This window comes from Vanellus vanellus (genome assembly GCF_965231255.1).
Source record: "Vanellus vanellus genome assembly, chromosome: 2".
Taxonomy (NCBI): Eukaryota; Metazoa; Chordata; class Aves; order Charadriiformes; family Charadriidae; genus Vanellus; species Vanellus vanellus.
The window spans coordinates 47,013,019-47,157,197 of record NC_138906.1 but is presented as its reverse complement, the minus strand read 5'-3'; the positions used below and the strand labels follow the sequence as shown (position 1 = coordinate 47,157,197).

The 144,179-nt window shown below is 41.2% G+C and overlaps 2 protein-coding genes across 3 annotated transcripts; both read left to right on the top strand.

The window, feature by feature from the left end:
• Window positions 1–74,532: 74,532 nt before the first annotated feature.
• Window positions 74,533–116,172, top strand: TOPAZ1 (testis and ovary specific TOPAZ 1; the record flags this gene model as incomplete). Its single annotated transcript, XM_082499480.1, has 20 exons — window positions 74,533–75,700; window positions 77,206–79,669; window positions 84,572–84,639; window positions 87,014–87,144; window positions 88,946–89,007; window positions 91,315–91,427; window positions 92,886–92,956; window positions 93,659–93,796; window positions 100,395–100,458; window positions 101,427–101,578; window positions 101,806–101,898; window positions 102,183–102,298; window positions 103,757–103,823; window positions 104,846–105,020; window positions 106,590–106,690; window positions 110,878–111,043; window positions 111,905–112,069; window positions 113,155–113,358; window positions 114,458–114,641; window positions 115,959–116,172. The coding sequence occupies 20 exons, from the start codon at window positions 74,533–74,535 to the stop codon at window positions 116,170–116,172; spliced, it is 5,916 nt and encodes a 1,971-aa protein (XP_082355606.1).
• Window positions 116,173–121,758: 5,586 nt separating this feature from the next.
• Window positions 121,759–141,973, top strand: TCAIM (T cell activation inhibitor, mitochondrial). 2 transcript variants are annotated; one of them, XM_082499356.1, is made up of 11 exons: window positions 121,759–121,836; window positions 123,907–123,982; window positions 127,317–127,452; window positions 128,021–128,174; window positions 129,352–129,598; window positions 130,862–130,984; window positions 133,658–133,755; window positions 135,374–135,465; window positions 137,702–137,934; window positions 138,469–138,600; window positions 141,349–141,973. In XM_082499356.1, exons 2-11 carry the CDS (start codon window positions 123,954–123,956, stop codon window positions 141,572–141,574), a joined length of 1,470 nt encoding a protein of 489 aa, XP_082355482.1. In that variant the 5' UTR covers window positions 121,759–121,836; window positions 123,907–123,953; the 3' UTR covers window positions 141,575–141,973. The 2 variants fall into 2 exon arrangements, with proteins under 2 accessions (XP_082355482.1, XP_082355483.1); XM_082499357.1 differs by lacking the exons at window positions 121,759–121,836; window positions 123,907–123,982 and adding exons at window positions 124,484–124,624; window positions 126,510–126,569.
• The last annotated feature ends 2,206 nt before the right edge of the window (window positions 141,974–144,179 follow it).

Genomic DNA, 144,179 nt, shown 5'->3' with positions numbered 1-144,179 from the left:
ATGAGAATGAAGAACTGTACCCCAGCAACACACCTACATTTCAACAGTATTACCCCTCTGTGTGTTGAGGATTCAAACCTCTCAATTCATAATTTGTTTCCTAACCTCCAGGAGGAACGAAACCGAACTGTACAGCGAGGAGAGAGAAAAAAAAAAAGAGAAAAAAAAAAAAAAAAAAGGAGCAGAAATTGTGCTGGCCTGTCTTGCTGATTGAAGTGATGGATAAAGACTGATTCTCTGTGAACGGAGCAACTTATTTTATCGTGGAATGAAACAATGTGCTCAGAAAATGGTTGCTCTCTTTCTGTCTCCCTGGCATGTTTTTTTTTTTTTTTTCCCCCCACATCTAACACCTACCAGTGCCACTCACAAGGGCACTGATGGCAGCTGAAAGTTGCATTAAGAGGAAGGAAAGCATTTCGAGCTGACTCATTTCAATAAGCGAACAAAATCCCCAAAGCCTTTGACAACGGCACAGAAAAAGCGCGTGTTTGTGTTTCTTCTCTGCTAGCAATGCGAAGTAGGACTACGAGGTATTTTTTCCACACCTTTTTCCCCCTCTCTTTTACATGACAGGGCTGGTGAGTGGGGGAAGGTGGCAGGGCGCTCCTCAGCCATGCCCCGTCTCATTTGGACCACTGCCTACAAGAGGTGTGGAAGCCTCTTGTCTTCTTCCCTATAAAAATGAGGCTCTCCGTCGGTAACAAAATATCCTCCAAAAGCGCAAAACCGATGCGTTTGTATCAGGTACAAGTGTGTGTTGATTTGACCTGATTTTATCAAACTAAACAGAGGTTTTGATTACTTTTTCTGATAATTCATGTTATTCAAGCCCCATCCAACAATGCTGTTTCAGGTACAAAATACAGCAGATAACTAATTTGCTACAGGCTGAGACCAGAGGAGCACTGTGGCTTGAAGAGGGTTTGCTTTCCAAACTCACTGTAAAAGTCAGATGCAAGTCAAAAGTGGGGAAAAAAAAAAAGAATAAAATAAAATCCTCTGTGCCAGCCATCAAGGCTGTGTTTTGGGAATAGCCATCCTCACCGCTCCGCAGAGCTTCTGCCTCAAGCAGAGACCAGATAGTGTAGATCTCTCATTTTCTGGTTCCTTGGGGAGATGCTGAGCAGTTTGGGGAGATGCTGAGCAGTTTGGGGAGCGGTGGCTTTGGTGTGAATGTTGCCTGGGTGGTTTGAAGTCAGTGGCTGGGGGTCAGGTTTGGAGGCCGGGCTGCTCATTTGTCTCCCAGCTGTGTTTGCCGTGGCCACCAAGGATGGAGCTAGAGGCTGATGATGAAAGGTGAGGGTGAGGTGGCCCTACCATGGTCTTCCTGTGGCCATCGGTGGCTTTCAGTGGGGACCATGCTCTCATGCAGTTCCACAGGGCAAGCGTAACTGGTAGCATTTAGGCAAGGACCAATTTAGTGCCTGAGCAGGGGATGACTCCTGAGGGGTGTCTCTTCTGTAGTCTGAAAGTTAGCAAGTGTCACAAACTAGACACAGGTTGACAGTCACATACCGTCGCAAGAAGATGACTTGCTGGATGTGAACAGTGTTGCATGTACGATGCCTTAATTAATCCTTTTGAGGTAGCTGGTACCGATGAGGTCTCAGCTGGAGTATTTGTGTGTCCACTTCGGGGCACAGGACTTCAAGAAAGGCGTAAGGGAGGGCAAAGGTTAACAACACAAACGATGAGGAGTTTAGAAAATAGGATGTAGGAAGGCAAGTTGAAATAATGCGAGCCGTCAGCGGGTCCCTTGGCTGGGCTGGGTGACCCTGGGAGGTGTAAAAGCCCTGCTGCAGCGCGGGGAGCAGCCTGGGGTCTCTCTGCTGCGAATTGGATCAAGAGCAGTAAGCTGGAGCGAGGAAAATATAGGCTAGATTTTAAGGAAAAAAAAAAAAAAAAAACCAACAAAACAAACCAGCTTTGCAACAGAGAAGAGGGAAGCACCAGAGACTCTGCTTGAAGCGGTCCTGGGGTCTCCAGCACCGGGGGGTGTTGGAGGAGAGCTGGATAAATGCCGGTCAGGAGGGGTCTGCGTCACTGGTGCTGCCGACAGGAGATGGGTGGAGGGCTCCTCGCGGTCTCTTTGAGCCATGTGGTTCCCTCATTCTTTATTTTTATGGTAGTTAATATTCAAAAACTATCACTGCAGATGTGAAAAGTGGGAAGATGCCTGGTTGGCACTGTGTGCGGGCAGGGACGGAGGTGGGCGATGCGGGAGGGTCGTTCTCCTAAAAGCCGCTCACCCCATCCCAGCAATTGCAGATCGCCGTGTTAGTGGGTAGCTCTGCTTCTCTTGAAGATATCCCCTCCTTTGTACGTTAATGATTTCTAAATTTTTCCAGCGGTTTCGATTAGGGGATTTGTACTGATGGCTAAGTAGTATTTTTGTATCTGATGTACGCTGCATAGAAATAATATCAGCGCATCTTCCCACCTGAATTCTACATTGCCTCGTCGGGGTTTTTTTTTTTTGTCATGTGTCAGGTCACTAACATCACTTCAGTAGGGTTTTATAATTGCATTTAATATGTCACTTACTATGCACGCCTCATCTGATTTCTATGGTAATAATGAGATAATTTATCTTTGCTGGGTTGCACAGTCAGTTGTGTGTTGATAACGCATTTAATTTTACCGAGTTACAAAATCTTGGCTGATTTTAGAGGAGGGTCAGAACTGAGATAATTTTGTATTTTAAAATACTTATCAATTCCAAACCCTTAATGTTGGCTTTCTCTTTGTCTTTTCAGCTAGGGCAACTCCATCCTCAATTTTACTCAGAGAATTCATAAAACTTCTGTCACTTAACCGATAAACACAATGAGAAATTTTGTGCTAATGTTTACGAGCAGTTCAGGGCTCATTTTGGGGAGGGGTGGGATGGGGGGAGGCAGAGCCAGCTTTCCCATATCAGAGCTATCAAAAAAAGCAAGCCTTCCTTGCAGCAATAAAAACACAGCAAACAAATTAGTGGGTGGGGGGAATATCTTCTGTGACTTTTTTTTTTTTTTTTTTTTTTTTTTTTCAATTTGACAGGAATCTCTGGAGCAGAGTTCTGTCATTTTTAGCCTGAACAAGGGATGTCACTTGTAGGAATAGTTTTAGTTTTTAGCCACTTTTTCAAGTACTGTATTTTGCTCCTGTACAACAGTTTGCTTGTGAAGTTAATTGCTCTTTTATTTTACGGTGACCTTGACTGTATTTCATATCTGAAGAAAAACGACATTTGGGTTTTCTAATTTAGAAGCACAAAAGAGGTTGAAAGAGACAGTGTTAGTACCTGATTCGCATGCCGAAAAAAGGTGCTTGTGTTAAATTGTAGGCTGCTGAAGCTGGGACCAAAGATAACATTATTAGACTTTTGCAATAAATATGATTAATGGGACAACAAGGCTATCATTTGGGCCACCTCTTGTGTATAGACCTTATTTATTTTCATGAGTAGGATTTCATCATTTGAATCAAATATGTGCATGCGTGTATTTTTTCTTAATCTCTCGTTCTCCCTTTATTTGGAGATTGAAAATGTTCCCTGTCTGAAAACGTTGATGTTTTCCCGAGTCCACCCTGGCAGAATTTTTAGAAAAGGAGGAACTTCCCCTTGCGTATCATCTCTTCCTCTGGTTAAGATATATGAGGCTTGTGAGAATACAGATTATTCTTCGTAATGGAAAAAAAACTCGCTTGAGATGTGAGAAGAGTAGTCAATTAGAGCGAGCTGCCATTTTTATTAAGGCTATGAAAAGGTAGGATAAAAATGAGCGTTCCGGCTCGTGCTGAGCTCGCTGGGAACAGCTGCCATGCAGGATTCCTCCTGAAAACCTTGTCCAAACAAATCATCATTTAAATACAAAATCGTTGCTTTACCAAAGCCTCAGTCTTGCAAGATCTTTCATGCCTGTGCTTGAGATGGATGTATTGTAATGCGGAGGCCGACAATACATCTTTCAGTCTTTTTTTTTAACCTCTGGTATGAGGGGAATCAAAGCACAGGGCAACACTCAGCTTGTGCTCGCTCGTGTTTCGCCATGGCTTGGGTTTTGCCAAGCCTGTAAAGAAATTTGGAGTCCAGCGACGATGCTTCCCCCTGCGTTGCCTCTCCAAGTATAGCTACAGCTTTTATAAATTTCCCACTATTTTTAAGACGGAGATAAAGGGAAAAAAAAAATATATCCTTTCACAAACACAAGAGGTTTTTTAACCTTTTAAAAGCACAGGCGTGGTAGATACTGGGTGGACGGTGGCATCAGCGTGATGGATTCGCGTGGTTCCTGTGCCTCCCCGTGGGGTCAGCAGAAGCGCGCGTTATTCTGAGACGCCGTTCGGGGGGAAGAGGAGGGGGATATTTCAGAGCCTTAAATCATCTTTTGTGAGCAAGGATCAGAAAACATTACTCTAGCAGCTGAGCTAGACCTATCAGCTTCCCCCCCCACTTTGAAACACTGCAGAGAGCTTTGTTCCCCCCTTCCTTGCCTTGACTTCAGCCTGCAGGACAGAGCGCCGGGGCTTCGTCTCGTGTGTGTCTGGTTTTACACCGGCCTCCATCATAGTTGCGTTTCGAAAAATCAGTGTCTCTGTCAGCTCTCCTCTGGGAAACAGCCGATTTCTTTGTTTTGGCAAGCCAAAATAAAAGCTGAAAACAGAATAAGCACATTTTTCAAATACCAGTATGACCTGATATGCTGAGAGGTTTTGTTTGTGCTTAGGTCTCTAACCAAGATGTTAATCACCATCTCAGAAACTGAAAATGAATTAGAATGTCATAAGAGATTTGGCCCTTCTGAAAGATGAAATGTTAGTTGTTTTTTTTTCCCTAAGTGCCTGGAAAACCCTTAACTGCCAGCAAGATAAAATATTTTGAAAAGCATCCTAATATTTAACAAATGACCAAAAGCATTTCGGGTACTTTTCCTATTGGTGGAAAAAAAAAAATAATAACTTTTAAGCCTGTGGATCGGAAATATTTTCTGCTTTTCCTGCCTGCGGGTGGGAATCAAGCATGGCCTGAGTTCTGGCAACAGTATGAGATGAAACAAGATGACCGTCCTGCTTGCGATCCCTCTCCGAACTGCTGCGACCGCTGCCTTTGGGGGTCGGGGTTTCACAGGGAGCGGGGGGCAAAGCCTGTTGCCGTCGGACAACGTGCAGCGTATTCTTCATGTTTGTAAAACTCATCGGGGTTTTACTAAAATTGCTTTGGTCCGGGATTTAGGTTGGCGCCCAGTGCCATGTCAGCAAAGCTGTGTTTGCTCGCCAAACAGGTTTTTGCTGAGGTGGTACATCAGCTTTAAAACCCTAAATGTCAGTCCCGTTTCCAGCCCTTCTCGTGCAGAGACTAAAATAGGATGTGCGGCTTTCCCGATGCACCATCTTATCTGTCATCCGAGGATGGGGGAAAACATGATTTGAAGGCACGGGCTCCCTCCTAGTACGCCTGTTTGAAGTTGGTTTCCCTGCTGCAAAGCTGGCTGCCTTCCCCTCGGCTAAAATCCGGTGCCTGTGCGGGAATTGTGTTTGTAAAACCAGTTTTAATCTCCGCACAGCGTGTTAAACTGATGTCGACCTGGCAAAGGGTCTGTCCCAAGAAGCGCCGTGGATTGCAGTCCGTTCTGTAGCCGGTGCTGCCTTGTAGGCTCTTGCTTTTTAAGGGAACGATGCTGAATTTAAACAAGAAGCAGGAACAGCTTGGCTTTTTGATCCCTGTGCTGAAACACGTCCTCATTCGAGGATCAAGGCAACTCTGGAAATTCCTACATCTTGAGCTGTTAAGTGATGTATAAAAAAAAAAAACCCCAAAAAAAAAAAAAAAAAAACCCCACCAAACTCCAAAATGAATATACATGCAGTGCAAAGGTGTTGGCTAAGTGCTGAAAGCACTAAGTAACTGTATCAGTCCATGCCGGAGCCCAAATGAATAAATCCAGCCCTGGGAGTTTTCCCGGTGGGTGTGAGCTGGCTGAGGAGCAGAGCTTGCTGTCACCATGCTCCCACCTCGAGCAGAGCTTGTGCTTGGGCGTTTGCACTATGGGCTTTTGCTCAGTCGAGATGGGTGCTCTGATTCACATCTGCTATTTGAAGGGACTGTCTGTGGGGAAACCCTTTGGAGAAGCACCAGGGTTGGGTCACATCTATTTCTACTCTCCGCTTTCTCGGGTAAAGCGGCTTGCGGCTGATGGATGTGATGCTTAATGGCAGTGGTGAATGCATACGTATTTCCCAGGATGTCACTGGAAGGGGGAAGGGAAATCTAAAATGCAGTACTGTGTCTTCAAAAGAACGTGGCCCCCATGCTCGTTACTGTCACAGATATGCGTCCAGAAAGGAAACCTGATGGGTATTTCTCATTCCAGGTATTAACATACTCCTGTACCAGTAACGCAGCAAAAGGATCAGATAACTCTCTACAGATAGCATCTATATATTTTCTTTTTTGTTTTTAAGAAGTGAAATAATTTTATTAAACATCTTTATATTTCCTCGTATTAACCGCGTGAGTAGGTATTTGCATCTGGCTGGTCTGTGGCCAGTTTAAGAAGTGTCATCACGTAAAGAATTTATCTGGGAACCACATTTAGCTCTTGAGTGTATAAATATAGAAGAACGTAGGAATTTCCTGAAGACTGGTGCGTGATAAAATTAAGGAAGACCAGGAGGAAGTTCAATTTAATTTCTGGCAGGTCAAGGTATAGAAATACTTACTTGGGTGTCTTACTTTATAGCATCGAAGACACACAAATATTTTTCCCTATCTAGGATCCCTGTCAAATTATCAGCTTGGGAAAGGAGATGTGCATTGAATTTTGACACCCGTGACAGCCCAAGGAAGGGATCGGTATGATTTCGGTACCAGGTGACATGGCTGTACCATAGTTTAGCAGCTGGCTTAGTGATCTCCAGGGTAGGAATTTCTTCCACTTCATTTCCAGCATCCTCTTCCAAGGAAATCGGTGCGGACTTTTGCAGATAGCTTTGTCCTTTCTCCAATAGACTGTGCTCTTAATAATCAAAACGAGTTGCAGGCTTTCCATTAATTGTCCAGATAATTAGCTTTAGGCAATCTGGCATATCATCTTTGTCTCTGACTTAATCTCAGCTAGTTTTTGTTCAGGCACTGGCACGTGTACTTCCTCATCTATTTTGACATTTCTCTGTCGCATTAGCATTTGTCATATTTCAATTCCCTTAGACTGGAACAAGCTTTAATCAGCTGTATTGGTTTGCAACTTACTTATGCTACATAAAACGCATACGGTTGTAACTTTTGGGGTCCGCCAATTTGGTAAACGTGTGTTTTCTGTTCCTAACCTGCGCTCGCCCTCTTAGTTGGTTTGCCTTGTATTTCTCATGGCGCCTCCACGTAGGTTGTTTAAAACCTCCTGTAAGAATTCTCCTTCCCTGGGCCTGTACATGGTATTTTAAACCTAACTTTGTTTTTATTCATCCCTAGAACAATGCCAGATGGTGAGACGCAAGGATATGTGATGGGGGGGGTGGGGGTGGGGGGTGCGCGTGCCCATATGCAGACATGCACACACGCACATTTTATCTCCGTGTGCATGAACACACGGGGCAATTCAGTGCGATGGAAAGTTTTATTAGATAATAAAGCTGCATTTTAAGTTATGCAGGTCACTTCAAGCGAGGAGTAAAAAAAGGATTTCTTTAGCTCTGTGCTGTATATGGCTTTATAGAAAAGCTGTTTAGAAAGCTCTGCTATTACTGATTGGAAGCGCTTTTATTACCTTTCCCCAGAAGTTGGATGCCGCCTGCTGCTGGGTCCAGATGAAAAAAGAGAAGCTGCTAATCTGTGGTCATTTGGAAGACTGTGAACTTCCCAGTTGGTTATATTGGTCCCAAAGTGCTAGTCTGAAACACTGCCCAGGCATCAGGGGCTAGCCCTTAAACCTGTCACTGGTTCCCTGGGTGTTGCGCACGTTGTATCTGAAACTACTAACGAGGTGGAAAGATTTGGCAGTGAAAAGGGGCAAACATCTTTCTCCTAAGTAGAGTATTACTTTTTTTTTTTATTAGATTTGAAAAAAAAACTTTCTGCTAAGTAGATTTTTTTTTTTTTTTTTAATTAGGTTTGAAACTGCTGAGAAATTCAGAATACTGGAGCAAGATCTGGTGGAGAGGCATTGCGTGTGCAGAAGAAAACAGGAGCGTGTTCCTTATATCAAAATTGGGGGGGAGGTATATACAACATGTATACGTTCTTGTCTGTGCAACACAGCAGAAAGAAGAAACGCTCTTTAAATAGTTCATTCGCTCAGTTGTTCTACGCTTTACTAAATTTCCTATCCTTGGTTTGCTTTTAAAGGGGAAAAACTGTGGCTTCTTCCCCTAAGGCCAGAAGTTTCCCCTGGTCTTTTTTTTTGTTTTTTTTTCCTTCTTTCTTCGAGACAGGAGCAGTCAGGCAGAGAAAACTTTATTAAGATATGAGGGCTTTGAAGAGCCGCGTACCTTCGCGTGGCAGTGTAGCGGTGCAGCAGCTTGAGGTCCTTAGGACCCTTCTGACCAAGAAGTGCCCCTTGGGGTGGGAGCACCGGCAGCGTTGCAGCTGGCATCCCGGTGCCCCAGAGCCCTCCTCCTGTGCACTTGATGATACCACCTCGTGCCGAAGCTGCCTCGGACTTTGCTGATTAATTGCTCAGTGAAATCATTGCGAATATCAAGGCTGCTGCTATCTAATGTTAAAAAAAAAAAAAAAAAAAAGGCAAGTTTGCACCTTCCCAAGTAGCCCCAAGGCTCTCTGCTTGGCTTTTTCCCTTCCCCCTTTTTTCCCTCTGCTGAACCTGGTATGGTCTCTCTAGCCCAGGATGCTGTGTGATGGCTGGATTTTTCATGTTTAGGGTTTCGTTTTTGAAACGCTGTGGTAGTCTAGGTATTTGTAGCTTAAATTAAATTAAATGGGGTTCATACTGTAATCTGTTCCTCTTTACGTATGATTTCCTCTTCAAATACACTGGTGTTTTATGGCAAGAGGTGCTATTTTATGTGGTCTTTTAGAGCTTAGTACAAACTGATCAGAAGTTCCAGGCTCTAAGATTTTACCATAACTCATCTGATCTCTTTTGTAACGACATAAACCTCTTACCCACTGGATCATATGGGGCTTTGGTTGATTGTTTTTTTAAAAAAAAAAAAAAAAATTCAAGGCCAAATTTACTCTTCTTTTGGTAGCGGGATTTACCACCTGTGGTGCAACAGGTAGGTCTCCCTTAACTAAGAGAATTTTAAAGCCAGAAGAGGCTATTAAATTACTTCGGCATGACGCAAGCTATAAAATGTGATTTAAACTAGGTGTTTTCTGCAGCGAATCCCCCAGGTGGAAACAGAAGCTGTTTTAGCCCCTTTGGCTGAAAAAACCACATCCTTTTTGGTCTGCTCCGGAGCAGCTCGGTCTCTCCTTGCGTTGACTGAAGGAAGGGAGATGGACGAGGTTGCTTGTGTACTCCTTCGGTAAATACGTACAGTTTGTTTTTAATAAGGACGGCTTCAAGTCGCGTGATTCCTTGCACTCTTTTTCTCAGCCTCCTCACACGTTTTGCAGCCGTGGGAGGAAGTATTTGAACACAAATATCATGCGGGATTTTTGGAGACTGCTTGTGCGAGTAGAGCTAGTTATTCATTTGCATTACTATTTGCCGGCGTAAGCTCATGCATTATGCTTTGCGTTTTATTGTCCCTCCGTGCATCCACTGTCACCCTTCGCCGGGGTGAGCTTGCAGGGAAGAGTACACGCACACACGGTGTGGTGGGATTCGGGTTCAACTTCCAGCTTCAGCTGGGCTGTTATGCCCCTACCTTCCAACATCTGGACTAAGAGCTTTTCTCTGATTTATTGCAGGTGTTTCTGGAGTAAGAGGTGAGCTACTGCATCTCTGCCACATGTGCTGGCTGCAGATAGGCGCTTGTATTGAGATTACCTGAGAAATGGGTTAGGGAAACTGTAAAGCCGACGGAGCTAATCAGCATCCTGCACGCCCGGTCTATCAGGCACATCAGATTCCCGGGAAGGACAGAAATACCGCGTGCGGGAAATAAGGGTCAGGAGTGACGGGTGGGGAGGAGGGAGAGAGACGTTTGAGAACCAGCCAGCAAGAAAGTGGAAAGAGTCGGAAATGTTGCCTGTCAAAAATCAGAAGCTGACGCGTGCTTATAAGAGGAGCCTTTTTTTTTTTTTTTTTTTTGCTTTAATATCTCAGATTTTAGCTTGTTGCTGTTTATTCTGCAGTGGTTGGGCAGAATGTAGCACGGTGAGGTCCCAGGCTGCGATTCTTTGGTTGTCGTCTTTGTGGTGCTGTCCTAAATTACAGTAATAAACGTAATAAATTAGAGTAATAAGATATAATGCTACATGCTTTTTCTGGGTGTGACAACAACAATTTGCCTTTAATCAAGAAGTTATATCCTCCTGAAATTTCATTTATAGGCTGTTTCCTAAAATTAGGAGCTTAGACTATTTCCTGTCAGTCTTAGTCTGTGCTATTTCTCCTAAATTATTTAAAGGGATTAAAAATGCATAGCACATACCCTGTACCAAGTTTAATGAAAGAAAAGATTGGTCCTGACTTTACATGGAATTACACATTAGCCGTTATTTATTGTTGCACTTTATTTCATTTGGGAACCAGAATTAACTCAGATGAATACTTTCTGATGGACATTACTCAGTAATAACCCCTGTGTTATTTAACGTGTTTTGTAGATCTATGCATTATGTTTCCAGAGAAAGCTCATTTTCCATTCAAATTTAAATCAGCAAAGTCACCTCTTTAAATTGCAAGAATGTACCATGATAAAATCTAGTGGGTTTTTTGTTAAATCATATGTCTATTTCTGTCTCCAGTCAGGCTGGAGGGAGCGAAATAAAAATTTGAGACAAATCCCTTCTCCTTTCTCTCCTCTCTCTGCCAGTCTCCTATCTAATAACGCTTTAAGGATCTGGGGTTTTGCCTTGAAACTGTAGAAGAATGTCATGAGGAAGCTGCAACCTTGTTAAAATACTGTGGAGTTAAATGAGCCTGGTGTAAATGGTTAGCTATTGTATTAGATTTCTCTGATACTTGGCACCTTCCTTTGACTGGAGAGTCTAATAGGTATTTAAATAGTAAACCAATTCCACTGGTAATTGGACATATATTAACCTGACTTGGTAGCGAAATACATTCTCGGAAGAGCATATCTATCAGTTACAGAAAGACGTAATACTTCTCTCCCGGTGTCACCCATGCAGATAGAGGCAAGAGCTGGCAATGCTGGGGACTGTGGCTGAAGACCTCCTGAGTCACGGCTGAGCTCTGGGGCTGTGCGTCACGGTTGCGGGAGGAGTATTTGCACGGACAGATGAACGCCATCTGATTCAGCTCGTGTTTCCTCTCTCGCCTATCAGCAAGGCTCATGAGCTGGTTGCCATCTTCTAAACCCAGCACTTCTTCAAGAAAAAAAAAATAGGTCATTTAAACAACTGTTCACATCAAGGCTGTAGTTTTATTGCTTAGGAGAACAGCACCGTCTCAGGTTGTAGTTGTCCAGATCTCTCCGTCGGGCTTGCAAGATGCTATTTGTCAAGTGATGTCTTGCGTGAAGTTTTTCTTAAAACCTGTGACCGGGAGTGGGACGGTCCCTTTCCCAGACCAGTCATTCCCCACATCTCTCATTCAGCATGTTCTGGTGGTTGCTTGACTTGAGGGCTGATGTCCTCGTTTACTGGGGGATTTGTCTCCTGCCTCCCTGCCGCGGTACCGCCCTCTCAGGCAGCTGAAGCCCTGGCATTAGAAGTGGTCTGTCTTGTGGCAAGACATCCCCAGCCAACGCTGCCGGTCTCCATTGAGAAAATCTCGGCCAAAACAAAGAGTGACCTTGTCACGGTTCTGCTGGGTGCGGTAATTACGCGCGTTTGCATAAATGTCGCTAACATGTGCTGTTGCTTCTGGATGAGCTGGTCCTCACTTAACAGTAGCACAGTACTAAGCCATTAATTATAGGAGTCAGAGGAGAGATACAGCTGCAGATCTGCCCCGTCAGGATTTATCAGGCTCCATTTTGTAATCAATGGTTTATTTATTAAACCGTCACAAATGGTGCATGTGCTCTAGCCACCGTCGGCCACAGCTCTGCTCGGATATTTCATCTGAATCAATGGAAGCAATCATCTGCTTTACATCAGGTATCGAACCTGATCAAGTGATAAATGACTTTATTGTCTGGGTGGAATTGATTGGAGCTGATGCCTGGAGCTGGGGGAGGGGGAGGTGGTGGTAAAAACACTGAATTTCTCCCTCACTGGTGCTTTTGTGCATTTTTTTTTTTTTTTTTTTTTTTTTCCCCACCCCCTCCATCTTGCTGTAGCTTCTGCAAAGCAAATCAGTCTTTATCTCTGCACGGCTGAATCTGGTGCAGTGAGGCTCATGAACCAGGGCAAGAGGGAACAGGCTGGAAAGCAAAAGTGAACGGGGTTCGTTAGGCATAAGGTGCATTAGAAGTCAAAGGGGTGACCAGAAGCAGTGGCTGCTGCGCTGGTCTTGGCTCTGACGTCTCCAGAGCAGATATCACACAGAAATGGTCCGAATGGGCTTTGGGGCCTTTTGGCTTTTAGGGGCTGCTAAAAGCCCTTCCCACTCCTTCCCACTAACATTGACCAAGCAGGGAGTTGACGCTAAGGTCAACAGATCATAAAATTTCAAAGCACAATAGCAGTATCCTTTTTATTTTTCAATTAAAAAAAAAAGTCCCACAGTATTCCTCTGCATGTTTCTGGCAGTTGATTCGTTTTGGGAGATGGCAGGGCATTGGCTCAGGTTCATTTCTGCACACAGGGCTCTGTTTTTAATGGGGACAGTGTGTCCCCTTGTATCCCTCTGAAACATGAGGCTTTGGAGCTTACGAGTTTTGTGTCCTCGTAGCCTTCATTTTTCTCTTACCTCTGGCCAGAGGTCCAATGAAGAAGGCAGAGTTGCTCAACTCTCATCGCTCACTGGGTGTAGTCCTTAGTAGAAGGGGACCACCGGCCTAAAGACGTTTTGGTTGGAAACCCGCGCATCGTGTATTCTTGCATCGTGTAGTCATTTCTGTTATTGCAACAGCAGAGGCTCTTCCTCACCCATTAACAGGATACGGTGAATACTTTTGGCTAGGTGGCCCGAGACTGGAAAGAAGCCCCATTTCGGGTGCTTTTCATGGGGCCTCTTGAAGTCCGTGGAAGTTTTCCTGTTTTCTGCAGTAAGCTCTGAGCCCATGGATGTTGTAAGAGCCTGACTCGGTGTGAATCCCTTGCCTTTGCTCTGAGGATGATTTCAGCCCAGACCTGTGTTCTTGACAGCTAATTCAACCTCACACAGGCTGCTTTACAGGAGCTATAAGATTTACATGTTATATGAGGTCTGTTAATGACATAATGAGGCTTTATTGGATTAAAGGTCTTGCTGCCAGAACTAGTTGTTCAACTATTCTAAGCCTCCAAAACTAGCCTTTATAAGATCTGCGTTCATATATTTCACACCCATGCTAGCAGTAATTCAAGCATACTGTTCCTCCCTTATGACCAGTACGTACAGGAAGGTAGACATGTCATAGAAGCATAGAATGGTTTAGGTTGGAAGGGACCTTAAAGATCATCTAGTTCCAACCCCCTTGCCATGTAAGACCTTGGTATCCAATGCTGTTATATATATAAAAAAAAAAAAAAGCCTTGGCCCAGTGTATTATAAAAATGGTGTGTTAAATAAGTGTTTACAACCTGTATTTGGTAAATTATATCCATGCTACTTTGTACTCGGCCCTCTGTCCTGAAGATAGAAAGTGGCAGGGAGGTCATTTTGGTTTCTCCTGGGAATGACATGATCTTTTGTCTTTTCCAAATAGTTAAGTCTGAGGAGGCTTCTGTATGGGCTGCTGGTGGTGGTGTTAGACAGCAAAAACCCAAGGCGTGGAATACTCAAGTGATTCCTCACCATGCACTGACTTCTAGAAGTACGTGCAAAACTTTGAACTAGCAAACGTAGCCACAAAAGAGTGAATCTGCTACAGCTCCACCTCTGCCAGGAATCCCTTGTTACATAGCATTGCCGACCCGTGCTGTGGGCTGTGCAAACCCGCTCCCCACCTCCCGATGCCCATCCGTACTGGTGCCGCTCACAGCCTGCGCCGTGTGGGACCCAGGGTGGTATTCCTGGCTCTGCTGGTGGCTGCCGTTGGACATTGAGAAAGTCACTTAACATCGGCGTGGCTGTCTTCCCCCTCTCGGGGCTTATTTGGTGTGGAGTGGAGTGGAAAGTTTCCTGAGTAGAAGCAAGGGAGAGAATTAATTTCCCACCGGAGCTCACGGTTGATGCTGCGTGATGGGGTAGCACCAGGGAGTGGGAGATAAAGAGATGGATAGATAGATACACAGCCATCTGGTAGCCACAGCTCGCTCCCTGTGTTTCCCTAACAGCTTCCTCGGGAGAGGCGCCTGGACCATATGAACTCGACCCACGGGCTGGGAGGCGAGGGCAGTTACACACCTAAACCACGCAGAGAGAGAAATATTCACCTGTCACCTTGGGCAGCTGTTAGAAAAGCCCGCTCGCAAAGGACAGCTCTGAATAGGTGCAAAGCAGCATTTTCAAGGATTTGCACAGATAAAGGGGAAAAAAACCTAAAAACAACCGAGTATTTAATTCAAGACATCCAAGCAGCAAGTGTCAGCATAGAAACAGAAGAGCGCGAATATATCTGGTCTGTTCAGGGGGGAGCACCAGTGCAACGTGTGGGTGAAGAGATGGGTTCCCACGGGCGCGAGGATTTTGGGGTGTATCCCTGAGAGCTGCAGCCTGAGCACAAGTTTCCTCATGCCTGGGCTGTCCTGTCCCCTGGGCGCGGGCGAGGACCACGTCTCAGCAGCTCGATTGATGCCAGAGGCGCCCCAGCAGTTGACATCCACCAAGGGAGCTTTCCCGCAGCGACTCCAGTCATCGTGACGCTCACTGCTGTTACTTTCAAAAATGCTCATAACTGAAATTTAGCTTGGAATAAGTGAGGCTGTCTGATTTATAAAAGGGAGAGCTGCTATTTTCCGCTGTACCCATACATCCTAGTCATTTCTGGTGCTGTATTGTAGTGAGAAGTTATGTGCAAGATCGAGTTCCTAACTGGTGACTAACACAGTGATACCTTTAGCGTGTGTGTGTACTCTTAATGTTTTCCCCTCCATAGAATCATAGGGTTGGAAGGGACCTCTGGAGATCATCTAGTCCAACTCCCCTACCAGAGCAGGGACACCTTAGAGTGTCCAGGCGGGTTTTGAATGTCTCCAAAGATGGAGACTCCACCACCTCCCTGGGCAGCCTGTGCCAGTGCTCTGCTACCCTCAAGGTAAAGAAGTTCCTCCTCATGTTTAGGTGGAACTTCCTATACTCAAGTTTGTGCCCGTTACATCTTGTCCTGTCACTGGGCACCACTGAAAAGACCCTGGCCCCATCCTCCTGGCACCCACCCGTTAAGTATTTATAAGCATTGATCAGGTCCCCCCTCAACTGTCTTTTTTCCAGTACTACTACTCATAAAAACTCGGTGAATATAAGAAATGGGTAAAGCTGCAGATGTTATATCGTCTTTCCATCAACCCATGTTCCGTATAAAAGAGGTCAAATCACATTATTTTTTTACCATTGAGATCCCAGGGCTTCAGAGCCATGTGAATCTGTTCAACAGAAAATTAAAGTAATGTGTATTTATATTAACAGACTAAAACCTTCATTGATTTTTCTTTTTTCTTTTTTTTTTTTTTTGCATTATTTTAGAGAATTTGATTATCTGACCATAAAAGTGCATGGTAAAAGATCATGAACAGAGAATGATTACTCTTTTAAACATTTTGTTGGGCAGCGAGTTACACAAAAAGGAGAGAGTGTTGCTTCAGAGTTACTGTCTTGCTCCTCACTTGGGTATTAAAATTTATACTAGCCAGTTCTTTGGTGTGCAATTTGTGTGCATATTGATAGGGTTTCAAAAAGTGTTGTGGGTTTGTTTTTTTTTTAACCCGCCGGGGACTTTTTATGTGCCAGCCAAGTGCTTCTGCACGCATGGTAGAGCAATTTCTTCGCTCTGGAAAGTGCTGCTAGATAGAAATACAATAGCAGAGCAAACACTGGCTTCCTCAGAATTGTTACTTGTTCAAATAAGGATACCATAACAAAACCTTACACGGGGTCAAAAGTGCTCGCCTTTCTACTGATGAGATCCCTCTCAATAATTTTTGGTAAGTTTCCAAATAGAGGGCATAGTTTATTGAAAGTTAGTGTGCAGTATATCGAATAAGCTTATATACACTCCTGAAATGGAAAATCACTTAAATCTGTTACTAAGTAATTTTTAAATTATTTAGGGCTTGTTCCCTAGCTAGAAATGGACTAGCAGTGTTTTATTTTGGTCAAAGGGCTCATGCTGATTTACCCTCTTGGAAAATCTGGAGATGTTTTGGGGCTTTTTTTGAAAGCTTAGCACTTCATCTCATTGGAACTGTTTAATGCAGTGCCAGCAGAGCCTGGAGAGTAAAGGTGCATATATATATATACACACACACATACACACACACATGCACCCCCTTGTAAGAAGACTGGATTATTCATACTGTGTACTATTATACAAAAGTCTATCATGAAAACTTGAACCCAAGGTAGGCATGTACGTGTATATGCAGAGCCCATTTCAAGAGCAGATTTACAGCACATACTGATTTTAAGGGGATTAATAATCTATGAATAATTCATACCCAAGATACATAGCAGCAGTGTGGGTCTGGAAACGGAGAAGACTTCAGGGAAAGGTGGCGGTTGTGTCCACACTGAAAGTGGACTCATTGGGGCAGATCTTCTAACAGTGCAAACCAGCACAACGTCTTTTGGCTTTGGAAAAGGAATACTGATATAAAACCATGGAGCATCTACTTCAATCCTTATAGCATACAGATCTATTACTATTGCATACAAGTAACAATTTCATACTAGCATTTTAAACTGTGGCTCCCTTCTTAAACTGTATGCTAATTTTCTTAAAGAGAAGTCTAATTGCTCTCTTTATATGCAGCTCCAAGTCAAAAGCTTAATTTATCCCTCCAGTTGGATAATTAAATCATACAGTGTTCATCTCTTGTGACTCTTCCTGTCCCAGAAATCTTCAATTCTTCTTCTCTAGCTGTCTTCCACAGAGCACAGCTCCTGACAAAGCCTTCACCTTTAATTTACTTGTGCCAGTAAGACAGCAGTTTGTCTCGATTCAGAAGCGAGGCCTCATTTTCCTTTCCTTGAGTTTCACTGCGTATTTCTTTTCCTAGAAAAGAAACCCCATCTCTCCCACACGTACCTTCTTCAGGCATTACAAAACAGAATTTTTTATTTTTTTTTTCGCTGTGACCTGATTTTGCAAACCTGCAAGTACTCCCGTTGAAATCAGCGGCCTGGCTTGCATGGGTATGGTTTGGGGAACGGATTAACTTGAAAATCAAAAAACGCGATTGCTGTGTAGTGCAGTATGAGTATTACAGTTTCGGGCAGTTAGAGCTAGAGCTGCAAGGGTGAAGGTGCTGCACGGAAACAAGACGATGATACCCCGCTGCAGGGAAGTCCTGGGAGTCACTGGTGCAGAGCCCCCCACAGCAGCAGGCTGCAGAAGTGAAGACTTGTATTGGAAAAGAAATTGAAGGTCTAGAAGAGTTCACGCTTGGTGAGGCATTTCTATTAGAAGGCCTTCCTTTGTAAGGTTCGACCTCCTTACTTCATTTATTTTCTTAAAAATAAGATGTTTTGAAAGCTCAGCTGTGGCTCAAGTAGACCTGAGCGTGAGCAGTCCTGCTGAAGTCAGGACCATGCACGTGCCAAAAATGAAGACCCCCTAGTCAGCCTTGCTCAGAGATTTTGCGGGATTGCATCCGATAAGAGGGACCCCTGAAGGTCTTTCCTGTGGTGTGCTTGTGGGGCTATAAGAAATGGTACGACATTTCGTTTGCAGAGTGACAATTCTGGTGTTGAAACATTGGTTCTGGTATCATTTCTTGGGTCTAGCGGTGCCTATACCTTCAGTCGCGTTAACTTTGCTTGGCCGTTATGCTGTCGGTGGAACTGCTGTGTTGCTGCACGTTAAGCAAAGGTTTGGTGAAGTAAGAGAAGCTGACCCTGAAAAAGCTAGCTAAGGACTGGCTTTGTGCTGTGCTTTGTGTTAGAGTACTGGCTCGCTTCGGATGTTTCACAGCGTAGCACGTCTACTAGCCACGCTGACTTTTCTTTACTGGAACTGCCGATCAGCATCTCATACTTTCCCCATTGATTTTTAAATGCTTCGTGTTTTCCAGTACATTTCATTCATGTCACTATTCAACATCGGTATTTAAACATCGTTTAAAATGACTACACTGGTTTAGCAGGTGCAGAGACACTACTGCTCACCCTCCTTCCCCATCTTCCCCAGCATCGACCCCGTAGGATCTTGTCTCTGCTGTCTCCCTCCCAGCTGACTCAGGATAATCCCTCGAGAATTCCTGGTGGAAAAGCTGAGACCTTCCTAAGAATTTAAATTGAATGTGCTTTGTACCCAAATGTAGGCAAAGTGCGTTTATTTTGGGTCACGCAGCAGTCTATCTTGCGGTGCAGTACCACGTTGAAAAAAGACATCAGTGCTCCTGATGGCATTTGTAGTGTTGGCTCTCAGGGATAAAGCCCCGCCTGCTTTGGGCTTCAATGGGACCACAGAAGTGATCGAGGTTTCACCCTCCCTGCACCTGGCCGGAGAGCAGAGGTGGGAGGCATCACAGCTACGGATTTTTTCCCTTCCCTTTGATTTTGAAATAGCTCATTTGTCAGATTTCAGGTAACGGCCTGTGCTTGTGCAGGGGTTGTGGGTCCATAAGGGAGCAGGTTTGAGCGCAAATGCGCTGCTGCTTAGTTTGCAGGAAGGTGGGTCTGTTTTGTCTTGCAGTCGGGTGGCGTTCTTTAAGCATCACTAATGTTTCTTTAAGTGTTGTTTATTTAAAACTTGTAGAGGAGTGAAGCTTAAAGAATAGACTGTAGTTGAAAGAAGGGCTGAATTGCCAGAACTAGTTTCCAGAATAGCCCATTACATACTGTGGGTCAGCTTTAGTATCTACAAGCGGATTTTTTTTCGTGTGTGTGTTAGCCTTGAGACAGCAAGGAGCCACGCAGGAGGACGCACTGCGATCCTGGGGCAGCAATTTTGTCAGAGGTCTTGCCTGCATCTTGAAAGGTCTGCTCCTGAGATTACCCGGATTGCTGAAGTTGCGCAGAGATGCGGACGAGGAATCCCTTTGAACGCCGCCGACCTTTTGCTTTTGCCTTTTTAGCGATAAAATATTCAAGGGAGCAGAAAGTGACCCATTTTGTGCGCTGCCTGTCAAAGAGAGCAGAGGGGGGAGAGTACAGCGAGGGCCCAGGTGGAACTCAGTGAATGCAAATGATTTATGGAGTAGCAGCTTTAAGCATTTCCAATTACTTCTGTCATCGTGCAGTAGCGTCTGTTTACGGGTATGAGCTTAAACCCATTGCCTAGAAGAAACGGATGGCATAGGCAGCTGTGGGACTGATACGCACTCCAGCATCCCTCTGTCCCTCTGCTCACCGGGTGTTTCCTAGTGATTTGCACGGGGAAGAGAAGGCCTACCAGGCAACCCCTGTGCTTCAGCTCGGCTTTTCCCCACAACTAAGCAAGCAAACTTAGGTTCTTGGTGCATCCTGAGCTCAGAAATGCCTTGCCAGCTTTTGCAGAGGGTTTGTATTTTTTTTCCCGTAGGCTGGAAAGGAAGGCAGTTCACCTGACCCAGCTGCATGCGAGCAGGGAAGATGCTTGACATGGCAGCTGGTTACGCGCGCGTGTGCTCTTCACGTCCAGCCCAGAAGCATCCCTGGGCTCTGCCTAGCTGAGGAGTGTCTGAGCACCTTTGAGAATCACAGCCACACGGAAAAGCGCGCGGAAAAGGGGCAATCGGCTGGCTCGGAGAGAGAGAGGAGGCTAACTTACCTAGGCACAGTTTTTTATTTCAAAAAAGGTGCCAGGGCCTGTCTGGTGGAACACATTGTCCCAGGGACTGTTTTAGAGTAACCTTATGTAAAAGTGAGTATTTCATTCCCCCTGGGTGTCGGAGGTTTCGTTGGGGGTTAAAACAAACAAACAAACAAAAAAAAACCCACAAAACCAACCAAAAGCGGGGATGTTGGAAATAACATCATCTTCAAATGGGAATGAGTTTGCAAAAGGAGGAGGTTAAGTTGAGCTGACAGAGTCTGAAGTTACCAAGAAACGCCCAAGCCAAAGGAATCAACCATCAAACCGCCCATCAGCTCCGCGTTTTACGCTATTTAAGGGGGGCTTGGCAGATAGTTCGTGAAGTTGAACAGCTTGGCGCACAGTGGAGCTTTTAGAGGGCTTCAGTGTCAGTAAGCACCATGCTTCATAGTCCTGAGAGGCTTCCTGAGAGGAAGTATTTTTTTTTCCTCCCTAGTACGGCCCTACGAAGAACATATGTACTTACAAGTGATAGCAACAGGTCAGCTAAAGAAAGGACCTTTGGATGTGCCTTAAAGGATGTTACTGGTTTTCTGCCTTTATGCCAGAATTCTTGTCCCTTTTCAGGAGTGAGAGTTATTTCAGGGCATCTTCTTTATCTTCCCTGCCACTTTTTACCTTTTTTTTTTAATTATTATTATCAAACTGTGTCCTATTTCTGTTTAATGCACTGAAGAGCAAGCATTACGCTGATGATATAGCTCCGATTCCTTAGTGGCATCTTTAGGAAATGAAAAGTGATCAAATTCCCTTGTCAAGGAGGATGCTGGCTTAGATATCCTTCTTTTCTTAAAAATATAACCTAGATATAAAACTTCAAAAAACTTGCAACCCAGATAGTAATTATGTGCATTTAAAATGTGAGCCAGGACAGTTGGTTGTACCCAACCATTAGCAAGCAAATAGCCTCCAAAAGACCACCGTACTATCTCTTCTTCACGGGCACTTAGGTCCTATCGAGTAACTGATTTTATGAAATACAGTATTGCTGTTAACCAACAGAACTGAACTCTTCAGTTGCTTAGTAACTAATCCAATCCAAGGAGGAAATAAAAATAGCATACATAATTTTAGAACCTTTAGGACCTTTGCCAAGCAAAATATTCTCACTAGCAGCAGTCAGGTTTGTGATTTGAATGGGTTAGCTTAATAGAATAGATTCTGTTTGTTTTATGTAGATAAACGGTCCCTGCTTTTCAAATCTGATTAATTACGTATCCGGGCCATTAGGTCTTGTAGCTTCTGTACTCTTCCACAAGTTTATTTAACTAAAAATATAAGATAACTAAATATAATATAAATAAAAATGGAAAAATGTTTTAGTTGCCGGCTTCTTTTCAGCCTTAATCTGGTTAAAAAGCTGAAGACTGCAGTATAACTCAATAAATCACATTATATTGCCAGGAGGAATGTCATAAGCATCTGCTTAATTCAAGTGTGGCTTTTTTGCCTGTACTTATCTGCAAAGCTTGTTGAGAGAAAAAAGATATTATTTTTAAAAAGATATTATTGCCACCATTGGTGGAAAATGCCATATGGTACCATAGCACCACATATTCAGGCAAGGTAGGAACCTGGTGCGTTTAGTTTCTCTAAAAATAATTCTTCAGCTGACAAAATATGCTTCGTGTTTTAAAATATCTCTTCAAAAATTTAGCATTTGTCTGCATTTTTAGGGTCTTGCTCTGTTTATGCGCATTGCCCGTGCGTTTGACAAGTTTCACACGCAAGACTTTTGCAAATTACAGCAAGGATCTGCATTTTTTCCCCCAGAATTTTATCAGCATCGCCACTGGATGAAGGATTTGCAGGACTAAATCCTAACGTGTGTGAATAGCGTCGCCGAAGTCAGCGCTCTCGCCCTTATTCCTGAATAAGGTAGGCAGTACGGGGTCCAATATTCATGTAATGCATGTATTCTGAAGCGGTCACGGTGCATTGGGTTATCAAAACAGATAGAGCGCTCCTTTCGCAAAACAATTTGAATACCAACTTCCAAGTACATGAATTCTGATTTAATTCCCCGCTCCTCTGAACCATGCATTCAGGAAGGTCTCGGGTATTCCTTAATCTCTTTCAGTTCAATAAGTATTTTAATGTAGGGCGAAAAGCACTCAGATTCAGTTTTACGTGGCTGGTACATTTTGCTTGAAGAATACATTTTTTTAGATGTAGTGATTCAGCAGGTTTTTCATTCCATTTTAGGATTATCATCCTGTAGGGTAAAAAGCTATATATAGCAAATACATGCCTTGCACGGTAGTTTTAATACTTTTTGCTTAATGCATTTTTTGCTAGTGGAGTTTCAGGCGCTGCTCTTCTTATTTTCAGCATTTTAATTCATTAATACGGCTAACAGGCTCGTCTGCAGCAAATTAAGATTTTTCATCATTGTGTGCTGAAAGAATAGCGTGCCAAATCGAAGAGGAAGTTTCCACTGGAAGATCGCTGTAATTAGTTTACGTGCCTGAAACCGGGAGAGATGCAGTAGGTTTGTCCGTGACCGAGGAATAGAGCTGCAGGAGTTACCCTGCAAGCCCATCGCGTGGCCCACGGGAGATACCCGGGGTAAAATTTCTGGGCGCAGTCCCCCACTTTGGCATTTGGGGTGAAACCAGCAGGAAGGGAGCTCTTGCACGGAGCCAGTGCTCATTTTCTGCCTGGAGCTCCTGGTCTTTGCCGCCCTGGCAGCTCGCCCGACCTCTGAGGTCTGCCGGAATGTTTGGATTTTATTGTGGATAAAAAAAAAAAAAATAAAAAAAAAAAATGCAAGTGGTGTGGTAAAACGCAACTTGATACACTACTAATTTATTTTTTTTTTTTCCCCTAAGGAAGTTCAGAAAACAGTGTGTTACTACAAGGATTTGTGGCCAAAATGTATTATGCAGTTAATTCAAGTAAATTGCAGTTACTCTGTAGCAAATAATTACCACCTGTTTCACATCTGCCTCAAATCCACTCAAAATACAGCAATCTAGTCATCATTCTTGTATTATTTATGTAGTTTTATTATTTGCAGTTAGACTTCTATTTACCTACCCGATTCACAACAATTTTTTTCGTGCCTTCTGTACACAGAATGGTGAATTTAATAACCTCCTTCGGATTTATTTATAAAACCTTTCAAAATATGTTTGCAATGCATGACAGGGTTCCCCGTCTGCCGCAGACACTCAGTGGCCTTTTTCATCGTCAACGGCGGTTGGGAGAGTGCCGCTTGCTGCCCTCGGATCTCAACGCCTCCGTTTCACCTTCAAAAATAGTCCGCATTAACCTGCCACACGCGTGGTCTCCCGAGCTTTTTCAAAGTCACGTTTTGCCCAGTTAAGACGGGAGCTTCTGGGTTGCTTGTTCAAAGCCTCGGGATGCTTTGATGTTGGTGGGATGGGCGGCGAGGCAAATGAGGGATTTGAGCAAGGACGGTCACCTCCTGCCAGGGTGGCCCGGTGTGATGGACACGCGAAGCAAAGCCAGGGACGAAAGCCAAATGTAGGCTACTTTAAAATACTCAAAAGGGTCTGCAAGTGGGGCTTGGGCTTTTTGTGCCTTGTGCCGATCGTTCCTGCTCTCTCTCAGCGAGATGCGTCGTGGTAGTGGTTTCCTTCGACGTTACATTTCACAAGAAAACGGCGAGTGAGGGAAGGAGGGCGAGGGGTTAACTCCTTGCAGCACATCTAGGCCATCCCCTGAAATCACAGGAGCAAAACCAGCTGAGCGGTGAATCAGGCCACCCTGCCTCTCCAGGACAGGAATAGCAAGAATCAGAAATCTTGCCCTCAGCTGTGCTGGCGTGCAGCGATGCAGAGGGGAGGCACGGGGAAATACGGCCAGTTACTCGCCTCTGAGTTGCAGGTCTTTTCCATTACGCCCAACTGGTACGTGTGGTTTTGCAGCTCCAGTATCGAGAGGAAAACACGATCCCCCATTCTTCCAGGCTGAGTTAGGGTGATTGGCCTCCCGAGATGTATTTCTGTGGCAGCACCTCGCCTCCCCTTAAATTTTCCACCTTGAGTAGGAACTGGTTTTCCATACGGGCAGCTCCATTTCGTTTCTGTAGTGCCCTCTTTATGTTAACCTCTCTCACAACAGGGATGGTGTTCTCCTCCTCTAGAAGCATCTCTGCTCGGCTGTGATGCAGCGCTCGTGCCCAGCGCGTGCAGATGAGGGAAATCTGGATGCACGTTTCTGTTCTGACAGTCTAACATGCTTCTTTGGGAGGGGAGGGCATCTCCAAATACTTGGTGAAGGTATTGTTGAATATTTGTTGAACGTAGCCAAAAAAAAAAAAATTATAGCTAATAAAAGTTAAGCTTGGAGGATTCCAGGGGAATGAGTCGCCAACTCAGCAGCACTATTGCATGTCTTTGTGATGCCTCTCAAAACTGCCTGTCAAAATCTCCCATTAAGGAACATCGCAGATTAGTAATTATGCGCATCTATTAGCTAAGCATCCATTCTTTCTTTCAAATGCTTTGTGGCAATATCTCTCCAAAGAAGTGCATATCTCATCTAGGTGTCTGCTAGATGGCCATAACACCTCCCCAAGGGAGATGCCTCTGATAACGCTATATTAAAGACAGGGCTTGGTTTTGTCTTTTAAACTGCTATCACACAAGCCAGTGCACAAGGAAAGACACCTATTATAATTTTGTAGACAAACGCTAACAAAAGCTGCCTGCACACATGCACACACAGAGAAGAATTCAATGTTAACATTGTAGGAGGCTGTGATGATGACAGGAGTACTTTTATTGTCAGTTCTGCTGGGGAAGAAAAAAAAAAAAACCTTATTTGTGCAAATAACCTGAGCTTAGCTTCATTCCCCAGCATCCTATTTGCACATGTGAGTATGTTTTGTCAGCGATGTCTTTAGGTACAGATTCTCATCTTCAGATACTGTGCTTGTTTGTGTTAAACAGATTAGTGCTATAATAACACACACATGCCAATAGAGACACGAATACAGTGTAGTAAGAATCCCAAATACATAGTAGTCTTGCTCTTTTGTTGTTTGGTTTTTGGTTTGTTTTGGTTTGGTGTTTTTTTTTTTTTTTTTTCCAAAAAATGCTTAATTAAACTCTCGTACGCTTAGTTTTCTTGATTATATTCTGTTCATTAATGGAAAGCAAGTCTGGAAAAGAACTAAGAGCAAAACTGGAGGCAGAGGATAATAAAATCCATTGCTATTAATTAAGCTGAAATCCTCAAACATGCCTCCTTCCAACTTGTTATCTTCCAGACCCTAGATTACTTCATTCTTTCAGTGACTACTGCTAGACAGACACATCCTGTTGTGATAAAGGAGACCAGCTGGATTTAGGACTGCAGCTTCGTGTTTGTGGTACGACTGACCATATGTGATTCTCTGTCAAGTTTGCAGCTTTAATGGGAAATCTCTGTAGTATTTGCACTTTGATTCATGTTTTTTTCACTGGTTTGGTAACAAAAGAGGGGCTGGCTTTGTGCAGCTGCCTTGCACTGACATAGGTTGCAGTGTGGTCTCTGCAAAGGAAAGGGAAGCTCTTGCATCCTTAGCCTTAAGAGTTGTTTTGAGCTGGTTTTTTGTTTTGTTTTTTTTGTTTGTTTTGATTTTTTCGGGGATGTTTTGGTTGGGGGGGTCATTGTGGTGTTAGGAAAATAATAGCTGGGACCAGAAACTATATTTTATTAGGGATATAATTTTGAATTCTTACGTTGATTGTTATTTTTCTCTGGCTTCAACAGAACTGAATAATTCTGTTAATTGTTATTGTGTTCCTGCTTGCTTTGAGAAACGTGTCACCAACCTCCGTAGGTCTGCGAACAGAAGGGTAGCTACCTGTGAGAGAAGCATAGCAAACAGGAGATAGAATTTAGAGGAGTTTGGGGTCTTTTTTTTTTTCCCTAAGAAGGAGCATTGTCAGATGCCTGGTCAACTTTTCTGATATTTCTGATCTCGGCATAATTTGATTTGAAAGTCTGTAAAGGATGTGCTTTCCGTCCTTTTACCCATGTAAGGCTCAACGATGACTAACTCCTTTTGCTTAAAAGACTCTATTTGTGTAAGGTGACAGACCTGAATTTTTCATTTCTGTCTTTTGATGCCTGTATGTTGTTCTCTTGGTCATATGGCAAGGGACAGCTGGTATGTCTGGCTGGAGGGAGAAATATCATTGTGCAGACCTCGCCCACTAAACTTTGCTGGTGCGTCTCTACCCTGACCTACGACATCCTTGCTGATCTTGGAGATCCTGTCCTGGATGCTGAATATCCTTCCCATCCACTGAAGACTGTAGCAGTGCTCCCTTAGGAGAGGCACCATGCCACAACACTGAAGAAAATCTCAAATTCCTACAGCTTTATTAGACCTTCTGTTAACCCCCCCGTCATGTTATGTTAGTTCTCCCTGTCCCCGGACTATGATATATCTGTTAAAGGTGTAGTGGAGAAGAGTGACAAGGTACCTGTGGCATTTGGCTGAGGGCAGGAGGGAGGAACTAGCATTAATATTATTCTTTAATTTTGTTAAAGCAGAGAGATGAGGCGAAGGAATCTCTCTTCAGTCATCAAGGTTGAGAAAATAATTGCAGCCTGAAGAAGGGTTTGCATTTATTGGTCTTCCAGACTTGAGAGCAGTACACATAGGAGCAAAGGACAGCGATGGTCACACAGACGTGGAAGAAATAAGAGTAAGAAAATTCCCTTTCTTTTTCACTCTACGCAAGTTTTACTCAGAACGTGCAGGGAGCTTATTATCATTTTCAATGGGTTACTTTCACCTTTGTTCTGTCTGCTCCTCTGAGCTCCCTGGGTTTCAGCCAGAAAAGTCAAATGCCACAGGAAAATCTCATCTTCTCAAGATCTGCAGCCTGAAGGCAATTGGCGGGGGGGCATCAGAACTCCCAAGTTAGCCAAGTGTCTTGAAGCCCCCTGTTAAACAGGCACAGAGAGAAAGCGTAGGTTAACGCTCAGTACCCAGCCCTGGGCTTTCCGTTTGCCCTTTAGTTGAGTAGCTACCACGCTTGTATTTTATATTGCCAGTGGCTTGTGGCAGGACTGTGTCTTCTCTGCACTTCATCAAACACTGAACGTTTGAACAGCGCCTTAATTTTAGCCATCAGTGTTTGTAAACAGCATCTTTTAAGAGTGGGTGGCAGAAAGGGAGCAACTTAGATTTTTTTTTTTCCACCCTGGACTGTCAAAACCCAGAGACTGAGCAAAGCAGGAAAAGCAGAGAGCAGCTCCCTCCTCCATCAGTGAGAATGGTGCTCAGTAGCGGGGGGGTACAAAAGACAGGGGAGGCGAGATGCTTCTTACTGAATTGGTGAATAGACTAAATCCAGTTGGCGGCCGGTCACAGGTGGTGTTCCCCAGGGCTCAGTATCGGGGCTGGTCCTGTTTAATATCTTTATTAATGATCTGGATGAGGGGATCGAGTGCGCCCTCAGTAAGTTTGCAGATGACACCAAGTTAGGGGGGAGTGTTGATCTGCTTGAGGGTAGGGAGGTTTTACAGAGGGATCTGGACAGGCTGGATCGATGGGCCGAGGCCAATGGTATGAGGTTCAACAAGGCCAAGTGCCGGGTCCTGCACTTGGGTCACAACACCCCCATGCAGCGCTACAGGCTTGGGGAAGTGCAGCTGAAAAGCTGCCCGGCAGAAAAGGACCTGGGGGTGTTGGTCAGCAGCCGGCTGAATATGAGCCAGCAGTGTGCCCAGGTGGCCAAGAAGGCCAACAGCATGGGAAGTGATTGTCCCACTGTACGCGGCACTGGTGAGGCCCCACCTCAAGTACTGTGTTCAGTTTTGGGCCCCTCACTACAAGAAAGACATTGAGGTGCTGGAGCGTGTCCAGAGAAGAGCGGTGAAGCTGGTGAGGGGTCTAGAGCACAAGTCTTACGAGCAGCGGCTGAGGGAAGTGGGGTTGTTTAGCCTGGAGGAGAGGAGGCTGAGGGGAGACCTTATCACTCTCTTCAACTACCTGAAAGGAGGTTATAGTGAAGTGGGGGTTGGTCTCTTCTCCCAAGTAACAAGCAATAGGACAAGAGAACATTGCCTCAAGTTACACCAGGGGAGGTTTAGATTGGATATAAGGAAAAATTACTTCACAGAAAGGGTTGTGAAGCATTGGAACAGGCTGCCCAGGGAAGTGATTGAATCACCATCCCTGGAGGTATTTAAAAGACATGTAGATGTGGTGCTTAGGGACATGGTTTACTGGTGGTTTTGCCAGTGTTAGGTTAATGGTCAGACTCAATGATCTTAAAGGTCCCTTCCAACCTAGACGATTCCGTGATTCTGTGAATTGCTGCACCTTAATGCTTTTCATCCAGGACTTTGGTGATAAAGGAGGGGCAGAGAGGAGGCATCCAAGAGCGACACAGGCATCCAAGCTTCTGCTCAACTCGCGGCTGTGGAAGTCTCCATGCTGGTGGTGAGGGAGGATGGCCTTCACTGCAGCCAAGAGGGAGGAAGCAGCGAGAGGCCGGGTGCCCAAATGCTCTTCTTCCTGAAGTGTCCATCATTTCGGGTTAGGTGCCAGCACCATCAGTCCAGGGGCTGTGTCTCTGTTAGGCAGGCAGCAGGTGAATAGAGGCAGAAAGATTCAAAACGATGATTTGTCACTTGGTTTTACTGGTAATTCCTCTAAACAATGAACAGGCAATCTGATAATGGGACATAGATTTCCCAGATGAGTCAGCTCGTTATCGCATAGATGTGAGTATTTTCCAATAAAGGGTTTCTAAAATGGAGGCATTGGCATCCAATTCTTAATGAAAATCATATATATATATATCTAAGTGCACTATACTGAAAGAAAATGGTACACTTAATTATTTTGTACATATTTGAAGTCCTTTCTCCTCTGAGGTAAAACTTTAATTTTTCTAGAGTTAAAAGATGTCTAAATTAAAAAGGAACAGTACAAAATAAAAACGATCAGCCTCTGTCCCCGAAGAGGCCGTACCGCAGCTGAGCGTTTAGCAAGGACCACGTCATTACCTGCTCCAATGGTGGGATGCTGGTGAGCAGAAGGACGCTTCCAGGTCCTCACAGGCCCTGCTGATGTGGCTGTAGCGTTGGCAATCAGGTAGATAATACCACACCTGCGTTTTATTTTCAAGTAATGTTTTATTTGCGCTGTTCTCTATGGTTGTAAATCAGTTTCCTAAAATGTATGGGGTTGTTTTTTCCTCCTCTCAAACATGTACAGTTCAATACTTCTGAATATTTGACCACATAAGCACTAGACCCTAGTCTCCAAGCCTGTAAAGCAGGTTGGTTGAAGTACTGCAGAGTGAGCTCTGTAATGAATTGTAGCAGCCCTGTCCTGCTGCTACTCAGATAAAGGGGGAAAGGCTCTGACTTGTCTCAATATTGTATTCAGCAAGCAAATCTTCATATTACTTCTTTAAATCAAAACAGGCAGTGACACCCTAGACTAGCATGGTGCCTATCAGAAGCGTACGTTTCATCTAAACATGTCTCGGAGACTATTAATTTTCTCATTATAAAGAATATGCTGGCCCAATGTAAATGTCAGTGAGCTCAATGCATTTTGTGCAATGAAACGGACAGATCTCAAACTGTAGGAAGAGTCAGGCCTGGGTCCCAGGAGCTGCTGAAGAGCAGTTGCTTTCCCATTTTTATTAAATGCTCTGCGTTTCGAGTCCCTCTGCCTACTAGTTTGAGTCTCCATCGACCCCAGAAGGGCAGTAACTTTGCACACACCTCTTTTTCCCTGGGAAGGGAAGAAATTATTCTTCATAAAGTACATGATCTAGCAGGCTGTGGTTTGGAGTTTTTGTTTTGTTTCCGAACAAATATTTCCTTAGTCTGGATTTTGAACATTTCCATACATAGTAAGGAAGATGTGATCGAGATGTGTCCTTCTTGGACAGATGTGTTGGTGGGAAGGAGTCTTCTATGCGCAAACAGGGCAGTGTACAGACTGTGTGGTGGTGTTTTGTTGTCTACAGCCAGTAACACTTAGCAAGAGACAGTCAAGCATCTGGAAGTTCAGAAAAAAAGCCAAAAAATCCTTTTGAGTTTCACTGTGATGAAACAAAGTCCCTCTATCAGGACAACTGAAAGCAATCCTGAAGTCCCAAGTGTTAGTGATCAACATGGATTACAAGGTGATTTTTCCAACAGAGAATCAGCTCACTAAAAAAGGATCTTGCGGTGCATATATAGCACATACCAGCCTTTATTAAGGGATCAGCTGATTAATATTCTGCTACTGGCTTTTATTTTCTTCTTCTACTCCCTCTCTCACAGGAAGACTGCATACAAATATAGCAATCGATTGAGAGGAGATGTTCTTCCTTTACGAGATTAATTACAAACATAGGGATGCTGTGTCTAGCCCTCGTGTATGATTGATCTTGTAGGAGGAAATGCAATAGGAAACTAATGCTTCCTTTTATCCAGTAAGCAAAGTTCAGAGATGTTTACATTCTGCTAGGTAAGCACAGCTGTCTAAAGAGGTGGAGACGGATGGACTGTCCTGTCAGCACAAATTCATGCCAAGGTAACAGGCTACGCCGTCTCTGCGGACCTCTCTCCGGCCAGGAGGCTGGAGGCCCAGAATCACTAATTTAGCAAACAGCTTAATTGTTTCACGTTTTAATTAGTGGAGAGACCCAGGCAGAGCGGATGCACTACCAGGGGCAGCAAGGAGAAGGTGTTGGTGGACCACAGTGGTGGGACCATGGGGCAAGGAGGAAGGCTCCTGGTGATACCAAGCACAGAGCGGCCGTCGCAGGGCAGCTTTTCCAAAATTGGAAGGGCTCTTTCTTTAAAACCTGGCTGGCATAAGGAGCGATCTGCGTATTTGCTGTCAGTAGCTCACAGCGTGTAGCTGTGGAAGCATCTGCAAAAAGTGCAGCGCTTAGCTGCCCTTGTTTCTATTTGTATATAAATATAATCTTGCAAGCCCTGGATTTGGCTCAGGGTCCTTCTGGAAAGGTTCATTTTGTTCTTGGGTGCAGGCTGGCACTTGTATTTAGGCTGAGAAACGGTGTCAGAGGTGACGGATCCCGCTTAGTGACTCAGCCTTCTTCCTCGCAGTCTTTTAAATAATGGATGTGCTACTGCTGATATTTAACTCCTGCCAGAGCTGCTGAAATATATGGTGTGTTTAAAATACTGGTACAACATCAAATCTCTGCTCAGGCAGAGGAGGAGATCTCCACCTGGGATTGGTCTTCTCAGAAGGAAAAAGAAATCAGAGGGAGGAGGAGGAGGAGGAGAGGGGAGCCCAAGCCATAATATCTCGTAACAGTGTAAAAATGCCCTTCACCTGAGGCAGTAAAGCAGTCAGCTCTAGCAGCGTGTTGACGGAGAATCCTGAAATCGATGCTGCAGTCTGCGTTATATTTATACAAGCATATGCACCGCGCTGATGACGAGGGAGAGAAAGGGTTGATTCGCTGCCTTAAAATAATTAGTGTAATAAATACAGCCTGGCGAGCACCAGAGGAAGTAGGGATCCCTTTGTTCCCATCTCGCCACTTAGAGCTGGGTAAGCAAGTCTTGCGGAGTTAAGCTCAGAATTTACTTGCCCTTTTTATTCTCTGCCCAGAGGTCTCGAGCAGGATGCTCTGCTGATGCCAGAATGCACAAGCGACGCTGGATCGCTGCTGCCTTAGCGCAGCGTCGAGGATTTCGCGGGTCTTTTCTTTTTCCTTCTTTCTGGCGGTGCAAATCCTGCCTGATAAACGTGGATCCGTTTGCTGTTCAGCAGTCAGTTTGCTCGGCTTGACAAAGGTTATTGCAATAATTGATGTTCCTCTTCTAATAATTAATGTTAATGAGTCCACTAAACAGTAAACAAGACAACAAAGAACTGTTAATGAGACAGTCTTTACTCATTAGTTTAATCTTTTAGTAAGATAATGGGCGATAAATAGATCGCTATTCAGCCATCTTCAAGTCCTTAATGCGTGGAGAGTGTTTTAAAAAGAGATTTGAGCTGATTTTTTACACTTGCATTTAGTAAATTCGGCTGACTGGGTAGGTGGGGCGCCTGAAAGAATTGGGAGACCTATATAATTAAGTGCCTTGACATTCTGCTTCTGAAGGACATTGGCGGATATCCAAATGCTATGTTCTGCTCTCAAACCATTTAATTGAAACCATACAAAGGGAGGGGTGGAGGGCAAAAGAGAGGGAGATCTTGGCAAAAACCTTATGCGCAGTTTTTCGCTATTGGATTGACCAGACAGGGCAACAAAGCTGATAAAACAGGATTAGCAAAATTGCATTGTTGGATATTATATGCTGTGTGACATGTACTACAGCAAAGGAATTTGGCAGGATTAACCTGCAGAGGATAAAGATGTACCAGACAAGAGGGCTGAATTAATAGACTGCTGTGACCAAAGCACGGAAATCTATTTGCATGGGATATTAAGGACGGTAATAACCTTACGGGGTGGGGTTGCAGTTGGTGTCCCGAGTCCTGTGCTGACCCCGCTCACCGCCTGGAAACTCAGCGTACAAAAACCAGCTTGTTGGCTCAGTTTCTCGTTACGCTTTCCTGTTTCGAAATATGAAAAAAAAAAAAATGCTAATTCCTAGGCAGGATTATCTGCATTATTGGGTTGGGGATTTTTTGTGTCGGTGTTTTTTTTTCCCTCCAAACTGGGAAGTTTATTTTCCTATTTATAGGAGATGAGATGCATCCTAATGCACTCGTGTCATCCTAACGTAAATATTTGGGTTTGGTGGTTTTCCTCAGGGCTTCTGGACCCCGCGGGCTGGATGGCATGGGGGAACGCAGTTCCCTAGCTGCTGGTTACTCAGCTGTTCAGGAGATTGTACACTTACATGTGCGTAACCTAGCTGAAATCACAAGAAAGCTTTCAAACCACGTAGCATTAAAGAACGTGAAAGCTATTGCCAGTAGATGACTAATAAAATCATTCTAAGTAAAAGTGGGAGAATATTAAAGTTTTGTCTCAGACATACTCTAAGACTGTGTCGGACTATTTGACTGAGGGCGTAAAGAAGCAGAAAACCAACCTCCATCTCCGGAGGTACATTAAGGGGAGAGAAAGTAGATTAAGTGTTCATTTCTCACTTGTATAACATATAATACTGTTTTTTTACTTGAAAAGGCTTTTAAATTGGCTTCTTCCAGGGAGCAAGCAACGCATATACAGTAGCCTGCTTTTTTAAAGTAGTCTGATATACTTCAGCGCAGATTGCATGAAAGCTTTCAGAAGGATTTAAACAACCTTGAAAAAGGCTCGTATCATTTGTTTTTCTTTTCCCACCCACAGTACCAGTGACAGACTTTAGTGTTCCCAGGGAACAGAGAACGTACAAAAAGTATTTGGCGTTACTCTGTGTGTGGCACAATGTGCTTCGTCAAGTGTGCTCAGTGCCACCACACGCGGTGAAAGATCCGCTCAGGGGAGACGATTCACCTTCATCCGGCATTATCATGTCACCATTGATCAGCACCAGCCACAACACAAGTTCAGCTTTCAGGCTCTTCCTTTCAGGATTGAAGGCTGAATAACAGATAAACATAAAATATAAATACATTGGGGTTTTTTTTCAAAGTATTAAAATTCCAGAAACTGCTCTTTATATAAAAGGTCTGTCGAGTACAACATGACTGAGACTTTACAAGTGTGCACACATGCACAGGTGTCGAGAAATTTAGCTCCATTTCCTACAGACACCAAATTGCATAACCTGTCTCTCTGGGATATCTTCCGTTAGTGCATATTTTAATCGGTTTTCTGCCCAAGGACTAAATGTGACCACGTCTCCCTTCTGTGTAGGCACAAGACAACGCATGGCATTTCCTTTGGATTAAATTGGGCTGTGGGGATGGAACGGGGGGACACGCTCCCTTCGTCAGCGAGGTCGGAAGTTTTGCTTCCACATCTAACCCATTTCAGGAGAACTATTAAAACCCAGCAGTTTCTCCCTGGAGGTTTGCTAGGCTTCATGTCGCTTTCTTTTTGTCCAGTTTGCTTAAGGACTCCTGCAATAGGTCCTCATCCCCGCGATAGTCCTGAGCCGATTCAGAGAAACTCTGCTTTCTTTTGGGTTTTGGTTGCTGAGGAAAGTCTTCTGTAATACACAGGATGAAATTTTATTATTTGCTTATTTTTCGCATGTGCTTAGATGAATTAGCCCAATAAGGAGTTGGTGGTAACACCTTAAGAATGACCTGACTATTTCAAGCAAGTCATTGTACCACCCATGCAACATTTTGAGGGGAATCGGGGAGCAGCTTGCGTTCGTTTCCACATTTTTTTGTCTTCTTGAAAAGCTACAGGACAACCTGGACCTGTGCTCTCCCCAGGGCTGTTCCTGTAGTGCTGCAGCATTGCAACACTGAACTGGAGAAACGCTGCCCGAGAAACACACTGCGTTGCAGGCTGCGATGGTCAGCGTGCTCACCAGCATCAGCCCTGCGCAGGCGGGGGAGACTTCTTTTGCCCAAAAAGAAGTCCCGGAGTCGAAAACACCAGAGCCGAAAGCCTCATAGTCTCTAACTCCCTGTGTGGTTTAAAAAGATCATCATCTTTCTTGGTCAGCAGTGGGTTGTGTCTCTCAGCTTCTGCGAGCTCCTGAGGGATGGGCGCCTCGCAGGGGAAGGAAGGGCTGCAGAGTAGGACAGTCACAGGTCCCAGCACAACTTCTGTGGGGTGGGGACACCTTCCCGAATGCCAGCACGCTGGGCAGCTTCTGGGAACGGACCACACACGTGCCGGTGTCTCACCCGCCTCAGAGGAGCGGACAGGGTGCAGGCATGAGGGTTAGCGGCAGCGTTGCGCTTGGGAAGCCACGAGGTCCCTGGAGCACCGCTCTCCTTCTGATAACGTCCTGGGACCTGTGAGAAAGCAGCCTGTCTCTCCCGTGTCTCTGAAGGGCTTGGCTGAGTTTCTAGGTTGCTTCCCCCACCTGCAGGCCTTCATCCCTCCTGAGATGAGCTCAGGAAATGAATAGGAGCGCAGTTGTACATGTTACCGGCATTGTGCTGCAGCCCACCTCTACAAAGCAGTATATCCTGAGTGTAGCACCAATTTTGCCACTTTTTTTTTTTTCCTTCCCCTTGGAGACATACACCCTTCACACGTTTCTATTTTAAAATGGTAGGGGTATATAACCGGTGGGATCGATGGACCTAACCCTGTCACTTTGCTTTCCAGCACGCGGCGGTGTGGAAGATGGATGCCGAAGGAGGGCAGAGCGTGAAGGAGCCCGGCGGCGAGGAGCCCGGCCGGGGGGCCCCCCTCAGGTGCTGTGCAGCAGCTGGTGTTGTGAATCAGGCCGTCACCAGTCGGAGAACGGCTACTTCACAACACCAGGGTCGCACCACACCACGGTTCGACCGCCGGCCGGAGAGGAGCGGAGGTTCCCGCGTGTGGGCAGAGGACCTGGAGCACCTCCTGGCTGCCTCCACCTGAGCCCAGACCTGCAAAGGTAATCAGGTGCTCAACTCCTATTTAGGCACCAGCCTCCCACTGAAGTCTGAAATAGAAGTTAGGCCCCTAAATATCTCTGTGGGTCTGGCCCCGAGACCCTGCCTCGCTGTGCAGTGCAGAGCAGTGCTTCCGCAGGCACGGGGCGGCGCCGTCAGCCGCGCAGTCGCTGCCTGTTTGCGTGCTGTGTGAATGTTAAGGAATAGGTAACTTTTATAGAGCCATGGAAAATGACAAAAACAATGCCCCTGCATGCTCCCTGTGTAGTTCTCCCTGATAGTCATGTCTGCAGTCCTTGCATGTGACTAGTCCTGATCCCTTCCCTGTCCAGGCGGCTGATCACACATTCTCTGTGAAGAGATGCTGTATATACCAGGAAAGAAGCCAGACTCCTTGGAAATGATAGTAAAACAGCCCTAGGTGCGTTGTAATGAATGAAAAAGCACCAAAAATAAACAGTGGGGTTGTCCAGAAGTGGTACAGCTTCTGTCCTTAAAATAGAGAAGACGTTTGATTTTGCATTGCTTAAGCAACCCCTCATAAATTGCTAGGTGTAGAGGGACAGCAAAGCACACACAAACCCACCCTGTCCTGAGCAGCCCTGTAACACGTGCTGTGCGTTTCGGGTCTGAAATCCAGGCTCTTTCCTGCTTCCCGCCTTGTGCCACAACGCCAGCATCATGTTAGTTTGAGGGCAGCAGGTTACACCCAAAACCGGGTTGTGTTCATGGAGGTCAGCACAAAGCTGGTGGCCATATACAATCCCTTAAGTGAAACTGAAACGCTTCCTGGTTTTGATCTCTGAAAGCAGCCGTCTGCTCTCGGGCTCAGGATGGGGTTTTCTCTGGTGGGTTTTCCCAGCTCTGGTGGGTTTTCCCTTCCTCCCACCACCCAAGACAGACTGGCTACGTGCTCTTAGGTGTTGGGTGGCTGTTCTCTTGTATGACATAAAACACTGGATATGTCTAAAGGAAAGTGGAGAAATGCAGAGAGCAACCAATTAAGGTAACATAGAACTGATTAAGGATTTTTTGAAAGTTTTCTTTGTTATCCTAACTCATTTGATTGAAGCCAGCAGTAAAAACGACTTAAATCCCATCCTGGATGTATGACTGCTGGCAGGGGGATAGCTGTAGGGGAGAGTCAGGATATACACAAGATAAGAAGTAGCACGGGACAGCCTGGAAATGTACATGGAAGGAGACAAAGGTGGCTACATTAGACACATCTTAACCTTTCTGTTCAGATGGCCTTCCTACAGAAGTAACCCCGAATTCCCTTCGTAGCAAAAAGTCCATAACTAACACCACGAACAACATAAGAGATGTATGGAAGGCTCACTCGTACACCAGGAGACGGCAATCTGTTGATGGAGGCTAGTGTTGGCTTTTTTTTTGTTGTTGATGAGAGGAAAAGCAAGACCATGTTTCTAATGCAGGTACTATGGCAAGGAGGAGTATGGCTTTGTCAACCTGACGTGCAAGAAGTCTGTTGTGTTAAACTTGTACTCTGCTAACACAAACCATGTGCTCCATGGTGGTAGTCTCATTGTTTACTATAACCTTGCTTTAAAGCTTGATACCTTTCACTCCAGGGTTTGTTTCGTGGGGTAAAATACACAATTCTTTAGAAACAGGAGGCAACAATGAAATAGCCCAAATAACCCCTGCACACACACTGATTTACACGAGTAGCTATTCATATATTGAACTAAACACTGTTTCATCTTCTATTGTGAGCCAGAAACCTTTTTGACCTATTCAATTTCTGTCGGTAAATACACATAACATTTGAAATAGGTTAATGCTTAATATCCGCTGGCGGGTGACCTGATAGACTATCTCCATACTTCTCTAAGTATAATATGTGGAGACGGGTTATTTTAAGTTCCTTTTGTTAAAGAATTTCTCGGGAAAGTTACACTTCAGAGGTACCTTTTGGGCATTTATTGTGCTCCCTGTTTCTAACTTGAATCCATTACACTTTATGCTCTTCTAAAGCGATTTTCTAGCAAATTAATGCATGCTATAATGCAGCACTGCTGCTGAAAATCAAACACTCCCGCTTGTCGTTAAGGAGCCTGATCGTGTCATCCCGTGAGGGGGATCGCAGGTTGAATAGCCGGCTGTCGGCTTCAGGTGATGGAAGCAACTTCTGTTTGCTCCCTTCAGCAGTTAGAAGTACTTGATGTTCGCACGGGCTGCAGGGAAAGGTGAATGCACAAAATAAATAGTTCAATATGGGTTTTAAATTCGTGTGAGCATTATTCTTAAATAAGTGCCTAAAGTTCGTGTTCGTGTCAACCCCGGTTCTGGCTGCTGAGCTGGAAAAACAGGGGCTTGCCCGGTTTCCGGGTAGCCCCCCAAAAACAGGAGGCCCGTGCGGTCTGTGGGTATGCCTGGAGACCTTTCTGGTGCTTTCCAGGTCCTTTCTCCTACTTGCATACTGTGATGAAAAATGGCAGTTTAAGCCCCCAAAATACCCTTTTATAATTGTTGAAAAGCCTAATTTTACAAACATAATAAAACACTGTGCTCAGCGGTGGGGGAAAAAAAAAGAGCAAAGTCTATCAAAACTGAAATGCTCTTATGAGTTGTTCTTATTTTCAAGGTGGTGTTATTCTGAAAGTGCTTTTTATATTTAAGCAAATATTTAATTTCACCCTTGAACCCTTTAAAATTAATGCTCAAAAGTGTGGCCATCAGGTTGAGGAATGTGATTCTGCCTCTCTACTCTGATCTCATGAGACCTCACCTGGAGTACTGTGTCCATCTCTGGGGCCCCCAACATAAGAAGGGCATGGATGTGCAGGAGCAAGTCCAGAGCAGGGCCATGAGGATGATCAGGGGGCTGGAGCACCTCTCCTATGAGGAGAGGCTGAGAGAGTTGGGGTTGTTCAGCCTGGAGAAAAGAAGGCTTCTGGGAGACCTTATTGTGGCCTTCCAGTACCTAAAGGGGACCTACAGGAAAGATGGGGAGGGGCTCTTTATCAGGGAGTGTAGCGATAGGATGAAGGGGTAACGGTTTTAAACCAAAAGATGGTATATTTAGATTAGATATTAAGAAGAGATTCTTTACTGTGAGGGTGGTGAGGCACTGGAACAGGTTGCCCAGAGAAGTTGTGGATGCCCCATCCCTGGAAGTGTTCAAGGCCAGGCTGGATGGGGCTTTGAGCAACCTGGTCTAGTGGGAGGTGGCCCTGCCCATGGCGGGGGAGTGGGGTGGAACTAGATGATCTTTAAGGTCTTTTGCAACCCAAACCATTCTATGATTCTATGAAAGTCTAAATCTGATGGGTCTATTTTCTCAGCGTGTCCACCTAGTACTATGGCTGTTCTTCAATTACTTTGAATGGCTGTCTTTGTTTCCTTCCTGGGCTCACCAGCAGTACACGTAGCACTTCAGAGAGTAGCATCCTTGTAAATTTTGTTCTCTTTCTCCTGCATGCAAAAGCCAAGCTGACAGGCACAGTAGGGCTCAGCATCTCTCACCTTCTGTGTTCGCACGCACGCTGCTTTGTTATTGTGGGGTTCCTCACGAAAAGTACCATTAAGGGACTTCCTTTTCATCTCTTTAATTGGGCTTCCTCTTTTGCAAACAACTAATATGAAATTAAAATTATATTTCAGGCAGCGTTGCAAAGCAAACAGTAGGTGGGACTGAATTTCGGTACACACAAACCTGAGTCAGGTTTTATTTCAGGTTTTATAAAAGCATCTCAATAGGAGGGAGAAAATACAGAAACAGTCTTGAGGCATCTTAACACAGTGAGCAAGAGGTGACACTAAGGAGGTAGAAAAGGGGCTTGTTCTCAGCTACTGTTTTAAAAACCAAAGTAGGATTTTGATAGGAAGGCTGAGCAGAGTAAATAACCTATGAAACTCCCATCCGTTTATTCTGTGCTCAGTACTTTGAAATCATTTCTGTGGGACTTGTGCTTTATGTAGCACATGGCAAAAAGACGACCGGTGGCAAAGAAAGCGGGAAAACAGGAAAATAGGAAAAAAAAAAAAAAAAGGCAAAGTGAACAAATAAAAAGGAGTTGGGAGGGAAGGGGATGGAGCATCCCTGCAGCAGACACTGAGGCCACGAAACTGGTCTGCCTCACCGCAGCCGCCCACCCCACCACCAGCAGCAGCAGGGAGGGCGATGCCGAAACCGCCAGCCGGAGAGCAAGTGCCGCTCAGCTGACGGCACCGAATGGACACTATGTCGCTGTGGGCGAAGCAGCTCTGAAATGTAGGTCTTGGGCAGCAGAGATGTCATGCTACTTCAGGACTTCATTTCCACAGCCCCATATGCATTGCTGCAAGGTGATGGCTCTGCAGTGCAGCATCCCTGGTTGATGCCCAGCTTGGGCGCTCTGTAATAAATGATTGACAGCGATTTTTACAGTTCACAAATGCAAGTATATATATTAGATATGAATTTTTTTAAAAAAAATCAGTCCTACCGGTATATAATCAGGCCTCAAGCATGCACATAAAAGGGGTGGACACATCCCCATTGTGCAATGAAGTGGCACCACAAAGAGCATAAAAGTTATGGAGTTAGGCTAAATAACCATTTTACTTAAAGGTTGATGTAAACAACAGAAGAGAATAAGCAGTCTCCAAAGATCCTATAAACTACTCAGAGAAGTTTTATAACCCATCCTCTAAGGACATTCTCCCTGCTTAAAAGCCAAAGCAACGGAGACTTGGCTGTCATACTCCTTGTCTTTACCTATATGTGAAATTCCAAAAATTATGATGTTTCTTTGATGCCTCTGTTCTTTAACAAGACTGACTATATGTGCCTCAATAAATAAGTTTCTACATTGCATTTGATTAGACCAAGTCCTCCAACCATGCATTACCAGGAAGGAGCTTCCTACACATGCCAACTTAGTGCACGCAGCTCTCACCATCACAGAGACCATTTTGAAAAAGACGTGCAAAACATCCCAGTCAGCAGCTCTCCGATGCCCGCTTCATGCCAGGAAAACTCCACTGCTCCCAGCGGAGCATGGGCACTGTGCCGGGTGCCAGGAGGGAGGCTGGGACCAGGCACCCACCCCCGTGCCACGGCGGCTTTGTCCCCTGTCGCTCCATCAGCAGACCCCAGGGCAGGGACTCAGGACGAGCTCAGGATGAGGTTCATTTCTGGGCTAAGACAGCACAAAAAAGCAGAACTAGGAAGAGACCGTAGGCCTGTATTAATATTTTGAGTAAGTGGCATCTTAGTCATTCAGCTAAAAATTTTGCTGGTTTGTGAAGAAAAGCCCAATTCTGGAGGAGAGCTCTTTGGCGTATGTCAAAATCCCAACAGCCGAATACATCGTCCCCCACATGCCTTTAGTGAAGTGGTTATTAAGAGGACTAAACCTGTATTTTAATTCCTTCCTTTGCACAGGGGTCTCATGCCCTGAACTCTTTCCACCCTGGTGTCCTTGCCTCCTTGCCATTTGGGATGTGTAGCTGCAGTAGCACACTGTGTCCCCAGGTTCTCCAGAAGAACAGCCATCTCCTCCGTCTGAATAGCAGCCGTGGAATGAAGCAGCTGATAATGCCCCAAATAACATTTCATTTCCAAAGCTCTGGCTGAATTTCATAGCCACAGAGATACCAGAACTGGTGGAGGTCTGAGGAGGCAGCACTTTGTGCTGGTTCTACCTCGCCCTGCTGAGGCACATGTCCGCGGGAGAGGGGCAGTGATGGGCACCCACCCAGCTGCTCCCCTCCCCGAAGCCTCCCCTGATGGCTGAAACAGGACTAGGTGCCCACCACCCTCAACTGATAAAGAGCAGGACGATCTTCTGGAAAAGGCGCTGCTCTTCCCATATGCCCGGCAGCCCTATTCCTTGCCAAACGGCTCTAGCGCTGACAACCTACAGGGGTTTTACATGACTATTTTTTATGATGTAAAAATACTGGTTTCCATAGTAACAGCCACGTGGGCCAGCACTTACCCCAACTCTGGAGATATGCTGCAGAAGACTCTTGGAGAATAAAAATCCCCGTGTGCCCCAGGGACCGCTGCACATCAGCAGGGTGTTTCCAGGGGAAGCTCTCCTACTCTCCATGACCTCTCCCTTCACTAGATTTCAATATATATAGTTTATTATTTTATTGTTCTGAATAAACTTTTGTTGTTGTTCTACCTTAGGGACCTCCAGAGAGACCCATAACACAATGGCAGCATCTCCCCTGTCAGCTGCAGTCTGTGATAACTCTCTGGTGAGAAGCAGCAGCTCTTTTCCTCCCGGAATGGTTTTTGATCTCTTCCCGCTTTCAGCTAGTCTAAACCCAAAAGTATTGAATCGCATTCTGGCGGCTGTGTTCCTGAAAAAGCCCTTCTAGCTTTATTACTTGAATTAAAAGCGTACTGTCTTCAACCACGAATTCAAAATGGCAACGCCTCTGCTGCTTAATGACAAGGTAAGGGAAGCAGAGCTGGTGACTGCTCCCAACAGCACGTGCCGAGGGAACAGCATCACTCATCCTGTCATGGGAGCGAAGTGTCTGCTGTCATGGAAAAGTAACCTAGAAATTCCCCCTGCCTCAGCATAGCGGTGGGGAGGGTGCAGGCAGCTGCCTGCAGTGGGAGGTGGTGCATGCCCTGGTGCCGAGGGGAGAATAACCCCGGGGCCAGGGTGGCCAAAATGAGTTTTCCAGCCTGCAACAGGCAGCTCAGTCACGGGCAGCTTTGGGTGGAGTTGGCTTGTTTTAACCCCTGTGAAAGACAGCCCACCTAGTTGGGGGTTGGGGTTTTTTTCCCAAATACAACATAGTTGTATTTGTGCTGGGGAAAAGGGTGACGTTCACCAAAAAAAAAGCCTCCCCGTCCTTGCCAGGATGAGCGAGCGGTTTTCCGGTCTCCAAATACCATCAACACCGACACCGATGCCACCAGCACGGCGCAGCCGAGGTCCCCGCTCCCCCCCTGCCCTTGGCTGCCAGTGTCCCAGGCACGTCACAAATTCAGGCACCTTCACCGGGGCTGCAGCTTCATTCACAGGAGCTGAAGACTTACTCCCTCAAAGCCAAGACCCAGAAGAATACCAGACTGCAAAATACAGATGTTCATAGTGACTGAAACACTCAGTGACCAAAAAAAAAAAAAAAATAATCCTCACGTGAGCTTTCTTTTTTAATAAAGCTAACTGCACTGCCTTGTCATGTGAATTAATATCCCCGCAACGTGGCTTTGTGTATTTATTCCTTGCTGATGTTGCTTTTGATCACTACTAGATGAAAATGAAATCTTGGGTGCTTCGGGGCTGCTGTTAGGACAGATTCAATGAGATGAAAATGCATTTCAGGAAATACCACTGAAGCCAGTTTTTGTTTTAATTTCCGGGGACACGCAGGGCTCCGATTCCCCCGAGACAGGAGGAATTGCAGTTGAAGAAAGGCATACTGAAAACACACATCAAAAGTCTGTCCTTCCAACCCACCGAAGCGAATGTCATTCAGAGGCATTGCTGTTATCCCCCTCAGTCACAAGACTCTTCCTTTTGAGGGCAATATTTGGGGAATCCAAGTCCCTTTCTTCACAGGCTTTTTGAAGATTAAGTGGTCCCTGAGCACAGACCACAGCCAGGGCTGTAGCACCATGGCACGCTCTCTACGTGCCAGTCCCACAGCCTTTGTCCATCTGTCTGTCAGTCCATCAGTCTGCCCCATCAGTCCTGTCTCCAGATTACTCAAAACCCCACTTTGGTGAGTGACTTTCTACCTTGGCTGGTCGCCTTGCAGGCAGGTCCCCAACTGAAGGCATCACCCCTTGCTTGGGGAGCATGGGGAGCTTACTGCCCCCTGCTAAAGTCCTCTTCTTGCTCTAATGTGGGATAACCTCCTTTTTCTTCTGGAGTGTATATCCCCACATCTGCACCTGGGCGCTGTACCTGGTTGGGGAGGTGGTATGAACATCAGATAACATCCTGTTACTCAACGCTTGCAATTACACAACTGGCATAAGGCAAATAGTGCCAGACCGGAGGATTTGTGCTGTGTAAATCACTGCTTTTCAATCTGCTTGGTTCAAACCCGACACAAATCAGTTTAACCTACATTTGAAGAATCGGGACTCCTCTAATTTAAGCACATGACTGGACTCCACTGAGTCTCATAGTTAGATCCAATCAGGAAAAAAAAATTATTTTTCCCCATACATTCATAGAAGGAAAAATCCCTATTTGGAAACAGTTTAATGGAAAAAGTCAGACACTGCGGTATTGAACATAACCCAGATTAACAGTTACAAACTCCAGGATTCTCTCAGAGGGAACAAAAAAAAAAATCCAAACCACTTCAAAATGAATTTTTTCCTATAAAAATTAGCATTAAGTGAACAAAACTTCTGCCCACACCAGTCTACCCCCACAGCGCAGTGGCAAGGGTCTGGGTGCCCTGAGTGTCTCCTGCAAGGGCACAGGGCAGGCAGGCACAGCTCTCCTACTGCCACTCCTGCTCTGCCAAGGGGGCTTAAAAGGCCAAGAAATTTGGTCCCTTTCAGATTTTCTTTCAGCATTTCCCCACCTTTCTCCATATATGCATTGCACATACACAGTGGGGTTTTGACACACAGCAGGGTTAACAAAAAGTAATAATAAAAAGCCCCAACCATAGCCCTCTGCGTGTCTTGCAGAAATGGATTTAAAGACCTCTACAGACAGGGACAGAAGTCCCATCGCCCCGTTGCAAGGGGATGAGGAGACCGGATGCTCTACAGCCCGAAACTGGCTCTCGGCCACCTGCATTGCCATTTTGGCCCAGTTTCGATGTTGACGTCCACCCCTCTCCAAAGACTTCCAGATTAGAGAAGGGAACAAATTAAGTCTGCTGCCACATCAGCCCAAAAACTTCATAGCAAGGAAACGTTGGACCTGATGTTCTTAGCAAGATCAAATGAAACCCTCTGCCATGTGTGAGGCTCATTGGGGCTGTGTTTCTATGCACAGACCAGCATCGGTCATCTGCAATATGAATATAGTAATGCAAAAATACTGGTGAATTGATTCAGGAATTAAGGAATAAAAGAACTTGTACCTTCCTCCTGTCCAAAACTGTAGGTTGGGAGTGGAGGAGATAGCTGAGAAGAGTCCCAATGCCTTTGGGAAGCCAAAAAAAAGTCCTATTGTGTTCATTTTAATTACCCTGTGAGGGAGCACAGCAGCCTGGGTGAGTCTCCTGCTATCCCATGGCAGCATGTTGTCTCAGCATAGAAAAATACAGCAGAACAAATACCAACCCAGCTGGGAGTTTCTGAAACTCTCCATCAAGTCTTTCCTCTTTCCCCAGATAACCCGAGCTCTCTGACATGGACACGACACAGTAATTTCACCTTCATTTAGAGCAAAAGATACTGAAATGGAAACTTGGGAGGGGGGGGGAAATCCTTCCAGATTGAAATCAAAACAAATCACTTTTTTGCATATTAATAAGGCTCCTGATTGAAAGTGTTCTAGCTGTTCACAGAGGAATATTAACAGTAGATGCTGCTAATTTAAGCCTGGCTAATTAAAAGCAACAAGAAAAAAATCACTCCCCTAGAAACCGCCGCATGCAAGATGCGCTCACCCAGCACATTTCATCGAGCTCCGCTTATTATATCTGGGTTTAGGGAAACAATCCCATGGCTTTTTTTCTTTCTTACTGGGTGGGGTTTTCCCATCGCGCGTTGCCTCCGGCACCCTGCCCCTCTGCAGCCGTGGCCAGCGAGACCCCCAGAGACGTCTGTGGCCGTGACCAGTTTGGGACGTTGTCAAGGCATCACCAACGGCGTGGAGCATCAGAGGTGGCTGAGCTGGCACCGTCCCTGCGGCAGAGCCTGTAAGGATTGACAGTTGTCAGAGTGCCATCGGGAACTTATCACAGGTGCGTTCTGACCCTTGCCCAGCTCAAAGGTAAAAATGTTACACTGTGCCAGTCCCAGAACTGACCCCTCCAACAACCAAACCACATCTCACCAGTTTGGCTACAAGGATGCTATGGGATATTGTGGCAAAAACCTAGCTAAAGCAGGGGAGAATGGCACCCACCGCCATCCCCTCGGCCACCAAGGCTGTCATCTCACCTCACCGCAGCAAGCAATCTGTTTGGGCACGATCCCGCTTTCCCCCCTCCTCTTTCCTGATTATAGATCAGTAATTTCATTTGACAACAGCACACACAAATGATGCGAAAACTCAGGGGAAAAAAAAAATAATGCAGGCAAAGTGTAGGAGGAAGGAGGGCTGTATCCTTGACTGCAGAGCGCTGGTGGTGTCCAGCGGGAGTCGGGAGAGTGGGTGGCAGCGAGATGCCGCTTTCCCCAAGCAGCCATTCAAAAGCAGAGCTATTGTAGGGAAAGCTGCTGATGGGCTCTCAAAAAGCCACTGAGAGCTTTGCATTAACGGCTCAGAGGCGTATGGCTTGGGCAGCACGGCTGCTTACGTTCACCAGCTCCAAAGGGATGAGGGGAAAAGAGTCGGATCTGCGGCCGTGGGTTCTGCGTGGGATGAGGGGACCCGCTGTCGGGCAGTGTCCATCAGCAGCTGCTCTGGTTCAGCCGGCCAGACCCATTTTCTTGCTACCCCTTCAGCAAGCATCCTTCTTCTCCCTGCGCTAGGTCTGGGCTCTGCAGCCCGAGCAGGGAGAAGTGTCTCTGCAAGTCTGCTGTCAGTCAGCACATACGCACTGAAATGGCAAGAGGAGGTTTGTTCTCCTCCTTTTTCTCTCTCTTTTTTTTTTTTTTTATTTTATGGTTATTTATCGTGCCTCTTTGAATTTGCATCCCAAGGGCTTCTATATGACAGAATTTAATAGTATTAGTCACCGCTTTACACGTTAGGGAACAAAATATTTAGCACTCATAACAATTTCCAGCTTCAAAGTGCCACACAAACATTAAAAATATACTGTATTTTTCCCTGTTTTTTTCAGCTTGTTCTTGCCTGAAGCTGTACAACTTCTCTTTGTATTATCCCTCATGAGAAATGGGGCTTTTCTGTCACCACCTCTGTCACGCCAGAGGATGCCAGTTTTACAGCCTCTCACTCAGAGCAGCTCTGAACAAAAGGGACTTCCCTGTCTCCCCCTTTTCCCCATCCATCCACAGCTCCCCTGCACCTACCATATTCCTGGTGACTGAAGCCCAAGTCTAGCGTTAGGCAGCACCAGAAGTGGTCGATCAATCCTTCCTTCAGCAGTTTCTCCCTTTGCCCATAGAATAAAAACTACAAGACTTCAATTTCTTTCTTCTTTTCCACTGGCACTTTGTTCATGCAGTGAGGGAGGTGATTCTGCCCCTCTACTCCACTCTTGTGAGACCCCACCTGGAGTACTGCATCCAGCTCTGGAGTCCCCAACATAAGAAGGACATGGGCCTGTTGGAGCAGGTCCAGAGGGGGGCCACGAGGATGATCTGGCGGCTGGAGCACCTCTCCTATGAGGAGAGGCTGAAAGAGTTGGGGCTGTTCATCCTGGAGAAGAGAAGGCTCCTGGGAGACCTTATTGTGGCCTTCCAGTACCTAAAGGGGGCCTACAGGAGAGCTGGGGAAGGACTTTTTACAAGGGCATGTAGTGATAGGGTGAGGGGGAGTGGCTTTAAACTGGAAGAGGGTAGATTTAGATCAAATATTAGGAAGAAATTTTTCACTTTGAGGGTGGTGAGGCACTGGAACAGGTTGCCCAGAGAAGTTGTGGATGCCCCATCCCTGGCGGTGCTCAAGGCCAGGTTGGAGAGGGCTTTGAGCAACCTGGTCTAGTGGGAGGTGTCCTTGCCTATGGCAGGGGGGTTGGAACTTGATGGTCTTTAAGGTCCCTTCCAACCTAAACCATTCTATGATTCTATGCTGCCAATAAGCTCGTTCTCTGTATGGGACTGGAGACGTGTTGTAACCCACCCCATGGCCCCATGGTTTGAGTACTGACAATGACCCGGGTGACTTGCAACAGGCACGTTTGAACAGTGGAGGTCTGCAGAGCTCATCGAAGTAATGGTGAGGCTGCTTGGCGTCATTCTGGGGACCAAAAGGACCTTGTCTACCAGAGAAATAGTATCTATCATGCTCATGTGGAAATATCAAACTTGTGATATATTCTCGTAACTTTCACTTGTATATTTGTTAGACCAGAAGAAATGCAATTTATATAATGGGGGACATAACATTTTACGTGCTATGACATATTATGACTTATTGGTCCCATAGAGCAGCATATGAAAAATGGTTAAGAGCTTAAAATCTGTTCTCAGCACCAGTGATTTTTCCACCTGCAAGAGTCTGAAGCTTTTGCAGGATCTATGAAGTTCTTCCCAAGTGTCGTGCAGTGCAAAAGAGGACTAAGATAAACGAGCTTGTCTGTTATTCAGTACATGTCTGCATATATTACATTTCCAAAGGGCTCCGCACCTCTGCTGGAAAACTTTTGGGATCCCCAAATCAAAAAATACCTCTTAATGTTATGTCTCAAGAAACATTTTTTGATCCTTTGCATAACAGATCTTAATCTTGCCTTCATTTTTACTGCACTTAGACAACTGAGAAAGGAGGATTAAAAATACTGTCTCAGTTGGAGACATCAAACAGGATTTGTATTCATTACCCAACTGTGATTTGTAGTGTGATGAATTCTCAAGGAATATCTTAGCTTGGCAAATGTATTCGTGGAAAAGAATGATTCAGGCTGGACGGGAGGTCTCATGGGTCATGTAGCCCATCGCCCAGTAATCATGGCTAAGCTATGACATCAGTTGCTGTGAAAGGTCTTCAGTGAAAGGAAAACGAAGAAAAGTCTGTCCTGGTATGTATGTCACACATGCTAGATTTGGTAAACAGAAAATCCCAAATCTAAGAACAATGAAGCATATAAATATGCCAATTCAGGAGTCATAACAATCCACAGTTTCCACAAATTGCATGCGTTTTTCTTCCACCAGCCCCAGCCTTACACACCTCATGCATTTTAATGCACGCTTGCAATGCAAATGAGTTTCCAATAACTCCTGTTTGTCAGCTGAACAAAACCCAAAAGTCTCAACCACAAAAAGTTTCTCCAGATGCAACAGATGATGAGCTGCGCTTCCAGCTTCAGCCTCTGTGGACGCATTGGTGCCTGAGCTTTGGGGAAGAGCAGGCTGGGACACTGGTCCTCAGGCACACTGCTTTGGGAGGGGGGAAAAACTCATGACTGGGAGTTTGTTCTCTCAAATTAAATCCCCTGCCTGTGCACAGTTGCCAGGTAAGAGGGAATCCTGTAGCTCATTTTCAGAGAGGAATGAAATGTGCTGCCTATCAAGCCACCACAGAAGCAGACAGAGTATCTGCAGGGCTCAACTATGAGCCTGCTGACATCTCAGCTGCGCGGGAACCAGGGACCTCTCTAAGTCCATGTTGGTGCCCTCGCCCCATGGCCCCAGCCCCTTGCCTCATTCCTTAGCACAGGCAGCCAGTGGCCAGGTCCTTCCCACAGCATTTCAGCTGGTGTCTTTTGGCCTTTCCTTATTTTTATTTCATGATGGGTGGGGAAAAAAAATCATGGCTTGTATTTCACTGAGTGCTTCCTACAACCACTCATTTGCAACAGGCGCAAGCACAGATAGATCCAGTACATCTTAGCCACACGTGAAAAACTTGCCAGCCTGATCATGAAGGCACGGAGTTTCATACATCCACGTGCACATCCCTCCTCTTTTCCTGGTTCTCTGCAGGGGCAGAGTCCTACCGTGTGTCATCATAACCCTCCTGCAGTCTCCAGGGCTCAGCCACCAACCAGAAGCTGCCTGTAACTTGCCCTGGTAACGCTGGTACCCGCTCTCAAACTCTCTTTTCTCCTGTAAGATTTAATCAGTGTATTTGATCACCTGCAAGGGGACAATAAAGGGCTAGGAAGGAAGAGACATCTCTAGGCTATTTTTCATAGACTACCATGAAGTGCTACCATGAAGGACTACCAGTCCAGAGTGCAAACCAGCTGTATTCTGGGTCTTCTGAACCTGCAAAGCTGGAAGCTCTGTTTTGCAGGATGATTGAGCCTACCATCACAGGAGATAAAAATGGTTTGGTGCAAATTATGCCCTATGTTCTCCCTGTTTAAACTGGTTTTTAGCACAGCTCCTAGTACAGAGCTGCCTCCAGCCTAACTAGCCAGTGGTCTTTGTTGCCAGGCTGGAGGAGATGTGGTGAAGTAAAGTCTCTGTGCAAGCACCATTTCTAAACTCCTCCCAAGCCCTGTTTTTTGCTCTGGCCACCCAGGAAGCTCCCAAGAGGCAACGCGATTACCTCGGCTCCAATTCACAACTTCTTCAGCAAAAGGCAAAAGAGTAATACGGAATATAGCCACAGCCCATCTGTGTGAGAGTACAGAGGATTTCTGTGGAGAGGTCCATTGGAGCTTTGATGTATGGGATCAGGTCCATTCATACATGGGCCATGAAAATATCAGCTATATGAACAGCCCTCATCTTCGGTTACATCTACCAAGCCTGTATGGTACAGACTTGACCCAGGGAACCAGAAGGCCATCACAAGATCACAGTTTTGAACAGTCTCATCAGCTGGGCTTGCCCAGTCCTCTCCCAGACCAGTCATGGAGATTTTGCAGGGCATAATATGCTGATATGTAGCTGGAGATCTTTAACATACTTATTCATTTGCCAACAGGTCAGAAGTGAAATAGTGCAGATATAGACACTAAAACACAAATCTGAGACTTCTCCACTTTTGGCACAGATATTTTCTAAAGACTTATCTGGACGCCTGCACCCACTGAGTACCCAGCGTTCTCCATATTAACATTTGTAAATGATGCTTTGAAGCGTTCCAGTTCTTTTAGGGCAGAGAGATTTCTCTGAAAGGACAACCAAGTCCACTATGATACGTTGCTCTGCCTCTTCCCTTAGCAGCTCTCTGCAGAATCTGGATGTCGCACTGACAGGCAGCTGGTGAACTGCGGGCAGCCAGTTTTTAAGCAGCATAGTATCCAAATAGTGGGTGCATGGGGCACCTGGGATCTACTAAGAGGTTAAATCGGGGTCCTAACCTTGCCCAGGCTCACAGCAGAAGCAAGTAATGCAACGGTTATTGCCAAGAGGCTTTGCTGCACACACACAGCAATAGAGCATCTGGGAGGGAGCGAATCTTTCCCAGTGCTGACTCCTCTGCATAACACAGCATCAGGGTTGCCCGGGTTTACAGTGCACCTCTTAAAGAGATGGTAGAAACGGCTCAATTTCTGTTTCTCCGCCCAACCCACAAACCTAAAATAGACTCTGGATAAAGCCACGGCCTCATGACCCCCTCTTGTCTAGCCTGAATTAAAGCTATCGCTGAAGGTGCCCTATTGGCAAAGCTAAATGGCTACACGTACTGCGTTTGGACAATGCAAAGAACTGATAAAAGGCACTGAACAGCTTTAGAACTATTAGAAGATGTCACCTTCTCCACCTGAAGAAGGATGCATTCAACCAGAGCCTGTTCATTCCCTGTGACCCAAAAACCAGACGCAGGGCCGCTGACTGAGCAAACCAAGCAGGAGAAGTAGGCAGTAAAGAGAATCTGGAGTGACTGAAGATCAGAATGGATAGAGAGGTCATAAAATAAATAACGAGATAAGGAGCCAGATGTGAAGCAGAGACATCACGCAGAGCATCAAAATGAGCAATTGCCAGTGGGCAGCGCATCCATCACAAAGACATAGTGCGTCGGAGGAATCTCACAGGTGACCAGGGGAAGAGGAAAAAAGCCCTGCGCTGCTACAGGACCGGCTCCAGGCAGGCGGCTCTCACTCCTCCGGCAGAAAATAGGAGTATAGGTGGGCAAGAGCGGTCTCAGCCTTTTTCTGGGAGTCAGTTAATTTAATGCTGCTCACAGCATAACTGCAGCAAAAATGCAGAATTTCAAGTGTCAAGTAAGTAAATTTGTATTAAAGTAACTGCAATTATACACAGCCTGCACTCGCTCCCACGGGAGGCTGTGGCAGGTTTGTGATGGACTTCACTTGAAGCAGAATTAGGATGATAATCGATACAAGCACAGCCATCATTTTGCATTTTCTTGTAGCTGCCAAAGCCTACGATAGTAAAAAGCAAAGGGCTTTTTAGTAACGGCCTGCAGAGATTTCAGCTACTCTCTGAATAATGGCATGTGATCAAGTCCTTTTGTGAACAAAAAAAAAAAAAGAGAATTTCCCGCTACGTGCATGTAATTCCAATGCTGTGATAAGTTATTTGTTTCACCGCTAGTTAGATCGCTGCACAGTGTTCAGTGGCACAGAAGGTTTGAGTCAATCACTGCATTTTTCATCTCTCATATAAATACTGGTTTGTGCCTTAACTGTGTTAGCAGCAAATGGATCTCTGGTCTAACAAAAGCAAAACTAATTTTAGAGCTGTGAATAACCCACTGTGCTCAAAAATTAACCACTTCCTTCAATTACGCACACAACCAGGTAGCCAAAAAAGTCATTCAATATATTACAAGTCTGATTGCTTTTTTTTTTTTAACAAAAAAAAAGTAATAATGGGAAGAACAGCAGTTTGCCCATCCAAATGGTGGGGTGCCAGAGGGGTTTAATGGGAGGCAACCAATGCTGCGGGTGGGTACCAAAGGTTGCTCCCTTGGTGCATCTGAAGTTGGTTGGGAAGAGAGAGGTTTGCTGAGCCACAGAAAAGCTGAGGGCTGCGAGACTGAAGGTGTGATTACACTGATGAGTGTCCAGTGCAAACTATGATCGGCCTTTCCCAGACAACCGTGGCTTATTCAGCACTTCTGCTCTGAACATTATGAGGAAAATCCTCATTTGGCTGCTGAGCCTGGCTAACCTAAAGAAATAACAAGTTTTCTAAACATAATTTATTTTCCAAGCAGATAACCTGACCCGCTTCATGATGAGCCCAGACAATTCCTGTGGACCACACTCAAGGTAGACTCACCCACCATCTCCTTCAAGAGCCCACCCACCTCGGAGCAACCTGATATCCCCAAGAGAAACAGACGGGAGAAAGGGAAGTGCTAAGCACACGCTGTTTTTCCTGGGACACTAGCTTTCTACTGAAGAGGCTTCTAGATTTCAGAGGGTACTTACAGAAGCGTAGTGCAAGTGACTTATAAAGAGGCAGAAGCTCCTTTTTGCATAATTCATAGTTTGCTTTGCTGTCATTTGGGGCTGGTGATGTGACTCGTCAGAAAACTTCAGTGGTTATCACAGAAACAGTCAGCCAAAAAAGTGACAAGAAGAAGAGTCAGCAGTGCTGCAGAACAGCCAGACCAACATGACGCAACCATCGCACGAGTCGCTGCTTGGGGAGCTGGGGCCAAGCTTCCCCCGCGCTGGCTCTCGGGGTGTGCGCTGCCAGCACACCACTACCTTGTTGAATCCCCTTCTGAGCAGGCTTGGGTAGTGCCGGTGTTTTGAGGGGAGCAATACACAGGGCACACTTTGGCTTTTGGCTGCTCTGAGAGGAGCTCAAAGACCTGAAGGAGATTGAAACAGAGAAGAGGCTCTATCCACCGGCAGGGCACGTGGAGACCCAGCCCCAGCCAGGGCTAAAATCCATTTTGCACAGTGCTGGAATTGAAAAAAACATACGCAGATGCACAGAGTGTCTCTTCTAGAGATTGGCCAAGAGCAGGTGAGACAGGGAGAGGACAGGGGAAAGATGGTAGGACTGTGGCAGAGAAAATCCTTACCTTAAGCTGCCATGCGGACACTGTTTAAAAAAAGAAGGAAGGTAGTGATGATGACGTGACACCTTAGACTGGGGAATTAATAGATTTTTTACCTCTGCTGTATGTTGAAGCTCATGGGAGGTGCCCACCTGCTCCCTGCTGCCCATTGTGCACACAAGGGTGAAAAATCAGGGAGTGGACCTTCATGGTGGTGGTTCATGACGATAGGCAATGGGAGACAGAAAAAGGGGATCCAGCACCCTGGTTTCTTACCGGTCCCAAGGCAATCACCCTGCCCTCTAACAAGCTAAATCCTTTCACCAAGGAGTGGCAGGATTTCTGTGGGTTTTGTAATCCTTGGGTTCTCTATATAGTCCTGGGAAGATCTAGTCTCCTCTGTCCTAAACTCACCTCTTCGCTGCAAAGTCTCCTTCTCCACTGCCTGCAGAGCAAACCGTGCCTCTTTCCCCTGCAGCCTGAGTTAAGGGGGGTCACTGCCCCCTTGGTGCCAGAGGGCAGAAGGGGACACGTCCTCCCTTGCTCCAGCACCTTCTTGAATTTCTCCTGGGAAGACGGAGACGGGCAGCAAGAGTTGTTCGTGCTCCCTTTTTCTCTGACCCTGTGAGGGTGCGACGCTGAGATGCAGGGCTGAGACACTTGCAATTTGTCTTGAATTTTGCTCCTCTACCAAGAAAATGCCAGAGCCTGGGAAGGTGTACTTTTCTCCCCTCCCCGTCTGCTTTCACCTGCATGCAGTCAGGAGGAAGCATATATCTCAAAAAGGGTAGTGCAGTTCTCATAGTAGCAAGTCCTGCTACTTTTCAGCATGATCGCTGGGATTAAAAGGGTTTCCATTTTCAGCGCTTTCCTCTGCGTACGCTCTCTTTTGACAATGTGATGTCCTATTGCAGCTATTTTGCAAATCTTTCAGCTATCTGGGAGAGAGGTGTGACGGACAGATTTGGCTATCGCCTTGCGCCCTCAGACAGGGCACAAGCCATAGCGGATCTCTGCCTTCCGCCGGTTGCCCTGGGGGTAGCCAGATTTAATGCCTGCAGTTTGTTTGATTCATTCACCATGCTATCAGCGTAACCCAAGACAACATGGGTGACATTTGTTGTGAGCTGGCCCCTTTTTCATTAAGAATTGGCCTAAATCCACACACATTTAATGGTAATTGCTAGGCAGGCAGCACAGAGCAAATACCTTTTATTTCAAATCCAAGACAAGTCAGTGCTGGCTGATAGTTTGTTGGCGCTTTCCTACATTAATTAAGTACCTCTCATCTAATATTACACGCGGTCTTTCTGAAAACCTCTAGTGAAAAGTCTATTTGTTAAAAGTGCCAGTTGAAGTCAAAACAACATCCAATATTGCAAATTAGGATTCCAGATTCCAGGATGAGATCTATTAGTCTTTCCCTGTTTAACTAATTAAAAACATGGAGGGACAGAATTTGTTTTGTCATTCTTCTGTCCGTAGGACTCCTTACAGTAGCTAAGAAAAGAAAACAAAATTCCCTTCATTTATCTTAAGATATCGGCTGGCTTACCCATCTGTGAGCAAAGAATGCTTTTGCTTAGCTTGCTTAACTAAATGAATCTTGGTTCACTTGCTTGCAGCTGAAGACAAATTAGGCTGATTATATACGAAAGGGCATACAGTACATCTAGGAATTAAACTGTGACTGGGTATTTAGGATGAATGAAATGAATAGGCAGCAACAGCTTTGCGTTGCTCTGAACAATCAGCAGACCCCTTCTCTCGCAACTTTTTAAAGCCCTTTCAAAATAATCCTCGGTGTCATTCTCGTGTGTAAGTCGCTGGTTTGCAAGTATGGCTTTTTAAAGAAACAAACAAACAAAAAAAATCTCCACCCAAACTTTTTCCCCTTTGGTATGGGGAAGCATTACCGAGCTCAGCAGCTCGCTGCGATGCTGCCTTTTGTACCTCAGCTGAGGAATTCCTGCCACGCCACGCTGCCGGGCTGCTCCGCGTACGAATCGCAGAGGCAAGCAACAACATCGCATCCTCCAGCACTTTATTTCCACATCTCTCTTACTCTGTAAGATGCCGCAGAACTTATACCGAATCTGCTGCAAGTGCTTGACAGGTGGTATTTCACATTCACCGCTCTTGGTGGTATGGGGAGTAGGCTGAAATACTGAGTTCTTCACGTGTCGATGGTTTTCGGTAATTAGCATATTTCAGCCCAAATCACAAACATCCTCCCTTGAAAAGAATGATAATTGCTGACAAAATCCGTGGCATGCAGTTTCATCAAATGCAAATTTGGGCTAATAAGACAGACACGAGGCTGCAGTAGGAGAATAAAATGCACAGTAATTTTGGTAAAAAAGTAATTTTTGCCAACATTTTGAGCATTATGATTTTTGAGAGGACATTTGTAATTTTAGTGTTGACGTGACAAAAGCGGGGATTCGCAATACATAGACAAATGAAGTCTTATAGGACTGTTCTTGTAGCATAGCATTGACGTGAGCCCATCCCCTGTACAATTGCTTTTCAGTATGACCACCAAAGACCAATACGCCTCAAACAAACTGGAGCTTTAGGTGGCCAGATCCCCTTTGAAACACACGTCCTCATTTGTGCTATTCCAGATACTTGCTGAGATGCAGTAATTCCAGTTTTGTGCTCTCTCCCCTCGGTACGAATGCAAAACAGAGGTGGAAGACTGCCTCTCTGGTTGGTTGAGTCAACACAGGCTCAGGCTGGTGCCAGCTCCTTTGCAGTGGGGGTTTTGCAGCTTCATAACCCAAGCACAGGGTCGAGAAGATGTTTGCTCCTGTGATTGATGTCAATAGGGGAAAGAGAAGCAATTCCTCTAGCAACAGAAAACATACATTTCTTGAATAGTGGGTGTTGCCCATATACTGAAATCAGATGAAAACTGCAAGGCAAATATTTGTGCCGGGGCAGGACAAACGTCTCTTTTGAAAGGAACAGACAATTTCTGGGAAAGGTGGTAGAGGCTTGAAATGACGAGAAGCCTGCCGGGGAAATTCCCAGGGAAATATCTCCAAAGCAAGAACTACACTAAGGTGTTTGGAGCTTGTAAAGCTTGAAAAGCTTGTCTATATTTTGCGTACCTTAAGGAGAGATGGTCTCAAGGGACACCTTGACTTGTATTTGCAACTACTCGTAATTCCTCATCTATTTGGTACTGCATGCAGATACACCGCTACCTCTCAGGTGCCCATGGACGACTGAAAGGCAGAAATATTGAAGTTGTTTTACCCACTATGAGACAGGGAGCCCAAGCCAAAGCAAAGACTGAACCCAGGTCCTCGGGGTCTCAGCTTACAATTTCAGCTAAAGCCATCTTTTCTTCCCATCACATGTTTCCAAAATCTGATTGTTCTTTCCACCTGCACCTGCTTTCCCGCAGTGTGGTCACCCTCTCTCCCAAGCAACGGGTGCAATGCCTGATGCCTCCCACGCCTGGTGTGTTTTCTGCACGCCGTTTTAGCAGCATGGATAGTCATGGTAGGCTGACTCGTCTGCCGTCTCATTTCAGCTGCTCTAACACACATTCAGGCTATGGAGAAGCAATAGAGCACTTCCTAGACCACAGGCACCAGCTTTTTTCTCTTACTAAAAATACCCAAACTACTGCAGCAACTGCAGACCCAGCCACTCCCTGTCAACTGAAATGCGATTCTCATCTCAGTAAGAAATCAGAACAGAAGTTTTCTTTCAAAGACTTTCTGACTGCAGAAACATGGGAAGCAAATATGACAAGTCAAATCCCCAGCCTGACATAACATAGTCAATACAAGGCAGGATATGTCTTTTGGTCTGAATTGGATGCTGTCTTATTAAAAGCTGATAGGTGCTCATGAATATAAGTTAGCAGCTTCCTTTTATCTAATGTTTTTGTTTTCCTCTGATATGACAGGCGCCTGTTTTAGTATATAAACTTGCTTTTGATGTATCGATGTGCCGAGCATTTATCAATCAATCATAAACGATCATAATATTGGGGGGTTTTGTAACACAGTTGTTGAGCTTTCATGATATAAGCATCATAGTAAAATGATTAACTACATACAGGAGTGCACATCCAGCTTGCTTTTGAAAAACCGCATTCCAAAACCACACCCATATATTTCTATAACAGCCATATAAATAGATACTCAGTCATATCCTAACTTACAAAACATACACTACTGGCAATCGGGGAGATAAACCCTTGTCTAACCCTGAACAGCTTTGTCTCTTCCCTCGCTACAATTCTCTACCATGTTGAAAACAATTTTGCATCTACTGCTGAATCCAGGCTCTGCAATCTGAAGACTGTTGTATCACCGTGCTGTACAATCACCGAATGCCGGATTAAAATATACACAGGCACTGTGTTATTCCATTGTCAGAAGAGCACAAATACATCTCCTTTCAGGTATTATTTATACGGTTTTAATAAGCTGCATTTCTTCCCCGAAAAGACTGTTTGACAATTTCCATCTTTATAATACAGTATTGTTACAGGTATCTAACGGAAAAAAAAAAACAAACGCAGCAATTCGTTTTATACATATTTTGTACAGAATGATTAGTTTCTTAAAAATGAGGACAAAGTTACACTCGTCAGAGATGTGAACATTTTGTAAAATAACAGTGCTTTTCTTGGTGTCATGAAGGATGAAATTTAATCAAAATTTTACATTACTGCTGAAATACATTTAATGTAAAAAAAAATACCCTTAGTAACATTAATAGCTAGCTTGCTTTAACAGCCATCAATAACTGATCCTCACAATGACTTCATGTGGCACAGAAAGCCGCAGTATCCCCAGAAGTCTATACGCAGGGAAATTTTAAAAAGCAGTCACACAGCGAGAGATAAACCGGGATCAGAACAAAAGTCACCCCAGAAGCTCCATTCTTTTCAGCCCTCGAGGCGTGCCCGTCCTTCTCTCATCTGCAGCATCGATGTTTCCTCGCGGAGGCGAGAGCTAGGCAGCTTGGGGAGCAGGCACTCCTGGGGCTCGGCGTGTGTCAGGAATTTCCTCCTCTTTTCGGCTGGTTGGGCTGCAGCTACGGCGCTGGCGGTGCAGCTCGGGGAGCCGAGGAAGGAGATGAGCTGCGGGAGCCCGGGGAGGTGAGGAGCACCTGGGAATAAGCCGAGCCACACTGGCCTTCTGCCTCACAGGCGTCTGCAGGAGTTTCTGCAGGGAAAATCTCATTTACAGACAAGCCAGAGAGCCTTTTATAGAAATATTACAGAAAACCTGTTTTCTATAATGTGCAAAATCAGGCTCCCTGGCATACATGTGAAAATAAACCTGCCTACATGCGGTGGAATTGCAGTGCCGATTCAGCTGTATCGTTTTCCATTGCTGCTGTATGAAGAATAGCATTTAAAACCTGACATCAGCCCTCTTAGATGGGGGGGGGGGGGGGGGCTTCCCCAGACAGATGACTAAACAAATGCCCAGGCAAGAGGTGCAATGAGTATTTTTCGAGAATGTCCATGTCTAGAAAAGACCCCTGTGGCCACAATTTTGAAGAGGTTCACAAAAGACTAGTTGTTAATAATCTAAGGTTTTTCACATAGGGTCTTTATCTCCACTGGAAAAAACTGAGGGATTCACAAATTAAAAATATTTTTTTAAAAAAGTTTAAAACCTGTGGAATTGGCATCACTGAGATGCGCACAAAGGGAAGGCAATGGTGTCACTAACCAGAAAGACTGGCTGCACCAGCTGCCTTCACCATCCCGACCAGTGCATAACTGGGAGGCTTCCCTGGGAGACTGGCTCATGAAATCCTCCGCAGGTTCCTCGCGCAACGCACACAAGAAGAACAAAGCCAAAGCTTGGGCTTATTTTGACTAAAATTTACCTTCATGATGCACGTTCAGACACCAGGAGACACCAAACCTCTCCTGAGCCCAGCGTCTGTGTGTCCCTGACACTGGGTAGATACGACACTGATGCATGAGCCACGGCCAGCAGTTTGTACAAGCCCACCGCAAGGAACAACGAGCCACCCTGGAAGGAGTCAGTGCAGAACTTTTCCCAGGATAAAACTGGCTTGACTCCATTTTTGGTTTCCTGCTTTTCCTCATTACCTATTGGTTTTACGTGCACTGACATTTCCCGGTTCTGAGTGAAGCTGGACAGAAATGCCATCTCGCTTCCACAGAAGCAGGAAAGCACAGGCGGCTCACGACACTCCTGACCGAATTTGCAGACTCACTCTTTTCCCAAAGTAGCTGAAACATTTGGTTGCTAATTCCAACCTACCCAGCAAGCCCTCCATCTAGGTTTTCCTGGAAATGGCCAAGCTATTTAGGATACCCAGCAACCGTCTTTGCTGGGAGGTTCAAAAGCTAGGAAAATATATGTGCCAAATGAGTATTATAAAGGAATAATTAAAGTAGCAGGAACCAGCAGCCAAAAATGGAGCCCGTACCTACTATCCTCTAATATTTTCCCTTTCATATTATCAAAAGATCAAGTTCTTAAGCCTGCTGAACTCCAATCGCTACGAAAACCCGAGCTCAAACAGAAGCTGCTAATGAGAGGCATTTCCTAAAGCTTCTTTAGCAGGTGTTTCCTGCTGACACGGGGAGGGTCACGAATGTAAATCTCATTTGGGAAGTTTCTAACCCCGGGGATAATATTCAGCGGCGCTGCCACTCTCGCTGCCATCTGCACTAGAAAGCGGTTCAGACTGAACTAGATAGCACTCCATCCCACTGAGTGAGCCCAATTGTTTGCATTCTTGCACAAATGTGTGAATGGCAGCCTTCCGGCGAAGCAAATGCTGGGTCTGCTCCCTTCAAAGGCTTTGCCAGTGATCCTTGCCCTGCTGGCTTCATCCTTAATTGGCCTACGCGGTGGGGAGCAATTAAAAATAAATGGTAGCTTGCTGCGCTGCTGTAAGAGGAAGTTTTGCGACTGCAGGCGTGAGCGCGGCTACCTCAGCCCACTGCGTATGCCACGCGCGGCGAGCGGCACGAGGGAAAGGGGAGAGACACGGCTACTCTGAGGGAAGCGCCAGGGAAAGAAAATCACGTTGTAGGCTGCAATAGATCATCATTAGCCTTACGATTTAAAGGTTTGATTGTCCAGGGCTGGAGCACGCTTTCCCTGGTGTTTCTGCAGAGTGTAGGAATGGCATTTCCTATTAGGCCTGTAGTCCAGAAATGGGATTTTTCACACTGTCTTCGCAAGATGGTACACCCGCCCCTTCCACACAGTCTTGACGGGGAGAGCAGAATGCCTTTTATCCACATGGGAAAATGAGGTTTCTTCAAATAAAACATCCAATACCAGAAGCTGTAAAACTAGACTTTAATGAAAGACAACTAGTGTCAAAGAAAAGCAGTGTCCCAGAACGGTGTCATCAAACTCTCTGAAACTTCAATCATAGGGAGGGAATTTTGAACCAGAGATTAATTCACCATAATCATCTGTATCAAGCAATGGAGTTTCTCAGATAATTTCCTACTACTTATTAATGCAAGCCCATTATAAAAATGAACTGAAAATCCTGATCAATTATGGAATTAAAACTTGAATTTGAAATACCGACTTTTGCTACACACCAACCCATATTTCCATGACATTCAGAAGTGGACTAGAGCGCAAAAAAGGGGGAGCTAAGAGGTATGCAATTTTCCTTCATTGCCTGAAGACATTTGACACGGAAGGCGGTCAGCTTCACCCAGGAACTAACCAGATAACTTGTGTCAGCAACAGCCATTATATAAACACCGTGTGTACGTTGTTAGGAAATGGCAGGGTTGCACAGCTTTTTTGCACCTTGCTGCTTTACTGTAAAGCATCTCAATGCTCCCTGTATCAGAAATGTGTGGTACCTTCAGGGGTGTCTCCTCATTTCACAGTGGAATAAAAAGGGACGCGGTCTGCACTGGAAAATCTCCAAGGCATCCTTTTCTCTTGTCTCTCTTTGTTGATACCAAATGGAGGCTAACAAAAGGCTTTACACAGATTAAACAATATGTGATGCAGTTTTTAAGATCTTGCCATCTCTGGGAAAAGCTACCACTCTTTTAAAGCAGATTCAGTGAGCACAGGATAGAGCTGGTGTACAGACACACACTTCTTGTTGTACTCACTTTTATGCCCAGTGTTTAGAATGAAAATCTAGACATACTTCTAAAAATTATTTCTCCTGTAGCTAACGTGTGATGTTCCAATGTCTGCAATGCATGTTGGGAGGCGAGCAGAAAGGTGTATTTGTTACGTACCAACCCAGTTCAGCCTCTGTGATTATAGAGAATTCCTCTCTCCCAGGAAATGACCTACGAGTAGCAGTAGAGAAAGATTTTTTGCAGTAGATTTCATCTTCAGAGGGGAAACAGGTTACATAAACCGGGTCTCTGCATAGAAATATCTTGTGTCTTGTCCTGCAATGTAGCAAAACCTCTGAATTGCATTGACAGCATATGATTTACTCAACTGCTGAACTAGGACATTTATGTGCAAGCGCATACATTTGATATATTGTTTGTAGACACCTCCAAAATTCACCTCCAAAACCGCAAGATTTCAACAGCAGTAGGGTGCTGGGGGGTGCTGCAGAGATGTTTTGCATGTTCTCTCCATAGAGTGCTGGAGAACATAATGTAACCCATAATTCTCCAACAAAGAAATGTCACTCATCTAAGGCACTTTCCTTTTAGTCCATTAATTTGCAATACAGTTTCTAAAAAAGAAAAAGTTCGAAATGATGCAAATCTCTCTAAACCAGTTCTGATCAGAGAAACAGCGAGGGGCCAGTTGCTTAGTGATAATCACAAAGGCAGGGAAGAAAATACCGCAAGCCCTGCTATATCTGCACAGTCAACGTGATGAAAAGGCCATGGCCTTGCAAGGGAAACAACATTGAGCTGCTTTGCTGTGTTGCTTGTGAAGATTTCTTATATGCTCATTCTACTTGATTACACTCAACGTCGATAATCAGGTCTTTTGACTCCAGGGTTAAAAACTTCCTACTAAATAATGTTAGGGGTTCTAATATATTGTTACTATGACCTTTGTAATAAAGTCTTTAAAAATCAGGTGGTATTTCAAAGCACAGGGCAACCCATAGCATTTTGCATATACTTTATGTTCCTCCTTCATATTTACAATACAGCATTTAAGCACTATGCGTTTAGAAGAGGCACAAAATACGCCAATGATATGAGGGCTGCCCTAAAAAGTTGGTCTGCTCAGAGATAATTAGACAAATTGTGTGGGAAGAATTTAATACTAAAAAATTACTATTGCTAGGGCTGGTCTTACCAGCCATGAGGTCACTTTATGGGGTCCCTTCCCCATTTCTCAGAAACCTTGATCCCCTGTTAATCCCTTCTTCGGCCACAGGCAACCGCTCCTTCACAAGGCAGGAGGACATCAGCAAAATTGGTTCTGACTGCTGCCAGTGTCTTCCTGTTCAAGAAAGGCAAGCCAGAGCTTAGTGAACATTCACATGTTTTCGTGTCAATTCCTGAGTACCGTGCTTGCAATTACAATCGCAAAAATGTGATTTTATGAAACAAACATAAAAATTGCAGTTTTGCTTTTCTAACTGCTAAGTGCTTTTCACATTTACAAGTCACTCCAAAATAGCAAAGTATGAGGTGATCCAAAGATATTTTTTTTCTTTTTTCACCAAAAGGCTCAGTAATTCTTAATTAAGTGTGGAAGAGGAGCACTGCCTTGGTCCATCTAAAAGGACTAAAAAAATGAGGGTGCACGTTATTTCTAGCCCCAGAAGTACGCTGTATATTTATACAAATTGTGCAAACCTTGAGGCAATGCAATACAAAGCCAACACTCCAAATGAACTCAAGATTAATGCAAACATAACAAAAGGCCACAGGGGGAAATTCAGATTGCGCAGCACCTATGCCTATGTGTGAGCAGACCACTTCCACATTGCACGATGGCAATTTCCAGTGTCCTCAAGGTCCCTTTCCCTCAATAAATGTCGCATCTCAGGTTGCATATCACAAACTGCTGGACCAGGAGCAGTCCTAGGCTCATCCCTCACTCACGGCCACCAGCGCAGCACCATCTGCTGGGAACACACACGCTTTGGACAAATCTTTCCAGCACCAGCGTTTGTCACCACCCGTCTTCCTGAACACAACATGCCCTGAAAATTTCCACCTCTCTGGTTGTTCGCCCTTGTTTTCAGTGAAGATGAAATGATTAATCGCTGCAAGTCAATCAGATTGCTACATGAGCAGCGGACTTGGCAAAAAGCAAGGTATGGCCCGCAGAAAGTTTGCATTTTAAGGTCCTATCCAAGAAGTCATTTTGATACCGTGGCCTCTGATGTCTGCGGGCTAACTACGCGGGCAGGCATTTTCAGGAGACTGTGACAGGCTAGTGATGCCAAAATGAAGCCGGGAACCTGAGGCAGGCCCCCCGTGGACTGTGCAATGGTTTTGGGTGTTCAACCCTTCCAAGGAGGCTGGTTTCAGGCATTCAAAAGTGAGACAGAAAAGGCAAGGGTTAATTCAGCAGAAGATGGTGCTAGGTGAGAGGTCTAAACTAGTGAGCATAACACTGACTGTGTTATCTTGCCAGGGTTAAATCTGTGGAAGAATTAGTCACATTTCCACAGTCAAAACTAAGCTTCATTATAAAGTAGGACATCAACATCTTCATTAGCTATGAAAAATACCATGCATCCTCCCCACATTAACAGAAAGCCAGCTGGAAAATTTTGGCAGGATTTTTTTTTCTCTCAGAAATTTTTTTCTGCTCAGAAAAACAACCATTGCAGGAGTCTGAACTTTCGATAGAAATCAGAAGGCTTACACCCTGAAAGGGTACTCCAGGACAGAATTTCTGCACCCTCGGAAGGGCTGGTTAGGGTTATAGGCAACATTGACACGACCATACTGCTGCTGCTGTAAGAAATACCTCAATTTGTCCTTCCTCAGGGATGTCCTCATCCCATCCTGTTGTGTGCCACAGGCAGGGCCAGAAAGACATTACTGAAAAGTGTCCAAACTTTTTGAAAAATGCATTGCAAAATGCTCTACTCAGTGATAATCCCAAGGGTTTTGTGGTGGGTTTGTTTGGGGTTTTTTGGCAAAGCTTTGATTCTTGGACCTCCTTTAAAAGCAACCCAAAATCTCCAAGAGCTAAGGATCTCTTGGCAAGATGTAGGTAAGGGTGAGTTGGACTAAATGATGTTATCTTAAGGTATAAATTTTACATTGAGTTAAATAATCTAGGAAAGAGCCGCAGGAACCCCTGACAGAGTTGTAGGCTTTATTCAGTACCAGCTAACCAGTTGCGCATGCCATAAAGTGGTTCAGGATGACAAAATATATCAGAGTCTTAGAGACCAGATGCACTTAGGAGAGCCAATTCATCTAGTTTGTTAAAGAAACTCTTTTCCACTCTTACTGGTAATCCCAGTGGACTGAGTTAGCACAGGCAAATCTATTTGTGTGTTCAGACTTTCAGGGAGAACTAACTTTTTATGCACTGAGAATATCAATGTAGATTAACAATCAAGAAAGGGCCATTCAAATAAAAGCTTCCTGTTTTCAGTTATTAATGTACCAAAATATTACTATGTTTTCATCACTATTTGTCTACAGTTTGCAAATTCACTACGCCGCTGTGTTGTTTGCCCCACGATGGTATTTGCAGGCAGAGCAGCCATTCCCTCCTGAAAAATCCAATCTGCTACCAACAACCTATATTTCTCCTAACACATTTTATGATTCTGGAAAACAATTTCTATCATGAGAATTTCATAAAATAGCAAGGAAAATCAAGCTTATAAATTACATAAATACCAAACCGTAACAACCTCTGGCACTTTAATTCAACATAGTTTAGTTTCCTCCTCCTAAAAATGGTTTCATTTCACAAAAGGTACATTTCAACATAAAGATTACTATAGTTTGAATAATCTGAATGACATTGCTGATTAATTCTTTTTCCAACAACTTTCAGTAACAAAAAATTAACAGGAGGGAAGGTCACTGTGACCAACACTGTTCTCCAAATCCAGCTGGAGACTGCTAGCAGTAACTATCTACAGTTTTAGTAGACAAATACACAAGCCTCAAATATTTTTCAAGTGCTAAATCAGTTATTCAATGTTTAAAGGCCATATATGATAAAATTCTTAATTCAGTTGCTCCTACAAACGTTATTGCTGTTATTTCACGTGTACAGTGCACAGTGGCAACTTGCAGGCTCCACCAGCTGGTGCCTGACTCCGCGAGTCAAAAACACACAGAATAAGGGTCCCTGACCCAAAAGCCTGCAATTTCAAAGGAAAGTGTCCCCGAAAGGGTGATGTAAATGAGGGGTGATATGAGATACTAAAAATGTATAGGTTGTGCATTGTAGTGAATATGATTGCAGTGCATGTAGTTCCTTTGCAGAACAGTATCTCTGAATCTCCACCCGACTAACGAGGCATTCTGTTTTGGTTTGCTTTTATTTCACATAGGTTATGTACTAATTCATATTATACAGCTTGAAGCCTTCACGCATGGTGGAGCAGCAAGCAGAGGAGGGAAAAGAAACGGCAGCCTCCTCACAGAGCACCCGGTAGTTCTCTCTCCAAAGTCTCCTGCTTCTCCTTTTTCTTCTCCTCCCAAAACGCATGTTGTCCAGACGCTGCTCTCAGAGTGATAAGACGTATGTTTACAGTTGATGCTGAGGAATGGTATGCAGAGAGGCTCTTGCTTATACTTATTGCTATAACACCCAAGGGCAGATAACTTGGTAATTTGCCCCGTTGGAGGGTTGGAAGCGGAAAAGCATAAAGGGGTCCCACCTGTGAGGAAAAGCAGACAGGACAGGTGACCGAAAACTGACCAACAGGGTATTCCATCCCATCTGCCTCATGCACAGTGTAAAAGCTGAGGGATCAAAGGTTCAGCTCTTTCTTCGATGGCCGGCCTCTGAGAAGGACTCTCTCTGTTCATCTGCCTTTGATCCTAATCTGTCCGTTCCTGAATCCAGATCCGGAATCCAGTTCCCGTCTGTCACTGAGTCCAGTCTGGGACTTTCCCAGTGTCAGCTGGTGATGTGATGATCATCCTGGGAGCTCAGTACTGGTTTTGTATATATTGTATATCTTTCATTATTCTCTTTTTATCTTATTATCAATATTTTATTAAAGTAATTCAGTTTTTTCTAAACTCATGAATCTCTTTCTCTCTCTCCCTCCTCTCCTTGGAGAGAGAGGTGGGGGAGAGCATCTGTCATTCATCTCAGTGGCCAGTGGAGCCTAAACCACGATGACACGTGGTCAAATGCCAGGAGTGCGGGGAGTCATTCAAAATGAAGGGTCAGCTACAACATCAGCTAAGGCTTCAAAGCCTGAGGCCAGTGCTCCGCAGAAGCGAAAGCAGAGCTCCCTGCAGCCCCCAGGCTACCCCCAGAGGGCTGTGCCTGCCAGAAACAGGTGCTGGAGGGTCCTGCCTCATTTTTACATTTTAGCAACACTTGTGTTAGTTTTTATCCTGCTAATAATACCCACTTGAAACCAACTGAAATTACGGTCTCTGCCCAACATTCACTGCTCAGGACTGCTGAGGACAAAAGGGCATACCAGAGTCTGAGGGTGTTTTACTAAGAGATCAGGCAGCAACTTGCATGGGACCATTTAATTGTTATCTCTCTGGAGTTAAGCAATACCAAAAAACCCCATCACAGAGTTCTACGCGACCCCACATGTAGCCTCTCGGCAGTGTGGTACATCCAGCGGCACTGACAAATTCCAAAGTGAATATAAGGGCTTGGTGCAGCCCCTGAAATATTTACAATAACCTCCTTCCCATCTCACTGCACAGAAAGATTTATTTAGGCAATGAGAAGAGGGGGATGAGCGTATCAGAAAATAGGTCTCTGAAAAAGCAGCATCAAAAATAAATGCTGTACGTAGTGCCTGACTTTTTTAATGAGGCAGCAATTTGTTAATTCATCTCTCTGTTTTAATAAATACAGCCTATAAAGTAAGGGAACATACCATATTCACAGGAGTCTGTAACTACACCAAAGGAAAGATGTTAGTTAAAAATATCCAAACAGATTCCTGATTAGAAATAATTATTTGTCTTTGGTTACATCTTTTAATTGCCTCAATGGCCAGGAACAACAAGATAACACCCCCCAGGAAGACCACAATGTAGATTTATGTGACAAACCACTACCTGAAGATGAACTGGAAATGGTATGGGATGGTGGGGAGAAGACAAGGTACCAAGTGTATCCTGTGCCACAGGTAGAGGTTCCGGTTCAGCATTTGCCTAGTCCTGATCACCTGAATCCCAGACAGCATCATTCTTAGCCTGCATAAGGCAACTGACTGATTTCACTTGTCTCTTTTCAGACTGTCTAGCATGCAAAATGAATACAAATTATTACCTGGCTCTTTTCAAGGTTCAAAACAGAACAGGAAACTCAAACGTAGGCTGCAAGGATAAATAGCTATCTGCATATTTACAAGAGCAACTTATATACTTTTAATGTAAATAAAGATATCATTATTTACAATTATTTATAGTTCTACTATGCAACATAAACTATATATTAATATGATTTTGCTGCAAATTCACACGGACCGAGGAAGAGACTCATTTATTGGAACAGTCCTGAAAAATCATTCAGATGCATCACGTATGGAAACGTATTAATCCACATATAGATTAATATCGCTTTGAAGTTACTAGTCTGTATGCCCCAACTTCAGGAAACCCTCAAGAACAACATTTAGAGTTTTCTGGTCATGAAGCTCTGCTAACAAGTGTAATTCCCATGGAAATTCTCTCTCCTCCAGCAGTTCTTCTCATAAGCACAGTGTCCCCGGCAGCAAGTCCTGCCCGAAACCCTGTTCAAAAACTTATAACCAGCAGCTCTGTAAGCAGTAGGACAACAAGACCTGGTATCTGAAATCTCTCTTTTCTGTGGATTCTCCAATGCTTAATAAACGGTGAGCCTTTTTTCCCGTAGATGATTTCGCACGTACTTCACCTACTTTGACGTCTATCTTCATGAAATATGCAGGAACTTAATAGCTCTGTAGTCGCTATCTGATGACAGTCAAATTTAGATGAAATTGCCCAATATTTGATACTTACTCAGAGGGCAGGAAGGAATGACTGAGACAAGCAGGCACACATACAATCAGTGCAACACCATCATTGCAGCCAAGAAGGAAATGGACTGACTATGCTGCTCTGGTTTCTCTGTTGAATGGTGACAACAACATTGCTATTAATTGAGAATTATCACTTATTGCCAGCCTTACTAAAAACTCACTTTCATGTTCTGGAAACATACAGTAACTGCAAATACACTCCTCAGGTTCAAAATGATATATACAAACTGTATAATATATTGGAGGATGTGGAGTGATCTGATGCTTATGGATGAATCACCCAAGGAAGAAAAGACACAGCAAGTTATTCTGAGGCTCCACACTTTGTGTGTCAGCCACCTTGACACTATTAAGAAGACAGATGTAAGGCCTTAATGGATGACCATAGCACAAGAAATTGAACCTAGGAGCCGGTCACTGTTCAATGCCCCACGGCCAGATTAATTAGGACTCAGATTTGGATTCTAGTTTGCGATTGATCACTGTCACTATTCAAAGTTCAAGGCTCTCTTCACTTTTCCTAGGAGCACTGCTGAAGATGATCCTCCGCGGTTTCTTCAGGCAGCCTAAACCACAGAGCTGTTCCCATTACTGTGTTTTGTTTTCACCTCTCCTTTCTTTTTTTTTTTTTAAGGGCTATTTTCTGAAGCAATTTGACATTTTTTAATCTGATTTCTGTCTATCATTGTTTTCCCTGTTTATCTACTGTTTTATTACATTCTGGCTATACCTTACCACACCCTTACCGTTTCTAATCCTATGGCTTTTCTAGCTCTGATTTACTCAACTTCCATTTCCTCTTTTAATTTCTTTTTTAATTTTCTCATTTAGAAATTGCATTTCATAATCCTTTTTGGCAGTGAGATGGAGATGTCATATACTTGCTGGTGTGCAGATGCTTTCCTCAGAAGTCCAACCTCTTTTTCATCCAGCCACTAAAAGAAATTGATTCTGAAGGCAGATTAAGTGGTAGGTAGATGGTTATGAACTATCTAGTTAAAGCAAAAGTATGCTTTATTTAGAGAATTTTAAAATAACTTAAGACTGAATGTGTAGTCTCCTATTTGAGTCGTTAATTTCTCTACTGCATCTGTATTTTTTGAATCTCAAATTTCAGCTTTTTTTTTTTTTTAATTCAGTTTATTTCTTAAACTAGCACTGATAGTTTTTAAAAAGAGCCATAAATTAAAGGGAATAAAATGAAATGCGAGCCTAACACAGGAGTTCCTTCAGGGAACCTTAAACCAATTAGTGCCACTTTGTGTAAGGTTCAGATCAGATGTGATCATCTGGAAAGCTGGTCTTCCAGAATAAATGTCAAACAGCGCGATTACCAAAAAAAGGCAAATGGAATAGATGAGTTTCAAGCTTTGCAAAGCTCAGTGTGAGAGATCCTTATCCTTCCAATGACTATCCTTTGACAGAAACTGAAGGAGTACAAAATGTGCCAGAGGGAAACACTGATTCCACACAATCAATAATTTTGATTTTCATGCTGTCACAATTCAGTAATAAATTAGGAATCAGAGGATCCACCAAAAATGCCAGATGGTTCATTATGAAATACACCAGCTGTCCTTTTTCCTCCAACGTCTCATTTTAAACTGGTGGTAAACAAAGTTGCTTTAATCTACCCCGTACAGCTCTATAATAAATACAGCCACCAAAATAAAGGTTGAAATATCCAGCTACTCACTGGATTCACCTGGTCTACCATCATGATGTCATGGAGTGTAATCACCCAGCTACTTTCCAAAACAGATCACTGAGGTACCTCTGCTCCCAGCAGACACCATACTGGCTGTACATCAATTAACAGGTGTTGTATTGTTGCTATATATTTATTTCTAATAATGTCACCAGAGTGTCCTTTGGTTTCCAAGTGTGTCTGTTGGTTCTAAGCATATCCCTTGCCTAACGGAGTTCACAGTCTCAGGGTAGACAAGTAGCCAAACAGCTGTTAGTATAAACTGGATCAACACCTATACAGTTGAGCTACCATGGACATGAGTCAAATGTGTACATTGCACCTCACACCTAACAAGGGCAGTTGTCATGATTCCCATTGGAGGTCATGTCAAAGGAGAATCCCGTGTTAATGGACTGGGAATGGAAAGCAAAGGCAGTTTTAGAGGGATATACATGAATGACTTGAGACAAAACTCCCTAGCTCAACAGCTTAGCAATACACTTATTTCCAAAACACCCATGTATTTGAACAGAAGGCAGGAGGTAAAGAAGTTATTTTAAAATCATATCTATGTTTACTATCTTTGGGTACTACCTTTGCAAAGCCAATAGCTCAGAACTGTTAACAAATAAATCCTTGGGGGTCTAGAAGAATACTTTCTAAGACATACTGGACTGAAACTCTTCCCTGTTTCATTTTAGTTGTACTACTTAAGGGATTAAATTGGCACATTTTAAGAACGTAACAGACTACATGTATTCTTCAGAGTTCAGCCTCAGTTATTACAGCACAGCCAAACTCTTTCCACTAAGGTTTGCTAGAGATAACAAATCTATCCCTCAGCCGAGCATGAAGATGTAAGCAGTGCAAAAGAAGTGGCCGAGGGTGACATTTTTCACATTGCCTTGCAAAAAACCCAATTCTTTTCAGTTCCCTAGCTAAAAAAGAAGACCTAATTCCTGTAGCTAGGTGAGTGTATTAGCAAAGTCTAAAATACAGCCCTGTAAAATGTTTATATGATTTGCTCACCTATGTAGCTGGTTTATGTGTTTATAAATTTCAGTCCTTCAAAAACTTTTGGAAGGCTACTCAAATGTATCATTGTTAGATCTGCAGCCACAATTTTTCCACACTAGTAATGTAAACTACATTAGTTGGGGGGCTAATTGCACACATGCCTCAGAGAAGAAAGAAATAATTTCATGGACTTTACACAAAGTTAGTCACACAAGTTCTTTTTTCCCTCTTGGAAATTGCCAGGCATGTCTGAGGGCATGGGTTATTCTGGAAAAAAAATGGGTTTAGGCACCAGCATTCCCTTTTTACTTTCAGACGCTTGGTATCTGATATTTCTATTACTGTGTTTAAGTGCCTAGGATGAACAAGAAACCAGTGAAATAAAGAAACAAATCAGCAAAAGTTGAATGAGTTCTAAAATTTAGATACGGCACTGAGATACAGGATTTACAAAACACAAGAGAAACAAGCATTTATCTTTATTTCCAAACAAGATACAATTTCAAAATAAAGTTTAAACATTTCCTTGTAGTTTGTTTCTGGAATGTGAAAATAACACCTTGTCCCCCCTTAAGCTGCTTAAATGATTTTTTAAGTTATTTCCACTTTAATAACCTACAGTTTTAATAACCACTTGACACAGAATTTATTTAAATAATATCTGTGTATTAAAATTCTCTCTTCTTCCAAGTATTTTTAAAAGATGGTTAAATTGATCTATTTTGCAAGAAAATGTTTATATTACCTCTTTTTAGCAGTATTGTAAACGGAATGCAATCTGTTTTTTAACATAATCCACAGCTGCTTCAAAATGTCCTTTCTGAGGCTCTAGCCCTTTTTTTCAAAGGAATTTCATGAAGAATGTCTTTAATTAGTATTCATTTCAAGTACATTTTTTATTCATTTCATAAAAATCTGGTCTGAGTAGAGTTCTTATCACTGTAAATAACTGACTAAATACTCAAATCTTAAAAATGATACTGGAAAGCAGCTAGATAATCCCTAAGTCGTTCCTCCAGATTTTCTTTACTACTGCTTCTTGGTATATCTTCTTCTTTCTTGTCTTGCTATCAAACTTAAAAGACTATGTTACACAATGGAGTAGGTTATATTTGAACCGGAGAAGGATAAATTTTGCCAGAGCTGAATGTTTTATGTAATACGAGCTTTGCAGAACACTGATGATGATAAATGCTGTGCAGTTAACTTCCTTTTATTGGGTCCTTTCTGTCCCAAGGACCTGAAGCACAATACTGAGCCAGGGAAGAAACTGCCTAAGAAATATGTATTTTCTGCTTTGATTAGCTTTAGTTAGCCCCTCATTAACTTTTTTGTTGTACTTAAGGACATACATGCAACCTAAGATGATGATAACCAAAAGAAAGTTAACAGCTTCCCAGCCTGCCTGTTCTTTCTTCATCTATGGAGAACTTTTGGCAAAAATCCAGCGTTCTCTTGCCTTTATTTGGACAGCGATGTACCATCTCTACCTATAGATGGAGAAACAGAGATAAAGTGAGTAACATGAGCTGAAGTCACAGAGTGAGCCAATGACAGTGGGTAAAATATACCTTTACTCTTCAACTACTCTTTTACATCCACAGTACTGGAGTTCCACAAAGTAATGACACAAAAAGCTTTATTTCCGTGCACAGGTCTCCAAGCTAGGATGCATGAAATGTGAACACGGTCAACCACTAAGTCAGGGTTAAATTAAATTGAATAAGGCACTTCATCCCTCAGAGACCATCTGTGAACAGAAAGGGACCGCTTGTGGGACACAGTCATTTATCAGCCACGTGCAATGTTGCTGATCGCATTGTTGGCATTAAAGCGTCACCTTACTAAGTGTAATCACTTACAGTTTTCATAGCACTCGCCATTTAGATTCAATCTTTGTAGAACATTGGTTCGATAGGACGAGGGGGAATGGCTTCAAGCTGGAAGAAGGTAGATTTAGATTAGATATTAGGAAGAAATTTTTCACTTTGAGGGTGGTGAGACACTGGAACAGGTTGCCTATAGGAGTTGCCCCATCCCTGGAGGTGTTTAAGGCCAGGTTGGACGGGCTTGGAGCAACCTGGGCTGGTGGGAGGTGTCCCTGCCCGTCCATGGCAGGGGGGTGGAACTAGATGATCTTTAAGGTCCCTTCCAACCTAAACCATTCTATGATTCATTCTATGATTTTTGTAAGCTAACTTCTACGTGCTCACTCTATCATGCAGTGAATGGTCCTGAAGCTTTGGTGTCCTCCACTCGTGTTAACTATCACCACATTTGAAGCCCAAACACCAGCTCTGGCTGTTTTCTGACTATATAGCCTAACCATTTGAGCTTTTCCCCCCCCCTAATTCCAGTCCTGAAAAACTGTGTTATTTCAAATATGAACTTTACATAAGCTACTGTTATGGAAACAAGTGCATCGCCCCTCAATTTTGGAGGGCCTCCGAAGTGCTGTGGCCAAAGGAGGCGATGCTGCTTCACTGAGGTGGCTGAAACACCCAATGAAATTGGTGGAGCTCGGCAGTCTTAGGGTTTTTTTCCTACTTGACCCTCAGCTCTGGGTGAGTGGAGCTTTTGCCGACATTTGGGGCTTTGGAGGGTTTGGTAGTTAGTTCCACACAGGACGCCGCTACCTTGGGCTGCAGCAGCGGCCTCTCACCCCGCAGCCGCTGCGTCACGGGGCTATAGGGCAACAAGACAGCGGCACAAAGGCTCCACAGACAAAACCCAAAAAACACCGCCTCGCCAAGCTCTGCTGCCAAAGGACCAGCGTTTGCCACCCCTGGGATCGGCCCCGCCTCAGGAGAGCGGTTTCCACCATGAAGGCGGCACAGTTGGGCCGGCAGGAGGATGAGCACAGCGAAGCGGCGGCGGCGAGGGCTCCCCCTTTCCTCCTGCCCGTGAGTATCGCTACTCCCGGCTGCTCTCAGCCCTCCCTTCGCCCCGCCGCGGAGCCTCCCTCACGCCACCGCCCTCGGCCGTCTCCCGCTCTGCGCCTGCGCCGGCCGCGCCGCCATTATCACCACCTCCGCCCCGTTTCCCTTTGTGCGAGAGGCGGGTTGTGGGCAGGCGGCGCTCAGACGAAGCGTCGAGGGACGGAGGGATCGGTGGACTACAGACGGGGCGAGGGAGGGGGGACGCGGGGGAGGCTTGAGGGGGTACTGGTGCCGCGGGGGTGGCTTGAGGGGGTACTGGTGCCACGGGGGTGGGCGCGGGAGGCGGCGGGCTGCGTTGGCAGGGGCAGCCGCGGCGCGGTCCCTGAGGCGGGGGAGGTTCGGGGGTGTTTCCTCCTTCCCTCTCCGCGGTGAGGGGCTGCTCCGGGCTGGTGCGGGGGGGGCGGGTGGGGCGGGTGGGTGGGGGCTGGTTGGTGGCCGTGGGCCTTCCCCAGCCGTGGGCCTTCCCCAGGCCCTTCCCCAGGCTTTCTGTCAGGCTGGACTCCCCCTGGCTGAGGGAGGTTGTGCTCCCCTCCTGGTCGGGCCTGTGCCAGCCTTGGGTGCTGGGCTAGCTGGAGTGCTGTTAAAAGTGCCCTGGTGAGTGGATTTTGTTGCTGTCTCTAGGCTTCTGCGATGCCACAGTTAAGGTCAGGGAAGGTGGTGGCTGTCAGTGAGGTGAAGTCGGCTAACAGGATGATGACCAAGCCGAGCTCTCTGGGTGTGCAGGTAGGATGTGAGCCAGGGAAGAAGTCAGTAGTCAAGCCAAGTCCTCACCTGGCACCAGAGAGAAAAGCTGGGAAGCCCTTATCTTCCTGCGTGCAACCTGCCATCCCCTCCAGCGTTCCCTGTGAGCAATTTGTTCCTCTTACGCCCTTGCAGAAGGAGCAAGGTGAGGGTAGCCAGAAACTTCCAGGTGAAAAAAACAAGGGGAGACAATGTAGGAGGGCTGCCAGAAGCAAGAAGGGTGTTGCTCTGCCAATTTCAGACACTGCTGTGTGTGAAGATTGGCAGGCAGCAACAATGGCTGCAGCAGCGTGCTGGGAAGAGACTGTAAGGAGAGGGACGGGACAAGGTCAACAGCTACTTTTCTCAGGAACTACTTTGCAAAATAAGTTCTCGGCAGGGATTGAAAGGAAAGAACATAGCTCAGAAGGACTGAATGTCTCAGGTTTTCAGAAGAGTTCAGGTAGCTCAGGAAAAAAAATTATGGAAATAAAATTACAAATCCCATCCTCAGAGGAGGAAATTGAGAGTGCAGAGAGACGAGGTGTTTCCTGTTTGCCGGAACCAGAGGTGCTGCAACCCAGAAAGGGCACATGTAGTACTGAAATGAAAACCACTGACTCTGTAACGATACTGAAAATGCAAATCCCAGATCTTAATATGAATCTGGAGGCTCAGGAATCCTTGTCTGAACCAAAACCTCAGGAAGAGGTAGATGTGCCAGAGAAGTTCAATGGGTGTTCTTTATTTGGATCAAGAAGGCCAGGGACACAGGAGAAAGGAAACAGATGCTTGAGCAAGAAAGGTGGGACATCTTTGATGAAACCAAAGCTACAAGGTCCCAGAGAGAGGGTTACATCTGCCTTGCTAGAACTGCACACACAGTGTCCATCAGAGTCCAAGGAAGGAGCCATGAGTCTGAGGAAGAGGGCCAGAAAAACACCAGTATCGCAGCGGCTACAGAGTCTAAGTAGCCAAGAACAGCCAACAGCAAGAGGAAAGGTGTGTGATTGTTGCACGAAAGAAGAGCAGCAGAGCTCAAACCCTCAGAAAGGAGCAGGCAGCCTGCAGGAAAGTGGTAAGCACTTGTGCCTCATTGTAGGGTGCAGAATTTGAGCTCCCAGGACAAGGGACTGGTGCTGTAGTAAGACCACATTAGAAGGTGAAAAAATGAGTTAATTTTTCTTTTGCAGTTGTGTGTGCGGGACAAAGTCATGGGGGCAGGAAGGCGTGACCTGTACTCTATCTTAAAAGTGGGTGGCTGCTGACTTAGCTCAACAAGTGTAGAGATAAGAATTGGTGTCTTTAGAATAATGTGAAACCAATCTTAGAAGAAAACAGATTTTTAGGAAGAGGAAATGCTTTCCTTGAAGAAGAAAAGCAGTTATTTTGCACAGAGAGGAGACCACATATCCTTTTGGGGGGTGGGAGGAGGAAGGGGTATCAGCAGCAACAGGCCCCAAGTAAATTTTTTTCCCCCTGAAATATGGTCTATTGATTTATGCATAGAAGGTCAGGCACAAGCAGTAAAGAAGGCGGTAGTTTCAGAAAAGCCAAAACAAAAGACAGTCAATTCTTGATTCATCTGTGTATTATTTGATTATTTTTTCATATGTATCATGCTGTCTTGTTTTAGTGCTTGCCTTTATAGGGTGCTGGGTTTTGTTTCCAGAACTTTTGCTTTTTAGTTGTTACTCTGCAAAATCCTAAAAGGTGTAGAAACAAAGATTGTATTTTGGTGTTTTTAGAGAGCGTTGTATCAAACTGGAACAATTTTGAAAGAGGATTTTTAAAACTTTCATTTTTTTTCAGGACAATGGCCTTAAAGACTTTTTTTTGTTTTTACTTTCAAAGTTGGTACATTCAAATGAAAAATATTTATTGTGGGTTATTATTAATAAATATTTTATCTAGAAACAATGTTCTGAAAAACTGAGGTATTAAAATTGCATCTTTTTACTTTGAAAACTAAGATCTAAAAAAATCCAACATTCTACTAGTACATTCTTGAGTCCATTATCCAGACAAAATTTTCAGATGTAGTTTTTTACATAATCTGTATTTGCTCTTAAATAAAAAGTAGTACTTTATAAAAATGCAAGTCCTGTGGTTTTCCTGGATCTTCTTGAACAGTCTGATACATTTGGTTGGACTATATATCTGAAATAAATTACTATATGCTTATAAACAAGCTTTCCTATTACAGGGAATCTGCTGTATAAACAAAAGATTTTAAGGCTGAATGTGCAAACAGCATTTGCATTTTCTTGCCAGACTTGCTCCAATTTGGTTTTCACCTATGTTTTAAATATACAACTTCCGATGTCCCTTTGACGCCTTAAAGTCTGTTCATCTTTGCATTTTCTTAAGACAAAACATCATTTATTACTCTAAGTGTGCTATTAGTGTTCAACTGAAAAGGAAAAAAAAAAAGGTGAAACATCACAGAAATGTTTTAGTCTTCCACAGTGTCATGTTCTGTAGTAGCCTTGAATGGTTTTTGTTCTCTTTATAAAATACTGCGATAGGGTAGTGTTTTTCCCTTAGCGTATTCTTTAATGACACTTTTTTATTTTTAATCAGCAAAGGAAAAATGGAAAGCAATTGAGCAAAACTCCACTACACAGGCTGTGAAGAAGCTTAAGACAAATGGAAACAGATCAGAAGATTCTCAGGAAGAGGATCCTCTGTACTCTCAATCTCCTACAATTGCTACATTAGGTGGGACTCAAAGCAAGAGCTTTCTGTGCCATTCTGTAACAAAAAAGTCCGGTGTGCAGTATAAAAAAAGGAAACTCAGAATTGATCAAATCAAGTGCTTGCAAAGTTTTAGTGTGACTACAGCTGAAAAAGTCAGAAACGTATCTGCAAAATGTGATGCTGAACATTACAGAAATGCCCTAAACCATTGTAACGGCTTGCCCTGTGCAACAGAAAAGAATCCGTTTGTGAAATTAGAGGCCTGTAGTTACATCAATACATTTGTGAAGTCTTCAGCTAGTGGAACTACCAGCAGTTGTAAATTAAGTGGATTCTTCCATGTAGCCCAGAATAAAAGAAATTATGTTTTTCCTGATGGTACTGTAGAACAGTGTGATATGAATTGCAGCACTAGTAGAATGCAAAATAAGAAATCACCCATAAAAGGTGGTTTATTGTTTAATAAAGAAGAAAAAACTCAAAACGGGGAACGGTGTTTTTCATGCTGTCAGAGTAAAACCAGTATATGTTTAAGGGGAAAAAAGTGGAATATTGGTAGAAAGCCTAGAAAAAAGATGAAAATCACTGAGAAATCGGGAGGGCAGAATATTTTGATGGACATGGCTAATGAACGCAGTGAGTGTGAGTTACAAACAGAAGTGGCAGTTCCCATGTCAAGCTCCTTTGCAGTCTTAGGACTAAATAGTAAAGAAGTTACTCTGTCAGGTTCATGTGATCATACATCAAATCTTCATATAGCAAAAAATACTCATGAAGCATCAGTCTGGAGAAATAATAGTGCCAAATTACTTGCATTTGGAGATGGCTTTAAGAAGATATCTGAGCACTCTGTAATAGTAAAAGAAGAAAATTCAAACAGTGTGGCACATCATTCTGCTGCCTCAGGTAGCCTGAGAGTGCTTGCTCAGGTCCATGCTGTTTCTAATTGTCACAAAAGCAGCATGGATGAAAAATTGAATGAAGTTAATATGAAATTGCAGCAGTTTACCTGTCAGAGAGCAGTACCTATGACTGGTAAAAATGTTTGGCCTTTTGAATCTTGTGCCAGGACTTCTGAATGGTTTTGTAAAAATCATGGGTCCATCACAGAAGGAAAAAGACCTTTGAGGGCTGCCTTTGAGAAATCCTCTGATAAAAGCAGTGTTAAAGCTGTAGGAAACAGTGCTGTGACTGGGAATTTGAGACAGTTGGATATGCATATGTCATTGGCAGAAATTAGCAAAGAATCTACACATAAAATAACGGATCCAAATACTGAATGTCTGACTTCACTTGAAACACCAGAATCCTCTTCTGTGGATATTTATGAGACTTTGAGAATAAACAATGAAAATGTGGAATCACCAGTTAATATGGATAGAAGTGTTGTGGCTTTTAGCCACGATGATGTGCAAGAAGTTAAAGCAACCTTGGGTTTTACAACAAAACAGAAAGATAAAAATCAAGGAGCTGTAACAAAAAGAAACCTGTGTGTGACAGTCCAGAATGGTACACCTACAGGTAAAAAAAGCAGAATGAGCTTCAGCCACGAAGCATCAGTAGTGAACCAGAAATTTTCTGATTTAAAGCTAATGAAAGTATTAAACACTGGAAACCTGACAAAATTTAAAATTCCTTTATGCAGAAACAAACCTGAACCCAGGAAACTGGAATCTGTCCATTCATTTGAAAGAAAAACCTGCAGTCCACTAGAGCTTCTTGGCAGCACTAGTGTTTCAAGAAGGCAGAAAACAGGTGAAGAGACTTCTTTGGTAAATTCTGAGCTGCAGCCTCTTTCTGTTGCAAGTGATGCTACATCTACAGCTTCCATGAAGAAAAAAGCAGTTGAGATCAACAGTAAGGACCTTAAGCATGATAGCCCTGAAAAGCTTTCAAATGAGGCGTCTGTGCTCCCTGAACATTTTTCTTTTTATCCACATCCTTTTCTGGACGGACGACTAGAATCATCTGTGTCTGATATTCATGGTACTGAATGTATACTAAAACCTAATTTTCCTGATCATTCTTGGAATGCAGTTGAACACCCCGTTGCATTAGAAGTAAATGATGGTAGCAAATCAAGAGAGAATCTTTTACAACACAAAAGTCAAAAATTTCCAGATATTCTTGAAGCATACAAAGAAGATGTTCTTGTCATTGATGTAATTCAGGATGACCCCGACCTTTTTGGAACCAATGATGAAGAGGAGCTCGCACCTGCAGACTATGAAAATGGTCCTGTGAAGGCGTCCTGTACTAGCATCTGCATTAAAGATGAAAAGCAGGATCTTAAGCCTGAGTATCCCGTTATGTCAGAAAATAAAGATTCATTAGATGATAATTTTAGGTATGCATATAATTCTTTTTATTACAATAATCCTAAGTACTTTGTTCTCATATCAATATATTTTGGTTGTAGTGGTCAAACTTTCTTACAGAATTTCACTAATTTCTGTGTTGATTTGAAATGTCAAAATTTGACTGAGGTATGACAGTATTCTGAAAGCAAATAAATTAATTTGTTCTTCATAAGAGCTAGGATAAACTGAATCAAAGGAAAACATAGTCCTGAAGCAAGTGAAGTGAAATATGAAAGTATAAACAAAGCTAATTAAGAGTAATATTCTTAATAAATAACTTAATATTGTTAAATACCTAACTTGATTTAAGATAGCAGATATCCTTTTGAGGATAGTTTTTTAGTTGTAAAGTGGTACGATACTTAGAAATACTTTTTACTTTCTAGGTGTAGCTTATTCTTTTGCTGGATCTATATGACTAAATGGTTGTCTCTACAGTAGTACTCCATTCTGCCATTCTCCTTCCCCGCTTTTCTCTTATCCCCACACATGTGAATAGTTTTCAAATCTGTACTTTGGCTAACAAGTTATAGATGTTTATGATCCTGCATCTTCATTCAGCAAGTTCCTGATGTAAATTATTAGGCATTAATGTTTTTCTGGGTTTTGAGACGATGATAAAAGCCATTGAAGGAGGAAGAGAAGTTTAAAGTATAAATGAAATTTTGTAAAAGAAGTGGTAGAACTTTGTGGGATATATTAACTTGTCAACTTTCTAGTCTGTTTTCTCTTAAAGCTTTGATTCTTGTGTTTGATAAATGAGGTTTAAGATTAGTTTTTTCATCTTATGAAGAAAAACATAAAGCTTAGATAGAAATAGTACAAGATTTTCCTCTGAAGATTAGGGTTCTTTTATTGGGAGGGGTGTTTTAATTTTCTTCCTCTGCTCTTTCTGGGTGGCTTTATGTTATCCTTATTTTAAATGTTTTAATTATTTTCAACATTGTACCAACTGCATTAATTTTTTTTTTTTTTACCCTCCTTATCCTTTCCCCTTCATTAAACCCATGTTCAAAAGAGAAAAGGAACCTTCTCTGGGGTGCTGAAAAATTTTTTAGACATAAGAATATAAAACTTTCAGATGTTAGTACAATAAAACCTCTGCCAAAACAAGCCTCTGAGGAACAGGGCAAGTCTTTAGTAGGAGCATCTAATTTCTTAAGAAGAAGCTGGGCTGTATCACAGTAAATTTATTAGAATGAGTATTCATTTTGTGTACAGTGTATATGGTATCTCATATACACCGTATAACAGAATGAGTATTCACTGTATATTACCCCTGGGTAATAACTGCTGTTCAGTGATGGTCTCCAACTGACTCTGTCCAGACAGCTGTTGTGCAGAATGGAAGGCTAGCATTTCTGAGCCCTTTACGTCCACAGCCTGTACACAAGTGTAAAGTTTGCCATTTATATAAATACTAACTGAAAATTTTGTTGGATCTTGTAAGTACTTTGTAGGGAACACAAATATTCCCTTTAATTAGTAGTGACATTGAGTTAGAGTAATATTATCACAACCATTAGATAGATGAAAACTGAACTTGTTTGAAGTCATATTTCAGCTTTCTTCCTGGTATCTGCTGAATTTGCTTGCCATCAACCAAGGAAAATAAAACTGCATGGTTCCTATTTCTTAGAATATCCCCTTCATTTGCTAAAGAAGCTGGCAAAATTGTCTGGTTTTACTTTTTACCTTCTATAATTTGATGCAAAGTTCATTAGGCAGTGACTAATTGTAGTTGGTAACAGCCAGGAACGTATTAATGAACTGAAGATGAGAATATTAAAACCTTATCACAGTTTTATCAAGGTAGCTTATGGAATCACCAGATAATATTAAGAATGGCCAGTTCATACTGTTGTTTTTTATTTTGTTAGTATTTACCAGATACAACTGGGACTTCAACTTTGTTCGGCCAACCAAAAAAAAGTGATTATGCTGGTAGCGTTACGCTTACATTACTACGTATTTTAAAATAAAATATTGTTTCTGTTAATGTCCTTTCTTTTCTTTGAAGATATTCTAGACTATTGTATATGTTTTCTTGTTTGCCTTCTTACTTTATGCATACTCAAGTTTTGCTTGGTTGAACTATTATTTTGTAACACCACTTCAATCTGTCCACATAGAACAGGGAGTTAGAACTGCATTACTGGAAACCATCTCTAACTTGTATACGTATTAGTTCATATGTATGCTTTGTTTAACATTTGGTTAATGTTAGCTATTACACTCGAATGTAATCTAGGTGATTTTAGGTAGAAGAGCAATGCAAGCACTTACTGGCTGCACATGGTGGTTGTTACTAAATGTTTTCTTTAACTGTATCATTACATAGCTTTTGTTATTATTTCCCTTCAGATTAATAAGAGCAGGCAGATGATGATAGAAAGAATCTGGATCTTTGCTAAAACTGTTGTAGTCTGTATACGCATGGGGATGGACTTCATTACGTTACTTCCTGGGTCTTTTAGTCTGGCATAGGTACAGAGCAGTAGGAACTGTATTTCTGCTAGCTATAACTAGGTTCTTAAAAAGCTTTTTAAAATTTGTTGAGTGTTACTTTTGAGCTTAATAGCATTTAAATTGTAATTATAAAGGAAATGATTGGTGCCTTAATTTGTGCTGTTCTTCCAACCACAAAAATCTGAGATCTAGCAGCTTGTCAAAATGACAGTTGCTATAATGAAGTAATACTTTTTATTCAAGTTTTATACTGAAACCAAATCACTGAAACTGTGTAAAGGATGTACGAGTTAATTCAGTAACTGACTAGCCTGGTGTTCACTGGCAGCTGTTAGCCACTGTGGATGGGTCACTTTAGTGTGGATTCGTTTAGTTTGAGCTGTGGATTTAAGCACAAAAACGTGTTTATAAGGCTTGTGTGTTGTGTTCTTTTTTAAGCAAACTAGCAAAGCACCCAACAACCAAGGAGGCACCTAACCTTGCTATCCATCTCTCTGACTTAAAGTTTCCTAACTACTGTTACTGTGCTTCTGCACACGCCCAGAACTGATGTCTCTGAGTAAGTAGGACAAACAGGTCCTGTCTCTTAATCCAGGAAGATTCAGAAAAGGCTCTGTGTTTCTGTGTCTTGAATGGTATGATTCAGATAGCATGCTCTGACCTTTAGGGTGAGCAGGACTGGTTATTCCTCTAGTGGTTGCGTTTTAAGAAGAGAAGAGTGAGTGCTGATCACTGCCAGGCATTAGTTGCCAGTCACAAGGAAAGTATTCTGGACCTGGAGCATGAATGGGGCAGTGAAACTCAGTTTTCACATATACTTCTGTTTGCCATTTTCTGTTGCCTACCCCTAAGTGACTCCTAACAGTACAGGTTTTTGAGTCAATCAGCTGAAGTATTTCTTTCACGTAGCGAATCTAGACACTTGACTCTAGGTGGCATCCGCTGTGTCTTTTCATCCCAACAGAACTAGTAGGTTCAGTGGATACATTTGAAAGTGCATCAGCAGCCATTCTTGCTATTAGGAGACTTCTGCATTTTACTGTTTTTCTTTTGAATAAAAAGCCTAAACTTGAATCAAGTTTTCATGCGCAAAATAGCAAGCTGAACACTGTGGTTTGTGTAACTTGTACTGTAAAGAGAGATTTGTTTAAACTTAATCAGCAGCAGCATGCAAGAGCATTCCACATTCTGACATGGTCTAGTCTGTATCCATTTCTAGATCTTTACAATGTGTTGGCTGCTTCTTGTTCTTTCAGCGCTGCTAGATTTGTCAGACTGGTGACCAAATGCCAAGTACTGTAATAAATGTTGTTTTCTGTATGTGTTTTAGGCACCTTCTTTACAAGAACTTGTAAAGTGCTTCTGCAACTACACAATTAGTAGAATCTGGTAAAGATCTGGAAGTGGCTTTTGACCTGAACATGAAGATTTCAGTCTCTTGATGGTGTTAAATATTTTCGGTTTTAAGTAAAGTTTATGAAGATGACAGCTTTCTGGAACTGTCTACACTGCAGTTTTACAAAAAAGAAAGTCAATTGTTGGTGTAGGCAAAAATCACTCAAACTTTACATTTCACATAAAATGTGGGGGAGAGAGGAAATAAGCCTACAGAGACCCTGACTCTGGGTCACGTAAAAACACGCCTCGTCTCTGCAAACTTGCTGTAACTTAAACTCTGATTCTTAATGTATCTCCTGTATATATGTAGATATCTGTGCCTGAATGTTTGTATAGTTCCAAGTTACGCATACCCGGGAACTTTTTCATTTCCACTAGGTTGTTGCAAATTTTCATTGTTCCATTTTGCTAGGCAGCTTGCTCTCATTATACTTGGTGTCATTCACCATCTGTAATGATGTTGTTATTTAATATATTGTATATATAACATTTTAGTATGTATTTTTACCTTGTGAGCTTTTCTAAGGAGAAATACTTCTTTTTTCACCAACTTATCTTTAAAATAGGTGAAGTGAGTATCTTTCTATGAACAAAGGTTTTTCTTACTCTTTGAGATTCATTGTTATGCAAATTGCCTTGAATATGAAATTACTATAAATCACATTTTGTAGAAACTGATGAATTGGCTCATTAGCACATTATTTCCATAATTTGCCTTACAGAGAAGATTTCCCTTCTCAGTATTTTAGGCAAAGGTGAAATGAGATAATGAGCTTTTACTGACAAATTTTGGGATTTGAAGTGTCTTGGTTTTACTTGAAATATTAAGTGTATATCTATAAAGATGCACATAAGAAAGCCAAAAGAGAGAGTGAAGAACAATCTTACAACAGTGTGTTGTATGTAAGGTTTCTGTCCATAGCTAAAAGTATTACTGAGAACTTTAATTTTACATAACTCGTTAGATTCATTCTGCTTTTGTGCAAGATGGAAGTCTTAAATACAATTTCTGTTCAAAACAGACACATTACCATACAAGAATCTGGAATGTCAAATGATACTGAAAATTCCTGTGATTGGGTGCTAAAAGGTAAGAGTTTTTTGATATTTTTGAATGTGTAATCAAGAGAAGAAAGTAACCACAAAGATGTTCAGTGCCAAAAACTAGGTTTTCTACTTTCCACATAAAAAGGGGACTTGCCAGTTTGGTAATATATTTTATTGTAAAAGCGATTTGTTTCCCAGTGCATACAAAATGGATATCTTTGAAATGGTACAAACCTGAGCCTTACAGGGAACATCTATTTCTCTGTAGTACTTGTCTGTTTGTAGTACTGGGGTTCATTTTGGGGTTTTGCTTGTGGTTTGTTTAACAGCTCTCTGATACTTCAGGCAAGGAATTCTGTTAGTTGATGAGATGATAGTAAGACACTCCAGTACTGTGATACTGCTTTGGAGTCTGACTCATAATCTCACTCAGTTGTTCTCTTGTGTTGGTCAACAGACAGAATTTTATAATAGTTTTTTTTCCAGGTTGTACTACCGTTTTTTGCATATGCTATGCACATTCCTCTGACAAACTATTTTGGTCTTTAAGGATGCTTATTCTTTTTAGAAAGGATACTTCTGACTTAATGTTTTTTTCTTCCTGTTTTAAGCAGAACAGTCCCATTAGCCATCATTTGAATGTGATTTGTTTTGTTTTCTACAGCTTATGTACAGACCTGCTATGCAAGGTATATCTGATGTGAAAGTTTCTGCTAAATAGGTTGGAGGAACAGGATTTTGACTTTGAACAGAAGCGCTTTACTGAGACACTGGTGAAGGCACAGAGTGCTGAGTCTGGTTTTGAAGGTTCTCAGTGTTTTCCCTTTCTGGTGTCTGGCACTCTGCCATTATGTATTGATTTTGCTACAGGCTGGAAAACTGACTGTGACACTACCTCTTGTGCTTTTTGTATTAATGTGTTATGTTCGTGTAGAAAGAGTAAGTGGTTTGGGCAGATGCAGCCTCCTGGAGAAAAAGGTGTGAATAGTGACTCTTTGGGAGAGAGAAAGTTTCAGGCTTCAGTGATTAGAAGGCAAAATAAAAGGTAGCGTGGGTTTAAGAGCTTAGACACGAAGAAATAGACACAAGTTCTCTGAGGAAGAGTAGGGAGAAAGTACACAGGCCTCTGGTGATGTAAAGAGCCAAAGGGGCCTGTGGCCTGGCATCTGCAGTACTGAGATGATTGAAACCAAACCTGGGAGCAAGTCCTATATTGTTTAGTAACTTATGCATTTTCTTAGACTGTTTGTTGGTTTCTTTCATGTTCTAACAAAATTTGAGGTTTAAAGTCTTTGAGTCTTTTTCTGGTGCTTCAAATAAAGAAAAAGGTTTAAGTAGGTCCTTCTTCCCAGATCTGAGAAGCTTAGGATCACATCACACTCTTAGATTAATATGCATATGGCAACTTATGTTTGATGTATGACTTTTTAAAAAGACCTGTACAGAACAAAAGAAATGTGCATGTTTTTGGTACTTACTGACAATTTATGTATTTATTTAGAAATACTATTACTGCTTTGATGTCTTGTGTTACTTAGTGAGTTCATGGCTGTTTGTCTCAGTGGCTTCACAGTCTAAGAAGGGCAACAAATACTGCAGTCAAGGTATTCTGGATGACATCAATCCTCTTCATATTTCAGGTGGAAATCTTATGTACATTGTCTTCACGCAGATGTGTCTTGTACTGATGATCATACAGAGACCAGTGACTAGAAGATAAAAGCCTTTCCAATAATAATCTGATCCTTTCTTCCTGTATCTGGACAATACAGTGCAGTTGAAATTCATTCATGTGCTCTAATGAAATAGTGAATTTCTTTTCTATGTAGAGCTCTTCTGTTGTACATAAACAGCTGCTTCAGAAAGCTGCAGTCAGGTGTTGTGTTCATTTCCTGTTGCATCTGCAAAAGGTGCTGAAATTTCCTGACACTGGATTCTCATTGAGTTTACTGTATTACAGGAATTTGGAGTTTCTCAGAGCTATCTATATTTAGTTCAGGGTTGCATTGTGTCATTACGATTAGCATATCCCCTTCTCCAGCAAAGACTAAGTCTTTATTTGCTTAGCAAATTATCATACCTATCCTTGCCTGTGTTTTAATAACAAAGCTTAACCAAATTTATTTCTAAAATACTGAATTCAGTATTATATAAATAAACCTGTTGTACTGTTCTACAGGGACTATTACAGAACATATAGCTTGGATAGAATTTTAATTGCAGATTCAGTTTAATATTTATTTGAAATAGTTTATGCTTTAAAGGTGAAGTAATTTTACATATAAATTTCATATTTAGAAAGTCCTAGGAATTCTTAAAAGTCATTAGTATTAAGGCTTCATAATATTTAGGAAATAAAAGCTCGGTTGTCTTGTAGCATGGGAAACACGTAAAGTAATGTGTTTATACATTTTCAGCTACAGATATTAAAACCCACAACTCCTCTAGAGGAAGCAGTCCTTTGGGAGGTGTTACTGAAGACTTTCTTGAAGATGAGCAACTGAGAGAACTAGATGAACTTCTAAAGAGCTGTGACGTGGATGAAAAGGTACTGAGAAATCATGCTTTCTGTCACTAAATAGTTTAAAAAATTATAGTCCATGTAATTGGATAATTTTAATTACCAGTGCTGTTTTATCAACAACATTTTTAATTTCCTGTATTAAAAAGAATATTAGTGTTTCATAGATTACTGTGCTATTGACAATGTAAGTTTTGCTTGACAGAACGTATTTTTTAATTTGTCACTAATAATTCATCTTCAAATTTGAAATGAAACAAGCTGCTGTTGCATCAGCTGCACAGGCATCACGCATCCGAAGAGAATAATTCTGTGGCTCATTACTTGGGCAGAAGAGCCATTACATTAACATACTGACTTCATGACGGTTCAGAGGGAGCGATAAGCCATTTTCTTGCTCACTGACTTTATCTGACCTTTCTACTCTCTCTGTCCTCATTCCCTAGATAATAAGTCTAGGTCTTTTAAGACTTGCTGAAGTTTTTATACAATTTACTTCTTTGATAATGGATTGGAATTTACATCTCACTGCCACTCAGACATATCTGCTTACCATTTTCCACCACTTCAAGAGTGGATAATGTTTTTAACTGGATAAGTTAAACTGTAAAATTCATGTGGCTGAAAACTGGTAAGTAATTGATAAAGTAATCAAACAGTAGGGAATCAGTTTCCCTGGCAAAATCATTATTTAAAAGCAGAATAGAAACATTCCCTTCAGCAAATGGGATTGGGGCTGCTGACACATGATTCACAAAGTGAACAGTGCCATTTTTTTCCCTGACCTGTTAGGCAGGGTAAAAGGGTCTGTCAGATAGTATAGGTTACTGGAGGTGTAGTACTTGTTGCAGTATTGCCAGGTCAGTCCCAATTGGGCTACTTTGTAGTGTTGTGGCTTTATAAAATCAGTGTCCTAATGTCTGCTTTTCTGTGCTCTGTTGGACAACAACTAATCTCACCCAAACCTCAAACTTAACCAAACTTAAGTCACAAAATACATGGTACAGCCCTAAGCTTATTGCTCTGTCTAGATGGAAAACTAGCTGTGCCAACCTGGAGAGGGAGTGGAATAGAAGAACATTCGTTGCAAGTATTCTACCATTTGGGGTGATTTTTGGTGTTGGCTTTTTTTTTTTTTTTTTGATGTCTTTTCCAACTAATAATGCTGCAAGAAGGACAAAAACTAAAACTAACAACTAATTTGGAAATCCAATGAGGGCATGTCCATGTCTAATTCTTTGGCTGTCATGAATTTGCTTTATAATGTGAAGTTCAAGTTACATCATGAATAATGGACAAAACAAAGCCAGGATTCCATGACTTTGTTCTATATCAGTCCTTTCAGATTCTCACCCCTAAATACGTTAGGCGCTGTCTTTTTTTCTCAGTATCTTTGGGGACTTTTTTACTTATACACCATGGTCCACAACTGACCAAAAGCTGATTTCTCCTCAGTACAGCTTTACATTTTCATTAACTGATGGAATGTCTTTTGTGGGTTTCTATGCATGTGTCAGGTGCAGTTAAAAATGGGCAGTGGCCTAAAAATTGCTGGGATTGTTAGTGGGAGCAAAGAGTAGTGAAGACAATCATGTCACCTTTTTTCCAATTAAAATCACAGTTTTAAAGATCAGAGTATAATGGCAGTGTGTCCATTTAAAAAGATGGTTTAAGAGTAACCGTACAGTCCAAATTACAGTTTTTACAGTCAAGACTATTTTATCACACCTTCCAACCATCACGAACAGTTTTAAGCCTGTAGTATAAAGCATAAAAGGCTTAGTAGTGCTTTGCTGTATCTGAAAGTACATTTTAAATATCTTCACAGTTCAGGTTTGCAGATGGAGTGCCTGATGTTAAACAAGAAAAGGAGGGTGAAGCTGAAAAAAGGTATATACGCGTCCTTCATGTAACCTGTGATGTTCCCCAGTTACTGTACAAATGAAATGTGATGTGTTGCTGAAACACCATCAGCATTTTAGCTCAGTTTTTCTATGTTGTTGTGACTGTGATAAAAAAATAAATATGTGAAATAATATAATTTCACTGTGCAAAGTACAAGACAAATATAGTCATTGCCTGACAGGACAACAGAGGTTGCTTTACTCTGGCTGGTGACAAAATATATCCATTTTATGCCAGTGTCTTTCCTTGGCATCTCAGTGTGGGTATAGCATAAGATACATTTCCAGCCACAATAGCACTTTAGAACTTTAAAAAAAAATCTATGAAACTTTCAGCTTTCTTTTCTGCCTCTTGGGACGTTCTAAACTGATGAAAGAATTGAAAGATCTCATTCAAATTCAGGCTGACAAATACTTGAACAGCAGTAGAAAAAGACACTTAAAAACTTGGCGTGTGGAGTTAAGCACGTGCTTTACTGTTCTGCTAGCTTCAAGCTTTGCTTACAGTGTTTATTGTACGTACAAAGTGTCAGACTAAGAAACTTTCATTCAACATCAGCCCAAAAATGAAGCAGAATAAGACTTTGTAGAAAAATTATACTTAACTGATGGAATGCTGAAGTAATTAGAAGAGAAATAACAGATATTTCAGAGTCATGTTCACAATAATCAAGAAACCTTAGCTGGCATAGAATTTTATTTCCAGCACTAGTCACAATTCTGTGACAGACTTGAAGTGTACCAGAATTCTGTTAAATGGAATATTGCATCTTTTCATTAATCCACTAGAGAGCTCCAAGCTCCTCCTTCTGCTAAAATACCTGTTTAAATTTATCTTAGTAGCATAAATAGTTCTTTATGCTATAGAATAAGTAGATTATGCCAGATAAAATATCTTTGTGCATGTGATACTGCATTACTTCCTTTGTTGAAATGCAGCACTCTCTCCAGTTAGAGAAGAGGCATTTAATCCTTCATTTGAAGTCAAACTATTCTCTCTAGTTTTACTCAAAAATGTCACCATTGCAAAGTTTCACCTAGAAGAAAACATATTTACTGTTGTTATTTAGCAAACTCCACTTCTAGTGATGCTGTTACTTAAAAAAATAGATTGTAGAGCTATATAGTTTACAGTTCCTGGCAAAGTTGTGTGTAGTTTCATGTCTAGATTAAAAAGAGAGCTGAGATGTTGTCCTGAAGGTAAGGTGCTATGAAAATCCTGTTGTGTCAGATCTGAGGCTGGCATCACAAGGAAGCATAAAAAAAATTTTACGTGGTAACTTGAAAATTCTGAGTACCTAGATCTGCAGATTTTTTTCCTCCGGACACCAATGCAATACATGGACTAGAATAAAAATAAATATGGATATTGAAGAATTTGGGTTTATTAGATAGAATTTATTCTTCTCTGCCATAGCATTCTTATTTCAAACTATATTAAAAACAGCCTGCAATTTAGGAAAGACTTATCCTGGCTATGAGAAGTATTAAATAGCTAGAATGTGTCCCTTATAGGGGATAGCAAATCTATTTCTGTCTCCAAAGCGCAAGCAGGCTGAAATGTCCTTTGTACTGAACCTAGATTCTTAATTGAAGTGGGAAGGGGAGGAAGAGCTCATGAAAGGGGATTATTTTTTTCTGTGGCTTTATTTACAAATAAGAAAGAGATCACTAAGTATTTTGCTACCAATATTTGTAGCTTATTTTGGAAAACATCACATTTTAGTCGTTTAAGTACCTGGAATGTCCATATTTGGAAATAGTTAAAGGTAGAAGTGTCTTTAATTGACGATCCCTCTGAAATCACCTAAATCTTCTGCTGGGTAGAGTCAGTTTTTAGGAAAGAAAACAGTGGGCTCTTCAAATTTAATTTCAAAAGCTTTGTGGATTACTTCTTTGGGAGATATTACATAACAGACTACTGAAAAGTAGATGCTTCTTCAGAGGTGACAGAAATCGTCTCAGTCTTTGTGTCAGCATAGTGAAAAAAAACAGAAATGGTTCACGGGTGCCTTTTCTACTTACTTATTGTATTTCATGTACTTACACTTTAGAACAGAATAATCTCAGATAAGATTATAATCAGATTGGACCAGGCAATGGGGGTATGAAAGTAAAGTTGTTGGGACTGCTAGCTATTTAAATTTACAGCAAGTTTTTTAAGTGTTGTATAAATTGTTGAAGAAATTCTCATCTTTTAATACAGTTAATCCTCGGGTTTAGGCATTTAGTGTATGGGAGAAGCACCTGCTTAATATAGTTGAGTAAGTTTTTGTTTTTTAATATTCAACAGTGACTGTAAATACAAAAATCTTTTGAACTGTGAATCGCTATCAGGATTTCCATTACCTGCCCCAAATGTAAATGTCCTCAGTGAAGCTACAGTGATGAAACCCAGGACAAATGGTATCGTATGCTGTATTGGTTAACCCTCCAGAATTTATTTTTATATGTGTTTTATTTACCTGCAAAATCTTAAGGAATTTCTTCAATTCCTGAAGGCATTGGCTGCTATCTGTTTTAGTTTGCCTACACAGAAGCAAAAATGCAAGCTCTCATATGACAGGTTAGTGAGGTTTCTTGGGTTGGGTTTTTCAGCAGAATCTTGTTTGATAGGGTCAAATAGCAATCATTCTGTCTTGGTATTTATGGTTCTCAGATACTTTAATGGTACAACAATGCCTGCATTCTTAGTATTTTGACATGTTGTGTTTGAGCCATGTTATTAGCAAGTAACTTTTTTTTCTTTATTTGTGGTCAGAGAATGTGACTGCAGATTTTCTTGGTTGTTACCTGTCAGCAAAACTTGGCTAAGGGATTTTCCCACCTTCACTAGACTGGATCAAGGAAATTATCTAGATTTAATAAGCAGCACTTCATTTTGACCTGGTATATTTCACACCTGGGACGGTGTTTTAAGTGTCTCTGCCGCCAGAGAAATCATAATGTAATGGAACTGTAGTCAAAGTTTCCTTCTCTTTTCTCTGCACATAACAACTCTGGCATTTAGCCATACATAAATGTGTAGTTTTATTTGCCGTACAAGATAGAGAAAAACAGGAGTTGATTAGTTAGGGATAGATGCTGCATCCTGTTTCTTTGCAACAGCTCTTTTGGGAATTAATGTTTTTAGAATTATTGGTTAATATGGATGTTCATAAACATGGATCTCCTGAATTGACATCAGTGGCAGAGTTTCTTGCTTAGTTTCAAATTATACTGCCAGTCTTTATGGAGTTGAAAATTTGAACTTTTATCTTCCATTAACATTATCTGTTATCAATAACATCTGATAATGATAACGTCTGTTATCATTAACATTATCTGTTATCAATAATAATTAAAGTTCTAAAACCAAGTTCCCTGGTTAAGAAACCAGTAACTGATGTTAGGCTTAAGCTTGATACTGCACTGCTTAAATCATAGGGTATGAAAAGTTTTATTTCAATTCTGCAAAAATAGTTTAAATTTATGGCTAGTGATGTGGGAATAGAAAGATTACAGATAAAGTGTGCGGGGGGGTTCCTTTTGTAATTAAAAATTTTGGATATTTTTATTCTATTTCTTTTCTTATCTCTGTAAGTTAGATTAGAAACCTTGGATAAAGTAATGAAGTTTTTAACTTAAATGTGCTTACTCTTGAAGTTTGCGTAAAGTCTGAATCTTAGAATAATTAAGAAAACTGTAGCTTAAATTACTGGCTTTATATTAAATTAATCAAATTTTCATTAATCATTGCTGTGACTTGAAGGAACTATAAATATAAAGGAAAATAAGATAAATGAGAGTTATTTAAGTATGATTCGTTTTATTACCTGTTCCATTTATTGCCCTCATCCTAATTTTTAGATTACAGATTTTCAGGAAAAAGTACTTTACTGCCATTGCAAAATTATGGAGATTTGGAGCCATGGAAGAGGGAAAAAAATGCAGTTGTGAGTTCTTAAATCCTTAATGATTACTGATCCTTTGGCACTCATTTTGTTATGGATATTCAGACAATTCTACGTATATATAGTAAAAAATAATCTATGTATGTTTATGTTTCTACTCCTCTGAAGATATTAACTGAGCAAATACAATTTATGAGAACAAAATCAATAATGAGGGGATAGCTACTCACAGTGGAGCTTTGTTGATTTCTATTTCCAGCTTAAGCAAAATCAAATAATGCTTTTTGCTTTATTGTTTTTGTAAAACTGAAAAGCAGACAAGGTTTCACATGTTTAAGACAGAATAAATTATCCATTATGCTGGGCACTCAAAAAGGGTAAAGGAAATTGATGCCCCAGAATTCCCAGACTGTTACCCAGAGCCATGCAGGAGTTTGTCACCTTTCTTCCTCCTCTCTACTCATTGTCCGTGTCATTTAGCAGTTCTTGCATTCTTTCTGTCTGTGGTCTTCAAGACATATTTTTGTTGTGACATGACAAGGGAGTGATCTGGTCTGCTTTGAAATGCTGCAAATGTAATATAGAGATGAGGGTTGTGTCAAAGGTTTAATTGTAGATCGCGTATTTTTTGCTTTTGTTTATAATTTGTAGGTATTTTGAAATTTCCAAAAAAATCAGCATGTTTGCTTTCAAATATACTATCTGTTAGATTTTTCTGCTTGTTTTTATTTTATTTTGTTTTAGGCTTCTCATTCAGTCCAGCAGATCCTCGAGATGATTGAATTGCCCCGTAAATATTGCAGATTTTACTTCATGACTTTGCGTGGGTGTGAAAGAGTAAAATGTTGGTTTTGGCATGTTCCTGAACAAGGAGACGAAAAGGTAAAGAGATTTAATGAAAAAAGGAACAGATTGTAAGTGTGAATGCTTTTTAAATACAAAACAACATCTCCTTTGTTCATTTATATATGGAAAGGGAGTAAATTTCACAGAATGACAGAATGGTAAGGGTTGGAAGGGACCTTCGGAGATCATCTAGTCCAACCCCCCTGCAGGTTCACCAAGAGCAGATTGGACAGGAATGTATCCAGGCAGGTTTTGAGTATCTCCAGAGAAGGAGACTCTACAACCTCTCTGGGCAGCCTGTTCCAGTGCTCTGCCACCCTCAAAGTAAAGCATTTTTTCCTCGTGTTGAGATGGAATTTCCTGTGTTCTAGTTTGTGCCCATTGCCCCTTGTCCTGTCGCTGGGCTCCACTGAAAAGAGTCTGGCCCCATCCTCTTGACACCCTCCCTTTAGATATGTATAAGCATTGATGAGATCTCGATCTTCTCTTCTCCAGGCTAAACAGACCCAGGTCTCTCAGCCTTTCATCATAACAGAGGTGCTCCATTCCCTTGATCGTCTTTGTAGCCCTTCACTGGACTCTCTCTAGTAGTTCCCTGTCTTTCTTGAACTATGGAGCCCAGAACTGGATACAGTACTCCAGATGTGGCCTCACCAAGGCAGAGTAGAGGGGGAGGATGACCTCCCTCAACTTGCTGACCGCACTCTTTTTAATGCACCCCAGGATACCATTGGTCCTCTTGGTCACAAGGGCACATTGCTGGCTCATGGTCAACTTGTTGTCCTCCAGGACTCCCATGTCCCTCTCTGCAGAGCTGCTTTCCAGCAGGTCAACCCCTAACCTCTACAGGTGCATGAGGTTATTCCTCCCTAGGTGCAGGACCCTGCACTTGCCCTTGTTGAACTTCATCAGGTTCCTCTCCACCCAACTCTCTAGCCTCTTCAGGTCTCACTGTATGGTGGCAGAGCCTTCTGGTGTGGCAGCCACTCCTCCCAGTTCTGTGTCATCAGCAAACTTGCTGAGGGTACACTATCCCCTCATCCAGGTCATTGGTGAATATGTTGAACAAGACCAGACCCAATACTGACCGCTGGGGAACACCACTAGTTAGAGGCCTCCAACTGCACTCTGCGCCACTGATCATAACCCTCTGAGCTCTGTCATTCAGACAGTCCTCAATCCACCTCACTGTCCACTCATCTAACCACACTTCCTATGCCAGTGTTATGGGAGACAGTGTCAGAAGCCTGGCTGAAGTTGAGGTAGACAGCGTCCACTGCTCTCCCCTCATCCACCCAGCCGGTCATGCCCTCATAGAAGGCTATCAGATTGGTCAAGCATGATTTCCCCTTGGTGAATCCATGTTGACCACTCCCGATAACCTTTTCCTCTACATGCTTAGCGATGACATCCAGGCTGAGCTGTTTCATCAGCTTTCCAGGGATGGAGGGGAGGCCGACTAACCTGTAGTTTCCCGTGTCCTCCTTCTTGAACTTTTTGAAGACTAGTGTGACATTAGCTTTCCTCAGGCACATCTCCTGTTCTCCATGACCTTTCAAAGATGGTGGAGAGTGGCTTCTCAATAACACCTGCCAGGTCCCACAACACTTGTGGGTGCCTCCCATCAGGTCCTATGGATTTGTGGGTGTCATGTTTACCTAAATGATCTCTAACCCAGTCCTCTTTGATCAAGGGAGAGTCTTCCTTTCTCCAGGCTCTCTCTCATACCTCAAGGGTCTGAAGCAAAGAAGGCATTCAGTAACTCCACCTTCTCTGCATCCTCTGTTACTAGGGCACATACCTCATTCAGCAGTGGGCCCACATTTTCCTGAGTCTTCCTTTTGCTACTGATGTACTTGAAGAAGCCCTTCTTATTGTCATTAACATCCTTTGCCAGGTTTAATTCCAAGTGGGCCTTAGCCTTCCTTGTTGCATGCCTGCATACTCTGACAATGTTCCTATACTCCTCCCAAGTGGGCAGTCCTTTTTTCCACATTCTGTAAACCTCCTTCTTCCACCCAAGTTTTTCCGGAAGCTCCTTGCTCATCTATGCGGGTCTCCTGCCTCTTTTGCCTGATTTCTTGCTCCTGGGGATGCACAGGTCTTGAACTTGGAGGAAGTGGTGCTTGAATATTAACCAGCTCTCATGCACCCCCCTTCCTTCTAGAGCCTTTGCCTGTGGGATTTCTCCAAGTAGGTCTTTGAAGAGGCCAAAGTTAGCTCTCCTGAAGTCCAGGGTTGTAATCCTACTTCTTCCACACAGAATCCTGAACTCCACCATCTCAGAGTTCAGAGTTTTGGATGAAGCAGAGGTTGATGGATCAAAAAAACGTACAGAAATTCTTCCCCTCAGGGTCTTTTAAAGTTTGTTAAAAAAAATGGTGGAATTTTGAGCTAGTAGACTTTTTAAAAGAGAACAGACATCAGCAAAAGAACACGAATTAGGCTATATAGAGTAGCAGAATGGGGAGATTCTGAGACATTTCTATCCCAAGTATTGGAGACCTGTAAGCAAACCGAGACTTTGTATGTATTCTTGAAGTCAAAAGCCAGTATGTTACTTTCTGCAAGTTTTATGCAACAGGGCCATGTTTGTTTAAAGGTGCTGTAATCTCCTTAAATGGAGCAACAATTCTCATATTTGCAAGAAAAAATACTTTTCCATTGGTGGGCAAAGCAGATGTGTTTTCAAACCATTTAACAAGGAAATTATCATCCGTAACACTTCCAAAAACTGTGCAAGGCAAGCTAATTGTGCTGTCATGTAATAAGATTTTGGAATTGGCTGTATGAAACCAAGACCTAGGTGGTTCTGCAAGTCATTTGGAAGCAAAAAAAAGAACATTAAAACAACTCAACAAAAACAAATGCCTAAACTTGTCCTCATTAGGTCTTACAAGATTTATTTCTTATCTACCATCTTATTGGTGTGAGTACAATTTTATTATTGGTGTCAGTGAGTAAGAAATTAGAATCAAAATGTGAAAAATAACTTGTGGTGAACCTGTTGAACATAAATACTAAAAAAAAAAAAAGGTAGCATCAAAAGGAGCTTATCCGTCTCCTTGATATCTTAAATATACTGTGTCAGAATTTTTAAACTACATCAGTGTAATTTGATTTTATTTTTCTTAAAGTTTTCTCTTATCTTTTTTATGTCTCAAAATGAGCTGTTGCTTTTTTTTCCTAATGTTTTGTAATCCCTTTGAAAGTACTAAGATTATTTGAGAGCAATTTTGTATGGGACATTTTCCCTTTTCCTCAATTTTGAAATATCTTTGGCAGGCTGTAGTGAATATCAGTATTTTTCAGCTAGTTTGTATGAATTATCATGGTTTGTAGTGCTTCATTATATATAGACTCATTAAAGAATTAAATTATTTGCCTAAAACTTTTAAAAATCCATTCCATTTGATTTTACTTGTGGTGCAGCACTCCAGCACGCTTACTGTTCTGTCCACCAAACCTAGCCTAAATTTCTTGGTAGTCTGGAAGTATACTTTGGGTTTTGTTTGCTTGTGTATTTATTTATTTATTTAGAACTGTCCATTTAAAAATGATAATAGGCTAAGCACCTCATGGTGGCACCAAAGTACATAAATGGAAGACAGGTAAAGCAGCAACAAAGTCATCTAATCAAATAGAGGGGAAATAAATCTCTTTAGGAACTGTTATGCAGACTGATAGTCCACTTGCTTAGTACTATGTTTCCAGTGATGATCGTTACCAAAATTTTTGAAGAGAAATACCTTTCCCCATAATAGATATGCCTTCCTTTCATTAAGTAACTGGTTGATGCTTTAAGGCACAACTTACTAGGATTTAACACTCTTCACAGTTGTGGTTGATCACAGAACACAGAGTGATTTAATTCATAAAAACATCATATGTTTTGAAAATTGGCATACTCTTGAACTCAGCAAGTTCTACAAGCTACCAGTTTTTATTTTTTAAAAAAGGTGATTTTAATTTCAAACAGTAAAATTTCTTTTGTATTAGGCAAAGTAAACTAAACTATTAAGACTGTGTTTTAAAGACTCCCCAAAGTTTTTAAGGGGGGGGGAGGGGGATCCTAACAATGTGTATCAGTACCTGATGGGGGAGGGAGCGGGGGGGTGTGTTAAGAAGATGAAGCTGGACTCATCTCAGTGGTGCCCAGTGAAAGGACAAGAGACAGAGGGCATAAATTGAAATTACAGGAAATTCAGTTTGGCTTGAATGACACTTCAGACTGTAGCATAGATAATAATTGCACAGTTAAATTAGGGATTCGAAAACATGTCTTTATGGAAACTATGTTTCTCTGTCTAATTTTCTTTCAGCTTTGTGCACTTTACTCATTAACTTTTTTGGACTCGTATCCACTAAAGATATTTATTTTTTGTGACTTGTTACTCTCTTTTTTTCTTGATCCTATGAACCTCTAACTGAAAACAAACAGGATATAAAATAGGAAGATTCCTGTGTTCATTAATGTCATCTTGCAACTTCAGTGCCTTGGGTGTATGCTTCTGTTGTGGTTTTGTGTTTTGGTTTTTTTTTAATCTGGCTTCCTAAAGAAATGAGACTTAAAGTTGCACTGTTCTTTTATTACTGTCTTTAACTGCCTTTAAATAATTTTTGAACCTGTTGGTCAGTCTCAACAACATTTAATATGGATGGCCATGGGATTCATAAACATTCAAGGATGCCACGGGGTTCATAAACAGGCTCTTGTAAAAAAGGGTCCTGGTTTTGATCTCACTGAGCAAAAGGCTGCAGTCTGGGGTTTTCTCCCTTCTTAAACACCAGAGTGCACACTGACTGGGAGATGCTGAAGGATTTCATAAATTCTGGTGTTTGTTCTTCTGATTTAAGCACCTCTGTGTTACTGTAGTAGAACTGTGTTTTACTGGGCAGTTGGTTGTTTGTATAAGATACACAGCCCTTTGTTATGATTTTTATTAAATTTTCATGTTAAATGAGTTGTGGAATCAATTAATAGGTGACAGAATAGTGTGATCTATGCTACCTTTTGAAAATGGGAATTGTCTCTTTCATGTACCTTTATTCAAAATCTATTATGGTTAACTCAGAATTTAGAGATTCTCATGTTTTTACATGGTCTGTAGGTTCAGTTACACCTTTTAAAATTGAAACAACTCAATCAAACAACTCAATCAGTTGAAGCCTCCTAGAAGCTGTAAATGAATAACACATTTAATTTCTTCTATGAAAGTAATGTAATGTCCCATGATTAAATACTACTACAACTGGATTTTCCAAGCAATTTCACTAATACTTGGAACAGTCAGCACTCCAGATGCAATCTTGCCTTTTTTTGGGAGTCAGTCCAAAGAAGGAGGAAAACACATTCCAAAAGAAAGCAAACTCATTTACATACTGTAAGCATGTGCTAAAGTTTGTTTTGGAACTGCCCTCAGCCACCTGGGATTGTAGATTTGGATTATATGAATTAATGCTTTGCCGAGTGACACTGCATGTATATTAATGATCAAAGATTCTACATGATTTTCTGAAAGGTCTGTCTTAGACTATAGTTAAACAACATTATCACACTGTTTCAAAATAAAACCAATAAGATTTATTTATATTCAGCATACTTACATGTACATTTTTTGTGTTCTTTGACCTGATGATCTGAACAGGTTAATGGTTTTAAAAAAAGAAAGATGTCTTGGCCACAAGCCAGTGTCTTCTGCTTTGATGATAATTCATTTGCTGTATAACAAAATTCATGAGTGGATCCCATCTAATTTTAAAGTTGCATGTAAAAATAAATTTGACTCAATTCTGTAATAATATGACTGCTAATTTAGGGCATTTTCTGTCTCTGGATCTTTCATTATTTCACAAAATAGTATTAAATATGACCCATTTTCATTGTTTGCAGAAAGACAGTAAATGTTCCAGAAGTGAGAAGGGGTATCTGAAGTGGTGGGTGGGTTTTTTTCTAACTTGGAATTCTAAGATTTAATCTCACTAGTCTTTATTCCTTCATCAGCAGAGATGGAGCAAAATGTGTAAGTATCACAAAGCTGACAGCTTAAGATAGTCAGACAAGAATGTTCCAATACCAAATAACATATTAAAATATCTAGGTGTGGATTTTTTTCTTAATCAAGTGGGTCTGGGGTGAAATGGAGTTAGTTCTGAGTTTTTTCTTCTATGTCCTTATGAGTGATTCTTTGCAACAATCAGTGCTACCGATTTCATTTCTAGATGATTTTTTTACTTCTTAGTTGGTACATTCCTATAATTTTTATTTATTGTGTTCTCACTTTCACTGTTTTACTTCCCTTTGTTTACAGTCTGCCACATTTATACTAATTCTGAAGTAACAGTTTTCAAATTCTTTTTTGTTTTCTTTGAGTATATACACACACATGCCTGCAGTTCTGGTCCCAGCAGCTCCTTTCCCAAACATTTCATCTACATTATGTTTATATTTGATTTGCTGTCCTTTTCACAGTGCCTTTGCCTACGGTCCCAATTAGCATTTGTCAGTATGTATGGATTAAATAGAAGCAATGTAAAAGCTCTTTTCCTTCTAGAACTCATGTTTGTGGATAGTTTTTTTGGTTGACATAAACTGAGGTAACATTTCAATATGGATTTTTTTCTCTTTTTCTAGATTTGCATGTCAATAGTTAGGACATACATTGGTATCAAAGAGTCAGGCCTTCTAAAACGTGCAGGTATGATACAGTAGTAGCTTTTGATGTATTTTACATACTTATCTTCTTTAAAGCAAATTAAATAGGCTGTCAGGAGAGAAATGGGTGCTACTTCAACAGTAAATAAGAAGTTCTGATTTCAAAGGGATAAATCCAATCCATGAGTTTTTATGTTCCAGTTTCCCATTGAAGCTGGGTATTTAGATATGCAATTATCTCAGAAGGTTGTTATAAATCTTACTTCCACGGAAAATGAACTTAGCCTGAATGGAACTAGATTTGAGAGTAGAAACGAGTAACTGGGGCAGGGGGGAGGTTAAACAGAACCAAAATTTTGTTAAGGCACCAAACAGTCTGAATCAACTGATTCAGATCCATCTGAGCTTTTGAGTTCAGTTAGGAAGAGCTCTGGACTTAACTTAAGAGCAGTCTTAAGTTTTTGAGAGCTTTTTAGAGTGTAGCACAGTGCGAACATGGGATCCAGTTGCACCCTGTGTAGTAATGTTCCTGTGCTGAAATACTGAGCATTGTAATACAGATAACACTGGGTACCAGCAGGCTATAGTACGTGTCTATCAAGGCTAGCACTGGAACAGGTTGTAAGACCATCTACCATGATAATGCTTCATTTCACTTCCTAGAGCTTCATGTCTGGAAAGGCTGTACTATCTTGATGAACTTACCAAATCTAACCTGGTTTTGTGCATTTTTCTTGTGCTGCACCAGATTAACTAAACTTTCTTGAAACCTATCGGGCTTGTGGTGTTCAGCTCAATGACATGAGATATTTCAGAATAGTCAGTCTGGGTCTAGTAAGGTTAACACTGTATTCAAACTGAATCCTTTCAGCCATTTTTCTCTGTATCCGTGTCCCATAATGTTCTGGATAATTAAGGGTTGTTACACTGCATTTAAAATTTAAGGAAATAACTTGTCTAAATAGTTAGCATCAGTTACCCCAAGTGAAATTAATATAATTCCTTTTTCAGTCCAAATATTTGTGAAATATTACAGAGAAGTTACTCCTGGTGTGGATTTTGCTTCTCAAGTGCTGAATGATCTTCTAATTTCTTTGCTCGAGAAGTGTTTGTTGCAAGAAGTATTTCAGATATTGAATGTAACTGTACAAATCAATACACTGGTAGGTGACCTTGTAATATTTTTAAAATCTTTGATCATAGTTTCTTTGAGTTTTTTTTCTTTGAGTTTTTTTGAGTACTATGCCATTTGTACTAGTAAGTTTGGTTTTACTCTGGTACTCAAATCTTGGGGGGAAAACGGGAATTCAAAACTTCCTATTATAAAAACTCTTAATCTGTCTAATTGAACAGAGGTGCAAAACTGATTGTGCTTTTCTGTCTAAATTAGCCAGCTGTAGATGTTCTTCTGAAAGTCTTTGAGCATGTGGCTTCTTTGAATAGAAGAGACGCTGTGCCTACGTTAATCAGTACCTTTTGTAAGGTATGAGTTTGATTGTACTACTGCTACTTGTTGGAATTTCTGAAATACCTTGCCTGTTTTAAAACTCAAACATACCACTTTAATACTATTTCAGTATTATTTTTGAAAAGTTATATTGTGACTTGCTGAGTTTGTGGTACAGGTTTCCACTTAGCCCTTATTTTTTGACTGAGATTTATTGTGATGTGTTTTTCCCAGTGTTGTTCACCACTTGCTTCTGGAAATATGTAAGCGATCACAATTTTTTGTATGCTTACTTTTTTCTTCCCTGTTTGATATTTCAGCTCACTGATGCTGGTATGTTCCTTGAGTTTGAACATTTTGACTGTATTATTAAGTTTCTTCACCAACTGCAGGTTTCCAGTCAGGAAATAAGTATTGTTTTGAACATAAAATCCAGGTATGTCTTTAAAGAGCTATTTTATAATATCTATCTAGTTCCTGCTTCAGGGTCTATTTTTACAAATTTACATAAAAACTTTAAAAGGCAATTAGAAAATGCATATTTAGTGTTTTGGATGAAAATACTATCATATCATGCCTAATTGTATTTCAAAGTATTGTCAATCGACTGTGCTTCAAATATCAAGGATTGTTAAGTCAAAACTTAGATTCTGACCGCAGTTATGATTAGTTTTTTCCGTATTGATCATCATTATACAATCTTTTCCCAGCTGTGCTACAAGATTATATAACTGTAGTCCAATTAGAAACACCATGGTTTAAAATGTCATTTAGGCCTGCATAAGCAAGCAGTACTTCTGCAATAAAAAACATTTCTAAGCAATAAGAGGATTAGTTGTAATCGGAATTAGTTTTCTAGTTTTGTTTGCTGTGCAACTGCATAAACACTTGTGCCAACACAACTAGTGAGGAGGGTCATTTTTTAAGTACTGCTGGATGATGCTGGGCAAAACGTGAAATCACAGCCCAAATCTGTTCCAAACTGTTGATGTCTCCCCATCTCTTGCACAAGATTGTGATGCTTTTTTTGGTATCATCTGCATCATACATGCACACACAAGTTGAGAAATGTTTGATTCTTAGAGGAAACCAAATATGCAGCATCTGCTGTGTGAAAACAAGCCATCACTGTTTCAAGTGAAACCACTAGAAATTATTTGCTGCTGTTCATACTTTTCCCATAGAGTACCTTTCAGCCATGGATCTCAGTGTTTTACCAGTGCAACTTACCACAAATGTTGGAGGTAATATTTATCATTTTCCAGATCAGAAATCTGGTTCACAAAAGAATGACCCCTTCCATGTTGCCTCGGTATGTATGTATTTCCAGCACAAACAGAGAAACAGTCTGAATCTATGAAGACTGAGCAGCTGTGCTACTTGAACTACATGTGTTAGCTCATTTATGTGTAGATTATGTATCTACATGATACCATCACACTGGGTGTAGATGTATCCATTGTTTCAGTGGCAGCATCAGAATAAAGTATTATGCTCCTAGGTGTTTGAAGCCAAGTGGCACTTTCTTTCATGTAATTAACTTTTTTTTTTACCTTTATGTCAGAAATTTATACAATACGGTTCTGCATTTTACTTAATGGATTGCAAGTCTCATTCATACCTTTTCAGTTACATTTCTACTGAGACAAGGGAATATTTTCTGTGAAAATAGTTCTGCTCAATTATTTGCTTAATACTTGTACTGACTTCCCTTGGCACAATTGTAAATGTCTGTTTTCAATGTCCAGTTTACATAGTATGTAGTAAATAGGATCAAAAATCACATCAGTTTTTAGTTCCTATATGATAATTTGTTGATCACCTTCTGCTAGTGCATAGTTTAGTTCAATAGGATGTGTTAAAATTAAGTGTTAATATTTTTTTCTTCTGGAAGATTTCAGGAAAGACATTTTGAAAAGAACTGGCTTTTTGACTTCAACTTGGCAGTGGCTGAAATTCAGGTACAGTATGCACATTCTTCAAGCCTGTTGGAATACTTAAACCATTACTTCTCTTAAACCTACAAGAAATAGCAATCTCTACATCATTTAAAATTAGTGGGCTTTACTGTTAACTATATTGAGATTATGATAAAATATTTTTATGCAAAGCCATGTTTGGGAAGATTAACTTGCAGAGGAAAAGTGTATTGGTTTTTCTGTGATGTCAGTATTGTAATTCACATACTCGTAGCTTTTATCTTGGTTTTGCATCCAATTCAAAGATTTTGTAATTTTAAGCAATTATTTCCTATACCTTATATTTGTTGTGCTTGTAATTGGTAGTTGTACATCATTCCTCACCAAAAAATTATTTAATATATTAAATAAGCAGATAAAATTCAAAACTAGTATAAAAAGGCACAGAGGCTTTAATTGGCAACACTAAGCAGGTATTTTAAAGAATAAGGAAATAGTATTAAATTCTGAAATTGGACACTTGCATCTTTCACATTCAAGGGCACATTACTTATTATGCACAGTTATAATATAGTTTATGTGTTATCACACTTACTGCACAGATCCTGAGACCAAAATTTAAGAAGGGAAAAAAACAGGACTGATTTTTTTACTCCTTTAACACCAAAGTCATCAAGTGATCTTGCAAGCAAAAGACTAATTCATAAGAAAATGACCATCAATTTGGCATGCATCACAGGAACAAAAAAAAAGACAGTAAAATACTGGATGAATACCAGTACTTAAATAAGATGAATAAGTTACAAGCTTCCCCAGTTGGGGTCGTGACATAAATGGAAAAAGGATTTTAATTTCTTGAGGGACAACAGTGATTAGCAGTCCATGCAAGTTAGGCAACATGTAACTGTGCTATACTGAACATGGAGTTCTTGGCAGTAGCATTTCATCTGTGTCTTTTTTCTGCTTTAAGTCTATCCCAGTTGCATCTCTCGAATTTCAATACATTTTCTGTTTGGTGTTCTGGAAGCAAGTTCGCTTATATTTATCCCTTGCCTTTTTCACAGCATTGCAAGGAAAAAAGTGATTGGACCAAGCTGGGAGCTTTGTATGTTAATGCAAGAACTGGATGTGAACATTTTCATGATCTTCAAAAATTGTCTTTATGTATTGCTGAAACACTAACTAGAGATTCTGAGACAGACAGACCAGGAGTTCCTTTTTGTGATTTTGCTGATGCAGGTAAAAATAAGATGCAGTAAATCCATTTCGTTCATCCCTGTTCTTTGTAGAGTTTTTAAAAGAGTCGAAAAACCAAATTCGTACACTGTTTTCTGAAAATTAGTTCATTTTACATGTTACAATATTCAAAATTTCTTGAGGTGCAAATACAATCAGCTAAAATGCTCAATAGAAGCCATTTTCTAGCGGAAGTAAAATCCACAGTGCTTACGCTTACTGTCAAAGGAAGTTCTGAAAGAAGAACATTTGAGCTTTGTGAAATCAAGAGAGAAACCAAAACCGATGGGTTTTAATAAGAATGTCCTATTCTCAGGACAAAGGCAAACACATTAAGTATTGTAGTGTGAAGTGTCACACTCTTAATAGCATAAATAAACTTTAGAGCTGTAAATACAGCTATATGTATTTGTGTATTTCAAAACACATTGAACAGGGTTACATCATGTATATAATTTGTACTTTTTTTTTTTTTTGTAATTTGGACTTCCAGAATTATTTCACTCTCTAAAGAACCAAGAATTTCTGCAAGGGCTGGGCCCACAAAACACCTTCTACTTTTGTTAATAGTTCTGGCAGGTTTTCTTACCCCTTTCTTCCCTTTGCCCCTTCATTTACATACCTGTATCATTCTTCCTAATAAGTTTGCAGGGGACTGACACACAGTGAAGTGTCAGTGGGATATTAAAGCGTTTTATAATGGATGACTCAGATCTTTTTCAACCTGTATTAACTACTAAAACGTGATGAATATTTATTCAAGATATGTGACATGAGCTTACTGACCACAGACTTTCATATTATAAAACAGCTATCACAGCTTCCAGATGTGACACAGATGGAGGAATTTGGTGGGGCTTGGAACTTAGTCTGTATTCCCTAGAGCAGTGGTGTTTGCACTTATAGGCAGTTCTATCAGTAAAAAATTTTTGAGCATTCACCCCCAGTTTATTTATTTATTTATTTATTTGTAATTTATATACATGTACTGCTGCACTAAATATTAAGTACATTATGAAACATACAACATACACAGTAATAGGAATTTAAAAGATGAGATAAAGATGAAGTAAAAACTACTTTTTAAATATTTTAATTTATTTATTTTTATTTTTTAATGGTACAAAAAAATATTTTCTTCCCACACCTGAATGAATTGTTGTGCTCACACCCCACTTTGGAGACCACTACTCTAGAATCCAACAGTGCTTCCCAAGGGGTTGTATAATATGGTTGGAAAAACTTGTAATTACTCAGATCGGTAATTGCCAACATTTCTTCATGGTGACAGAAAATGCAAAGCTTACTTTACAAATAATGATGTTACTAAATTAAATCATTACATGTCCAAGCATCCTATGGATGAATTAGACTACTATGAAATAGTGTCTGAATAAACTGCAGTTACTTAACCTACTTCTGGTGTTAAGACTTAAGAAGTTACTACTTTCAATGGCAAATATTTCAGAAAGTATATTTAATATTTTCATAATGAACATGTTTTTCAAGAGTGTAATTTCTTTTAAAATGCATTTACATGTAAAATAAAAAATACTTTTTTTTTCTTTCCAGTAATAAAAAATTCACAACATAATGAAGCAGACAGAATTTTCATTGGAAGGATTGGGATAAGTGTAATGTATTCTTATCACAAAGTACTGCACTGGATAAAGGTATACTGGACTATAGGAACCTGACTGGAAGAAAAAGAATGAGTCATTTCTTTTCTAGATATTAAACTGTGTTTCTCAAGTTGAATGGCTGGATGTGCCACCTGCCTCCCAACCATCCTAGTACTTCTTAATCATCCAGTAGTCTTAATTGTCCATAGTAGTCTTCTGTGGAGCCCATCATAACTTTGTCTTGCAACCTAGAAACTTGACCGTTCGGGTTCAACTTTCAACTTTTCTGAGCTAAGGCGGTATCTGAATTAGGAAACAGGTCTTCCTGAAATTCTGGGGTGAGGTGCTGATGGAATTGTTTCCCAGAAATATCACTTTATTCCATCTGGCAATACTGCTGTATTCTGAGACCTCCCAACTCAAACAATATTTACAGAAGTTTGAGTGGGCCATTACCTGCACTGATGCTTCTGAACCTGACCTCAAATGGAATGGATAAGGCCAGGGAGACAGAAGAGAAGCATAGCAAGACTGCTACTGCACTTGGTGAACTGCTCATTCCCCGGAACGTCCCTAGAAGTGTTTTTCTTCCGTTTAATATAGTTCTAAGTTCTGTGAATCTTGGAAAGACATAGACCTCACAAAGAAATACCCTTTATAATCCTTTCTTTGCTGACAAATATCACAAAGGGCCAGGGTTCATAGAATCATAGAATTTTCTAGGTTGGAAGAGACCCTTGGGATCATCGAGTCCAACCATCTACCCTACTCTACAAAGTTCTCCCCTACACCATATCCCCCAACACCACATCTAAACGTCTCTTAATGGGTTAAGAGACTATACCTTTCACTGGATATTTTACACTGCTTAGGCCTCATGCAGTACTAATCATAAGTTCACTGCACCAACATCTGTTTCAGTGTTAAATTCATCTTTTTCTTCCTGGAAGGAAGCAGGGTATACTAAGCTGGATCTCCTGTACAATGCAATGTGACCAGTGACAACATAAGAAATAATATAAACCACCAATGATTTTGGAGTGTATTTTGGTCAGTGATCGTATTCTGAACTTACCTTGTGTCAATGGGCCTGATTCTTTCAGCTAATAGTTGTGCTGTACTGGGATGTTCCTCGTCCTATACAAGATGATTTCCAGCATGTATTTTTATGGCAAAAAAAGCAAACACTCTCCTTGTCCCCTTCTGTCTCTTGGGGTTGGTTTTGTTGGGTTTTTTTTTGTGACTTATCATCAAGGAACCCTTTCTAGTTTGCATCAACGAATTAAAATGTCTCTAGGGGTTGACCTTCAGGAATTCTGTTGTGTACAACCTGTGCACTGCTCAATCTGTTTCCAGGGTCAGCCCAAGTCCCAGGAGATATCTGATAGAGGTGCTTAGTCTAGAGGCAATACACCTATTTGGATGAATCATTAATTTTGCAGCATCAGCTTGTTGAATTGAATGGTCTTTAGCAGGTCCCTATCAAGCTGCAGCACAATGTGGTACTGTTTAGGAGTAAAAGGAAGGAGAGAGGGTCTTTGCATTAGCACTTTTGTAGTACTGCACGAGAACTTTAAGCATTTCTGTTCCACAAAACTCAGCAGTTAGAATAGTTAAGATATTCCTGGCTATAGAAGAGGTAGTCTAAATTTTTGGCATTGAGGAGTGGTCAGTGTTCACATGCCCATCAAAGAGCTTAATTTGGCTTGGGTTTTGGCTGTCCTCTTCAGCAGAGACTGCATATATTCAGTGTTTGTAGGGAAATGCCTTCATACATTTTAGCTGTTTTCCAGATCCATCTTAAGGGAGATCCTGATATTTGGGTTGCAGGACCTCTGATATTTCAAGCAAGTTCATCTTCATATCGTAATTTCAGAGGTGCAAGGTGTCAAAAGCATCTGTAGTGTTTCTTTTGTATAACAGGAGTTACTAAAAGTGGACAGTTCTTAAGATACTGTGATTTTTTTCATGTCTAAAGCAATAGGTCGTTGCTTCTTTGAGAATGTTGTGTTAGGTATCAAACTCACATCTCAACAGACTGCCCACCTCAAATAGCCTTGCAGACAATCTGTGTTCACCATACGGGAGTGTGAACAAGTCTGTGCTCTGAATGATTTTTACCAGAACTGGCAGGTACCAAATTGATCTCTGCTGCAGGGATGAACTAGAATGGTCATTCCTACCTCCCTCCAACCAGTTTCACTCCATTGTACATATCGGATAAGTCCCTAATCCTGTGGTTATAGGCTAGTATCTGCTTGATCCCTTATCTTGTTTCTTCCAAAAAGTGGTCCAGAAAATAAGATAGCGATTGATTTGTTCTTCCCGCTATGCCCAAAGTAATTTTGGCTTTAGGACATGCCCTATGCCATTTTATGAATATGTTGGACTGCCTAAAGCTCTAGATGTGCTTTTCAGATCACTTTCCCTTCATGAATATCAAACTGCTTTATCACATAGCTTTGATGCTTGGTGGCTCTCAGGGGTAAAACGTGTGTGCTCCTTGGTCCTGAAAAGAGTATTCTTTGTAAGAGCTAAGGAAAGTTCATAAAGCAGATATACTTCAAAAAAACATGTAGATTTGAAACGTGAATAGGTCTTCCAGGGAGACAGCTCTTAAAGCAACACTAGACTACTTTTTGGATATTTACTTGTAGAGAATCCTGCAACATTAATGCTCCCTTGGCAACTATTTCATCCAATTCCTATTTCAACTATTTCCTGTCTTGAAGGACTTTGCTGTGGTTTATTTTTACCCAACTTTTTATTACTTCAGAGGCTTGGTCAGAGGTTCTTGTATACAATTAAGGATCTCATTCCACAATTGCATTTTAATTGGATGCCCTTCATTTATAGATCATTCGTACTCATAGCTGCATGCTTTTCATCTTTCTATAAAGACCCACTTCTTAGGGGCCCTTCTTTTTGCTAGAAGGATGGAATAGATGCATTTTGTCTCTGGTTTGCGCATAGATTTCAAGTTTCTGTTTTGCTGTCAAAGTTTCACCTGAATCTGTCTCATATATGTTTTTTCCCTTCAACCACATACAGCTACAGTTGAATGGGTTCTTTACACCTTAAATGTTAACTGCAATGATGTAGTTAGTATTCTTTTATGGGTTATGCTGAGATAAACCATTGCAAATACCTGTAGGCCTTCAAAAGTCTCCAGTTTTGAGCATACGGCAGTCCACACTATGTGTGTGCATATGCATAAAGCATTTTCAAAAAAATTAGCTTCGTAATAAGTTTCATTTTCTGTCAACTTCTCTGTTGCCCTAAACCTACCTTTCCCTCTACCTCCAGAGTCCTCATTCCACCACCACAATGCATGCACGCACATGACCACGATTTTTAATAAGCCATCTCCTCATTGATGTATACCCACTAAGGAAGAGCTGAAACATGTCTAGTTTGGAGTTTGGTTCATGTTGCTTGACCAGCAAGGTGCAGCCAGACAGGACAAGTGCTGAATCCGGCCTGTTCTTGCCTTGCTGAGGATGTTAATTTGATATCCCACCTTGACCTGATCATCATCTTTTTTTATGTTGGTCAGATCTTAATTATATTTGAGACTGCTACCTTTTTTCCATCTTTGACTGAAAAGGGCAACCAAAAAGTTGTTAAGAGAAAGCTTCTGTTGGAAACCAGTCTAAGTATCAACCTGGAATAGGATGATAAAGTTGTTGGTTGTTATACTGTTGGCCAGATAGGTCCAACTTTTTCCAGTTTATTGTCCTGCTGGATACAACTATCAGTGTTTTCTTTGGCTTATGCTGGAGTAATTATTTCAGTTTAACAATTATGCCTCTGCTGCAAAATGAAAACTCTCTGTATAATCTTTTTAGAATTTTATAGGTTGTGTAATACTGAATGGAAACAAAAGAATAAAAATATTAATATACTAAAGTAAGCAAATACAAATTAATTACAAAGTATATTAAAAATACTGTATAGGAACATTATGTAGTAGAAATAATGTAATAGGGAATAGTGTACTGGGAACTGTTCACCAATGGGTTGGTGGGGGTTTTTTGCCTACACAGTCAAAAAAAACCTTACTATTTATTAGAAATTTTACATTTTTTTTCCCCAACTCAGTTTGGATATCTAAACTGATGCCTATACATCTGTATCACCAAATTAAATCTGATGTATTTTGTGTAAATATATTCTGTGTTCACTGATACCATTCCCTTCTCTGACCTTCCCCCTTTCCCTTCTCCCTCTTATGCTAGGGAAAGAAGGTTTTGGACAAATTGCATGAGATACAGATAAATTTTACAGTCTTGAAAGGACTTATAGGTGCAGAGAGGTTAGCATCAAGATGTCAAATTGTTAATAAAGCTGCAGAAATTTTTCTTAAAACCGGAAGCTTGGATGGAGCCATATGGGTATTGAGAGGTAAGCTTGTCATAAAAAACTGAGGTTTTGTTTAAATTTGAACAGTCCCTTTCTATGACAGATTTCAGATAAAAGTTACAAGCTGGTCAATGTTATTAAATAAAGTTAAGAACACTTTTTAACAACAAAAATAAAATGTGATCCATCTTACTGTTTAGTACTCTTCTTGATATGTATAAGAAATATTATGACCAATACCAATTATTTTCCAGAAAAGTGTTCACAGTAGTCTGCCATCAACACCATTCTATGCAAAAGCCTACCATAATAAGGGAGGGGTGCAGCTTAGAAAGTGACTCTGCCCCATGTACTGGGCCAGGTGACATTCAGTGTCAAAAAAATTTCAGGCTTGGGTCAATGCATAGTTTCTTTACCCCTCACAGTACCCACATTTAGTAAAATAGCTTTAGAATAGGACCATATTTCTGCAATTAAATAACACATAATTACTGGCTTTTGGGAATTCTAATCTGCTGAAAAGAAGAAATTCAGAAATATTAACAAGAATAGAAGGTATTCTATAAAGTAATATTGAGGATCTAAAATTTGCAATTCAATTTTATATATGTACATAGAGATATATGTATTTATATACACACGTATATTTATATATGCCACTGACAGTCCATTTACTACCATGATATTTAATAAAAGGGGTTATTTGCAATATAAAAGTTCAGAAAATACATCTGAGAAGTATTGGTGATAAGGAACGAATTGTTAGTAATTAGAATTGCATTTTCTGTGAAATTCTGAGATTTGTTTTCTGCTACAGTTTACAGTATATTCTTAACGGCCAAAAGTCTCAGCGTCCAGCAGTTTCAGTTCATAGCAATAACACTGCACTGTTGTTTGCCGCAGAGTCAGAGTGGACCACAAATGCACCATTGTGGCCCTGTGATAAAATGGACATCCTCAGTCGACATAATCTGTTATTTACACTAGTGGACAAATACTTGGGGAAGAGTTTATACAGGCAGGCATTTGAAGTCCTACAGAACTTACCAGGTTTTCAAAATCATTCTGGTAAGTAAAGAAAAAGGTACTGTGCTAAGAGCTAAAAATGTAATGGATGATTCTGTACTATTCTTTTTGGTTCTTTTCCTGCTAAAATTTGTTGAAGAATTAAGATGGTCTTAGACAAGCCCATTTTTTTTTCCCAAAGAGTGTAGGGTCAGTTAAAATATGTATTGTAGTCTGCAGCTGTTGCCGCACATGCACACATGCATGTACATGCATACACACAGTTTATACATGTGTCCTCTTTTTACAATTGGCTCTGTTACACAGGGCAACAGGAAAGACCCACGAAATTTTTAAGGATCATAAACAGTCTATACAATAAGATAAAATAGGGATATCATTGGGGCGATTCATTTTATCTTCACTTCAGATGAATGCATTGCTTTTTTCTATAACTGAGCTAGCTAACCTAGGCTTCTTTTACATACCACGTTAAGAACCAAGTGCTCTTTTGGGCTTAATTTATTTGACAAATTTTCAATGTGTACTTCAAGATGAGGTGCGTAGTTACCTAGGCTCCACTGAAGAAACCTCAGCTGATTGCTGTGCGTAGGTAGGTCTCAGTCCTATTGCCAGTGTTTGCTTTCAGGTATGTTAGGAGAGCTTAGTTGTAAGACCATCTACTTAGAGAATCCTAAAAGGATCTAGTCCTTTGAGGCATGAGGTGGATAAAGGCTGCTCGGTCCTGCCAAGAAGGGGACAGTTGAGTGGAAGTGGACAGTTCAGAGAGTAAGAGTAGAAGCACAACTTGAAGCACCAAGGTGAATTTTATTGGTGCAAATTTTAAGTCTGAGACATCAAGTGAAGATTGTATTTATAGACTTGGACAAGTGAATATATTTTTATCTGATCCTATTGGGTTTGGCAGCAAATTATTGGTCCTTAATACTTCTCATTCACAATGTGAATGAACTAACTATATGAAAAGACTTTTGATGAATAAAGCATTATTATAAGTGATCCCAACCTTGTTCCATTTTGCTGTTAGAAGCACGAGTCCTGATTTTAGGTACTGATTGAGAAGCGATTCTTCAATTAGACTTGCATTTGATTTAGTTCAGTAGTTAATATTCTTCATTTCATTTCAGATACTGTAGATGTTTCTCAGTACAGCTGCCTTTTTAACAAGCTGATAAATGCCTGTTTTGAGAGCAAGAACCTTGGGGTCTCATCTTCTGCAGTAGACTTCATGCTTTCAAAAAACATAGCAATTGATTTTTTTCTACTTAGAGGCTTAATCACAGCTTTGGGAAGAAGTTCTTTGTGGTCTAAAGCTAGGACCTATTACAAAAGTAAGTTACTTCTTAAACAATATCCTTCCCTTATGTTCTTTAGATAACATACACTCAAAACAACTCACTGTGTTGGGGAGAAATGGGTAAATGTATATTTTGTAAAAAGAAAATGGTACTTTCTGTGTCACTATCAGGAATTTATTTGTAACCAAAATGTTTATTGGGAAATAGTGACAGTTGAAAATACGAATCAGTGCATACTACCTGGCATGAAATAGATGTAATGATAAAATTAATTTTTTACGTTCAGTTTCAGAATTTCAACAATGTGAACCCTGAAATGGTTAAACAGTGCATCATCTTCACTTTTTTATGGAGGCAAATTAGATTTCTTTATACTTCTGTTTAGAACTGTGGTGGTAAAAGTATTAAGATTTAAGATTTGAGAGTTTTGGCTAAGAAGTTTATTCTAACCAAAAGAAGACTCCTTTCAACTAAAAGCTAACAGTCTGTGATTGTTTTCAGCTCCCCACTTCTGAGCTAAGATAATATTGGATGTGCACTCTCATAGAGTCCACCTATCTCTCCATATTGTCAGGTTATTTGCTGTAGAATTGTGGCAGTTAGCAAGCTGCTTAAGGAGTCCATCCCTCCAAGGATGGATACTTGGCTTTGTTAACATTGAAATGATTGTTTTTCCTCACCTCTTTTTTTTTTTTCCTCGATTTTTTTTTTCTCCTGGAATGTTGTATAGGTTGGGTCTCTGGGATCACTTGGCTGAGGACAAGGGAGCCAAGGGGGAGACGCTGTTCAAGTGTCCTCTCACTGTGATCATAGCTAATAATGCTTCAGTCTGACCTGTCCTAAATTGTACTTGCATTATTACACATTTGAAATCCCTCGATTTCTGACAGAGCTATTTAATAATCTCTGATAATATTCATTGATAAAATTAACGTTTTACAGCAGTGAATATTATGAGTGAATAGTGATTGCTGTGTTTTCAAATCAGGCCATTTCACAAGTGAAATAATAAAATCCATTAAAAGTTGGGGAGGGCAGGAGGTGTCCACATTCTTAGCCACATACCGAAGAAAACAGAACTACGTTCAGTATCAGTAATCCTAATCCCTTATGTTTCTGCATTTACTCTCAGGTGCTTTAGCATTGGGTTGCTACCCACCACTGCAGGGAAATTTACATCACAAACTTTTGACAATTCCGTCTTACCTGTCTGAGGTTGAGATGCTGTTGGCCATTGAAATATTTCTTGTTTCAAATGCCAGTGATATTCAAAGTCCAATGGCTACTAGTAAGACTCTTCAAATAATACTGAAAAGGTTTGTTATCAGTTACATACCATTTTGATTGTATTTATCCGTGTGATCATGTAATTAATGAGAGATCTTATTTTCCATTGGCTGGGAAAGAGAATGTTTGTTTTTAAACTTGCTTTTAATCCCTGTTTCTAAACGGGTTATACAACAGTAAATGTTGGGGGGGGGTGGTGTTGTTTGTTTGTGGGTTTTTTTTTTTACATGTGTATAGCAGAAAAGTAATTGTTCCAGAGTGATACTGGCCTGTGTTCTCTAACTGGATGTGTCTACTGATACACTAGAATATCAAGCAGTACCTTATTTTCACAGACAGGATAGCTTGATGTCTTGGTGTATCGATTCTTGTGTTGTGCTTAAGCAGTGGAGTAGAAGGTCACAGTCAAAATGTCACTCCTTTCAAAAAGCAACTCTAACGTTTCTTAGCTGTTTTTTGGAAAGCGCATGAAGCCATTTTACTTAATACTCTTTATAGGGGATATCTCAGTATTAAATTTGCTAGATTTTTCCCCCTTTCTGTGAGACATAATACCTTGAGATAAAAATGTGGGGGTTTGCTCTTTTCTTTTGTCCATAAACCTCCAACCACTATCACTAGTTTATACCTATAATTCATTTTTCAAGACCCCATTTTCTCCAAGATTGACTGGCTCAGCATCAAAATGTGAAACTGCATAGAAAAGCTACATTTGTTAAGAAGGATGAACAGGGGCATCTCAAACTTGAGTCCTCTGTCTTGCTTCCCCTCTACCCTTCCCAAGGAATACATCTCTTGTCTTTTGATAAATGACAAGTTTTTTATCTCTTGTTTTCATGTGTATGGTATTGTACCTCTACTTGTTTGCTTAAAGAGTAAATTCTGCTCTTACAAAAACGTAGGTATGTCACTGAGGCCCATCCTTATTCCAAAAGTGATTACATGCCAAAAATGAGCAATCTTTTTGGATTCAAGCATGTACATGAATTCTTGCTATACCCAGTTCATAAAATGGTTTAAGTTTCTTTACTGAATTTTCCAGCCCAGAGTGGAACATTTCTTCATGAAATGTGCTGTGAATATTGCAGACCTACTTTGCACTGGCATTAAATCCTATTACTGTTCATTACCATAAAATATGTTAAAAATACAGATTTTCTAACTTTTAATTCTTCAGAATAATCAGCTAAAATTTTTCAAGAAATTAACATAATGCATTGTAAGTTAAGTGAACACAAGACATTATTTTAATGTTTTTGTAATTTTGTTGCCAGTATAAAGCATCAGGCAAGTGACACAGGGTCTGTATGGTACCTAATTTTGCATTTGTGAAAATTCACTTACAGATATGAAGATCAGACAGTTCACAATAACAGTGACTACCAAGCGGCAGTAGAGAGACTGATCATGGCTGCTCGCATATCTGATCCGAAGCTTTTTCTTAAGCATATGACAATGAACGTTAATATGGAAGAAGTTTACAGCTTGGAGCTTACATCTGCTGTAAAATGGCTTCAGGAGAATATGAAATGGGCTGGGAAGGTCTGGCTGTTTCAGTAGTCATTAAATAGTAAAGACATTTGGTTTGTAATTGTTAAGGCAATCATTGTTAAAAATAATACAAATGAATAAAGGCAGTTCCCACTGGGTTCAGACTGTGCCTTACTGATTTACAGCAAGGCTTCAAGCTCAAGTTGTGTTTTTAAATACTTACACTGATGATAATGCAGATAGTAGCACAGAAATATTAATTTTTGCCCTAACTATATAGACTGTCACATTGACTTACATAGATGTTTTGTAATGGCATGATTAGATAATGAGGAAACTGCAGCCTCAGAACTTACATTCTCCTTTTTTACGGGGAATCTAGCACTGTTACTCTTCTCCCAGCAGGTGATAGTATGTAAGTGCATTGATTGAGTATATCTAATGTTCTTGATTACATTTTCCACATTGCTTCATAGTCTGTAGAAGTAATATGTTTCCTTTTTGTCTTCCTCGCAGTATCTTGTGAAGATATTGTCCCATCTGTGCGCCCCTTAGATCTTAATTTCCTTACTCCCAAAACCCAGTAAAAAGCACTGAGAATAAAATAACTTCAAGATCACTTGAGACATGCCTGACTTAGGGTACCTTCCTTCACAGAACTGAGAGTTTACACAAGTTGCTCACAGCTGAAGGTTTAGTTGTGTCTTGATAATAACTTGTATGTGGCTTCACATTTGTATATATGAATACTTCCACTGAAAAGGAAAACTCGCTTTGTCCCTTGATTGTGCTCTTAGAGGGCAGTGATTTTGCCAATTTTTTAGTTTCTGCCAACTGCAAGACGAGACAGAAGCTTCTAGCAAGCTGTTTCTAGCATTTCTGGTTATCAGGAATTCTTCCTTTTTCCACCTGCAAATCCTGAATCAGATTTGGAGTATGAATTTGCTTAAGTCATGCTTCATCTACTGATCTGCAACCTAAGTAAGAAGGACCAAGCATTTCATATCGAAAAGCTCTCATGGCAAATCAATGGGACGTCTGTCAAAGTTGATACTGAGCCTGGGCTCCCAACCTTCACAAACATGCTGATAATACAGCTCTTTTGGTCCTGCTCTCCATCACTTTTAGAGCTTTTTGTGCTGAAAATTTCTGCTTTCTTGGGTATAGAAGTTCATGGGTTTTTTTAAGACTATTCCATCATAAGTGAGATCAAGATGGTGACATAAGCCCTCAATGTTTGAAAAATCTTTCCCTCCTTTGGGGCAGTATGAGTCTCTCTCCAGTTCCAGCAGCATTCTTGCAGGTGTCCTTCGTGCTTCTGAATCATGAAAGCCATCATGATAGCGCTGTATGGTTGTGGAGGGTTTTGGAGGGGTGTCGGTGTTCTTTGGTTTGGGGGAGTTGCCCCAAACTCCTCGCTAGTCTTGAGGTCCATGCCATTAATCTCATCGACAGTTGTCAGATTCCTGACCCTCTTCAAGGTCAGGTCCTGACACTTTTCAATACCACTGCTCATCCCATCTGTCTGGGAGTTGCTGCTGGAAGAGAGAGGATTGAATCCGATGGCCACCAAGATCACTGCCTTCCTCCTGTGCCGCTTGCACAGAAAAATGCAAGGATGGAGGCTCTTGTGTTTTCACAGGGTATCATTCTTCTGTAGGCATCTCATCTGCTTTCCTTCTAAAAAATGCTAGATTCAGTACTAATGTTCAGATGGTATTTCTTTAAAAGCCTCTTACCTCAAAATTTCTCTTGAAGAAAAGTTGGCATAAGTTCAAACTACCCCTTGGTATTCACCAAGATGGCTCTGCCATTTGTAAGGCTATCCACCTGGTCAAATCCAGTAGGATTCTGCTGCTTTTGTTTCCCAGTAGCTGCAAGACTGGATAAGAAGTGATCAGGTTTCAGATGAGGGATCTAAACTGATGTTCTTCCAGCCACTCCAGCATTAGTGGCAAGAGCAATTTTAGAAGGTGTCAGCAAACTAAAACTGGCAGTGAGAAACTAAGTCATTTTGCTAATTACTTTTTGTAAGATCCTTTGTAGCTTAATCTTCCTTGGAATTAGACAGAGGCTATCTGAACCTCAGCTAAATCCCACATTTCTGTAAGCGGTACCAGATGTGGCTAATGCTGTGTTTGAGAGACGCAGAAGGACAAAATTCTCTTAGTAATCTGTGTGGCTTCAAAGCTTGGGATGTTCTATAAACAGCATTACTTTTTCCATTTATATGCAACCTTGAATTTTCACTCAGATCATCCCCAGAAAAAAAAATCCAAATGTTGCTTTATTTTTCAGACAGAGGTTAATCATTGACCTTCTAGCTTAATTTGGAACTGTGTAAAATTTGTGCAATGTTTTGGCTCCATCTCCTGAGTATCATCTTCAGCTGATAGGATGCAATTTCAGTCATGTTTTATGTTAACAAGCAAAGCAAGCTCCCCGCATCATTGCTCAGAAGTTTTGGTACAACAGGTGCATCTGGTGTTTCTGTCAGTGTTTCTCCCTGTCACCACGATAAACCAGTAAGCAATTTAAACAACTTTACTGTTAGTCCTGTATTTCACATTTTTGTACTGTCTGGGGCCACTTGAAATACTGTACAAATCTGGTCATTTTATTGTGTATCAAAACACCAGAAAAGCTTCTTGAGCACCATTCTCAGTACCATTTTGGTGACACAAATTCCATGTGCTAAACAGGACAAAACTCCAATGTGGAATGGAAACAAGCCTGGAAAGATGACAAAATGTTCCAAAAAATAAAGTTAAGTATAACAGAGACAATGCATTTTTGCAGAGCCCGCCATTTGGTCGATAATATCTGTATTTTTGCTTCTCCCCAGGCATAAGTTACTGTTTCTTAGTAGCTGAATGAAATGTGTTTGAAATTAAGCAACTTGTTTGATATTTTTTTTTTTTCATATGGGAAATAAAATGTATGTTTACCTGTTTGCAGAGAAGAGACAGAAGAATGTGCAAAAAACCTTTCCTGTGCTGCACTCAGTAGCTAGGTCTAGACAACGCTGTGCTCCTTCAGTATGTTGTTAGATGCATGAGAAATTCCCTTTCTAAAAATCTTTCTTCAGTTTTCACTGATTAAAAGATCTGCTCTTAGAAAGATTACTTGTGTTAGGTATGGACAGTTTCTTATAACTAAAACAGAATAATGTTGTTTGGCAGACTTACCACCGTTTTATTTCAAAGCACTGATAGTTTTGAGAGTTTCCCCACATCCGGGGACAGAGGTGAGAAGCTGGATAGTTTTACGATGTTTTATAAAGAACAATTGGGGGGGATCATTTTGGAAGAGTTGTTAAGATGTTAATAAACTTTTTTTTATTCTTTATACGAAGTATCCAAAATATGTGAGTCAGTATTGTCATTAAACTATTTAATTCTGTTCAGATCCCCGTAATTAATATTCTCAGGTATGCATGAGAATAGGCAAATGGCAAAGTAGACGTGGAGAGTTTAGGATCTCAAAACTGCTACGAGGATTTAGAGTATGATACACTGCAGGAGGAGGTTAAGAATGTGTGAAATCAGTCAGACTACGCAGTTTTTCACCATGCCATAGCACATAACGTAGCAACTGCTCATGAATAAATTGGGCTGAAACTCCCAGCTGTGGACATGGCCAGCTTCCAGTTCTAACTACAGACTTGAGGGGAGGCTACAGCGAGGCCTATGAGCTGTGCTCAATTAGCTGAAGAATTCTAAATGAATGTCAGTGAGAGTTTCATATGAGGAGAAATAGTAAAATTAAATGTCCCCGGTGTAGTAATCAAACTTTTAATTACCAAAATCTTAATGCCATGCTCCTTAGCTTAGTAAAATACAACCGCATTAAGAGCAATTACTAGTTCGCATTTTTGTCCTTTCACATTCTCCAGATGCATCTTGCATCTTTCCCGGGGGGGGAAGGGGGAGATGGAGGGGTGGCAAATCCCAGGTCTACATTTTTCAGTCTTAACACCTTCTGCATAACTCTTTTCTGAAATGACTAGTATGATGAGCAGTATCAAAAATTAAAGCTGACATTATTGGCCTCAGAGCTTCTGTTGCCATTGCGTGTGATGAGACTGGAGGAACTGATGCCACTTTTAGACCGAGGACCAGAACAGAAACAAAGGAGTGAGGAAAAAATGGCTCAGTTGCTGCTTGTAGCACCTTTATCATGATGCTTAAAATTCTCCTGGTAGGGAACAAGAGGTAGTCAAAATACAAACTTCTTCAGATGTTAATTTTATCTGGTATAAAACAAGCTTTCCATTCTGAAATGTCTGTGGCGCTCTTGCTGAGCCAGTGGGATGTGTCCTGGGAACTGATAGGGAATAAGGAGACCAGATAAAGCCACAATACGGCTCCCATAGAAGCAGTAAGCATTGAGGCCTTTGGTGAAAAGGGAGAAATTAATTCCTGTGCTCGAGGGGGAGGGGTTCCTCTGGCTCTGTTTGAAAAGGGGTGCCCTATGCAATGGAGCCGGTATCTGGCAGTGTCACCCGCTGATTACCACTCCCGGTTTATTTTATTCCTCGCTGAGTTAAAGGAAATCCCGGGTGGAATGAACAGTACACTTTTCTGTTGAATCAATTAAATTTATTTTCCCATCTGCATAATTATGCAACCAATTTGCTTACATAACTGATGGCTTCTATCGGGAGGCAAAAAACATGCTGCACATTATGGAAATCATGCAAATCCCCCAGGGGCTGCGAGAGTGTTAACTTGATTTAAAGCTTCACTGAACTACAGATAGTTCCTAAACCTCGTCAGTCCTCTTTTTAACCTTTTTTGCCTGGAAATGCAATAGACGGTATGCAAATAACTCCAATCCCTAACAGTTAATCTCCCTTTGTTCTGAAACTCGTCAGCAAGAGACATCTTTGCTCAGAGTTGCAGGTCTCCACATCAGGTGCTTCTTGGCACCAACTACCTTGGGCAAAGAACAGACGTATAAATGTATGTATACGTTGAGCACTAGTAATTGCAGGAAAATAAGCTTTTGCTTTTCCCCTGGGGAGCGCAGCGCTCTTGGTGGGTTCTTTGCCCCATTTGGCATCTTCGTTATGCAGAACAAAGAAAAGGCCAAGCGCATGTGGGTACGTGGATAACCCCTTTCCCTCTTTGCAAAGGAGCAGCCATTTGCCCTGTCAGGGACTTCCCTTCCCGTGTCCCCGAGTAACGGCCGCGGACGCGCTCTACTCTGAGCAGCAAAGGCCACTGGGTCGAAGAGGGGCCGCCTCCCTCCATCTGGCGGCACAGGCCTTGGAGAAAGGGCCGCCGCACCACCTCACGTCGCGCCCTGCAGCCAAGGGCAGCAGCAACACCTAACGCGTGAAACCAACGGCTGTTACGTGTCCGTTTCACGTAATCACCATTAGCCAAAGCGCTGGCCCAGCCGCCGTTCCCCCCAGCCGCCATTTTCACACACGCCCCCACCCCGCCACAGACTGCCCTGAAGGCCGGCCCACTGCGCCTGCGCGGGGCGGGGCGGCGGCCGGAGCCGGCGGGAGCCGAGAGCGCAGGCGCGCGCCGGCTCCATTCCCGCGCCGGCCCCACCCCCACCCCAGCCGGCCCCGCCTCCGGCGGGAATCCCCTCGTCCGCCGCCGCCGCGCGGCCCTCCTCCGCCCCGCCTCCTCTCGCCCGCCGCCTCCGGGGCCGTCGGCGGGGGCGGCTGCGCCAGGAGATGGGGGGCCGAGCCCCGGCGGGCGCTGTCCGGCCGCGGCGGTAAGCGGGGCCGGGCAGGGAGCCTCGGGCTCCTCCGCGAGGGGGGCGGAGGGAGGCAGCGCGACCCGGTGAGGGGCCGGCTCGGCCGTCGCCAGCCGGAGGACCGTGCGAGGGCCGAGAACGGGGCGTGGGGGGCTGCGCTGAAACGGGGGCAGGCTCTGTTGTGGCCGCCTCGCTCGGCCCCTCCGGTGGCGGAGCGTCCGTAGGCTGCCTGGGGGAAGGCGGTGGAGCAGGCGCCAGGCCCTTCGGTGCCGCCGTTCTCCGGTGGCCGAGCCCCGGGGCACCTGCCTGGGCGGCGCGGAGGGCCCGGGGCTGCTCTGTTATTAACGGCGGGGGGAGTGGAAGGGTCCGTGACACACATCCCTGACGGTTGTGCCGTTAAAGCAGCTGTAGGGAAGGCCGCCGTCCGTGCCGTTAGTGAATTTTAAACCGAATTCCGTCCGGGCGCTCTGCTTTCAAACGGTTTAAGCAGCGGTTGGGTGGCGCGCGGGACTCTGTGGAGCCGCGCGTCCGCCGGTGTCACCGGCGCCGATTTTCCCTGTCACCTCCTTTATTTTTCACGCTGTTTTCCTGCCCGCTGCCGGCCGGGCCGCAGGTGACTGACCCACCGGGCTGCCGGGAGCCAGCGGTGCGGCGGCGGGCAACTCCGGGCTGCCAAAAGGCTTTTGCCAAATGACGGCCGTGTAATTAACGCCTTTGTTGTGCCTTGGCAGGGGTCTCTCTGAGGTGGGGTGCGGGTGAACCTTGGTCAAAACCAGGAGGTTTTATAACTAAGCATTTAAAAACAAGGGACAATGATGCTTTTGTCTGGTTATGTAAAGTGTCACCACAGATTAGTGAGATTCGTGGTTTTTTTCCATCCTCTGTCCAAATCCCTGAAGTTAAAATAACAGAGAGAAAACTGGTTTATTACCAGAGAGCCTGTTAACATGTTTAAGTTAGTTTATGGTTAGGACCGTTGTTAGGGACACTAAAAATGAAGTTATTATTGTGTTGCCCACCTAGTTGAACATCAGAAGACAAAAATTGCAAAGTATTTTGGGGATATTTTAGCTCAACGTATTTTTTCCTCACCCTGTCTGCCTCTAGTAACATCTTTGGTAAACAATTTGTATTCTTAGTTAAGCGTTACTAAGATGCACTTCTAAAACTTAAAGTGCTTTACTAAATAATCATGGGAACTATCATGCTGTGTTGGAACAGGGATGGTATTTCTCCAGTAACTGCTCATCCCAGGTGCTTTAAAACAGCATATTTAGTGGGAATATGTTATTTTGAAAAGTGCAAAGAAAAGTATGTCTTTTTAAAAAAGTGCGTGAAAACATGTGAGAAATCATTGCCAATAGGGAGCTTGCCTCATAATCCCTAATAATTAGGTATATGTTTGCACTCTGACACGCTAAGCGGTTTATCTCCTGTTGGAAAACTCCCAATGACAGTTGCAGAGAGCAGAAGTTACTGGTAAAAATTGCTGATTCATTTTTTCCAGCAAACTTTTTCATTTTCAGCAAACTTTTGATAAAGATTTCTAGGCATTGTTGTATGACAGTGTCTTTCCCTTTGGTTTTATGCTGTGCTCTCATGAAATAGTTGGCGTATGAATTTTAAAGTATTATCATTTGTTTGAAAGTTTTGGATCTAGCAGAGTAAAGAATTTACGTGGAATTCCATGAGCTAGTATGTGTTAGCACTTTAAAGAAAGGTTCTATTTTTTTGTTTCTGTACTTTAAGACAAAAACTGAACATCAGGAAGGGCACAAAACACTTTCAATAAGTAGGATTTTTAGGGTTTGGGTTTTTTTTTTTCCCCTAATTGGAACATCTTCAAATATTCGTCTTCAAATCAATATCTGCTAACAAGTCTTGATATTTGTAAGACTCATTGTTAGTAGAGGAAACTGAAAACATTCTTATGCAAAACTTCAGGTTTTATGTGTGATTTCTCAACTTTGAAAGTCACAATAGTAATATAAAATTATCCCGTAGGATTTAGAGCATGCACTGATAAGTAACAGTAATGGGGAAATACTCAAGTCCATTACTAAACAGGAATTTTTTTCTTTTTTTAAGTGAGTTAGTGGATGGCTGAAAGTTGGCTTGACCACTGAGTTGCTGAAATGTTTTGCTGCTTGAGAGCCGTGAGAAGGTATGGCATGTTGCTGACCTGATTTACCTTTGGCATATATATTTAAGTGTTTGCTTATGACTTGCATATATGTAAAACTGGTTTGGTGTTTTTATTTAATACTTATTTCTTTGGCTTTCTCATCTTCACAGCTTAAAGCTTTCAACAGAACATCCACAGTTGAAAATCCCCAAAAGCCTTATGCCTGTCCTCGAGTGAGACATGAAAAAGGCTCTCAATAAAACAAGGGTTTTAGACTACCACTTCCTCATCATTAATCTATTTTAAAACTGAATATGATAACCAATATATTTCTGCATTATTGAGTTATTAAAGCTCAGTGTTTCAAAACGAGTGAACATATCTATAATAATGAGCTTAATTTAACACGGCTTTTCAGCGCCAATGCTGTAAGCCAAAAAGTTAAACTTCAGAGACATATGAAGACAAAGTAAAAAGAAAGCTGAAGGGAATTATTTAATCAATAAATTAAATCAGTCCTAGAGTACGATTGCATAATGTGTTCTTGCAGAGATTGTGTTTCATATCTTTCATGAAGTGGAGACGGCTGTCCTCGAAGTGGTTATGACCTTGATTTTTAACATGAAGCCTTTCTCTGCTCTTCAAATCTGAATGAAGCTCTTGGAACAATCCTTGCTCCTTGTGAGTGAAGCCATAAGCATCTTTCTTGCATTTTCTCTCTCTGAATTCATTTTAATTCATTTATTATGTCATTTCACTTGAAGGATGCCTCAGAGTTCTGTCTTTCACCTTCAGTGAATGAATTCTTCCTTCTGTCACGCAGACTAATTTTGGCCTTTGAGCGTTTCTCTTTTAAGCAAGTTCAAAATAGACTTTTGGCTGGAATCCTGAGCCTTCCTACTAGCATGACAGTGTTGTTTAGATACAAAACAAGGGAACTAAAGTTAACTATACTTGGCCATTTTTCTGGTAGAATACCAGATGGAAGTTTATGATTAATCAACTTGGAAGTATGTTTAATAGTTTTCGGGTATGTTGGAACTTTTTTTTTCTTAACTACTGGAAGCAACGTGGCATGTAGCTCGAGAGTGGATGTGGGAAATGGTGTACAAATAAGGTGAAGAGAGAGCTGAGTTCCTTAATTCCTCCTAGCAGCTGGGTCTAGGAGGATGTCTGTTTCTTGCGTGGCTCTTAGTCTGAACTGCTATCAGATAAGTAACTGGTTAATTTACTTTTTTTTTCCCATTGTTGGAAATAATTTTTTTCCTTTTTACCACTTTGTGTCCACTTGCTACAAAAAAAAAAAAGAAAACTTCTGCTATTTTTTTTTTCTCAACAAGACAATTATTTTGGAGTGTTTCTGGATCCAAAATGGTAAAGCATATGACCAAGTGGACTCTTACCCAGTGTGCTTTGCTTCCTTTCTTGCCAGGTCAGGTAGAGGGTTTTTTTCTGCATCACTGAGCAACTCTGGCATGTTCTTGTCATTGAGAGCTTTTGCTTTCCATAAAAGAATGATATTGCTGTGGTGCTTCGCCATCTCCGGCTGTTTTGAGTAAGATTGTGGGCTATAGTGATGACTAGTCTTAGAGTCTTTCTGAGATGCAGCCAGCAAGGAGGTAAAGTGTTTGCCAGTAATACGTTTTATCTTTTTTTTAATCTTCCATTTAATCCATGTGCATGAAAGTTGCTTTTAGTCATAATAGTTTGAAATTTCATCAGTCATCTTACATTACAGGTTTTCCATCCCACTTTTTCTAGAAAACCTCTCCTGTTTTCAGCAAGCTGACTTTTAAGACCTACTAATTAAATATTTGCCCGCCTCTTAGGCAGAAGACATTAGATTTAACTGCTTTCATGTCTCTAATTGAAGAGCTGAAAAGGTTGACAGAAAAAAAGTAAAGCAAGGGTCACTGCATCTGCTTGACAACTCAGCTGTTGTCATTTACACTACCATTTGCCAAAATGAAAAATACTGCTTATTGTCTAAACACAAATGAGGGGATTTTAATTTTTTTTTAATTAATGAAAGCAGTCAGGAAATAGTCTCATGTGTTTCTGCGTCCAGGATGATTACTTGGTCTAAGATGCTGAACAAATAGCTCTTTGTAAAACAGTCTTGCTTACTATTATTAATAAAGTTACTAGTTTTAGCTCTTTGTAAAACAGTCTTGCTTACTATTATTAATAAAGTTACTAGTTTTATCTGAATTGAAAGCAGCTTTGCCTCCAATCTGCTGTATATTTTCCTATTTGGGGCTTGCAGTTGGAATGATATACAGTGAGGAGTGAAACAGCATTGTATTGCGTAACAGAGCAGAATCCCTACCTTTCTGAGTTGCAAACTAAAATGAACGTTAATCACAGAGAAAGTGGTTGGCCTGTTGAATTTGTTAGCCTGAAGGAGAAATCTATTGTTAAATATTTACCAATTCACGTTTTCTTCCTGCTTTTATATATACACTGTCTCTTGGTAATTAGTTTGCAAACTTGAGTGTCAGCTTTGAGCTATGGCAGGAGCTTTTGGTGGTCTTTAATTCAGAACTTGTTTTTCCTTCCATTTCAGTCTTCCGTTACACAAGTGTGCACGTTGCAGAACTGTTGTTTGATTTATGCATAATTGGAGGTATTCAATCTTTTGTACTTTCTGAACTTCCTAAAACTTTCTTCAGCTTTTCCTTCTGATCTTAGGTGAAACAATCTTCTTTTCCTACCACTGAAATTTCTTTTAGTCCTTGTTTTCTTCTATTTCAGTGAAGATCAAAGGGCAGAAAAGTACTGTCTTTTTATTTGATGTCTTCTATAAAAGGGTATGTTTGGGAAAGTAAATTAATTTTTTTTTTTTTTAATGGACACAAGTATGTGAACCTCAGAAACTAATGCAGAACTTCTATTGATTGAATTGTGATTATTATTCCTGGGTAAAATTTAATATTATTTTGGTGCTGCTTGAAAAATACTGGGTTTCGCTCTTTTAACTTGTAGGTGCAAAAGTATGTAAGGGTTGGCTTTTAAGAGTGGCTTCAGCAATACCTACAAAAAAATACCACTAAAGCCAGTCTCCATCATTTGAACTACTTGACTGGGGAATTTTTATTTGAGCCTGCTTTGAGAAAGTAGAGTACTTATTTATGTGTCTTTAATGAGCCATTAGTATCCACCATCTCTCAAACCTGTTGGATTTGCTCTGTATAAATACAGCTTTGGGATTCCCAAAGGGAAGAATCCAGAACTCAGACTTTTAATACCAGTTTTAAATTATTATACTTGCAACTGTGAATGTTTACTCCATTCTGTCACAATATAATGTAATTTATATCAGTTTATCACTTGATTGGTTGCATCATACATAAACATTTTATTACTTTACTAGGTTATGTCTGGAGAAGATATTGCTACAGTGCATTCTTCAGTCAAGAACTTTGTCAGGAGCTGATGCCATTAATGCTCTCAGACCTTTCTATTTTGCTGTGCATCCAGATTTCTTTGGCCAGCATCCCAAAGAGAGGGTAAAAATCTTTCTAGTTTTTTTTTGTAAAATTTCTTTGTAAATGTGACATATATCAAGAATGGAAATTCTCTAGTTTTCCTGCTGTCAGAGAAACAAAAGTAGTATTAGAATGGAATGTGGTTGTTACCAGAGCAAAAAGAGGTGCACTTTCTTTATTTTTAATAAGGATAGGTCCCTTAAACACCCATTATTTATTAGTCATATTTCCTGTTTAATTGTTGTAAAGAAAATACTGAATTCTTCCAGTCTAATTTGTAATACGTATTACTTGCTTTATCACTTTGAAATGTTGTGCATTATATTTGAATCAATGGCTTTCTTTAAGCATGAAAGCCTTAAAAATGATGTTTTGGAATGTACAGGAATGTACAGGAATGTACGTCATACAATTTATTCATGTAACAGAATTATTCATTTACGCTGAGAATGTGAACTATATCACTACTTGTTAAGAGCAGCTGACGGTTCGTAAAACTAATTCTGCATGTAAGATTTAAAAGGGTTAGATGAAAAAAGTCCGAATTCTTCATCTGTAATGTTGGGTTTTTTTCTTTATTTTTAAACAGGAAGTAAATGAAAACTCTCTGAAGAGATTAAATGGTTACTTGGAGAACCTACAGAAACCAGGATTTCGCTCCTTTAAGCCAACTCAGCTTACTTTTTATGTAAGAGAAAGAGACCCAAACTCTTCTAATGTTCAAGAATCCTTCAGTGCTTCAGGTGCTTTTATATCGTGCAGAATGTATCTTCATGAATTTAAATCCTTTCAGACTGTTACTTAGTCTTGTGCAGTTATAATGACTTTTCAACTGAATAAAATCCTGTCAAACCATGAAAATACGTATTAGATCAGACAGCTAGGACCATCCCAATTAATTAAACATCTTAAGCTTTAAAAAGCATTGAAAAAATGAGAAATTACAAAGTTGAGATCAAGTTACAGTATGAGGAAGTGAAAACATAGGTTGACGTAAATTATGATTTTTCTGCTTTTAATACCATTGTCATGTTTAACTGGAACAACAGTTGGGCCCTTGTTTCATTGCAGATAATGTGTAGTACACAGTGTCAGGGTGCTTGTAGGATCAGTAGGAACTTCCTCTGTAAGCAGAAGTTGTATAATATCTGAAGCTTCAATTTACCACGTTTTCACTTAGCTTTGAGACTACGGAAAATATTGCCGAGGTTGGAGTATTGGTTTTGATTAATTTTATGCTATGTATTTGTCTCTGCACCAATATGCCTTATCTGACAAATGAGTTTTGTGTTATATATCCTGCTAGTCAAAACACCTGAGCAAATTCTGAGGGACCCTAGTGCTAAAAAAAAAAAAATCATACTGTTTTTCAAGAAGATAGTAGTGTTACGTCTAGTCTACTTAAAATAACAGGTGAACTGGCAGCTGTATTCTCTTGAGTCTAATACTTCCTTACTTTCTAATGGGACAGTTAGGTCCCATAGCAAAGTGGTGGGACTTAATTTTAGCCAGTGGAAGTGTAATGTTCTGGTTTGAAGCTTGTTTGTAGCCTGTGAAGAGCTGCTGTAGTACTGCACTTTTACAGTAAGCTATATCCAGAGTGATGATCAGTAATAATGCGAATTGTATAGAGCTGTGAACAAAACTGCCACTGCTAAAGTGACAGCATCCTTTTTTGGGTTATGCTGCATCTGTAGCTAGGTTTCCATTTTGTCCAATGATTCAGAGAGTTAAAATGGCTTTATTTATATTTTTGGACACATAAGTGAGCACGTGAGTTTTGCAGTGAGTATCGAAATAACAGTATATTTTCCAACTATATATGCCTTGTTTGGGTTCTTGTAAAATGAGAGAAATATTAATGCATTTAAAATAATGGTAATTAAAGAATACTAATTTTGTGGGGCTTGTATTTTATAGGCTTTCGAGCAGTCAGTTTTACATTACATACTAGAGATCTCCTGAGCACCGTATTGGATATTCTCAACTCCTGCAGTTTATCTACAGAGCATATTCAAAGTTTGAATGCAAACTCTCAGCCCCACAAGGATGCAAAAAGCACACTGAACAGACCTATCAAATGGGATAAGACTTATTATTCATTTACTGGATTCAAGGATCCTGAAGAGGAACTAGAACAAGCCCAGAGAGTGGAAACAACTTTAATGTACGTAAGGCTTTTATTTAACTGATACTTTGTAACCTAAATTGGTCTTATTCTAATGCTGAGGGTTTTTTAAAGGCAATCAATAAACATTCTGAACAATACGAAACTTTATTGTCCAACATGTAATTCTGTCATGCTTTTTATAATTAAAGAGGGTTCAAACGAGCTCCTGGGATAACTATAATGCCAGCTAAGCTGAGCCATTTGTGTCTCTGCCCAGCATTCATGTTTGGTCAATCTAGTTTTTGTTGATCTAGTTTTTCAGTTTTGTGGAATATTGATGGCAATTCAGAAGTAGGCAGAGGTTCCACTTGCTCCAAATAGCTCCTTACCTCTTACGGGACTTCTGTAACACCAAACTATAAGGCTATTAACTTTATTGTTAGTATTTCATTATCATATTCTGTTGGGGGGCAGGGAGATAATACATGAAAACTAAGGTTAGAATGTTTTAATTTGCCAGATATCTTACTGTTGTGCTTCTGATTTGTTGTTCAGCATACCAACGTTAATATTTAAATTGAGGTAATTATAAACACTGAACTTGCATCAAATGCAGCTGCTTGTGTATTAGAGGTTGGTTGTTTATAAATTCTGTATGTGCTTATTTTGGGGAAGGGTGAAAAATTCTGCCTTGAAAACCTTTTTGTAACATTGAGACTTAGGTGCTATTTGAAATCAATGCAGAACTGTGATGGTGGTATCTTCAGAGCAAAGAATACCCCTCATCCTGCCTAGCACCTCACAAATAAAACTACTATAATATATGCTACTGTAGGACACTTAACTAAGATTGAACATACTAGAGAATATTTTTACTTATTTTTACACATTTACAAGAAACGCCACAAACAGTTACATATTAACAGTCTGGTTTTAATACCTAGCCATTTGGCATTGGGCCTCTCTTTTTGCTTCTGAGTTTGAATTTTTTCACTTAGAATACAGTATGAGAATGGAAGTATTTTTTTTTTGTAAAAAAGAGAGTATGAAAATAAGTTTATGCTATGAACAAAGGCTTAATCTCTTAGAGTAGCTTTTTCCTGGAAATAGAATGATCTATTTATTGAAAGTTTTAGATGTGCTCCATGAGTCATGTTTGCCTGGTTGTGATTATTGACAAAAGAACTATAAAACCTTGACCTGTTTAATCTGTGTTCATCCCAGCTCTGTAAGAATTACCTAACTTGGCCCTTTAGTACCACCTCTCTTATTTGATAGTTTATTATGATCTACTGTTGGGTTTTTTTCCTCCTCTTTCAGATCCTGGCTGGATGATAATGAAGCAAGTGCAGTAAAAAAGCTGAAAAAGAGTTTGCCACTTAGAAAAGAACTAGAACGTTTAAAATTTGAACTCTGTCATCAACTGCAGCTCTCAGATATCAGGTAATAAATTAGATCAGTTGGACTTGCATCAAGACAGTCAAAGCAAGAAAGTGTTGTGTAATACTACACCATGAGATTTAAAGGCTTATTCCAAACCACCTATATTTCATATATGAAAAGTGTTACTGCACTGAATAAGATTTGTCCCAGTAGATTTTTTCCGGAAAAAAGTTCCGTGTTACAACCTGCTCAAAAAGACCTAGTATTTGTAACTAAAAAGGCTTCAGTTGAGGCAAACGCGTAAGTGCTTGAAGTAGGACCTGTGCCTATGCGTTAGTTTGACTGTTTTGCTGGATAAAATTGCTCTTCCTGAATTCAAGTGAATATCTACAAATGTGACTACATTGGCAGTGAAATGCAACATTGCACACGGTATATATTGGCATCCTATGAAGGCTTAATAAAAATATGTTGTTCTTTCTAGTGTCTTGTTTCCCACTCTCCAGAGGAGGAGGTTATTTGTTTGCTTGAAAGGGCTGAGTACAGTTGGTGGCCTTGATTCTTCAGGATATTTTTCAGAAAATAACGCATGCTCCTTTTTTTTTTAAATTTTGTCCCTTCGAATGAGGATGTTCTGAAGTGGGATATCGAGGATGGGAAAATGGCAGTGAGGGTATTAAAAAACAGGAAAATAAACTTGGGGGGATTATTTCAAGGGCTAGTCTGTTAAATTCTCCTTTTAACCACAAAAGAGAGAGCTGGAGCTTCTGAAAACATGCTTTTGTTCTTTTCACCCTGTTAAAGACCCTGGCTTCCTTTAAGCTGAAGCCAGTTTTTGTGAACACAATTTCTAATCCTCTGCAACTGTGCTGTGGTGTTTTTTTTTTATTTAAGGAAGCTTGTGTACCCACGCGTAGGTTGGGTTTATTCATGGCTTATATTTAATTTTCTTATAGTTCATTCTTTTAAAATACACCAAAACAATTGTGTTCCATGAAGAGTTATTAGCCTTCCAAGAGTTGTATTACTGTAATTCAGAAAATGTCAGCATCAGGAATCTGACAAGCAAGTATCTTAATAGGAAACTCCTACTTGGGATCCTGCAGCCTAATGCTAGTGTTCAGGGGTTTGGAAAATAATGGCATTTGGCTTTTTTCCATGCATAAAATTAGGAATACTGAAGAGAAAGTAGGATCTGTAAGTCACCTTAGCACCAGGCAGGAATGTAATACTGAAAGCAAAGTGATATTGCTAGGTAACAGTAAATAGTTATTAGAATTACTTGCATTATAATAGCTTGAATTGCCTCATAAGTGCTGTGGCATAGTCCCATTATCTGTGTCCCAGAGTGGCTTTTTGCCAGTTAGATTTCCCTAAATGACACAATGTGGGTGGTCCCCAGCCAGCAGCTGAGCACCCGCACAGCTGCTTGCTCATACGCCCCCAGCAGGATGAGAGGAAGAGAATAGGAAAAGTAAAAGCAAGAAAACTTGTGGATCAAGGTAGAAGTTTAATAGGTGAAGTGAAACCAAGCTGTGTGTTCAAGTAAAGCAAAAGGAGGAATCCATTCATTACTCCCTGTTGACAGGCAGGTGTTTAGGCACTTCTGGGAAGTAAGGCCTCAGCATACGTAACGGTTAATTGGGAAGACAAATGCCATAACCCCAAAGGTCCCCCCTTGCTCATCCTTTCCCTGAGCATTTCTTGCTGAGCATGATGTTACATGGTCTGGAATATCCCTTTGGTCAATTAGAGTCACCTGTCCTGGCTGCGTCCCATCCCAGCTTCTTGCCCACCCCAGCCTACTCACTGATGGGGGCGGCTGAGGAAGAGAAAACTTGGACACTGTACCAGCAGTGCAAAATAGCCAAGAGTTTGCTGTGTTATCAACTCTATTTTAGTAAAAAATCCAAAACACAGGGGTGCTGTGAAGAAAACTAACTCTGTCCCGGTCAGACCAGTACAATAAGGGAATTGTAATTTCCAATTATGAGACAATTCTATCTCAGATAGAAGTTTGGGAAAGAATGTAATTTTTCAATACACTGGGACAACTTTACAATTTAAATGCTTTTTGAAATTTAATTAATAGTTTGATCTGTCTGTGATGGTAGAGATGTCAAACCATGTATATTAAAGTCACCAATGTAATACCTGTCTCCTGTATGGTTTAACATACATTAATATAGTTACAAAAATTATTCCACTGTAAAATATGATTATGTACATATAGCAGCTTACTACAGGAATCATAGTAATATTTTGGGCAAGCAACTGAAAGGGGAAAAAAAGATAAAATGTCCAGATATAGAGTATTTGCTCCTCTAGACAAACATTATGCAGAGTACAAACAAAAACTGCATGCCGTGTGACTGAACCATATTCTAGGTTGTCTGTTGCTGTTTACTTGCAAACTCTCTTGGGAGAGAGATTTGCAAGTTCTGTCTACCAGGTTTGATATTTACTTTTCCTATATCTCGTTTTATGTCATTTTATTTATTTTTTATTTTATTTATATCTGGCTTTATCTAGTTTTATTCTTTTTTTGGCTCTCATTTTAACAGAGATCATAAAATTTTATTTAGGTTTTTATGTGTTAAAATAGCATATGACAGCTTTTCAGTAGGCCTTTGCTTTTATTTCTGTTGAAGAGTTATTTTGTTTGAGGAGTTTTTGTTTGTTTTCTTTTAATAATGCTGAGAATTAAATGCTGTGAATTGTATTTTTATTTAGGTGGCAGAGAAGCTGGGGTATTGCTCACCGCTGTAGCCAACTACACAGTCTAGGTCGTTTAGTCCAACAGAGACCTGAAGTATTAAAGAATGTTAAAGGTATTTCTGTTGCTTGTTTCATATATCCTAATATAGTACTGATTCAAAGATGAGCATGAGCCTTCTGTGGCAAGGGAGTGCTAGTGCTTCTCAAGAACGCTTTTGGTAACTGCAAAGAAACCTGCCAGGGTTACTGAAAAGCTGGTGAGAACTTACATTTTAAGCTACTGAGTATTTTTTAAAGTGAGTGGTTTTGCTACGCTCAGCTTCTATTTTACTTCTTAATAAATGCAAACTGAGTGATTTGAAAGCACCAGACTTACTACTAACAATGAAAGTAAAAAATCCATGCTGAATTTCTGAAAGGGTGGAGGTAGCAGTAGATTGTTACTTGTGGTAGATTCAAGACAAAAATGCTAGTAGCTCTCTAAAGAGCCAAAATAAGCAGGATTTAGTGGAATACCTTTGAAATCATGTCTTCTCTTATTGTGCATGTTCTATAAAATACCTATATTGAAGTCTGTGTGTTCTGAAGAAAAACTAAAATGTTCTGTAAACCTGACCTGACATTCTTCTTGTGCGGCTCTTTGACCTGTGGCAGTAGCTGTTTGCTATAATTGTAACTCCACATTTTATGCCTGTCTGCAGGTGCTCAGTTTTGAGTGGCTTTCATTTGAGGGTTCACCTCATCCTTTGTCAAACAACAGAGTGTGTAGGACATTAAGTAGTAGTTTTAAATTGTGACAGGTTTCAAGTTAGTTTCTTTACCTAAGTGCACTAAGGATTTAAAGTACTAGAGAAGTCTGTCTTGCGAACCTGTTATAGTCTCCATCTTTGACAATCTTTAATAATATACTGGACAAATGCCTGTCAGTAATTATACAGGTACAGTTGATCTTGCTTTGGAGTACAAGGATGGACCAGATGCCTTAAAGTCAGTGTTGGTCTGTCTTAAGGATTTTGGCAAACTGATTTCTGAGAGCAGAAGCTCTAAGCCTTGTCTTGCAGATCAATACATGCTACTGAAGACTTTTGTGGAATCTTATTTTGATAAATACTTGTGCTTTTACCTTAAAGAATTCTTGAGAATCTGTGTACTTCACTTTAAATAAAAAAATGCCCACAATCAGACTCAAAAAATCAGATTAATACTATCCTTTTATGTTGTCTCTATTCTTTCTTAAAAAAAATAAAATAAAAAAAAAAGCACCACAACAAAACACCTAATGCAAAGGTGCTTCTTATGGCTTGCATATCGCAGAGTTCTGTGGGAATAGCATTGAATGTCTGTGCTAATAGTTCTTTGACCAACCCTTACCTTCTTGATCTATACTTTAAACATATATTTCCTACTGTATACATGATTTGTACAGATTCTTTGAATATGCTGTCTGATGCAATTTTCTCTTATTTTAAAAGTAATCTTTGTAAGAAAAAAGTCCAGGTAACTAAAAATATATCAAGTTTAAACAGGGAGAAGGCAAATGCTAAAAAAAATATTGGAGTTTTCAAGAATCACTCTTTCAAACTTTGAGAGTAACAGAAACACCTACTCCTGTGTGTTTGTGCTGCAGAAATGTGTTGCTTGTGACATGTTTAGTAGCACATTTAAACCTTAGATAATTGTGGGAATAATTGCAATAGTTCATATTAGTAAAGAACTTTGTTCAATCTTTAGGGCGCACAGTGGTATTTACAGACCGTTCAGGTATGAGTGCAGCAGGCCACATAATGCTGGGGACCATGGATGTTCACCATCACTGGACCAAAGTAAGAAGATTTCAAAGTAAATGATAATGCCTCTTGTTGTGACATCCTGTTTTCAACTATAACTAAAACATTAATTGGTGCAGATAACTGATGAGTAATTTAAAGCAAACACAGAGCTACTATGTTTAGCATAACTGCGTACATTGCATTCTGAATTCAATCCTGCAATGTACTGTTACTAACAACAATCTTTGTCAGATCTTTACTGCTGCTTTCAATACAGATCAGTCCTACCCCTGATTAGATATAAAGAAAAATAATTTGTTATGCAGTGTTCCAGTCTATGCAGTGAGCACTGGGAGAATATTTTATTCTCCATAAAGAGCTCATCCCCATGAAGAATTCAGGAATTTTATTCAGATTTTTTGTTAAAATGGGACTTAAAAGGAGTTGTGAAGTGATCATTTCAGTCAATAGCTGCTAACGAGCCCTGTCACTCCACTTTATTCTTTTAGGCAGATAATGTGGATGTTGCAGCAATTTTTATTTAGTAACTATGCGAATTAAAGTTCAGAGTTGACAAGCTTTCTGACATCGTAAATGATAAGGTATGATATGCAAAGCCACAAAATACATAGTGCTATCAGCATGTCACTTAAGGAAATTTTCTTGAATCTTGCTTGCTGAAATATTATTGATAGTTCTATCAAAAAATAATTATTTGTAAAGGAGATAATTGGTGAAATTGCATAGTTAGGAATTTCACCCAGCTAGAATATCAGAATATTCTATTACTGTATTCCAGTCAATGAATAACATGAAAATGTAGCACTCAGTCCAAAGCTTTCTTTGGTGGTGGTTTGAATTTTTGCCTATATATGTTTCACTCGGCGAAAAAAAAAAAAAAAACCATGGTTTGTTAATGTGAATTATTTACAAAGAAATTAAACTGAGAAACTAGAATTTAATGCTAAACTTTCTACTCTGATATTTTCAAGTGTTGATAGTCTTTGAAATAAAAGTGTTCTTCTGATTAGTACTAAAAACCGCACTCTCTTCCTTGAAAAGTGCTGCTTCTTTCTAACTTTTGCTGAGGGGTTTTCTAAAGGGGTCATATCTGCACAAAAGTATTATGCAGATGGGACAATGTGTAGAGTTGGTTGTGGTGATAGTATTTGCTTTTGAAGACAGAGGAGAGGTGTGTATTTGAACCTGAAATCAAGGGCTTTTTATTTTAAAATGCACTGAAGATCATATTAAATGATTCACAGAAAAAGTCAGTGAAAATCTTCATGAGGTTGGTTAGCTGCTCGTTTTTTAGAGATTTTTTTTTTTTTTTTGTCCAATTCTAACCCATTTTAGAAAGCAGTTCTAAATGCTAGTACTTTTGTTACTAATTATTAGAAAGAGGAAGCAGTATTGTCCAAGTACGTAAAATGCATGGTCAGAGGCACGGTATTTAGAGGATTTTTGTGGTTTATAACAAATGGAAATGCTGAAGCAATGGATTTTACTGTGCCAAAAACTGCTGTCTTTCTACTACTGTCTTGGATTTCTAAAGCGATTATTCTGAAATCACTTGACTTGTTGCAGCATTATGGTTTTTGTATGGAGAACTGTTTTCCAGTAATAACTGGGTAGATTGTAAGTAGTGACTATTACTACAGACTTCCTTATTCACTTGCTGTCCTGTTCCAGCCTTCTCCCTGTGACACCTTCTATGTCTCAACTTACAAGTCTCATCACTTCTTACCTTTTTCTGGTGTAGGTTTTGTAAATTAGAGGTCTGGTACCGTCCTCCTTTCTTCTCTCCCCTCAGACTTGAGACGGGCTAGGTTATCATCCAAACCCTTGGAAAGAACTAGTTCCAGCAATAGAAGCTCTTTCTCTTTTGAGAATTGGTAGAATTTAGACTGGCAATAACATTTTTGATTATATGTGGAATAGCTGTACCACTATGATAAAACATTTTATGTAAGCCTCGTTATATTTTTTTTTTTTTTTTTGATCTGGGACTGTTAGTTTCTGTATATATAGAGATAAAGGACATCCATCAATCTTGTTATGACCTTTTGGTGTCTTTATAGTATAAAGACTGAAAATACTTACAAGTTGATTCCATTATATCTTGCCCCAAAATACATGTACTTGATAGTTCTGCTTTTTTGGTATTCTTTGATTGGGTTGTATGTTTGCATTGTTAAGTGTCTCTTTTATAGTTTCTTGTTATTTTTTTCATTTCTTAATTTTAAGTTATATGCTTTGTAACATAGGAAATGTTTATGTGTGTGCACAGATTTTTGAGAGATTGCCAAATTATTATAAACTTCAAAAAAGGCTGCTGTTCTTGGAAGAGCGGATAAGCCAGCTTCTGGGAGGCATACAAGTAATATATATTGAAGAACTGCAACCCCTGTTGACTCTAGAAGAGTACTACGAGACTCTGGACTCTTTCTATAATAAATTACGTGACAGTAGACTACCTTTTCATCCTCGCAGTCTGCGAGGCTTGCAAATGATACTGGAAAGGTAGGTATTTGCAGGAAAGGTTAATTCCTTTTAGAGCTTCTGCTCTTCTTTTTTTATTTATTTATTGTTATTCTGATTATTGTTCTCACTAAGAAGAAAACTAGTATAATCTGAAATGTTCGTTATGTCAAGGTCTTTTTGATTCTAAAGGTTTTAAGTGTCTTTTTATGGGTTAAGGAGGAATCAAATTGAAGAAAATCTGCATGTTTCATTCAAGTTAGGATCAAAGTTCTGTCTTACAGTGTTGTGCGGGGTTAAAGGTTTTATGCTGTCGGGTCAACACTCAGCTGGGTATGATGGTGTTGCTGTTTATATTTTTTGAGCATTGTTGACAGTTGCTTTTGAAATGTAATTTTAAAAAAGCTTTATGTACAATGCTTGTGTATTCTCATGAACCACACTTTGTTAATTTTTGTACCAGTTATTCTGATTGTGTTTAATTTATATTCTCTTATCTTCATTCTGAAAGTAATTCATGTAAAACTTGCATAAAAAAAAGATACCTTGTTTTTTAATTCCATCGTGTTTCATTAGTGACAGATATGCACCAAGCTTACATGAATTTGGACACTTTATGATCCCAACAGTCTGTGATCCAGCAACCCTTCAATGGTTTATTTTTGCCAAAGCACAGGAAGCAAGAGAAAATCTGAAAAGAAAGGAAGAGTAAGTGTTTATGTGACTAAATACATTTAACTCATGAAAATATTTTGTGTGTCATATGTTTTAGTTGGAGGAGGAGAACTTTGGAGAATGTATTCATGCTCTTTTGGTGGAAAAAACTTCTGTTTTATAAACAGAACTCTACTGAGTTAAAAATGTCATTGTTCAGCAAACACAAACAATTGTTAGAAAATACTCATCCTTCACTGTGTGGAAACAGTTGTACTTTATTAAGAAATAAAAGATCTTTGCTTACAAGACAAAATTTTGTAATTTTTTTTACAATTACTTCCCCAAAGGAGCAGTGGGTTATTTTTAAGGAAGACACCTTTTTATTGAGTAAGAAAAGCAACCAACTTCTATTAATATTACTAACATTGTGACAAGAAAACAGTAAAATCTAAGCTAAAAATAACTGAGACCAACTAGAGAATTATTATTTCTAGTTGTTTGTCAGTTAGGTGAGAAAAAGATTAGTTGGCACCTAACAATGGGAAGAAAATAATTGGGGTAGAATGATGAGAGAAATACCTCCTCGGTACTCTCAAAGATGGGAGTGAGATGAGAGAGATGACAATGGTGAGTCATAGTACCATACTTAAATACTTAAGTCTGTGACTTGTAATATCCATCAGAACTGTAAATATTATTCTTCACATGGTATGTTCTATGTGTCTTTAAGTCTTAAGAACATAAAGTAGAGATACTGGTTTTATTTTGAATAAAACACTGTGATAGGCAACTGGGTATTACTGACCTTTTAGATGTTGTTAGTACAAGTTTATGCTTTGGAAAGCTTTTAATAAATTGTTGAAATATTACACTGTCATGAGTGTATGCATGGTGTATAGATCCAGATATTTTTTTTCAAGATTATTTTAGGCATGAGTCTTACTGAAGGCTTTATGGTTCTAGTTCTTTTAAGATGTGATTGCTTGGGACGACATATTTTGGAGATGGACTTTGGTAAAACATGGAGGTTTGTTGGAATTTTTCCATAACCCTAGTCCAGCTTTGAAATTAAGTTACTTTTGCCATATAATACATGCTGAATAGCCCTCTATGTAGCTGTCCACATGTGACAGCTGGGAAAGTATTGTCTGTAGAGGCTGGGTTGGATGTTGTAGCAATTGCGTGTATTTGCATCTGGGTAACTCACTCTCCAGAAAACCTCACCGTACCCCACTTTATAAAGACACTAATCCAGGAAAAATGTCATCTTTAGGCTAGCAGTGAATGAATTGTGGGACTCCCCTCAGAGTTTAAGCAAGCAGCTTTGTTGTAAGAATGTAAGAGCCAAGCTAAATATCTCAGCTTTTCTGTTGTGTGTTGGATGATTGCTGATTTGTATAAAATAGTAAAGAACACCTGTACTGGGTCATATTGAAGGTCTGTCCTTATCATCTGTTAGCTTACAGAAGGACTGAATGAATGGGGCCAAAAATGTGGTGTTTGGTTTTGTGGGGTTTTTTTTCCACTCTGTACTCCTTCCCGTTTCTGACTGACTGCACTTGAGAAAATACTTGAAGCTGGAAACATTATCTCATGTTAAGAGTGTTCAATAGATCTTCTGTTTTCCCCTCTTAATTGTCTAATTCTGAGCCAACTTGCACTTTATGGCCCCAGAATATCCGTGGCAACAAATTGCACAGTTGAATTACATATAGCATGTGTATGTGAAGGAGACAAGAGGTATTCTTTGTTTTATAGACCCACAGCCTGATGATATCATTTGGCATTCTCTTGTTGAGTGCGGTGCCATGCAAGCACACGGAGATCCCAAACTGAGGTCTGGAGAGAGTGGTGTTGAGCCCCTTCAGTAGTGATTTTATGTGAATCAAATAGTATTGGTAGCTGTGTCCATGCTTAGCTTGGGCAGATCAACATCCCGGCAGCTCTGCAGATATGCTGCTGCTTTGTAGCTCCTCTCACAAAGTCAGGTTGGAGTTGTGGAGCCCTCTTAGCTCAGAGTCTGTGTCATAGGGCAGTGATGTTGCTGTTTCGATAACCGAGCTGGCTCTGGAAGAAGTATATAGCTATGTTAATGTGGCTCAGTTCCTGAGCTAGTAAGTCTTGCTGAACCCGAACTGTCTCTGCATCAGGTGATCCACAGTTCCAGTGACTCTTGATTAATTCTGCACATTAACTTCATTTCTGAGTCCCTTGAGTTTGTCATGTGGTGTCCTACCATTCTTTGTCTGGGGTGAATGGAAAAAAACCATCCGTGAGCTATGAATTCAATGTTCCATGTACTTCCTGCAATTAGTAAGTTATTAACACATTTAATGTATCAGATGGCTGTACCTGTCATCCGTTGTTTTTGATGACATGCAGAGTAGTAGTCTTAGTTAAGAAGACAGAGTAGTTACTAACATGATTTTTCTTAAAGTTTACACTTTTAAGGTTATTTAAGTACTTCCATCCCTTACATTAAGAATGGAGCCTCATAGGATTTTTATTTTGGTATTTTTCCCCATTACCTGGTAAGCAAAAAAAAAATGTCATGGTGCGGGCTTTCAAATGTAACTCTGTAGGCATGCTGTTGCCCGTAGTCATGGAAGTATGTGCAGTCTAGCCTCTGACTTAGACATCAGTATCAACCTGCACAAAAGACTCAGCTGTACCATAGTGTACATGAAGTGACACCTTTGTTTACATGCATATAACCTACAAATATACTTTTTTTTCAAGGTTGGGTTTTTTTTTAAGAACGTTCTAATTTTGTCACTGTATGTTGTCTTCATTTGCTAGGATGATGATTACAGAAAAAGAACTAATCGATACTTCCACTGAAAGATTTTCTTTGGATCGGCTGTATAAGGAACCCAGTGTTTCCAGTGCACAGATGATAGATTGTTGTAAGCGACTGCTAGAAGAATCATTGCCGTACCTACAAGGCATGCACCTTTGCATTTCGCATTTCTACTCTGTGCTGCAGGATGGAGACCTGTGTATACCTTGGAACTGGAAAAACTGACATAACTGATAATCAGATGAATTGTCTATTTTCTGTAAGAGGCTATAAATATGAATGTTTTTAAGAGTAAATTATTTAAATCTGTATTTTGATATTAGTATTCAACCCGCAAATTTTCTTCTAACTGCTGCTCAAAAAGGGTTGGAGTCCTAGAAGGTTTGCACAATGCGCAGTATTGCCAGTTCTGGGAAAGACATCTGTACATTCTCCATACTACTGTAGGAGTCCCAGTGTATGGTAGCAGTTGTGAAACCGCATTTTTGTAGTGAATTATGAAAGTACATTAAATTGCAAGTCTGCAAAATGTGCATGTGTATTTTTAATATACATGAATACTGCCAGATCTTCTTAAATAGTGTACTACTGAAACCAGACATTACATGTTATCTTAAGGGATTCATTGAATGCAGAAGTTGAGTATATAAGTTATCTGGTGGCAATATTGGCATTTCATATTGCTACTTGTTACTGGGGGGGAAGACAAGGGAAAAAAACATCAGGGTGTTTCTACTTTGCAGAAGAAAGCAGTACATTAACTCTGTCTCTACAGTAGAGTTTCATATGCTGGTCCAATATTGTTGTCTTAGAATTTCAAAATGCGCCAGTTGTACTGTCTGCAGTTACTTTAAAGGAGATGTCATTCTCTCTTTGTTTTCCGGCATTTGCTCCATAAATACAGACAATCCTCTTTACTTACACTATAACAGATTGCAAATCCCATTCATAACACTTAAAACCTGAGTAGTTTAATGTGATATCTGAGGAAAGGAAGCGTTCATTTGTGTGGGATTGTCTGCAAGACGAAGTGTTTCTCAGTGAAAGCAAGGAGTTTGCAGTAAGGCAAACACATGGATCTTTACTGGTACTTTATTCCTTAAAGAAAAAAAAAAAAAGAAAGAAAGTGTGAATGTATGTCAACACTTTTTCATTGTAATACATGCCAAGATGCATTTTGTATTTGGATTACTACTTTGCAAAATATCCTTTGAGAATAATCAACTGCTTCATGTTTCTGGACTTGAATTCACCTATAACAACTGGCCAAAAAAAAAAAAAAAGGAATTGTCAGATGCTTACTTGCCTTGTATTTATATTTGTATTGAGCAGGGAAACTGTTGTAGTTCTCTCTTTTTGCCTGTTAAAAGACTAGGTGTCAAGTTGTTTGTTATGTTGCCAAACCTAAAACAAACCCCTCCACTGTGATCTCAAACATGTCCGTTGTAAAACATTGAGACAGAAGCTGTGACTTTCTCAGGCCTTTAATTCAGCCAAATTATTAGCAATTCCTGTATAGGTTCTGAAGATCAGTTGATAGTTTCTTCTAAGTCGTTAACTTCCATTACACATGACTGCCCCTCACTCTGTGTAGCATTGATGATACTGTCCGTGTCCCAGTTGTGCTGAGCAAGTGAGCCAGCCCTGCCAGTTGTAGCCAGGCAATATTCCCTGTAACAGCTCTTTGATAGTAGAGTGTCTTCAGGAATAGAAGGTGAGTGTGGTAATTTTTTATTTTCTTGCTTGAATTGAGTAACCCTTAGGCAAGAAGCAGCTGTCCAGCTCGACTGTAGAGGAGACAGAAAAATCTGAGGGATGGTAAGTAGGCTCGATCAAGAGCCAGATGTGGTTGCAAGAACTGACACTAATGTCACAGAAAGCAGGGACTAGACCTTGGGACCTTCTTTTTGCAGCACAGACAAGACTAGAACTGGCCGAAGGAGGAGAGGTAAGCTATAAAGAGCCTTTATGAAATAAAGCATGGGATGTTCCCACAAGTAAGAATGGGCGGGCAGTGGGGACCCCGACCTGGAATGGGGGTAGGAGTAGGCAAGAGGGAACAGGACTGAGTTTAAATGTGAGAGCACTGGAAATGGTTGCTGTTAGACAGTTCCAGTGTGGGACAGATCTGGAGAGTTTCAGCGTTCCTTCTAATGGGGAGGTAGCCAAAATCCTCTGGCAAAATGTGTCAGCCCTCAAAGGGTGGCGTGGCACCTGCTCTTGTGACGGGTACCTCCAGGCTGGGGTCTCGGCTCTGTGCAATAAGCCAAATTTCTAAACTCAAATCTAAGCAGAACAATAATGATTAAACCAGCAAGACATCAACTCTACCTAAATTAATATTAAGATCTGTTTCTAAAGTGAATGCTTTTTGAAATTTCATACCAAGCATGTTTTCGGTTGTTGGCTACAGAGCAGGCAGAAATTCTGTACTGAATAAAACTACACTAGATGTTAATATCAATTAAAATCTATACTCACAATGAGCTGAAAGCACAGAGCCTGTTGAGCACAATTTCAGGTGTTCTGCCTGGTTTAAACACAGAATTCATTTCCCCCCTGTCATCACGATAAAAGGCTTTCAGAGTTCTAAACCTTTTTTTTTTTTTTCCACCTCATTAAAACAACAGAAAGCAAAATACAATTCTGACAGATTTAACCAATCCACAGCTACCTAAATGGACAATTCTCGTTACTTTCAGGACTGTTAAAAATAAGTCAAACTTGACAATATAAATGCCTATAACATGCCCATTAAGCTTATCCATTTGTTTTTTCCACTGCTTTTCTAAATGTGCTAAAAAAAAATGTTGGAGGCCAGTATTTTTGT

Coding starts and splice junctions, on each gene's coding strand:
- TCAIM (XM_082499356.1), top strand. CDS start 123,954: ATGTTTTGCTGCTTGAGAGCCGTGAGAAG. Junction 130,985..133,657: donor CTGCAGCTCTCAGATATCAG/GTAATAAATTAG, acceptor ATTTTTATTTAG/GTGGCAGAGAAGCTGGGGTA. Junction 133,756..135,373: donor AGTATTAAAGAATGTTAAAG/GTATTTCTGTTG, acceptor TTCAATCTTTAG/GGCGCACAGTGGTATTTACA.